The sequence below is a fragment of the Kogia breviceps genome, chromosome 9 (assembly GCF_026419965.1).
Source record: "Kogia breviceps isolate mKogBre1 chromosome 9, mKogBre1 haplotype 1, whole genome shotgun sequence".
NCBI classification, from domain to species: domain Eukaryota; kingdom Metazoa; phylum Chordata; class Mammalia; order Artiodactyla; family Physeteridae; genus Kogia; species Kogia breviceps.
The window spans coordinates 65,902,181-66,046,359 of record NC_081318.1 but is presented as its reverse complement, the minus strand read 5'-3'; positions in this window follow the sequence as shown (position 1 = coordinate 66,046,359).

The window sequence follows — 144,179 nt, the reverse complement described above, 5'->3', positions numbered from 1 at the left end:
ATTACTGCCACTTCTAACCCCCCCCCCAATCATTCAGCGACTGAAAAACCAACCAAGCAAATAAACCACAGCAAAGCAAAATTTTCAAATCCTCATGCAAAACCATGTAATTATTTTCCTGTTCTTAAGCCATAATGAAGATAATTTCCTTAGCCTAGATTACTTTGAACTTTCACACTTCTATTAACATTTGCAACTTTTCCCTTTCTTCGGTTCCATTTTAAAAATCACAGGATAACTCTTTCTCGGCTACTACAAAAAAGTTTTAAGTTTTTAAAAATTAAATCCTTTGCACTATTTTCTATCCTTTCCCAATTCATCACTTGATAATATGCATTATATTCTTCCACGATTCTCCCAAGTTTATATGAAAATCAGATTCTTTCTCCAAAATTGCCCTAATATCACTGTGATTAGCAGCAAATATGATGAAAAGCAGTAAGAATTTTCATCTAACTAGGAGCAGGGGAGCAAAATAAAGGAGTTCACTCTCAAGCCAAAGTATGAGCGTTTCGGGCCGTTTTTTTTTTCACATTATATATCATATAAGCACTTGTATTAGTTTCCATTAATGCTGTGACAAACTATTGCAAAGTCAATAAGCAAAAACAGCATAAATTTCTTAACTCACAGTTCTGAAGGTCAGAAGTTCAAAATGAGTCTTGCTGAGCTAAAATCAGGGGGCTGTCCGGTCTGTGTTCCTCTCTGAAGGCTCTGGGAGAGAATCCATTTTCTTGCTATTTCCAGCTTCCAGAGGCTGCTTCTATTCCTTGGCTCAGGAGCCCTCCCGCCATTTTGAAAGCCTGTAACCACAGAGCAACTCTTTCTCACACCCGCCTCACACTGAAACCCCTGCCTCCCTCCTTGGCTTATATGGATGCTTGTGATTACATAGGGCCCACCTGAACCATCCCGAGAATATGCGCTCCATTGCAAGGTCAGCTGATTAGCAACATTAATTCCATCTGCAGCATTAATTCCCCATTGCCTTATAACACAACATATTCTCAGTTTCTGGAAATTAGAATGCAGACGTCTATGGAGGAGGGATTATTGTGCCTACTATAGTGCTTGTTTGTTTTGGGGTGTGTTTTTTTTCTTTGCTCAGTTGTTAAGCAGAATAATTTAAAAATTAGATAATAGAACTGTAAATTTTTTTCCTTCTCTCAATATCTCTTAAAATCCCAGCTAACTCACTGGCTCCCCTCCCCCTCAGAACAAAAATTACAAAAAACTTTACAGAGTAATTAGTAGGCGTTTCATAAATTGGTAAAACAAAACAAACAAACAAACATGAATATCAAATAAATGCTGAATGGAACCAAGCTGGTTTTAGCATTTCACTGGTTTTTGTTCTCATAAGCATTTTTTAAACTTTTAATATAAGTAATACATAGTAGAATAATTAAAATTACAAATAAGTAAAAGGAAAACTATACAGTTAAAATCATTTCTAAACTCACTACAATGGAAAGCAGTTATCTTTTTTTATATACATTCATTCAGATCATATTATCATGGAAATATTTGTCAGTTATTATATATTTAAAATTATGATGACTCAATATTTCACTATAATTTACAGTGCATGTTCTGTGAGGCTTGGGGCTACTTTCAAAAGATGTGATAAACATCTTTTATCACCTAAAAGATACTCATGTGTATATCTCTGTGTACTTTATCCTTAAAACTAATAGTTAGGAGTAAAATTACTAGGTCAAAGATTGTGCTTATTTTAAGTAGTCATTCTTTATGTATACTAGATGTTAGTGTTTAATAGGTGTATTCATGAACTTCTTAGTGAAGTTGAATTTTGCTCTATAATATAAAGTATTGACATTTTTCTAATTTTTTGATTTCAAGAAACCTTGTCGTGCAAGTGGCAGCATTCTAAACATGATTATAAGTACTCAGTAAAGAACATAGTGTAAAGTGAGTAGTCAGTAAATGGATGAATGACCATGTTTGCTTAGGATTATGTCAGGCTGCAAAATTTAATCAGCCTAGATGGCATGAGTAATCTTACATGCATACAGTGTGCAGCACCAACATATCCACAGATCTCCTTAGTGTTTTTTGTCAAATGACAGATTATATTGTTTGGAACAGTGACTCACAACATTAGCTGCACATTGCAGTCACCTGGCAAGCTTTAGGAACTACTGCAGACTAGCCATTGATTTTAGAAGCTACCCAGGTGATTCTGCTATGCAGTCAAGGTTTTATATTCTACTACTCAGGCTTTGAACCATACTAGACCATTAAATCAGAATCTCCAGGGGTAGGACATGGGCAACAGCACTTTCTAGAGTGCCCCATGTGAAGACCACATGCAGACCAAACTGAGAACCACTAAAAGGGTCCTCAGGATCAAGTCTCCAGCCCATTTGTTTTACAGGTGAGGAAAATTGAGACCTGAGAGAACAATAGTCTTCCCCCAAGGTTAAGTGGCTAATTCGATTCCCTGTTAGAAGTCAGGGCACATTTAGCATAGAGATTCAGAGCACAGAAGAAACCATTTTAAAAGACAGACATTTTTCAAACCACTAAAAATAGATGACAATATGGCATCATTTAGAATCTTCTAGGAGAACTAGCCAATTATACATCTTACCTATTTATTGCTTCTACACTCTCTGGTCCGCTTATCTACTGACTCACCTAGGCTCACCTTGCCCTTTAAGTGATTCTGAGAGGCCTTTGAACTAAATTTGGGGAGAGTCTTGGGGTTATGACTGTTATGCTCCTGAGGGTCCCATGTCTCAGTAATTGGTCCACTAATGTGTTAATGGCTGGAGTTTAACAGAACGAAAACAATAGGAAAAGAAAAGACATATGGTTAGAGGACTGACTGTTCTGTGCCGGGTTTCCTGTGTGGAAAATCAAACGACTTGATACTAATTGTTTGTGTGCAAAAGTCGTTGGCAGTGAAGCCAACAAAAACACTGGATAGTGTGTCGGCTCAAAGCAAAGCACATCAAATTATGTATTCAGAAGTTCTTATAATCAGAACCTTGGTCATGTGAATCACTTGCTTTTTACTTAGGCTTCGGGAGGCCCTTCCTGTGAACAGAATGTCTGGCCTATTAAACACAGAGCTGCCAAGTCAGAGCCACAGGTGGCCGTGATTTGGCAAGTGATAAAACACCAGCCATGCTGAAGACAATAAAAAACGGATAGGATTTTTTTTCTTCTGGTTTTCAATACATACATACAGAACAAAAGACTTGGGAGAAAGCTGAGTTTTATGATTGAACATAACACCCAATATGATACCCTAATACATTACCAAGCCCCTACTTAAGGTTTGGGAATTTTTTATTGAAAGTCACTGATTTATAAGTCTGTATAAAAGACAGTATTATAGCTGAATTAATAAGTAGCTATATTCATTTAATTTTTCCCCTTTTTCTTCTTATGTTTTTAAGGATCCATCATAGATATTTACATTCTCTGTAACCTTAGAAAAAAGGCACACAGAACTTGCGTACTGAGAATTTTACAAATCCACAGTCAAACTTCACCTTCTATCTCACTCCCAGCTACAATACACAGCCAGCCGATGCTCACAAGATGTCACCGACCTAACTCTACAGATCTTTGCACTCTTTCTCTCTTAACAGTTAGGTTCATTGTATTTCTTATCAGTCTGATCCTTCTTAATCTCCTGAGATACCCATGTTGACCCAAACCTTATTGCACCTACCACTGTTCAATTTCAACTTACATGGTGTTCTGTATACGATCCTGTCTCAACGTTATCTATTTCCTCTCCTGTAAATCCTCCAAATTAATGTATATGTAATGGACAGCATGTGAGCAAACCCTAGCACCGGCATCTGGGTATCTATTTGCTCCTCCTGTTCTCTGGGGTTATAAACTCCAGCCCCAGGACTGAAAAACAGGACCAGTGCCGGGAAAACTGCGACCTATTTCAGGCTCTGCCACTTCATAGATTTACCAGAGCGAACGATTTTGGGGCCCTATTTTCTTCATCCATAAAATAAAAATACAATTTTTAGAGCGTTTTGTTCACAGTGGTTGTTAAGATCATGGAAGCCAATGAAAAGTGACCATCTTAAAAGGCATGTGATTGAAAATCTGTGTCAGAAAGAATTTCCATATTTCCAATTTCTTTATAGTTTGAAGAACCTTAAAATGTAACTAGTCTAACTTACAATTAAGTGCAAATTTTCATTCTTACTCTCTGATAGTTGGTTACCAGTTTCTGCTTGAATATATTTAGTGATGGGAACTCTTTCTGTCTGAAAGCTACTCATTCCAGTCTTAACAATGTGTATTTATCTGTGATAGTTAAAAAAAAAAAAAAAAAAAAAAGCACCATCTCTGACATAGCTTATAAATTGACAAGATTTTACCACAGGATATTAGGAAAGAGACACAAAGCAATTTATTTCCTTGTTTCCCTTGTGCTTTTTGTAATTATCACCAAAAGATAGATAATTTACAATTAGGTTCAAACCTCCTATTTAAAACAGAATTGGTAAAAGACCACAAGCATAAAGACGATCATTTTCTGTTCTCAAACTTAGACTCCTCACTCTGAGATATTAGAAGTTCCATCCTGCAGTGACTTTTAAGTGCAGCAAATCTAGGTTTAGCTTGCTAATAACTAACAAAAAGGAAACAGTGATAAGAATATTAAGAAGTAGTAAAAGACTAAAGGCCAAATGGAAATTTTGAGTAATTAGGGATAAAAAAGACAACTTGTATTATGGCCCAAAGCATATGGAAAGGTGCTCAACACATTATGAAGGAAACGCAAATTAAAACTACAATAATATATCAATACACACAGCAGATTGTTGAACAAGAGAAAAACTGACAATACAAAGTGATAGTGAAAATGTGGAGTGACTAGAACTCTTACGCATCGCTGGTAGGAGTGACAGTTGGTACAACCACTTTGAAAAATTATTTGGCTATATAGTAAAACTAAAAATACCTATGACCCAACAAGTCTGAACCTGGCAATATACGCAACAATAATGAGTACAGTTCATGTCTTAGATCCACTAAGAGACAAGAACAAAAATGTAAACAGAGCCTTTATTCATAATTGTCCAAAACTGAGTTTGACTCAAATGTCCCTCAACAGTAGAAGGGATAAACCAGTTGTGTAGTATTCATGCTGTCAGTAATGAAAAAGAACAAACCATTGTTACAAGCAAGAATGTAAATGAATCTCCAAGGCATGATGTTCAGCAAAAGAAGACAGACTCAAGAAAGGAAATACTGTATGATTCCATTTACATGAAGTTCAAAAATAGGAAAAATTAACTCATGGTGATAAGTTATAATTATCCCTACCTTTGTATGCTGACATGGGGTGTGAGGGAGCCTCCTGAGGTGCTGGAGATATTTTGTATCTTGATCTATAAGGTGATTACCCAGGCATCTACATTTATAAAACAATTGATTTGTATATTTAAGAATTATGCACAGAAAAACTACTATCAGTAGAGACTTACAGTTTTACTATATTATATTCTAAAATATAATTCACTTTTTTCCATCTCAGCCTCTTTAGAATACACCAAAATAATATTTCACATAATAGAGTCAAGTTGGAAAGAGTTGTCAAGAGCTTAATTTGAATTAATTATTGTGTTTAAGAAAAGCTGCTCTATAATTGTATATCTTGATAGTAAAAATGTATATTTAGCACTTCTAAATGTCCTTCTGTTTACTTAATATAAGCACTTATTAAAATGAGTTGTAGAGTTTCTCATTGATGAAAGCATTTGTGAAAAAATAAGTGTATTTTAAATAGAAGTTACTTCATTTACTATGAAGGCAAATCAGGATGACCTGGGTCAACAAGTGCATTTAACTGAGAAGGACTACCTTTTAATTTGTGGAATTCTATAGTAAATTTGAACTAAAATGATTTTTACCACATAACTCTTCAAAAAAATAGAATTTGCTAAAGAAAGCAGTTATTTAGAAAAGTGTTCTAATACTGTATACCTGAGTATCATAAACTCGAGGGTGCAAAGTTTCTAGTCACTAATTCCCTGTGGCAAACACTTTGCGAGGAGAGAAGTGGTTCATCCGCCCATAAGTTCCCTTCTCTGAAAACTGTACAGCTGCCTATGCACCCGGATGCACTCAATACTTTCCTTATTCAAAACTATTCATGTGATCTTCATTGAAAAAAAAATACTATTCTAATAGCATCTACCCCCCTTAGAGAAGAGTATGAAAACAAAAGTAACTTTACTCTTTTGCTGTTAATAAGATAAAAACTAAAGAAAAATAGAGAAAATCTACTACTTAAAACACCTAGTACTTTACAAATAAGCCACAAAAAAAAAAAAGAAAGGAGAGAGAGTGTGTGTGTGTGTGTGTGCGCGCGTGTGTGCATGCACGTGTGTGCATGTGCGTGCACGTGTGTGCATGCAAACTCAAGAACAAGAAAAACAACGAATCCCTTCCGAGAATTTTTTTTAATTGAATGGAAAGAGAAATTAATCAGACAAAGGAAGGAGGAGAAAGGGTCCATTACAGAATTGAAAATCAGATGCTTACACCTTTTATGATGTCATATAACATTATCTGAGTAGGGCCTATGAGAAAAAAGGAGCATTTCTGAGAAGGGCACAGAAACCTTGCTCCATGGGGAAGCATTTAACTTAAATCCTGCCTTTTACCCCACCAGAGAGCAAGCTTTAGGAATCTCCCCTGATAGAAAGGGCTGCTTATTTTCAGTACCACCACTCGCCTCTACCATCTTCTTAAACCCCTGACCTCCACGTCCCCAACCTACGCTTGTGTTCGTTTTGTTTTTTATATTGAAAACGCAGAAGTTATGCTGTAAGATGCAAGGAAAGTGTTCTAGTTTCTGGGGAGTAGTCCAGCTCTTGTGGTTTTATTAAATAAACATTCAACAAACTTCTACCACATGCAAAGCACTATGATACATCCAGGAGAAGAAAGATGATTAAAGGAAAATAAAACACATTCTATGAAAGGTTGACTTCAAATTGCTTAAAATTCTGGAGAGGGAGGGGGGCGGTGGGGATGCTTGAAACCAACAGAAAAACATGAATACAATTAAGGAAGTAAAAGAGGGAAAGGATATCCTAAATGCATCATATCTGGAACAATTCAACTTTACTTTTCCATAGGAAATAAGGGCATTTTAAGCCAGCAAAGGTCATTTAAAAATCTGGTCCCAGTGTCATGGTGAAGGTAGAGTCCAAGATGGTCTCTAAGGACGGGAGTGTAGAACAGGGCTGAACTCAAAATGTTCTGTGGAAAAGTAAGTATAGAGTAAAATAAATAATTCTGTTTTTAGGAGGCTAAGTACATTCAACTATTGCGGGCACTAATTACTACTTTGGAAGCTTCAGAAATTCCTAAGTAGATGAGTCTAGGGGAGTAATCTGGTTGAAGAAAGGTAAACAGACTTGTCTTCAAGCTTAATTTTCATAGCAAGCGAGTCATTTACTTTCACTTATTTGTTTATTTGGCAAGGTTTAGAAGAGGCTAATGGACACCAGTCTGGCTCCCCATCCCTCATCCCCCTTCCCCCATATCACTGCCCCACTTGGTGCCTCCCCATATCAGGCACCAAGCATATCACTTGGTGCCTCCACTGACCATGAATGAAAATAATAATAAAGAACATGAAGAAAACCAAGCAGTTGTTTCTTAATTAATCATTTTAAAGGCAACAATTTAGAATAACTTGATATTGTTTATCATTTCAGAATCAAATGATAATTTGCATAGCTATCGGCAGGTTGGTGATTCTTGAATTTTTGTTGATTACAGAGGCTTGTGAGAATTTCGGGAAAAAATGACAGTGTCTCGTTCTTCCAAACTACCTATATTTGCCTCCCCACATATACTCAAATTGTATCAATTTAACGGAGTTTATAGGTCCCTGGGAAACTCATACACTGTTTTTATTTTAGCCTTCCCCTCAACCTCCCAGCCACTCACCCCTCACCACTAATGTTTGGAAACAAGATTGTATTACTATTTTCTTACTGCTCTCTTTATATTTTTACACAAACATGCTTCACTATAAAAGAAAATACAGAGGTGGTTTGCAGACACTAATCCTAAATGAAAATTTAGGAATTTCTGTATGATTTTTTAATTTGGTGTTGGTTATTATCACTGGTCTTGGTTTTTTTTAGAGCAATAAAGAGATAGAAACAAAGGTCAAGGATTATTTGGATGAAAATTTTGACTTTGGTGTCTGTAATAGGCTGCTTTTACATGCTACAGCTTTTGATATGTCTAATAATTTAAATAGAAGTAAATTATTGAAGTAAAATAGGCTCATCCCCCAAATAGAGTTATATTAATAAAACATGGAGATCTGAAACCATAGTAACAAAATGCTCAACAGTAATAATTTGTTTGCCTTAATAACTTCTATCAGACTTACAAATGCAAACAAGACAAGAATATGAAAAAATCTTTTCCTTCAAAATATTTTATTTATAACCAAAAGAAACAGAAATTAATACCAAGAAAAATAAAATTAATTTATTTCAAGACATTAAATTATTTATAACAATTATTCTAATTCCTTCTGAAAAGTATCTCTTGAACATAATCTCATGGACTAAATTTTAAAAAGAAAGAAACCAGAGGAGTTTCAAGATGGCTGAAGAGTAAGACGCGGAGAGCACCTTCCTCCCCACAAATAAATAAGAAATACATCTACACGTGGAACAACTCCTACAGAACACCTACCGAACGCTGGCAGAAGACCTCAGACCTCCCAAAAGGCAAGAAACTCTCCACGTACCTGGGTAGGGCAAAAGAAAAAAGAATAAACAGAGACAAAAGAATACGGACGGGACGTGCGCCAGTGGGAGGGAACTGTGAAGGAGTAAAGGTTCCCACACACTAGAAGCCCCTTAGCGGGCGGAGACTGCAGGTGGCAGCGGGGAAGCTTCGGAGCCACGGAGGAGAGCGCAGCAACAGTGGTGCGGAGGGCAAAGCAGAGAGACTCCCGCACAGAGGATCGGTGCCGACCAGCACTCACCAGCCTGAGAGGATTGTCTGCTCACCCGCTGGGACGGGCGAGGGCCGGGAGCTGAGGCTCAGGCTTCGGAGGTCAGATCCCAGGGAGAGGACTGGGGTTGGCTGCGTGAACACAGCCTGAAGGGGGCTAGTGTGCCACGGCTGGCCGGGAGGGAATCCGGGAGAAGTCTGGAGCTGCCGAAGAGGCAAGAGACTTTTTCTTACCACTTTGTTTCCTGATGCACGAGGATAAGGGATTAACAGCTGCCCTTAAAGGAGCTCCAGAGACGGGCGTGTGCCGCAGCTATCAGCGCAGACCCCAGAGACGGGCATGAGACACTAAGGCTCCTGCTGCCGCCACCCAAAAGTCTGTGTGCACGCACAGGTCACTGTCCACACCTCCCCTCCCAGGAGCCTGTGCAGTCTGCCACTGCCAGGGTCCTATGATCCAGGGACAACTTCCCCGGGAGAACGCATGGCGGGCCTCAGGCTGGTGCAACGTCATGGTGGCCTCTGCCGCCGCAGGCTCGCTCCGCACTCCATGCCCCTCCCTGCCCCCGGCCTGAGTGAGCCAGAGCCCCCGAATCAGCGGCTCCTTTAACCCCGTCCTGTCTGAGCGAAGAACAGACGCCCTCAGGCGACATACACGCACAGGCGGGGCCAAATCCAAAGCTGAACCCCGGAAGCTGTGAGAACAAAGAAGAGAAAGGGAAATCTCTCCCAGCAGCCTCAGGAGCAGCGGATTAAATCTCCACAGTCAACTTGATGTACCCTGCATCTGTGGAATACCTGAATAGACAACGAATAATCCCAAATTGAGGGGGTGGACTTTGGGAGCAAAGATATATATATTTTTTTCCCTTTTTCTCTTTTTGTGAGGATGTGTATGCTTCTGTGTGTGATTTTCTCTGTATAGCTTTGCTTTTACCAGTTGTCCTAGGGTTCTGTCCATTTTTAAAATTATTATTATTACTTAAAAAGTTTTGCTTAATAATTATTTTCTATTTTAATGATTTTATTTTATTTTACTATATTTTATTTTATTTCATCTTCTTTCTTTCTTTCTTTCTTTCTTTTTTTCCTCCCTTTTATTCTGAGCCGTGTGGAGGACAGGCTCTTGGTGCTCCAGGCAGGTGTCAGGGCTGTGCCACTGAGGTGGAAGAGCCACGTTCAGGACACTGGTCCACAAGAGACGTCCCAGCTCCACATAATATAAAACAGCAAAAATCTCCCAGAGATTTCCATCTCAAAACCAACACCCAGCTCCACTCAACGATCAGCAAGCTACAGTGCTGGACACCCTATGCCAAACAAATAGCAAGGCAGGAACAAAACCCCTTCCATTCGCACAGAGGCTGCCTAAAATCATAATAAGGCCACAGACACCCCAACACACAGCACCAGATGTGGACTTCCCACCAGAAAGAAAAGATCCAGCCTCATCCACCAGAACACAGGCATAAGTCCCCTCTAGCAGGTATCCTACACAACCCATTGAACCAACCTTAGCCACTGGGGACAAACAACAAAAACAACGGGAACTACGAACCTGCAGCCTGCGAAAAGGAGACCCCAAACACAGTAAGTTAAGCAAAATGAGAAGACAGAAAAACACACAGCAGATGAAGGGGCAAGGGAAAAACCCACAAGACCTAACAAGTGAAGAGGAAATGGGCAGTATACCGGAAAAAGAATTCAGAATACTAATAGTAAAGATGATCCAAAATCTTGAAAATAGAATGGAGAAAATACAAGAAATGTTTAACAAGGACCTAGAAGAAATAAAGAGCAAACAAACAGTGATGAACAACACAATAAATGAAATTAAAAATTCTCTAGAAGGGATCAATAGCAGAATAACTGAGGCAGAAGACCAGATAAGTGACCTGGAAGATAAAATAGTAGAAATAACTACTGCAGAGAAGAATAAAGAAAAAAAATTAAGGGCAGTCTCAGAGACCTCTGGGACAACATTAAATGCACCAACATTCAAATTATAGGGGTCCCAGAAGAAGAAGAGAAAAAGAAAGGGTCTGAGAAAATATTTGAAGAGATGATAGTTGAAAACTTCCCTAATATGGGAAAGGAAATAGTCATTCAAGTCCAGGAAGCACAGAGAGTCCCATACAGGATAAATCCAAGGAGAAACACACCAAGTCACACATTAATCAAACTATAAAAAATTAAATACAAAGATAAAATATTAAAAGCAGCAAGGGAAAAACAACAAATAACATATAAGGGAATGCCCATAAGGTTAGCAGCGAATCTTTCAGCAGAAACTCTGCAAGCCAGAAGGGCGTGGCAGGACAGACTTAAAGTGATGAAGGAGAAAAACTTACAACCAAGATTACTCTACCCAGCAAGGATCTCATTCAGATTAGACGGAGAAATTAAGACCTTTACTGACAAGCAAAAACTAAGAGAATTCAGCATCACCAAACCAGCTTTACAACAAATGCTAAAGGAACTTCTCTAGGTAGGAAACACAAGAGAAGGAAACGATCTACAATAATAAACCCAAAACAATTAAGAAATGATCATAGGAATATACATATCGATAATTACCTTAAATGTAAATGGATTAAATGCTCCCACCAAAAGACATAGATTGGCTGAATGGATACAAAAACAAGACCCGTATATATGCTGTCTACAAGAGACCCACTTCAGACCTAGGGACACATACAGACTGAAAGTGAGGGAATGAAAAAAGATGTTCCATGCAAATGGAAATCAAAAGAAAGCTGGAGTAGCAATTCTCATATCAGACAAAATAGACTTTAAAATAAAGACTATTACAAGAGACAAAGAAGGACACTACATAATAATCAAGGGATCGATCCAAGAAGAAGATATAACAATTATAAATATTTATACACCCAACATAGGAGCACCTTAATACATAAGGCAAATACTAACAGCCATAAAAGGGGAAATCGACAGTAACACAATCATAGTAGGGGACTTTAACACCCCACTTTCACCAATGGACAGATCATCCAAAATGAAAATAAATAAGGAAACACAAGCTTTAAATGATACATTAAACTAGATGGACTTAATTGATATTTATAGGACATTCCATCCAAAACCAACAGAATACACATTCTTCTCAAGTGCTCATGGAACATTCTCCAGGATAGATCATATCTTGGGTCACAAATCAAGCCTTAGTAAATGTAAGAAAATTGAAATCGTATCAAGTATCTTTTAAGACCACAATACTATGAGACTAGATATGAATTACAGGAAAAAATTTGTAAGAAATACAAACACATGGAGGCTAAACAACACACTACTTAATAACCAAGATATCACTGATGAAATCAAAGAGGAATTTCAAAAATACCTAGAAACAAAGGACAATGAAAACACGATGACCCCAAACCTATGGGATGCAGCAAAAGCAGTTCTAAGAGGGAAGTTTATAGCAATACAATCCTACCTTAAGAAACAAGAAACATCTCAAATAAACAACCTAACCTTACACCTAAAGCAATTACAGAAAGAAGAACAAAAATAACCTAACGTTAGCAGAAGGAAAGGAATCATAAAGATCACATCAGAAATAAATGAAAAAGAAATGAAGGAAACAATAGCAAAGATCAATAAAACTAAAAGCTGGTTCTTTGAGAAGATAAACAAAATTGATAAACCAGTACCCAGACTTATCATGAAATAAAGAGAGAAGACTCAAATCAATAGAATTAGAAATGAAAAAGGAGAAGTAACAACTGACACTGCAGAAATACAAAGGATCATGAGAGATTACTACATGCAACTATATGTCAATAAAATGGACAATCTGGAAGAAATGGACAAATTCTTAGAAATACACGACCTTCTGAGACTGAACCAGGAAGAAATAGAAAATACTAATAGACCAATCACAAGCACTGAAATTGAAACTGTGATTAAAAATCTTCCAACAAACAAAAGCCCAGGACCAGATGGCTTCAAAGGCGAAATCTATCAAATATTTAGAGAAGAGCTAACACCTATCCTTCTCAAACTCTTCCAAAAGATAGCAGAGGGAGGAACACTCCCAAACTCCTTCTATGAGGCCACCATCAGTCTGATACCAAAAACAGACAAAGACGTCACAAAGAAAGAAAACTACAGGCCAATATGACTGATGAACATAGATGCAAAAATCCTCAACAAAATACTAGCAAACAGAATCCAACAGCACATTAAAAGGATCATACACCATGATCAAGTGGGGTTTATCCCAGGAATGCAAGGCTTCTTCAATATATGCAAATCAACCAACGTGATACAACATATTAACAAATTAAAGGAGAAAAACCATATGATCATCTCAATGGATGCAGAGAAAGCTTTCAAAAAAATTCAACACCCACTTATGATAAAAACCTTCTGGACAGTTGTCATAGAGGGAACTTTCCTCAACATAATAAAGTCCATATGTGACAAACCCACAGCCAACATCGTCCTCAATGCTGAAAAACTGAAACCATTTCCACTAAGATCAGGAACAACACAAGGTTGCCCACTCTCACCACTCTTATTCAACATAGTTTTGGAAGTTTTAGCCACAGCAATCAGAGAAGAAAAAGAAATGAAAGGAATCCAAATCAGAAAAGAAGAAGTAAAGCTGTTAATGTTAGCAGATGACATGATACTATACATAGAGAATACTAAAGATGCTACCAGAAAACTATTAGAGCTCATCAATGAATTTGGCAAAGTAGCAGCATACAAAATTAATGCACAGAAATCTCTTGCATTCCTATACACTAATGATGAAATATCTGAAAGTGAAATTAAGAAAACACTCCCATTTACCATTGCAACAAAAAGAATAAAATATCTAGGAATAAACCTACCTAAGGAGACAAAAGACCTGTATGCAGAAAATTATAAGACACTGATGAAAGAAACTGAAGATGATACAAATAGATGGAGAGATATACAATGTTTTTGGATTGGAAGAATCAACATTGTGAAAATGACTTTACTACCCAGAGCAATCAACAGATTCAATGCAATCCCTATCAAACTACCACTGGCATTTTTCACAGAACTGGAACAAAAAATTTCACAATTTGCATGGAAACACAAAAGACCCTGAATAGCCAAAGCAATCCTGAGAAAGAAAAACGGAACTGGCGGTATCAGGGTCCCTAACTTCAGACTATACTACAAAGCTACAGTAATCAAGACAGTATGGTACTGGCACAGAAACAGAAATATAGATCAATGGAACAGCATAGAAAGCCCGGAGATAAACCCATGCACATATCGTCACCTTATCTTTGATAAAGGAGGCAGGAATATACAGTGGAGAAAAGACAGCCTTTTCAATAAGTGGTGCTGGGAAAACTGGACAGCTACACATAAAAGACTGAAATTAGAACACTCCCTAACACCATACACAAAAATAAACCCAAAATGGATTAGAGACCTAAATGTACGGCTAGGCATCATCAAACTCTTAGAGGAAAACATAGGCAGAACACTCTATGACATAAATCACAGCAAGATCTTTTTCGACCCACCTCCTAGAGAAATGGAAATAAAAAGAAAAATAAATAAATGCGACCTAATGAAACTTAAAAGCTTTTGCACAGCAAAGGATACTGTAAACAAGACTGAAAGACAACCCTCAGAATGGGAGAAAATAGTTGCAAATGAAGCAACTGACAAAGGATTAATCTCCAAAATTTACAAGCAACTCATGCAGCTCAATATTAAAAAACAAACAACCCAATCCAAAAATGGGCAGTAGACATTTCTCCAAAGAAGATATACAGATTGCCAACAGACGCTTGAAAGAATACTCAACATCATTAATCATTAGAGAAATGCAAATCAAAACTACAATGAGATATCATCTCACACCAGTCAGAATGGCCATCATCAAAAAATCTAGAAACAATAAATGCTGGAGAGGGTGTGGAGAAAAGGGAACACTCTTGCACTGTTGGTGGGAATGTAAATTGATACAGCCACTCTGGAGAACAGTATGGATGTTCCTTAAAAAACTAAAACTAGAACTACCATATGATCCAGCATTCCCACTACTGGGCATATACCCTGAGAAAACCATAATTCAAGAAGAGTCATGTACCAAAATGTTCATTGCAGCTCTATTTACAATAGCCAGGACATGGAAGCAACCTAAGTGTCCATCAACAGATGAATGGATAAAGAAGATGTGGCACATATATTCAATGGAATATTACTCCACCATAAAAAGGAATGAAACTGAGTTATTTGTACTGAGGTGGATGGACCTAGAGACTGTCATACAGAGTTAAGTAATTCAGAAAGTGAAAAAACAAATACCGTATGCTAACACATATATATGGAACCTAAAAAAAACAAATTGGTCATGAAGAACCTAGGGGCAAGATGGGAATAAAGATGCAGACCTACTAGAGAATGGACTTGAGGATATGGGGAGGGGGAAGGGTAAGCTGGGGCAAAGTGAGAGAATGGCATGGACATATGTACACTACCAAACGTAAAACAGATAGCTAGTGGCAAGCAGCCACATAGCACAGGGAGATCAGCTCGGTACTTTGTGACCACCTAGAGGGGTGGGATAGGGAGCGTGCGAGGGAGGGAGATGCAAGAGGGAAGAGGTATGGGGATATGGGGACCTATGTATATGTATAACTGATTCATTTTGTATAAAGCAGAAACTAACACACCATTGTAAAGCAATTATACTCCAATAAAGATGCTAAAAAAGAAAGAAAGAAACCAGATTAGTCTGTATTTAATAAAATGTTGCTCCATACTTCTTTTGAGATTTTGTAGTTAATAGTAAGAAAGGAATGGATAACAGACATTAGAACTTAAGTTGCTCCATTAAGCTAGTTAAGCAGATGGGTAAATAACACATGTTACAAAAATGGTCAACTTTGCTATTATAATAAAGCAAAAATAATAATGAATGAATTATAGATTTTGTTTAGTTGACTAGACCTTAGAATTATTTAATAAATCCTTATTTTAAAAAGAAGAGGAACGGGCTTTCCTGGTGGCACAGTGGTTGAGAGTCCGCCTGCCAATGCAGGGGACACGGGTTCGTGCCCCGGTCCGGGAAGATTCCACATGCCGCGGAGCAGCTGGGCCCGTGAGCCATGGCCGCTGAGCCTGTGCGTCCGGAGCCTGTGCTCCACAACGGGAGAGGCCACAACAGTGAGAGGCCCGCATACCGCGAAAAAGAAGAGGAACAAGGGGGTTGGGGTTGGGGTTGGGGGAGGGATAGATTGGGAGTTTGGGATTAACATGTACACACTGCTATATTTAAAATAGATAACCAACAGGGACCTACTGTATAGCACAGGGAACAATGCTCAATATTCTGTAATACCCTAAATTGGAAAAGAACTTGGAAAAGAATAGCTACTTGTTTATGTATAACTGAATCAGTTTGCTGTACACCTGAAACTAACACAACATTGTGAATCAACTATACACCAATATAAAGTAAAAATTTTAAAGAAAAAAGAGGGAGCAGGATGTGTTCACATTAAGGATATATTTACAAAACAAACAAACTGTACTTGGAGTCGGATGACTGATTCAGTATCAGTTACTGGACAAGCCATTTAACCTGCCTAAGCTTAAGGTTATCAGTCAAAGGAGATTTAACAACCTCATAGGATGGTCAGACTCATAGAATAGTTAACTTAAATAAATGCTCCATAGGAAGATGATGTATGATTTGCATTGCTTTTCTCAAATATCAGTTATAATTTTGAAGCGCTGGGTCATGAAGTTATTGAAGAGGCAGAACCAGGATAAAAAACACAGGCTTCTTCCCTCTCATTTCTGTAGACTGGTGAGGGCACAGCACTGCTAGGATCCCCCAGGTTTCTTACAGGCCCAGGTAAGCCTAGACTTTTCACAGCTCATGGGCTGGTTGGAACTGGCTGTAGTAGTTGGCTTTTTTCCCCAACAGAAGTACAAATAAGAACCCCTCCTACTTGTGCAGTTCCAGGACAAAGTTCGAGAGCAAAGCTTCATTATCATGGACCCCTCCTGTAGCCCCACTAATGGTTTCTCCTGGTGATCAGGACTTGATAGTTTGGGGTAGAACAGTCACAGAGTGCTGGGAAGGCAACTGGAACCCTTAAGCTACTGGCCAGAAGCAGAGCTGCCTTCCCACGGCAGCCAGGGAGGACCTCCAGGGAGCCACAGAAATGTCCTTCTGGCCAGCTCTGTGGCGACTGTGCAATGATGTTGTTGTCTGAATTATGGACACAGGTTCAAGTCTATTCCAATTTTCCTTGGAAATTTTAATATATACCACTTTGACTGTTTATACAGTAAAATGCTGGTGTATGTTGAGGGAAAATAAGTGAGCTGAAGATTTTCTGTCCTAGTTGAAAAGCAGCATAACATCAGTGAGAAGCCTCATTGCCTTTGGAGCCCTCAAGTCCCCTGTGGTGGAGGCCAGACCTCTGAAGTTATAAACCCTGTAACTGGCCGCACTTAGTAGAGATGCGAACAGGTCCACCTTCTTCTTGAGGGATACAGTAAACTTTCTCATCAAAGAACAGAAAAGCAAGTCCCCTAGAATTTCACTTCATGGAGTAAAGATGGCTCATCTTGAAGGACAAATATAGTCACTCTAAAAGACATCAAAATCTCTCCAGACCTAAGTGACTGAGGCCAAAATTATCTTAAAGGCATCTTAGAATAATGTAGAATAATGTCAGAGGAAAATAGCTAATGGTTTTGAAGAAAATGTTCAGGAAAGGCTAAAACTGCTTGCCCAAGAAGATGCTAAATGGTAGGACAGAGTGGCAGAGCTGAAGGAACAGAAAGAAATGCTTGAAAACTTTAACACACAGGAAGCAGGTTGTGGATGATAAAAAGAACCAATTAAAATCTGACTGAATCTGTGCTGAAAATGATAAACTTACCTGCTCTCTTTATAGAAGATTATACAATGATACAATAGGAAATTAGAAAAAAAAAAGAGTGAATCAGAAGACGGAAACCAAGATTATGGATCAGTTGACAATTTGAGGAAACTCATTGATGACGTTAACTTAAAAGTTAACTTTAAAAAAACTTGAAAAAGAAAAACACGGAAAAGTTATATGATGAAAATCAAATACACAAATTACTTACAGTTCAAATCAACCAAAAGTTCCCAACCACAGCAGTGTGAAAATTCACAATTTTAAAGTAAGGTTAAAGTTTCAGTTAAAACCCCAGACACTTCCTGAACTATATCCAGAATATGAAATGCAATTTCACAGAAAATCAATGGAGGTGGGAATTTACCTCTTCAGAGTAAAGGAGAAACTTCCCAAAGTGGATGAAAACATCAGCCTCATATACCAAAACCTTGACTTGGTCCAGGAAGATAGCCCAATACCAGGAGGAAAAAAATTGGAAAGCATCATTTCCTTCAATCGAAGGTGGATCAGCTCCCATGAGAAAAAAGCTCAAGGAAGTTGGTTGGCAGTTCTGTTGACCAAGAAAAAGCTCGAAGGTCTAAGGAAAAACATCTTTACAACAGGAAAAATTGCCTGAATTAGAATTGTAAATCCAGCTTTTTCCAGGGGACCCCATAGCACCTATTCCACTCGTGGCCCTGAGCAGCCAGTCAAACAGGGTCAGGAAATCTCTGCATCCTCGGGGCTGCAGGGGAGCTGGAGGGGTGAGCTGTGAGGGCACGTGGACAGACAGCAATCTGCAGGTTTGAATCAGGTGTACAGTGGGCAACCACTCCCCACCAACATCCACAGGCCCAGCGGGATAGCAAATGTGTTTTCTCTCTTTAAATTCATTCTGATTGATGCCCTTTTAGTTTAGTTACTTAATTGATACTACAGTTGCTCTCACTGAAGTTTTATATAATTATTTAAGATAGTGTTTTCAGAATATAAATGGCTTTAATATAATTCTTAACCATAAAACATTCCCAGTTCACTGGACCCTCTAGAATTAGATCTCATGTGTATTGCATTTTAGTTTAATTGGTTCACTATTATTTAAAACATAATTGAAGTCTGGCATGACCTGGTAGAAACAAGTGAAACGTGAGAAAACATGCTGTAAGGTGTGAAAAGAAATCTCTCTACGAGTAAGGTCACATTTATTTCAATAAATGTTGCTTGGTTTAAAAAAAAAAAAGCAAAACAAAACAATCAAATCAACTATCACACCCTTGTTAACTCATTTATATTTTTATTAATTTAGCCCTAAATTCATAGATCAATTATGGAGAGTTGACATTTGGTAAGCATCTGTTTCTTTCTTAAAATTTTGTTGTGCTGTTTCTAACACTCATTATCCTTTAAACATTTCTAAATTATATACAGTCAAAATAAAGTTATCTTTTATGGCTTCTAGTTTTAGTTTTTTACTTGGAAACAATCTCCTCTATCTAAGATTTTTTTTAAAATTTCCTCTTTGGTATTTCTGTGGTTTCAAATTTGTTCAGTTAAAAGCAAACCCCACTCTGTTTTACATAAGAATTAAAAATCCAGCACTATTTTCCCTACACCATCTGCCAGTTTTCAAATATGATTCATGAGATAATTTATATTTTCTAATTATTTGAAATGTTACTTTTATCGGTTATTAAATTCCCATGTGTATTCAGCTCTATTTCCACTATTTTATAACAGTGATCATACAGATTTTAAAAACTAACAGGGATAGTCTCTTACATTTTTTTCTTTCCTAATTTTTCTTGGGCACTTAATCTTTCACTTGAAACTAGCAGCATTTGGTCAAGTTCTCCTCCACACCCCCAAAACACAAAATTTATAGCTTAATTTAAGACAACTGACCTTTTCTTAATGTCTTCATTCTAAGAAAAAACATACTTTTATATTTATGCTCTCATCCATATATTAGAGTTCACCTATGTACTGCATATTTATTTTTAGGTTTATAGGCATTTTAACTTGTTCAAATTATGAGTACATGATGTTTTGAGATATTAATCTTTGTTTTCCTCAACCTGTATCTTTCCCATTCTTTAAGTATGTACTGAGTAAAATGCCTTAGGAAAGGAATATGATGGGAAGATAAACCAAAACTATGCAGAATATTCTTGCCTTTTATTTGGAAAATCACAAGCCCTAGAGGAGAGTGAGAATTTGGAGAGTGAAGAAAATATCTTGGCAAAGAAGTTAAGGAAAGTAGGATACCTCCCCCGACCCCTCCCACCTACTAACACACACAAACACAAAGCACAGAACTTACCTAGACTCTGCGGGAAGCTGAGAAGAGAAAAATGAGGTAGGGCCGGGTCTTCTTCTATCCATGCTTCTTCCAGCTTTATTTGAGGCCCTAGAAACCTTTTGCAGCAAAAGACATAGGAACCTAATGAATCATAATGAACAAGAAGAGAAGCAGAAGAGCAGAGTCCCCACCCTGACATTCTTGCCACTGTGTAGCATGTGTAGGCCCTCTCCCAATAGCCCACATAATCCTGTCTTCCAGAAAAAAACCTTAAACTCCCCCAACACACTCACACAACAAAAGCGATTTTATTATAACTATGGCGTGCTTCCTCATTTTAGCCTTATCTTCCTGTCATTTTGTGGAGTGATTTGGAATTCCTCCCTTGATTTTGTCATGTCAGCTGAGAAATAATAAGTTCATATCATTTGCTGCTATTTTTAGAGAATTCTGTGTACTGCTCCGAATCTAGAGAAACACACTTTCTCTTGGACTCTTCCCTTGATTTAGTCCATATTTCACTAAATTGGGGGTGTATGTTTCATAGTTTGAGACTGAGTTTTGGTTGCTTCCACGTTAGCTTTTTTTTCATTTTTTGCTATTATACATTTTTAATGTCAAATACAACTCACATTCACAAAACTAAATAAACCATAGCATATTGTTACATATAAGTACAAAGTGACCACCCCTCTTGCAGTGCTGTGGTCAACAGAAATATCAGCAGTACCCCCAAAAGCTATCCATCACCCCATGCCTTGCAGAACCAAGACACTTAGCCACATGAAATATATTTTTGCTTTTGTTGTTATTCTTTTTAAAATTAATTCATTTATTTTTATTTTTAAAATTTTATTGAAGTACATTTGATTTATAATTAATTAATTTCTACTGTAGAGCAAAGTGACTCAGTTATACATATATTCTTTTTCATATTCTTTTCCATTCTGGTCTATCACAGGATGCTGAATGTAGTTCCCTGTGCTATACAGTAGGACCTTGTTTTTTATCCAGAGATTTTGCTTTATGGATATGAATCATGAGTGAGACCAACATTCTATTCTTTTCTCTTTTCTTCATTTAAAGAATTAACATATAATTTAAAAACAGTAAAATTTACCCTTTAAGTGTACAGTTCTGTGACTGTTGATAAAAGTATACAGTCATATAGTCACCACCGCAATCAAGATATAGAACAGTTTCATCACTGCCTCCCAAAGTAACCTCTTTCCCTTTTATGGCAGTCTTTCCCCACTCCACAGCTCTTTTCCCTGTTCCAATAGTATGGCCATTTCAAGAATGTCATATCAGTGGAATCAAACAGTATTATAGCCTTTTGAATCTGACTTCTATCACGTAGTATAATGCATTTTGATTTATCTATTTTACTGCATGTGTCAGTTCTGTATGCTTTCTATTGCTAAGTATGAGTGTACCACAGTTTATTTATCTCTTCACTGGTGGAATGACATTTGGATTCTTTCCAGTTTGGCTGATTACAAATAAAGCTATCAATACTGCACACATTTGCCTACAGGTTTTTGTGTGAAGGAAGGTTTTCATTTCACTTGAGTAATGACAAATTGGATTGCTGGATCATATGGTAAGTAAATGTTTTCCTTTATGAGAAACTGCCAGATTATTCTCCAAAGTAGCTGTGCCATTTTGCATTGTATCATCAATGTATGTAAGTAACAATTTTTTTGCATCTTTGACAGTACTTGGACTTGTTACTTTATTTAAAAGCCATTCCAGGGCTTCCCTGGTGGCGCAGTGGTTGAGAGTCCACCTGCCGATGCAGGGGACACGGGTTCGTGCCCCGGTCCGGGAGGATCCCACATGCCACGCAGCGGCTGGGCCGGTGAACCATGGCCGCTGAGCCTGTGCGTCCGGAGCCTGTGCTCCGCAATGGGAGAGGCCACAACAGTGAGAGGCCCGTGTACCACACACACAAAAAAACAAATAAATAAATAAAAGCCATTCCAAATAGATATGTAGTGATTTATCCACGTGGTTTAATTTGCCAAATGAGTAATGATGTTAAGTATCTTTTCATATGCTTCTCTGCCACCTTTGTGTCTTCTTTGGTGAAGTGTTTGTTCTCATCTTTTACGTGATTTGCTATTTTTGTTGTGGTATGTTTTCTTATAAGTGTTAAGAGCTGTTTATTATTTACATACAGGTCTTTATCAGTTGTGTGATTTTGCAAATATTTTCTGCAATTCCTATGTCTTTATTTTTCAATTTCTTAACAGTGTCTTTCATGAAGAAGAAATTTTTAATTTTGTAAGTCCAATCATATATATATACAGTATTTTGGCAGTGTATATGAGAACTCTTTGACTAACTGAAATTCACATTTCACAAAGAAATACCAAAGAGGATAACTTTTTAAAATTCTTACATAGAGGAGATTGTTTCCAAGTAAAAAAGTAGAACTAGAAGCCATATAAGGAAACTTTATTTTGACCATATATACTTTAGAAATGTTTAAAGTATGATGAGTGTTATAAACAACATAACAATTATTTATATATATATATATATATATATATATATTTTTTTTTTTTTTTTTTTTTTTAATTTTTGCAGTATGCGGGCCTCTCACTGTTGTGGCCTCTCCCGTTGCGGAGCACAGGCTCCGGACGCGCAGGCCTAGCGGCCATGGCTCATGGGCTTAGGTGCTCCACGGCATGTGGGATCTTCCCGGACCAGGGCACGAACCCGTGTCTCCTGCATCGGCAGGCGGATTCTCAACCACTGCGCCACCAGGGAAGCCCTACATAACAATTTTTTAAAAGAAACAGATATTTACTAAATGTCAACTCAAAATTGATCTAAATATTTAGAGCTAAATGAATAAAAATATGAAAAAGTTAACAAGCAGTGTTATAGTTGATTTGATTTTTTGTTTTCTTTTTCATTTTGTTTTTAAAGCCAATCAACATTTATTAAAATAAATGTGAGGTTACTTGTAGAGATTTCTTGTCACAGCTTAATAGTGTATAAAAATGTCTTTTCATGTTTCCATTGTCTCTAACAGGTCATGCCAAACTTCAATTATGTCTTAAAAAACTGTGAACCAATTAATTTAAAATGCAATAGAATGAACAGGGAATGTTTTATGGTTAAGAATTATATTACAACCATTTATATTCTGGAAAAACTATCTTAAAATAAGATGTTATTTCTATATGGTTTTGTCTAGAAATTTTATAGACTAGGTTTACACTTAAGTCTATCACCCACTTTGAGTTAATATTGTATATCTTGAAAAGTGTAGCGTTTAGAAGAATGACAATCTCATACTAATCACCAAGTAAGTATTTGTAAGTACTAAAGTATAAGTATTATATTAACATAGTAAATAATATATTACTCACTTACTATCTATTATATACTAAGGTAAAATATGTAAAGTATGTTATATATTGAGTGTATAATAACTCAACTATTATATCAGTGCATTTGTATATACACATGGCACATGTATACAGGTAATCACCATATAGGTATACAACCATATTCTTTCTTCTATTTCTCCAATTTCCAAGAATATGGCACTTCTCAATTTGAGAGTAGCTGTCTTAATTGGCATTCTTTACTTTAGAACCAGAATTTTGGAGAACCTAACACTTTTCCTTCTCTATGTGCAGTGATGAAAATAACAGCAACAACAACCACAACAAAAGCATTGCATTTTCCTTTTCAAAGATCAAAATTACATTCACACTTTATGTTTTAGATAAAATAGTTTCTTCCAGGATAGAGAGTGCATGTTTACTTTTTTTTTTTTTTTTTTTTTTTTGCGGTACGCGGGCCTCTCACTGTTGTGGTCTCTCCCATTGCGGAGCACAGGCTCCGGACGCGCAGGCTCAGTGGCCATGGCTCACGGGCCCAACCTCTCCGCGGCATGTGGGATCTTCCCAGACCGGGGCACGAACCCGTGTCCCTTGCATGGGCAGGCGGACTCCCAACCACTGCGCCACCAGGGAAGCCCTGAGAGTGCATATTTATGTTTAAAAACACAGGCCTTCCATCATAATACTGGTAAGTCAAGGCTTTGTGCTTCTTTTCTTCACTCATTTAAAATACAGTGAACATATACTAAGTGCTTCCACAGGACATATAATTTATAAAAAATATTTGTAAATAGGATTAGTATAATTAATATACCTTATATATAGTGCTTATTACATATATAATTTCATACTATACAATAGCAGGCAAAACATTAGAGAATATTACAGAGCATGGCTAATTAGTTGCCTGCGATGACTTGAAGAGATATTTAATTTTCACTTTCCATTTCGTTATTTCAATCAAACACCTAAAACTTCAGAGCTGCTAATTTATAAACTAGTCTTTTAATCAGAATTCTACTGGGTGCAAGTGACAGAAACTCAACTGAAACTAGCTTAGTTAAGATGTGGACTATACTGGCTCACTAATCAAACTATAGGCCTTGGGGCAACCAGAACCAGGACCTTGAGAACCACTGAGGCTGGGGCTGGGGGCTGTTTCCTGTCTCTCTCTTTCCCTCCCTTTCGCATTTCTTCTCTTGCTCTGCTTGTTCATTTTCTCATAGCTTCTTAACAAGGCTAGAATCACTGCCCCCAGCAGATTCCAGGCTCTGACTCTTCTCTTAGGTCCACAACACAACATAAAAAGAGCTGATTTCTATAATTCTAACTTTAAAAAATTCACCAGAAGACCTTTGATTATTTTGCTTGGTCACATGCCCCCTCCTATGGCATAGGAGGAGGATACTAAGGGAACTCCATATAGAATCACAGACCTGCTCTGGGGAATAGGTTATAGGAGAACTAAATATGTACACAAATAAACAAAAAGAGCTTTTCATTTTCCAAAAGAAGATGAGTGGGGTAGGCAAGAAAAAAACAACTGTTGTCCACTTTCATTCCTCCAATTATTTCAGGGGAAGTTCCTATCAAGTATTGACTGAAGTAATCAAATTAGCCAAAATAAAAGCTCAGAGGAAAAGGTAGAATTTAGTCTAGAAAATATGTTAGTAATATGTAACTAAATAAATATTTGAGAATTCAAAAATTGCCTAATTTCTTATTACCAAATTAAACATACTTATTATAAGTAAACTCATCTATAAGAATTAATTACCAGAAATAAAATTCACCATACCTCAGCTTACAGATAACATTTATGTTCTTAAAGATTTCTGAGACTCCAACCCAATATATGCAGTCAACCTCGTAATACCATCTCATATACGTATATTAACAAAGAAGCAAGCATTTGACTTTTGTGTGTGTGTGTGTGGTATGCGGGCCTCTCACTGTTGTGGCCTCTCCCGTTGCGGAGCACAGGCTCCGGACATGCAGGCCCAGCGGCCGTGGCTCACGGGCCCAGCCACTCCGTGGCATGTGGGATCTTCCCAGACTGGGGCACGAACCCGTGTCCCCTGCATCAGCAGGCGGATTCTCAACCACTGCGCCACCAGGGAAGCCCAGCATTTGACTTTTGACTCATATTTTAATGGGCCTTCACATTCTTGTTGCCTCTATAAACATATCTCTGAATCAAAGATCATGTGTCTTAACCTAGATCATTTCCACTGTTTCTTATAAGTTAATTTCTTTATCATTATTTTTGTGTGTGCTTGCCTAAATCAGCATTATATTTTAATACATCAGGAAATCTAAAAAATGTAAAGTATTCCATGTTGTATAATCTTGGGTTTAATCTCCCTGCTAATCCAGGTTTCTTAAATTAGGGACATTAATAAATTATTTAGGATAATTAATTGATTCATAGATTAAAAGACTATGAAAATTAGCTTGTTCTGGAAAGGGAACACACTGGGAAAGAATGGTAAAAGTATTATCAGGACCAGAACAAAGGTCATGGGACATATAACTTCCAGAGGGAGGAAAAAATCAAAAAAGTATTTAGTTTGGACTTCACACTAGCAGCTTGGGTACCTTGCAAGATACCAGGAAGGCTGCTGCTGAATGCCACGCCCAAGTCGGGGCTGTTTCATGCCAAGGTTGCAGAAGAGCATGTATTTACCTAGGCCTGCTGCCAGACTGTCTGCTGATAAACACACTAGTCTGAAGCACAGCATCGGATGGCATTGCCTCCTCATCAATTTCCTGCAAATGTGTGAACCTGGAGCAAACCATCACTGATAGAAAAGATAGACTTTGGGATTTAGAGAGAGAAATACTGAAAAGAACCATCCTCAATATCTAACTTCTCCTTATATCTCCCATGCAAAAAAGTCAAATGGTGGGAGAGGGGGACAAGAAGAGGAGGATAGGAAAGTGACATTATACAAGTAAATTATAAGTTATATATACAGCAAACTTCATCAAGATTTTGATCTTTGTAATGAAAGTCTTAGCTCATACTACTGCCAAAATTACCAAGTTTTAAAAATCAGGCTCTGACTTTTTTTCCCAAAAATGTTTGTTAGGGCTTCCCTGGTGGCTCAGTGGTTGAGAGTCCGCCTGCCAATGCAGGGGACACGGGTTCGTGCCCCGGTCCGGGAAGATCCCACATGCCGCGGAGCGGCTGGGCCTGTGAGCCATGGCCGCTGAGCCTGCACGTCCGGAGCCTGTGCTCCGCAATGGGAGAGGCCACAACAGTGAGAGGCCCGCAAAAAAAAAAAAAAAAAAAAATGTTTGTTAATAGAAACAAAAGAAATAGAAAAACAAACAAGGAATAAATTAATCATAACAATAGACCACTATTTGTTGCATACTTACTCAGTGCCAGGGTACATGGATTATCTCATTCAAAGCTCACAACAGGGCTTCCCTGGTGGCGCAGTGGTTGAGAGTCCACCTGCCGATGCAGGGGACACGGGTTCGTGCCCTGGTCCGGGAAGATCCCACATGCCACGGAGTGGCTTTGCCCTGAATTTGGACCTGGTAGCCTTACCCCAAGTCCTGTGTTAATAAGCACACATGCTGCCCCTTTTAAATTAGTGCTGCTCCCAAAGTATGAGGAATGAGGTTTCTTACCCTGTAAAAGCAAAGCATGCTCCTGGAGAGTACACGACTTACCATGATTCACCAAAAACTATCAACCTTAGGAGTTGATAGTTCAAGGGAGGGAAATTCTCTTTAATTTTCTTATGCCTTATGAAGCTAAACATCAGCAGAGGAAATAGGGTCATCGCTTCCTTTTAATATTAACTCATCAGCAACCTGAATATCTGAGACATGCCTTCTGCCACAATAGCACAGAACATAAGGCAAGAATTATTTTCCAGTTCCTAATTTCACTTAGCTAAAAAAAAAAAAAAAAAAAAAAAACCCATCATCAGGCCTTTTCAAAGCCTATTCCATAGTATCGGGGATGTAGAGACTCTTCATTTACAAAGCCAGAAGAGCTGCAGAAATATTTTCAGTATCCACCTAAGTATAAACTCAAAATAACTCACAAAAGTTTTTAATCTCTAAGTAGAATGGAATTTTAAACATTCTTTTTCTATTTACATTTTCTTTGGAGAAAATATAAAGTCAACACCAATTATACATGAGCTAAAGTACAAAAATATAAGAATCAAAAAAGCACAAATATTATAAGAATAAAATGTGAAATGATAAACCAATTTATTCCATTTACTGGGTTTATTTACATTACATTTTAAATATGTTTGACTTGATGGCTACAATTCCCAGCATATATCTTTTGACAAATAAATGCTAAATTTACAGATTTCCATGTTGCTAGACTTAGAAAATTTCTTTTGTGCTCTCCTGCTCTTCAGAGGTTATTTATAATCTTGGGTAGTTGAGTCTACAGTTCTTGCATAAGTGTGTTTTTTCCCATTTATGTCTGTATTGAAAACTTTAAAAAATTGCTGGTATGAGTCAAAAAACTTGTGAAAATGGCAAATTATTCATAACCCCCCTTTTTTCCTGTGGCTCACCTATCTCTATTGAGATTTCATTCTCTTTAATAGACCAGCAGGTACTAGTATGTTAACCCTCAGAGGTGATGACTGTGATATAAGAAGTTTCTGGAGATTTAAAGGACAGGCCCTGTTGCTGGGAATTTCAAACTCTCTAAAGTTTGGGACGGATGGCTCCTTGTAATGCCAACAACTCGAATTGTGTTCAGGGTTCTAAAAAGAAAAAGCAACTTAGAAAAGCAGGATTATTAGAGTAAAAATTATTTTCTGTGCTATTTTTAAAAAATCATCAACTCATTACTCATAATCCTATGCATAAATCCAACAATATTAACTAGGCACCTGTTAAGAACTTGTCTTTCTACTAGAGATGCAAATAAAAACTAAAGTACAGTCTTGCTCTCAGGGGAGTCCTAGAAGAAACCAAACAGCTATCATGACAATGGTACTATGATTTCTATATTAGGAGTATGGAACAGTAGAGGCACAAACAGGTAGAGGCCAAAATCTGCCAAGTGGGGGCAAAATGAAAATCATCATGAAAGCCTTCAGAAAAGGTAAAATACTAAAAATAAGTTTTAAAGAATACAGAGATATGGCATGGTGACAGGGACTTTTGGTGTTCAGGAAGCATCAGGTGTCACGGCTCAGTATGGCAATGATACAAGTCACATGAATGGAACTGTAAGTGATTCAGAAGAGAAGGGGATGCAGCTAAAGTCGAAGACAGAGACCAAATCATGAAAGGCCTTAGAATCCATGCTAAGAGTTTGATATTATCTTCTGAGTAATGATGTGATGGTTAACTTTATGAGTCACTGCTTCTCTGGAGAACCCCAACTAACACAAATGGGAAACCACCAAAAAATTATAACCAGGGAGTAATGTGATCAATTTTACATTTTGAAGAATAATTCTGGTGAGGGTGAGTGGAGTTCCATTCTTTTGTTAATTTTTAAAAGATGTGTGTGTGTGTGTGTGTGTGTGTGTGTGTGTGTGTGTGTGTGTGTGAGTGTGTGTGTGTGTGCCTCTAGTTATTTACTACGTTAGGCATTAAGATGGTATTAAAGTTGTAAACAAAAAATAAACACAACTCTTGTCCCCATGGAGATAGTCAGTTAAAGTAGTTACAAGATACTTTTATTAAAGGGAGATCAAATAAGAGATTACTGGAAAACTCCATCAAGAAATAATGAAAGCAGAAGTGACAGGCTAGTTATGAGATGGATTAGGGAGATATTATTAACAAGACCTAGCAAAACAATTGAATTTGGGGTAGACGTGGTTTAAGAGAGAAAAATAAGTTGAAGATGATGCCCAGGTTTCTGTCTTGGGAACAGCAGAAAGATAGCATTTAGAGTAGAAAATAAAGCAATTCATTTAGGAGTTAAACTTTATTGTACACAAATCTAGGCCCTTCACATAGATTATTTATTTAATTTATAGAACAATCCTATGGGGTAGGCTTTCCATTATTATCCTTTTGTGGATAGGGAAACCGAGTGTGTGGAAATTCATGATGTCTAAAAACTGACACATTTTGCAAGTGGCAGAGCTGGGTTCAAACTCAGATAGGGCTGAAGCCAACCCATGCCCTTTCACATGAAGCGTGATGACCATTACAAGCTGCTTCTCACTTAGTTCTCAGCTGACTGAGTAAACAGAAAGATGCAGAGTCAGAAGTTCCTTAAAAAAAATGTAATTTTATCACCAAAAGCATAGTTTTCCTGTTTGATTCTCTGGCATGTGCGTTTAGCATGACTGATGAACAATCTTCTAAAAGTCATAAGCCAACACATACTTTCTGATTAACTGATTTATTGAACTAGAGAGGTTTGCTTTCTAATAAACTATTTGTAAATTGTTCACCCAACACTTCCTTTGTTCTATTTCAGCCACTGCAAATGATATCCCTTAGATATAATCACTGATCATGTGCATGTACTTGCTTCTGATTTACACATGATAATCCTATGCCACTGTGCAATAATTTGGGTATATTTAACATAAGTGTGCTCCCACTATACTTTTGAACAGTATCTTTAGGCATAATAAAGATAGGCTGTGCCACTGTCTTTCACAAGTTCAAAAAAAAGTTCTTCAATGCCAAATGATATAGAACACTTTTGTAGCACTTAAGTGTCAGACACCATTGTAAGCACTTCATAGATATTATCTCATTTATTCTTCACAATGCCCTTATGAAACAGATACTATTGTCCCCATTTTACAGATGGGGAAACTGAGGCATTAGGTAACTTCATGGTCACAGGGCTAGAAAGCAGCAACAGCCAGAAGTAGGACCCACAGTCCAGTCAGCTCCTAACTGCTGCACTACACTGCCTCTCACATAAAGAGTCTTCCTCTTCCCACCCTCAGCCTTCCACTTTCAGAACCAGTTGCATTCCTTCTTAGGGAATATTGAAAAGCAATGGTGATAGAATTCTTCCAAACCACAGAATAAGGGTTGGCTGTAGGCTAGAATTCTGGGTCACTACAGACTCTGCAGGACAGATTCGGAGGAGCCCTAAGTCACATGGGTCTCATTTATTTTCCCCTCCATATAAATCCAGGAACTGAAAATTTGAGTGGGCTTCATGGCCCATCTTCCACTCAGGTGATCCAGTAAAGCCACGACTAAATTCCCTACTGCTACACATGGGGCAGTACAAGAGCAGACAAAAGCAAACATGACTGTGGCAGAGAAGAGAAAGACAACAGGGCCGAAAAGGCACATCTCAGGAATCAGAGTCTCTGCCAGTAATTTAACTGCCAAATTATTATTAGTGACCCTGTGCTTTTTATTGCAAGATTGAGGCAGCATGGGTTAGAGGAAAGAGCAAAAGTTTTGAATTTAGACAAGCCAGGAGTTCAGGCATGGCCTTGCCATCTGCTTGGTGAGTGAACCCACAGAATACATGTATCCTCCCAGAGTCTGTTTTCTTATTCTCAAAAAGGAGATAGAAACAATTGTACAATGTTATCTGAGATAATAAATGGAAGAACTATGAAAACTGTAAAAGCAGTACTCAAAGATGAGATATTATCATTATGGCTCAGCAACCAGAGTTTATTATCCCCAGTTGCTATGCACATTATCCAGTTAGCTATGCCATTCTAAGTGTGAACTACTGGGTCAGAGCACTTTTCCCAATGGGATAGGCCACATTTCATTAGTATTTATTTATATGCAGAGAAAATACCTTGTAGATATATATATATATATATATATATATATATATATATTCTTTTTAAAAATTTTTAAATTTTATTTATTTTTAATATAGCAGATTCTTATTAGTTATCTATTTTACACATATTAGTGTATATATGTCAATACCAATCTCCCTATATATTCTTATAAAATGTTTGTTTGTATTCTGCTTTCCAAAATACATTTTTCAATAATTTGGTGACTTTATAATGCTCCTTAGTATCTTAACCCTATTGACACTACCTAATGATACCTTTTTCTGGTAGATGTAAGAAATGTGGGGATACTGAAAAAGAGGAGATATAGTAAAGGAGGAATTATATTTGGTGGGAATTTCTCACAATAGCTTGTTTATAACAAAAATGTTTAAATCATTTTTTCCTTAGAGATTTATTATTGGGGATCATATGTGTATGTGTTCTGGGAAAACCTACAGATTTAAAACCTCTTTCCTGAATTACTTTATGAAAATTATATCAATTACTAAATATTACATAAGCAAATCACAATGAGGAAAGAATTCATGCACAATTGTTTGTCAGATCATTCAAATGTAAAAAAAATAGATTTATTCAGGTTTTATACTAGAAATCAAGTCTACTATTCAGCAAGAAATGCTTCTTGTTTTGTTTAAGGAGGAAGGAAATTGTTGCAGTTGTAACTTTCAAGATCCTATTTCTTTCAAAGAAAATAGTTTTTAATGACAAAGGAGCAGCATACCAAAAATGGTTTACCTTATTGTTTCAGAGAAAAGTAATTTCCAGGTAAAATTTAAATACAGGTAACAGACTTTGTGAAAAATGGCCACAAGCTGACCTATTTTTAGGACTTGTAGAACTCCGGGTATGAGCTCTGAATAGGGAATAGAAAGGTCTGGAAGGAAACATAGCAAAGTTCAAGGTAACAGCTGACTTGAGAAGAGGGCAGAAAAGGGAAAAAGTGCAGAGATGGTGGTTGAACTTTACAACGGAAAAATTTCATTTATGTTAATGCAAGGACATTTTAAGTATGATGAAGGTTTTCACCTTCATTAATTTTATAACTTCAATTTTAACTCTGTTTTGCCCCTAATATTTTTGGAAACTACTCAGATATAAAAGCCCATGTAAAGAAAGATAATGGAGGGCTTCCTCCGGAGCCTGTGCTCCAAAACAGGAGAGGCCACAATGAGAGGCCCACGTACCGCAAAAAAAAAAAAAAAAAAAAAAAAAAAAAAAAAAAAAAAAAAAGAAAGATAATGATCATTAATAACCATATTTTTAATATCAGCACCAAAATAAATGTATCATTTTTATTACTCTTTCATTCAACTGTGAAAAATAGGCCTTGCATTTCTGCTATATTTAAAAGTATGACCTATTTCTCATGTACTTTCTAAGTGGGGAGATACACATGAAAATATTTCAAATACAGAAAGACTTCTGAAGTGAAACATAAGTAAAACAAATAAGTATGATATAAAATGCTTTCACATAACTGATCATGTCTCTTGATTGAGAGATGCTCATTTTTCTTTGAAGTTTTGAATAGGTTGCCTGGTATCACAAAATGACATACCACTGCATTTAATACTGTGACAATATCCCAAAGACAAATTCAGAGACATAGCATTTTCCTTCACTACAAATGCAGCTACAAAAAAGAACAGCCAATAGCAACACTCTATGGAGAACACATTGTACTCCTGGTGTAGTCATGTGAATATCAAGATGACATCAACAATGTAGGTTTCAATGATGATCAAATACTAATGTGACATCTACAGGTGACTCCCTGGGTCATGGAGTCTACCCAGTGATTGCACTGACCCTGTAGTGAAAATGTTCTCCATTAATATTAATATCAATCTTCTGTTTTGCAGATTTTATTAATGAGTGTGAACTTAGACCCAACACTGGTGGTTTTCTAAATGTGGAGATGAGACACTGGGAATACCTTTATAATAGTAATTGAAAATTCATGTGCACTAAAATTTTAAAAAAATCCAACTGAATAACAAATTATTTTGGAGTTATTCTTTACATATTAGAAGAAGAATTCTTTGAACTAGGTATATTGAAAATTTTTCTAGCTATTGCCTTTTACATTTACTTACTTGTTTTTTTTTTTTTTAACATCTTTATTGGAGTATAATTGCTTAACAATGGTGTGTTAGTTTCCGCTTTACAACAAAGTGAATCAGTAATACATATACATGTGTTCCCATATCTCTTCTCTCTTGTGTCTTCCTCCCTCCCACCCTCCCTATCCCACCCCTCTAGGTGGTCACAAACGACCTAGCTGATCTCCCTGTACCATGCGGCTGCTTCCCACTAGCTATCCACCCTACGTTTGGTAGTGTCTATATGTCCATGCCACTCTCTCACTTCGTCACAGCTTACCCTTCCCCCTCCCCTACTTATTTGTTTATTAAAATTATCAATCTAGAGCTATTACCAACTCCTTTAAATACCATCAAAAATGATCTATATGTTATATTTTGGTTAAAATCTGATCCCTAGATCTAGGAAAAAGCTATTATGAAGTACAAGGTTAAAAACTTAGGATACAAGGATTTGTCTTCTAGAGGGTCAAAATTAACTCTACTCAAAATTTTGTTAACCTTCAAAGGTTAACAAATTGTGAAGTAATTATGATTATTCTCTAAGGCAGTAAAGGGTAGCAGAATAGGCCACCACAAAGTATGACGTTTTGGCATATTGATTATTTTGAGTTGAAGGCACTTGGAAAACAGGAAATGCAGGAAGAGGATTTCTCTGAACTCCACTTATTTGCCCGAAGACAGATCCTCCGAAAGGAATTCAATTGTCATAAATTCAATTGTCATAAATTAAGAAATATGAAAATTAAATAAAATATTAAAAAATACTAAACTAGGGCTTCCCTGGTGGCGCAGTGGTTGAGAGTCCGCCTGCCGATGCAGGGGACACGGCTTTGTGCCCCAGTCCGGGAGGATCCCACTTGCCGCGGAGCGGCTGGGCCCGTGAGCCATAGCTGCTGGGCCTGCGCGTCGGGAGCCTGCGCTCCGCAACGGGGGAGGCCGCAGCAGTGAGAGGCCCGCGTACCGGGAAAAAAAAAAAAAAAAAAAAAAAAAACACTAAAATAGTATTTATAAAATAGTATCGATAAAATATTAATTAAAGATTAATAAACAGAAAGGGTACAAATAAACCAAAAATAATATTTGGTAATGTAGAGAAAACAATAAAACCTTAGAATCCTAGGAGAATAATATAAACAACCACATGTCAATAAAATTAGATGAAATAAATAATTAGCTAGGAAAATATAAAATTAACAAAACTGACTAAAGAAATAGAAAAACTAAGTGGACTTGTACCATTTCAGAAATGAAATCAGTAGGCATCATATTATTACTCATCATAATAAGCACCAGGCCCACAATTTTACTCATTTCACTAAACCTATAAGAAAAAAGTTAATCCTTACCTTATATATACAATTGTTCCAAATTATAGAAACAGAGAAAAAGCTACCCAAAACTTTTATAAGGTTTTCCTAACATTGGACTCAAAATCAGACAAGGACTGATTAAGGTAAGAAAATTATGAACACTGATTCAAAAATCTTATATAAAATATTAACAAACAACATAGCAACACAAAACAAATTAACATATTATGACTATTTATAGTTTATTCAAGGAATGGAAAGCTGGTTTAGCATGAGAAAATTATTTACTCTCATTGCTACATTAAAAATTTAAAGAATAAATTATTTTTATCATAGGAGTTGACGCAGGAAAAAATAATTTAAACTGCTTTGATATCCACTCATACAAAACAAGAAAAGCTCTTAACAAACCAGGGATAATAGGGAATATCATATTCTATCACAAACCTGCAGCAAACAGTATAGGTAACAGTGAGACAGTAAAACTATCTTGTTTAATATCATGAGCAACATTAACCTGTCACCACTCAGAAATTTTTTAAATAGTAAGAATAGCTAAGAGTGGAGGGAAACTGGCACTGTCATACACATTCTCTGTGAAACAGACACGTGAGAGGGGAAATATGCAATGTCTCTTAAAGTAAGAAAGTATGCTCACTTTATGACTTGGCAACTCTCTGTATATCTCCATGCTAATACTTGCACATAAGAACAAAGAGGCCTGTACAGGGATGTAGATTGCAACATTGTTTATAATTGCTAAGAGTTGGAAATAACCTAAATGTCCATAAATAAAGGAATTGATAATAAACTGAGATAGATCTACTATATTACTTAGGCAGAAAAATCTCTAAGACATATGGTTGGGGAAAAAAGGAAAAGTAAATAGCAGAAAATGATGTAACTATGCTATGATTTAAATTTTAAAAGAAGAGCAACCAATATCATGTATTTTACAGGCATGTGAAAATGTACATATATGACTATAAATAGTTCTGGAAGAATCCTCACCAAACTGATAATAGCTGTCATTCCTGAAAAGTGATTATGGGTGTGGTCCTGGAAGACTTTAGCTTCCACTGCAATGACTGAATGAGTTGATATTAATATAATAAATGTGTAATTATACATAAATATATTTTTAATTATTGGAGGCCAATAAATAATATTTTCTCAAATTAATAAGATACGAAATTTGCTACTTGAATTTTTAAGAGAATGTTTTCACTATGACAGTAATCCCCAAATTCCTTAGAAAGATGCTAAATTTGAGACGAGACCAGAGTTAGCTTATGACAAAAAGCTAAATACTAGACATACTAAATACTAGATAAGACCAGAATTAGCCTTAAAACAAAACAAAACAAACTACAGAGAAAACTTGGGAAATCTATTATGTCCCAGGTTTTCTCGTCTACCACATTTTTTAATCATAATGAATTCCAGACTATGAACTGCAGAGCCTTCTTTACTGAGCAATCCTCTTCCCATGTGCAGCTACTATCGGTTCCCCAAATTTTCCTAGGGAAAACTGTAAGAATTCTCATTTGCTATAGAACTTTTAGACCCAAATTTGACCCAAACTCCCAATGACCACACATCTTCACCTTAGCCCAGAGTTAGGAGCAGGGTTCTTGGGCTGTTGGATAGCATGGGTACTGAACAGGAAGTAAAGGGTTCCCCCACGCCCCGACCTAAGAGCATCAGGCACCCAACCTGGGGAACATGGGCTGCTCTAGGGAAAGGAAAGTAGGGTAGGCTGGGGTGTTCAAGAGTAAATACTTGGCAAGCTGGGTTGGACTGAAGGAGGAGATGCAAGGCGCCTTGGCCTAGGGCTAAACTCTTGCCAGAGGCTGTAATTAATTTTAATCATTTCAGAAGCCATTTTGCTAATTTTTTGGTTTGTGCTTCACTACTTCTTATAAGTAGTGCTGACTCATTAAGATTAATCCCACCCCTGGAGATTTCTGATTTTTTTTTTTTCTCCTAAATGAACAAGTTAACATCATACAAAAGGCTTTAATACCTAAAAATAATCCCCCTGTTGAAAGAAAGTAGTGCAAGCTTGCCAAAGTCCACACTAACTGGCATAATTGCGTGTTATCCCCTAGTATTTTGAGCATGATCACCGCCTCCACCTCACCTTGCCTCCGTGACAGTCAGAGGGAAATTATAGCAAAATCACTGCCCATTGTTATAGTGGATATAAAAGCAGGATGGAAACTTCATGACGAATTACACCCCAAAAATTAGATAATTAGCTAGATGACATTAAGAGAGAATGTGTATGTATATGTTTACCCAAGTTTATTGAAGTACTAGACCAAAAATTTGAGTTAGTTGCTATCAATAACTGAGAGAATGAAAGAATATCTATTTAAGACTGAATGCTAGGCAAGTGAAGGCTAAATTGATTCACGATGGATTGCTGTCATTGGCTCAGTGTCTTTGTGTTCCTTGGATAAACATTTGGAATCCATGCAGACAACTGGACTTGAATAATTTACATAATAGTCAATGAATTCTACTGACTCTGAGGGTACAATCTGATGTATTCAAATATAAAGTCAGTCATGTGGCATTGCTTCACCAAAAATAATCTATTAAAGTTATTTTAAATGGTATGGCCACTGACGAGTTGTATTGACCACCTTTAACTTATATATATTAAATTTAATTTAATATTTTTTCCAATAGTTAATTTTGCACTATCCAAATGTCATTACCTTCTTTCTTCAAAATTTGGCACCTTAAGTTCCATCACTTCCTAGTATCGATGATGTTCCCAACTGAAAGAAAAAAAATTAAAATTCCCTCAATAGATACACATTTCCTTTAAAAAGATTAATTGTCCCTTCTGTGAGCACAAAATAGGACCCTTTTAAATCTCTGAATCAAAAAGTCTTAACTCTTTTTATCTCAATTTAAGAGTTTGACCAATAAACCCAGGAGAAAATCAAAGGTAAGAACTAAGTAAACATAGCTTCCCAAAGCAGTTAAAATTACATTTATTTTCACTTTTACTCATTCTTGCTATAAAACTTCCTTATTGCCATTTGAGCTGAGAAAACTTTCTGAATAACTGGGCTCAGTACTGGAATTGCCAAGAGTTATTCTATGCACTAAAACAAAGAAATGACTTGGAAAAAAAGGGGTTTCCATTCCTTCTAGGCTCTAAGTCCTTCTGTGGCATTAGACTTTCCATGACTTTACAAAATAAACATGCTACAACCTGTATTCAGAACTGTCTTTTTAATTAATGAATTTCTTACATGGTATAAAATGGCACGTAAAACCGAAACACTTTTCTCTCTGTAGACCTTTAATTAACACTTCCTATGTCAGGACTAACTTTAGTACCTATAGAGAGAATTAGAAGCCTTAGGTAATCTCAAGAGAAGGGAATAACTTCCCTGTTAAGTACGCATTTGCATGTATTAAAATTATACAGGCACTCATATGCCAAAGACAGACACTGGATATCTACCTCACACTATTCAGAAATACTAACTCAAAGTGGATCTTAGGCTTAAGTGTAAGAGTTAAAACTACAGACAATATCAAAAGCACAATAGACAAAAGAAAACTTAGGTAAATTAGACTTAACAAAATTTGAAAATTTTATTGCTGTATAAAATATTATGAAAAAAGAAAACACACAGAAAGAGAGAATATATTCATAAATTGTGTATCTGATAAGGATCTAGTACCTGGAAAACAAAAAGAACTCTTATAACTCAATAGTTTAAAAAAAGACAAACACCCACGATTAAAAATGGGCAAATAATTTTAATGGGCTTTTGTCCCCAGAACATATATAAATGGCTAAGAACATGATAAAATGTTCCGCCTCATTTGTCACTAGAGAAATGCAAATCAAAACCATAGTGATATATCACAGTAAAATGCAAATCAAAGCTACAGTGACTTCATAACCACTAAAACAGCTATAATAAAAAAGACAGACAATAAATTTTTCATGAGGACGTAGAGAAGGTGAAACACTTACACATTGCTAATGACATTATAAAATGGTACAGCCACTTTAGAAAATAGTATAGCAATTTCTCAAAATGTTAAGTTACCATATGACCCAACAATTCAACTACTAGATCACATAACCAAGAAAATTGAAAACATGTATTCGCACAAAGACTCGTACATGAATGTTCATTGTGGGCATTATTCAGAATAGCCAAAAAGTTGAAACAAACCAAATGTCCAAAAACTGGTGAATGAATAAACAAAATGTGATCTATTCAATGAAATATTATGTCAGCAGAAAGGAATGAAGTATTAATACATGCTACAGAATGAATCAACCTAAAACAAGCTAAATAAAAGAAGCCAGTCAAAAATGACCATATATTTGTGATTCCATTTCTATGAAATGTCCAGAATTGGTAAATCTGTAGAGGCAGAAAGTAGATTAGAGGTTGTCTAGAGCTGGGCAGCAGTAGAGGAGAGAGGAAGGGAAGGGGGCTGGCAGAAAGTGACTGCTAAAGTTTACATCCTGATACTGTGTTCTAGTTCATACAATGTTGCATACATGGAATTCAATTCAATGATATACCTGGTATCCCTAAAATTTTTTCACTCCATCATACACAAATTATTCTGCTATTCAACTATCAAACAGAACTAAATTCCTTTGCTATGGGAAAAAAATGAAAGCCACATTTATTCCTAAATTATGTGCTGAGAATACTGTTGGAGAGAAAATAAAAGAAGGTTAATAATGTTATGTGACAGGGGTTATTATGGTATAAGGTAGTGCAGTGGTCTTTTGGAATCGACATCCTGCAGAGACTTGGGGCTGAGTTAGTGCGGAATACTTTTGGAATGTATGAATGTAGTTATTCATCAGTAGGTACAGATGATTTGCCTGTGCTAGTTGCAACACTGATGTGGCTGAGCCCAAACTGGATCCAGATATGTCTGGCTGATAGATCATGGCTTTGGCCTCAGAGAGAAGGAGCTCTGTGGAAGAAATCCAAAGGGAAGAGAGCACTAGGCATACCAGATAAACCTGATAAACCAAGTATAGCTCAGGAAGGCAGAGCAAAGTTCTCTGTGGTCTGTTACTGTAATTTGCCTTCCAGTCCCATCTCCCAAGAATCTATGTCTGACATCCATGACACAGAGTAGACTGCAGGTAAAAGCTGAAGAAAACAGATCTTTTTACCAAGAAGGGAATCATGCACATTCTGATCTTATGTCTTTCCTTTCCTCATCCGTGTATGTCTACACTCAAAGGTTAGAACAATGTGTACAGTTCACCATCATTTGTGTAAAAAGTATATTTATTTATATTATATTTGACTGTATATATATGTATATATATATATATATATATATATATTCTATATATATAACTCTGAAAGGATTACCAAGAACTGATAACATACATTAACTCATATGAGGAAACTTTGGGGTCTGGGAATAGGTGAAGAGGGAGATTTTTTGTACTTTTCTTTTGTATATCTTTTGTACTTCTAAACTTTGAACTATATGGATATATTATCAGTTCAAAAATAAATTTAAATTTAAAGGTGCCATGTATATGTAAACACACATATATATATACATATATGTATGCATACGTTATATAGAAATACAGATATATATATATCTCCTGGAATAATTCTATTTACATGAAAATACAAGATAATCAATTGAAAAATTATTAGAATCCATATGAGAACTTACTAATGTGGCTACTTAAAAAATTAGTTCACAAAAATCAGCAGCTTTCCTATATTACATATATATGTATAATGCAAAAGAAGAATTGTGACTATTTGAAAAGACAACACATCTATAAAATAATAGAAATAAATAAAATGTTCTGAAACAGGATCTAGGTAAAGAAAACGTGAAAATTCTAATAAAAAATTTAACAGGTCCTACTCCACAGACGCCTTCCCTCAGACTCTTATCCCCTCTTTCAAGGAGCCTCGTGCTCATGAGAGCTTCTCAAAGAACTCTCTGTCTCCCCACCTCCTCCCCCAGAGGCCATATGAGCTCCTTACATCTCTGACCCTTGGAGCACACACACCCCTCAGCCATGTTGCCTAGCTCCCTCTGCCTCCCCCCCAATCTCACTCACCCCACAGTCACTAACACCCTTTGACCCCCATCCTGTCCTCAGGGACTCCCCAGTGTGAGCGGGGTGGGAAGCTGCTGAGAGAGCTGCGGCGGCAGCAGAAGGGAGAAAGTGAAGCGTCCCCTCGTGCACTCTTGCACACTCACTCATGGGCTCAGCTGCGACCACCAAGCTGGAGAAGAAGGAGGAGCCAAGGCAAGTCAAGCCGAACAAGTGCAGAAGTTTTAGGCTTATAGAACAATTGACCAGAAAGTACCAAGGCCTCAGAGGAGACTTTCAAGATGGCAGAGGAGTAAGATGTGGAGATCACCTTCCTCCCCAGAAATACATCTACATGTGGAACAACTCCTACAGAAGACCTACTGAACGCTGGCAGAAGACCTCAGACTTCCCAAAAGCTGTGTGGCTGACAGGGTCTTCACGCTCCAGCCAGGTGTCGGGCCTGTGTCTCTGAGGTGGGAGAGCCAATTTCAGGACATTGGTCCCTCAGAGATCTCCCGGCTCCATGTAATATCAAACAGTGAAAGCTCTCCCAGAGATCTCCATCTCAATGCTAAGACCCAGCTCCACTCAACGACCAGCAAGCTACAGTACTGGACACCCTATGCCAAACAACTAGCAAGACAGGAACACAACCCCACCCATTAGGACAGAGGCTGCATAAAATCATAATAAGGCCACAGACACCCCAAAACACACCACCAGACATGGTCCTGCCACCAGAAAGACAAGATCCAGCCTCATCCACAAGAACACAGGTACCAGACCCCTCCACCAGGAAGCCTACACAACCCACTGAACCAACCTTACCCACTGGGGGCAGACACCAAAAACAATGGGAACTGCAGACATGCAGTCTGTGAAAAGGAGACCCCAAACACAGTAAATTAAGCATAATGAGAAGACAGAGAAACACACAGCAGATGAAGGAGCAAGGTAAAAACCCACCAGACCAAACAAATGAAGAGGAAATAGGCAGTCTACCCGAAAAAGAATTCAAAGTAATGATAATAAAGATGATCCAAAATCTTGGAAATAGAATGGAGAAAATACAAGAAATGTTTAACAAGGAACTAGAAGAATTAAAGAGCAAACACACAAGGATGAACAACACAATAAATGAAAATAAAAATTCTCTAGAAGGAAACAACTGCAGATTAACTGAGGCAGAAGAACGGACAAGGGACCTAGAAGATAAAATAGTGAGAATAACTACCGCAGAACAGAATAAAGAAAAAAGAATGAAAAGAATTGAAGACAGTCTCAGAGACTTCTGACACAACATTAAACCCACCAACATTTGAATTATAGGGATTCCAGAAGAAGAAGAGAAAATGAAAGGGACTGAGAAAATATCTGAAGACAATATAGTTGAAAACTTCCCTAATATGGGAAAGGAAATAGTCAATCAAGTCCAGGAAGTGCACAGAGTCCCATACAGGATAAATCCAAGTAGAAACACCCCAAGACACATATTAATCAAACTATCAAACATTAAACACAAAGACAAAATATTAAAAGCAACAAGGGAAAAACAACAAATAACATACAAGGGAATCCCCATACGGTTAACAGCTGATCTTTCAGCAAAAACTCTGCAAGCCAGAAGGGAGTGGCTGGACATATTCAAAGTGGTGAAAGGGAAAAACCTACAACCAAGGTTACTCTACCCAACAAGGATCTCATTCATATTTGACAGAGAAATTAAAAGCTTTACAGACAAGCAAAAACTAAGAGAATTCAGCACCACCAAACCAGCTATACAACAAATGCTAAAGGAACTTCTCTAGGCACGAAACACAAGAAAAGGAAAAAACCTACAATAACAAACCCAAAACAATTAAGAAAATGGTAATAGGAACGTACATAGCGATAACTACCTTAAATGTAAATGAATTAAATACTCCAACCAAAAGACATAGACAGGCTGAATGGAAACAAAAACAAGACTCGTATATATGCTGTCTACAAGAGACCCACTTCAGACCTGGGGACACATGCAGACTGAAAGTGAGGGGATGGAAAAAGATATTCCATGCAAATGGAAGTCAAAAGAAAGCTGGAGTAGCAATTCTCATATCAGAAAAAATAGACTTTAAAATAAAGACTATTACAAGAGACAAAGAAGGACACTACATAGTGATCAAGGTACCAGTTCAAGAAGAAGATATAACAATTGTAAATATTTCAGGCACCCATCATAGGAGCACCGCAATACATAAGGCAAATGCCATAAAAGGGGAAATCGACAGTAACACAATCATAGTAGGGGACTTTAACACCCCACTTTCACCAATGGACAGATCATCCAAAATGAAAATAAATAAGGAAACACAAGCTTTAAATGATACATTAAACAAGATGGACTTAATTGATATTTATAGGACATTCCATCCAAAACCAACAGAATACACGTTCTTCTCAAGTGCTCATGGAACATTCTCCAGGATAGATCATATCTTGGGTCACAAATCAAGCCTTAGTAAATTTAAGAAAATTGAAATCCTATCAAGTATCTTTTCTGACCACAACGCTATGAGACTAGATATGAATTACAGGAAAAAATCTGTAAAAAATACAAACACATGGAGGCTAAACAATACACTACTAAATAACCAAGAGATCACCGAAGACATCAAACAGGAAATCAAAAAATACCTAGAAACAAATGACAATGAAAATACGACGACCCAAAACCTGTGGGATGCAGCAAAATCAGTTCTAAAAGGGAAGTATATAGCATTACAGTCCTACCCCAAGAAATAAGAAACATCTTAAAAAAACAACCTAAGCTTTCACTTAAAGAAGTTAGAGAAAGAAGAACAAAAAAACCCCAAAGTTAGCAGAAGGAAAGGAATCATAAAGATCACATCAGAAATAAATGAAAAAGAAATAAAGAAAACAATAGCAATGATCAATAAAACTACAAGCTGGTTCCTTGGGAAGATAAACAAAATTGATAAACCATTAACCAGACTCATCAAGAAAAAAAAAAGGAGAATACTTAAATCAACAGAATTAGAAATGAAAAGGGAGAAGTAACAACAGACACTGCAGAAATACAAAGGATCATGAGAGATCAATACAAGCAACTATATGCCAATAAAATGGACAACCTGGAAGAACTGGACAATTCTTAGAAAAGCACAACCTTCTGAGACTGAACCAGGAAGAAATAGAAAGTATAAACAGACCCATCACAAGCACTGAAATTGAGACTGTGATTAAAAAACTTCCAACAAACAAAAGCCCAGGACCAGACGGCTTCACAGGCAAATTCTATCAAACATTTAGAGAAGAGCTAACACCTATCCTTCTCAAACTCTTCCAAAATATAGCAGAGGGAGGAACACTCCCAAACTCTTTCTACGAGGCCATCATCACCCTGATATCTAAAACAGACAAATAAATATACTACCAAAAAAGAAAATTATAGACCAATATCACTGATGAATATAGATTCTAAAATCCTCAGCAAAGTACTAGCAAACCGAATCCAACAGCACATTAAAAGGATCATAGATCATGATCAAGTGAGGGTTATCCCAGGAATGCAAGGATTCTTCAATATATGCAAATCAATCAATTTGATAAAGCATATTAACAAACTGAAAGAGAAAAACCATATGATCATCTCAATAGATGCAGAAAAAGCTTTTGACAGAATTCAACATCCATTTATGATAAAAACTCTCCAGAAAGTAGGCATAGAGGGAACTTACCTCAACATAATAAAAGCCGTATATGACAAACCAACAGCCAACATCATTCTCAAAGGTGAAAACCTGAAACCATTTCCACTAAGATCAGAAACAAGACAAGATTGCCCACTCTCACCACTATTATTCAACATAGTTTTGGAAGTTTTAGCCACAGCAATCAGAGAAGAAAAAGAAATACAAGGAATCCAAATCAGAAAAGAAGAAGTAAAGCTGTCACTGTTTGCAGATGACATGATACTATATACATAGAGAATCCTAAAGATGCTACCGGAAAACTACTAGAGCTGAGCAATGAATTTGGTAAAGTAGCAGGAAACAAAATTAATGCACAGAATTCTCTTGCATTCCTATACACTAATGATGAAAAATCTGAAAGAGAAATTAGGGAAACACTCCCACTTACCATTGCAACAAAAAGAATAAAATACCTAGGAATAAAACTACCTAAGGAGACAAAAGACCTGTATGCAGGAAACTATAAGACACTGATGAAAGAAATTAAAGATGATACAAACAGATGGAGAGATATACCATGTTCTTGGACTGGAAGAATCAATATTGTGAAAATGACTATAATACCCAAAGCAATTTACAGATTCAATGCAATCCCTATCAAATTACCAATGGCATTTTTCACAGAACTGGAACAAAAAATTTCACAATTTGTATGGAAACACAAAAGGCCCCGAATAGCCAAAGCAATCTTTGAAAGAAAAACGGTGCTGGAGGAATCAGGCTCCCCAACTTCAGACTATGCTACAAAGCTACAGTAATCAAGACAGTATGGTACTGGCACAAAATCAGAAATATAGATCAATGGAACAGCATAGAAAGCCCAGAGATAAACCCACACACATATCGTCACCTTATTTTTGATAAAGGAGACAAGAATATACAATGGAGAAAAGAGAGCCTCTTCAATAAGTGGTGCTGTGAAAACTGGACAGCTACACATAAAAGACTGAAATTAGAACACTCCCTAACACCATACACAAAAATAAACTCAAAATGGATTAAAGACCTAAATATAAGGCCAGACATTATCAAACTCTTAGAGGAAAACATAGGCAGAACACTCTATGACATAAATCACAGCAAGATCCTTTTTGACCTACCTCCTAGAGAAATGGAAATAAAAACAAAAATAAACAAATGGGACTTAATGAAACTTAAAAGCTTTTACACAGCAAAGCAAACCATAAACAAGACGAAAAGACACCCCTCAGCATGGGAGAAAATATCTGCACATGAAGCAACTAACAACGCATTAATCTCCAAAATATACAAGCAGCTCATGCAGCTCAATATCAAAAAAACAAACAACCCAATCCAAAAATGGGTAGAAGACCTACATAGACATTCTCCAAAGAAGATACACAGATTGCCAACAAACACATGAAAGGATGCTCTACATCTCTAATCATTAGACAAATGCAAATCAAAACTACAATTGAGGTATCACCTCACACCGGTCCGAACGGCCATCATCAAAAAATCTACAAACAATAAATGCTGGAGAGGGTGTGGAGAAAAAGGAACACTCTTGCACTGTTAGTGGGAATGTAAATTGATACAGCCACTATGGAGAACAGTATGGAGGTTCCTTAAAAAACTAAAAATAGAACTACCATATGACCCAGCAATCCCACTACTGGGTATATACCCGAAGAAAACCATAATTCAAAAAGAGTCATGTATCACAATGTTCATTGCAGCACTATTTACAGTAGGTAAAACATCGGAGCCACGTAAGTGTCCATCAACAGATGAACGGATAAAGAAGATGTGGCACATATATACAATGGAATTTACTCAGCCTTAAAAAGAAACAAAATTGAGTTAATTGTGGTGAGGTGGATGGACCTAGAGACTGTCATACAGGGTGAAGTAAGTCAGAAAGAGAAAAACAAATAGCATATGCTAACACATATATATGGAATCTAAAAAATTTTTAAATGGTTCTAATGAACCTAGGGGCAAGACAGGAATAAAGACGCAGACGTAGAGAAGGGACTTGAGGAGAAGTGTAGGGGGAAGTGTAACCTGGGATGAAGTGAGAGTGGCATGGACATATATACACTACCAAAGGTAAAATAGAGAGCTAGTGGGAAGCAGCCGCACAGCACAGGGAGATCAGCTCGGTGCTTTGTGACCACCTAGAGGGGTGGGGTAGGGAGGGTGGGAGGGAGATGCAAGAGGGAGGGAATATGGGGATATACGTATACATATAGCTGATTCACTTTGTTATAAAGCAGAAACTAACACACCATGGTAAAGCAATTATACTCCAACAAAGATGTTAAAAAAAATCAATAACTAGAAATATACCTTGTTCTTGAATATAAAGACAATACTGTAAAGATGGCAGACATCCATGAATTAATTTATAAATTCAATGTGATTACCAACAAAAGTACAAATGAAATTTTATTTTTTGGAATGTGATACGAATTCTGTGGGGAAAATGGAACATAAAGATGTGGAAATATAAGCATGTTAGGATAGCTAGAATAGACTTGGGGGGGAAAAAAAGAGTAATGATGGACAACTAGCCCTTTAATGTCACACATTAAAATATGACAGTGCTTCAGGAACAAACTGATCATCAGGGTAGAATGCCAAATGGAGCCAAATGTATGTGAAAACTGAGTATATGTTAAAAGTGGCTTTACAAATCAGCTGAAAAGGTGGGATAAATCAATAGTGAAAATGAGAAAATTGGTGGGGAAAAATCTAGACCTTATATATAAAACTAATTCCAAATATTAAATATTTCAAAATAAAATATGAAACCCCAACTATCCTATGAAAACAATGGGCACTTAGGAAAATACTTGGAATGGGAAAGGCCTTTCTAAACAGGACATAAAATCCAGAAGTCTATAAAAGAAATGATTAACAGACTTGCTTTCATAAACATTACAAATTCCCACATGGCAAGAAATTTGACAAAGTCAGAAGATGACTAAAACACTGGGAGAGTTTATGTACAACACATGTAAATATGTTTTAATTGCCTTAATATACAACAGTCCAACAACCCACCAGAAAAACAGGCAGGGAGCAACACTGACTCAAAGCAGAAAAAAGAAAGACAAATAGACTATATATAGCTGGTACATTTTTTCACTTTTTAATATGACAAGCATGAAAAATACTGATAATACTTAGTGTTGGCCAAAGTGTAGAAAATTAGGACCTATCATCAGTGCTGGTATGAGTGAAAATGGTGCAGACTCTTTGGAGAGTAACTTGGCAATATCTACATTGTCTATCAAAATTCTAAATACAAAGTCTCATTCAACAATTTTGCAGAGAAACACACATATATAAGCAAAAATGGTAGTAGAAGGGATTCATTTCTGTATCTTTTAAAGCAAATATAAGAGAAAATGTGGATGTCCATTTATATAAAATTGACTAAGTAAACAAAGTTTATACCACTGTTAAACAGAGTGAAATATATCCAAAACTGTTATGGAAAAACATCTCCAAAATTAAATGTTAAGTTAAAATGTCATTACATATATACATTTTTTGGTTAGCAGGTATTTGATCCTGTCCAAAACATCCATAAGACTTTTGTTCCATTACAAAAGGTCCTTGAAATTTGGTGCTATCCAAAACATCCATGAGCATGATGCATGTCAAGTAGTTTTTCTCCGTGTGCCAAATGTCTCATGGACATTTTAGACCGGGCTAAATGTCCTGCAAGGCATTTTCATAGATACATGTACAGTGTGTATAATATATTTCTTCTTATGTAAAAATATTTTAATGTGTTTTTACAACTATGCCATTTATATATTTTACATATATAGAAAATTCTGGGAAAATGCACAAGAAACCATTAGCAATGGTTGCTTCTGACTGGGATGGGGTTGGAAAGCGGTGGTTTAGGATGTGTGGGAGACTTTTTTCTCATTGTACATATTTGCACAATTTGAATGTATTTACTAAGTAGATGTGTCTTTTTAATTAAAATAACTATTTTAAAATAGATAATTTATTATTTGAAAATGTAATAATATACATAATATTTGACAAAATATCTTAATTCCTTCCCTATTTCAGGAATTGTAACCTAAAGACAGTTACTGGCAACCGGTAACTTGCCATCTGCTCTAATTTCTGACCATTGATCTGCTTTTATCTAAGGTGATTTAAAGGCGCTGGTGAGGAGGAAACAGATCTGATCTTTTACTGCCAGTTTCTATCACTTCAAAGGTCAGGCTGAAAGGATGATGCAACTAACTAAGCTTTCCATGCAGCAGCTAACTGGAGGACACTGACCATCGTATCCCACTAGGCTTCTGATTGTTTAAAGAGCCCAAGAAGAGCCCACTCGGCAAAATAAGTAATATGGAATAATTTAAGACTTGCACTTACTATTGTTATTAACATTTAGCTGGGAAATAAAAGGACACACAAAAATATAATGCTCCTCTGTACTCATCCTGCAGTCATGTGGGCCTAAAGAGTTAAACTGCCTTTGGAACTAGGCATAAAAACCATGATAAACCTCTGAGATCTAAACTTAGGTGATGGGATAGTTCTCATCCCAAATCCGAGTTCAAAGACCATGTCCGTGTCCAGAGAGACAAGGACCCTCAGTGTTTTTCCCAGGGCCATTTTGTAAGAGTGAAAACATTAGAAGCATCCTTTCTAGAGACACTAAGTATTTGATCTTGCCTCCTTAGAATTTCTAGAGTAAACGAGCAGTTTTTGAAACTGCTGAGGAGAAGCCTTCTGATATTTGACCCCTGAGCAATATAACACCAAGAAAGTCTCAGAGGAAGGTATCCTGACTAAAACAATATGCTTATCATAAATAAACAATATGTTTATTTTATCATAAAAAACATAACAATATTTATCTTTGAGAAAATAAACTGGAATACCAGGGCTGAGGTAGCAGGCGAATTTATTTTCATGGTATACCCTATTACCTTCTTTAGCTGCTTTGAAATATATATATATATATGAATTTTTAGAAATAATAGTAAGAGGGGGGCTTTTCAAACATGAGGACAATTAAGTATTGTGAGATGTTATGCCAGAAAGCATCAAGCTGATCTTTGTGCTTCTATTTCTTATACATGCCTCTTCATTTCTTTTTTTTTTTTTTTTTTTTTTTTTTTTTGCGGTACGTGGGCCTCTCACGGGCCCAGCCGCTCCGCAGCATGTGGGATTTTCCCGGACCGGGGCATGAACCCGTGTCCCCTGCATCGGCAGGCGTACTCTCAACCACTGCGTCACCAGGGAAGCCCTGCCTCTTCATTTCTTGATGGCTCCATTCCTACATCATTTAGTTGTGAGCCATGGTGATTTCCAGGATTCACTTAGAAATGCTTGTATCCCATCTTGCTTTATACATACATAAAAGTACATAGAAGGGATATTGTTATATCCCTCCACACACACTAGGTTCCCAGTACGTGTTTTGTATGTTAGATAAACTAATGACTGAGTAATCCCAGTATTGATTCCTGTGGAAACCTATAGTTAACATTTATCCATAAAAGGACTACTATCAAAAAGAACTTACTACCACTACCATTACCATTATTAAGAAAGAAAGAAAAAGCCCCACTTACTACATGCTTACAATTTTTAAGTGAGCAGATGTTACTGTTTTTCAAATCAAATATCCCTTTGAGAATCTGCTGAAAGCTATAAACCCACTCTGTGGGGTAGGGTGAGGTGGGGAGGATCATATAAGTGTATTTACACACAATTCTGTGTATATCAGGGCATTCATAGGGTATATTAAGGCTTCCGGTGGACCACTTCAGTCTCAGTAAAACCCAGATTAACACCATCTATTGAAACCAAGTCTCTGTATATCACAAAATGTCAATCTCAAGTTAAAAATATCTAGATTCTTGTTAAAGATCTTGTTAACGGATTTCTAAACATCTGAATATAATAAATCTCAATCACAAATAAGTCTACATAGAAGAAGATTGATTTTTTTTTAAAAAGAATCAATTAGTTCTTCCCCACTAAATGTAAAAGGGAGACTTTTTCTGTGTGGGAAGATAAGCAAATAGTTTGGGGAAATAAATATTCAGTAAAAGAAGTGGTGACTGAGATCATCCTGTTTTAACAAGTATTATGCTATCTTATAAAACAAACATTTCTGAAGAGCTACCCAGAAACTAATCTCTTCCTTGGAATTATTTTGTATTACTTGTCATGCAGTAAGATTGCTAATCCTATCCTTTTGTGTTCACAAATGGGCTATAACTGCATTTTGCTCTGAAAATGCAAGGTTTAGTGACTTGAAACTCCTGTACATCCATCACCAGACTTATATTCTAGGTTAATGCAATGCCAGTCAAAAGGCAAAAATGTAAAACATTGTCAGTTCTCTGTGAAATATGCACTGATTTAAGTTTATTATTATATTAACAGATGAGAAGATTGCCTGGGAACTGAAATCCATATCTTGAAACAATTGCTGTCAACTGAGTAATATGAGGTAAAAAAGTTATTTAAAGTTCAAATTAAAATAAAGTTTTCGAGCCCTGAGAAGAGCATAAATTGGTATTTTCAACACTACCTTGCCACAGTCATCAGTCTTTTGATAAAGGGAAAAATACTTACAGAGTTAAAAGTAAGCATTCTTGGGCTTCCCTGGTGGCGCAGTGGTTGAGAGTCCGCCTGCCGATGCAGGGCACACGGGTTCGTGCCCCGGTCCGGGAGGATCCCACATGCCGCGGAGCGGCTGGGCCCATGAGCCATGGCCACTGAGCCTGCGCGTCCGGAGCCTGTGCTCCGCAGCGGGAGAGGCCACAACAGTGAGAGGCCCGTGTACCACACACACACACACAAAAGTAAGCATTCTTCTTTGACCCAGTAAGTGTTTCTTTTGGATTCTATTTTCATCTAAGAAATAAATTCTGTCTGGAGGCTGGGTTTTTAAGTTGGGGCCTAATAAGAGACTCCCCATCTGGCCATCATTGACGAACCCCAAGTCTGGGCCAGGTATGACCTCACATCAATGCCACCATCATCCCAGGCTCCTGAATGCTCATGACGTTTCTTCTTCTATCTCATGTTGCTTCACCAAATCTCTCCAAAAACTAAATCTAAAGGAATCAGATGCAACGTTAGAGAGGATTCACAGAATTAGTAAATGATTTAACAGTCTGTTTAGTTTCCAATAGGCCAAAGTGGGGTTTTTCCAATATCTAGTGTAACGGGTTTGAGGAAATTCTGTACCCCAGACGCAGCACTAAGTTCAGAGAGATTGAAGGGAAATTCATTATCATTAAGGGCATAGTTGTAAAGCAAAATCCAAATTTATTTCAACAAATTTCTTTGAATATCTGCATAAATGTGTACTCAAGACATCTGCATTCTTCCTGTAGCCTTTCCTCATTTTTCTCCTCTGGTTTTGGATTCTGCTTCCCAAGCAACAATGATTAAACATTAAGCAAGATCACAGAGGGGTTTTAAACAATAATGATCATTATTCTGAGACACTTTAAGTCAAAACATGTCCTAGACAACACACTATAAATTTTGGAAGTCTGATACACAAACTTCGTTAACTCACATAGGAATTAGTCCCCTTCTCCAATTACACTGTGTTTACTGGTATATAAATCAGGATTCCAACAGGAAACAGATGGTGTACTCAAATTAGGAAAATTTGAGGAGGGTTTATTTACAAAGGGACTATTTACAGAGGTGTGGGTGTAGGAGAATCACAAGGGGTAGTTCAAGAATGCTGAGCTGCTTACAAGGAGTTAACATGCCTAGGTTCATAACGACAAAGGGAAGGAGCAAGCATTAGAACGGGAAGGAGAGAGTCATGCAGAGACATTCACCTTGAAAGGATGGGTGACCTTCCAAGATGAGGAAAGCTGGCCCAACTGTATCTGGCAGGGAGGTCACTCTCTTTCCATCCCCTGTTCACAAACCAACAGGAAGCATGGAGGGAATGGGAACTTTAATGGCCTCAGTTAACAGTGCCACTCTAGCCGCCTCTCCACAAGCTATCAAGGAGAATGAATACCTCTGGATCCCTTGCAGTGGTTCCCCAGTGGCCAAAACTAGCCAAAAGCCAGAAGGCACATTTGATAAAGGATAAATGAGTCAGCTCCCTGGGGCAAAGATCAGGATGCAAAAATGGCAGCCCTGGGCTTCCCTGGTGGCGCATTGTTTGAGAGTCCGCCTGCCGATGCAGGGGACACGGGTTCGTGCCCCGGTCTGGGAAGATCCCACATGCCATGGAGCGGCTGGGCTCATGAGCCATGGCCGCTGAGCCTGCACGTCCGGAGCCTGTGGTCTGCAATGGGAGAGGCCACAACAGTGAGAGCCCCGCGTACAGAAAAAAAAGGCAGCCCCATAAGAAGATACACAACACACATGAATAAATCCTGTATCCACACATGCTCCTTAACACATGTATATACTCACACATATAACTTCAAAACCTCTCAGAAAGGAATTTCCCCTGGAATTTGCACATTACTAATATCTTTCTAGTTCAAAATTTCCACCATCAGTTACTTCAGAGATTTAATACTGCTGATAATCTGTAAATGTTGGGTAGCATCAATAGTGAACTGGAAGGCCAAAATGGAAATGAACATTTTTGAATATTACCCCCATTACATATCTTATCTCATTTAATCTTCCAAATGACCTGATGAGTTATAAATTATTAAGTTTTAAAGATACATGGAGACTCAAATAGTTTAAATAATTTATCCAAAGCCACACAGAAAATACAAGGTGAATCGCTGAAGCCAGGCCTGTTTGATTCTGAAGCCCATTCAGCTGATCCCTCACCACATGGCTTATTGTTAACTGACTGAACTTGAGCACTTTAATGAAGATAATTCAACACTTCTCTAGCAGAAGGTAGGGAAAGCAAGAGTCAACTAAACATATAAAAGAAGAATCTTCATTGCATGGTGCCCAAAGTCTATCTGGTAGAATATGAAATGGAGAATCCTGGAGGTAAAGGGAGTAGGGTAGTTAAGAAGGGGCTGGATGTCCAGGAAGAAAGGGAAATAGAAAGAGAAATTAATTACAGCCTTTGAGTTCTTCCCACTCCCGTATCTTGCTGAGCCAGCCCTGCCACTTTTCAGTGCCTACAGACTTTGCGCCTGAGGTTTACACCCTTCCACAAAGGAAGCATTTTATTATGTCTACGCTGATGCAACACCTCACCCCTAATAATAATTTCACCAGCATTCCATCTTCCCTTGCTTCTACCTGCTGTAAGCAGCAGTGTGCAATGGTCAATTGATCGTAGACTCACTTCGATCACCCTGAGGGCCAATGACTCTCTCAGTTGCACCTGCCTTTGTACATGTGTGCTGTCACAGTAAAATTAAAATCATGCCTACTCAGGTAGGAAGATGTTGTTCCCAATGAGTGAACATCTTGATAGGACTGAGTCAGTGACTCCAGGCAGACATTATGATTTCATAGGGAATCATAAAGGGAATGTGCTATCAGATGCTGCGGATTAGTTTGCCTAGAAAATAAACAACATGGATCCGAAATATGAGTGAGTCCTCTTTTGCTTTAAGAAGTCTGCAAGCATGAGTTTAGACCACAAACAAGAAAATCCATGCACCTGTGCTTTTTCCCACAGGCAAAAATGGCCAACCGGAAGTGACTAGTATGAAAGAATATGGAATTATGCTCTTTTCATCTTTTTTTTACAAGATGGACTCAATGCCCTGATGTCGGCATTCAATGTTTTCTTTTTTAGAATAGAACTAGAAACCTCTAAAAACAGAACACAAAAAAATAACTTCCAGGGCTGGGCAGCCACTCCCTGAGTCAATGGGGAATCACCAGCAGTACTTTTATTTTTGACTCAAATTCCACAGTTGTCACAAGGCCATTCTCCTAGCTTCTTCAATTTCCACACTGGATTCTACAGAACTTATTTGTGAATGTTCTGTTTACCCAGCCAGCCTTCCGGCCTAAGCTGTGAAATCATTTCAGACAGCTAAATGGATAAAGAGCTTAAAATAGGTGGCTTTTATTCTTTACCAGCTTAAAATTGCCAGCCAGAAGCCAGTTAGGACTTTGGATAAATGCAGAAATGCTCTTGAGCTATTTATGTTTTCTTTGCCATCCATAGAATAATTTAATTCAGACCTAATTTAAATAACAGAGACTCTTTAACTCATGGAGTATTTTTTGATCAACTATCTGATTAGCTAGACCACTTTGAATTACTCAAATGTTTTAAAAATTAAGAATTGGTAAATTGTTTGGAAAGCAACAGACAGTTTGAAAATACTCTCTCCATAAAATTCATATGCAACCAAAAAATTATGCAATATTTATATTATGATCCATATGTAGACATGTGAGTGTCCGTGTGTCTTGATGGAAGAAGCCTTAGTCCATGAGTGAAGAATACAGAATTTGAGCCATGTTTCTGCCACAAATTACCTGGAAGATTCTGATAATGTCACTTAAAACCCTATGCCTCGGGACTTCCCCGGTGGCACAGTGGTTAAGAATCCACCTGCCAATGCAGGGCACATGGGTTCAAGCCCTGGTCCAGGAAGATCCCACATGCTGCAGAGCAACTAAGCCTGTGTGCCACAACTACTGAGTCCACGCACCTAGAGCCTGTGCTCCAAAATAAGAGAAGCCCACGCACTGCAATGAAGAGTAGTCCCTGCTCGCCACAACTAGAAAAAAGCCCACATGCAACAATGAAGACCCAGCACAGCCAAAACTAAAATTAATTAATTAATTTTTTTAATATTTTTTTAAAAAACCCCTATGCCTCAGAGTCCTTCTCTGTAAAATGAAAAGTTTGGACTAATACATAGTTTTCAAATCAAGATCAGAAGAGCATTCAGCACTTTGGAGGGGTGACTCAGTGGCCACCACTGCAGGCAGCAACTGGGCCCCTACTCAAGCCCACCACTACCACTGCCACCATCAGAGCAGCTCTACATTTTCCGTTTTTGTATAAGATTTTAGTTGAAGATCACTTTCAAAATACAGAAGAGCTTAGACTACAGCATCTCTGATCAAATTCTATGACTTTGGATTTTTACTTCCATTGACATCTTAGGTGTGTCCCTTTGCAAAGCAAATATCATTTTCCCTGATGTATTAAATAAGTATAAAAAAACTGGTGTGCTTCACGATATATATAGGATTATGAAAATGTTATTCCTTTGAAAATGGGAAAACTCCTTGGTTTGGAGAGATTTCTGCAATTTTCCTTATATTAATGCTTTACTACTTATATTTGAACAGTTTGAAAAGACCTAAATGGATTTTCAAAGCTGGGAAGGAGCTAACTGGCAACTGAAAGAATGACATCTCTCTTTGAAATGGCCAAATTATGTAATTGGTCCTTCAAAACACACAAATACACCACACACACACACACACACACACACACACACACACACACACACGTCTCCTTAGAAATATGTCTGCATTTATTTATTTTTTTTAACTTTAAAAAAATTTTATTATTTCTTTACTTATTTTTTTGGCTGTGCCATGTTTTAGTTGTGGCACGTGGGATCTTCATTGTGGCACAAGGTTTCTTTAGTTGCGGCATGTGGACTCTTAGTTGTTGCACACATGCAGGATCTAGTTCCCCGACCAAGGATCGAACCCAGGCCCCCTGCATTGGGAACTCGTAGTCCTATCCACTGGACCACCAGGGAAGTCCTAAAACGTGTCTGCATTTAGACAACAAAATTCCATCAATGATCAAGAAAAACACAGCAGGGTGGTGGAAGTAAAGAAGTATGATTTTTCTGGTTCATCCTCTGAGTTTGGAACAAAAATGGGAGAGGTCCGGACCTCACTCAGTTAAAGCTACCTTGGAGGCCAGTGCACACATATATGTGTGGGAGTGTGTGGGGGTGGAGCAGGGAGAGGGAAGAGAAGGCTAAATCCCTGGGGAAGACCCCAAAGAAGGCAAACTTCTGCTATCAGTCCAAGAACTGCTGCAATTAGAAGAGCCCAAAGCCAAAAGAACCTAGAAGGCCAATCCTCACATTGGAAACAGAGCAATGAGAAACTGCAGACAAAGGCCTGAGGGGCAGAGTAGGCTTGGAAGCAAAGCATGAGAGAGGTGAAGGCTGTTAGAGAATGAATTTCCTAAACAAAGCTCATCTCATGTGACATAATTTCCAGGGTTTGCCATATTTTTGATGGACCAGAACCTATCCTTAAAGTTCACCGCACATCATGTGAGATATTTAATCTTGTGTTTGTGTGAGATATAATGTGACTGGGGAAACTTTTGCCTACAATGTAAGAATTTATGTTAAACTCCAAACACAACTTTTTTTTTCCCTCACAGCACTGATTTCAATTACTTTGACATGTTAGTGCTTCGGATATAATAATGACTGTGTATTTTAATAATTTCATGACATTTCTTTGGATAATAGGAGACATCTTCATGTCACACAAAACTAGAGAAAATTAAATTTTTATAGTAGCTTGTAGACTCCTAGTCCAATTATAATTCCATCTCCCATCATATACACTTTAAGAAGATGAATATATTTTATATTGTTTGAACTTTTTAAATCTATTTAAATATTCCACAAAATTCTACCAATATACTGTTGATGAAATAATTACTGGTTTTTTCAAAACAAAGTCAAAACTAAAAAGATCTACTACTGCTTCCAAAAAATATATACTTTTTTTCTAATAGATCTTGAATGGAGTATAATTGCTTCACAATACTGTATTAGTTTCTGTTGTACAACAAAGTGAATCAGCCATATTCATACATATATCCCCAAATCCCCTCCCTCTTGCATCTCCCTCCCACCCTCCCTATCCCACCCCTCTAGGTGGTCACAAAGCACCGAGTTGATCTTCCTGTGCTATGCTGCTGCTTCCCACTAGCTAACTATTTTACATTAGTTATTTGTAGTGCAATGGATGGACCTAGAGTCTGTCACAAAAATATACTTTGAAATAAGAAAAATTTGATTTGAGCCAAAATTTGTAAGTGAATGGCCCTTAAATTTAAATAAGTATGAGATTCTGTTCCCTCTCAAAAAGGATTTGAGAGGAATTTTTGGCCTCAGAATTGGGTTTCATAAACCTTTATTTCTGGCCTTTAATAGTCTCATATGTGAAAAGGAGGTCAGATGTACCATATTTCTCAACTGTCACATATACAAAGGACCAGTTAACGATTTTCACAAATTAAAATAAGCAATAGTAAGTTTTGACAGTATACACAATTTGCCTAAAGAGAAGTGTCATTATTCTCATTTTATCAACAACAGAGTCTTTGGAAAAAAGGCATAAATCACTTTGACATAAGTGAGGTAACAGGAAACTGGCTAGCAACTGGGTGATCTATGCCATAATTTTGTTTGTACATGTTTTCTTCGCCTATGAAGCAGAAGAAACCTGGATTTTATCTACAAAACCACATGTTATCTCTCTCATGATTTTCCTCATTCAAATTTAGGGAGAAATCACAGATTTTTAAAAATAATATAGCTCCTCACAAAGATACTGGACATCTGACAACACCAAAGAGATCACCATCTAGATAATCACTATGTTTTCACAGGAAGTACTCCTATTGTTTTTGGAGGATGGGAGCACCAAAATATAATGTCCCTTGAGTTAAATTTCTCCTAGTATCTCAAGGCCTAAACTAGAGTTTCTATATGACCTATAAAAGAAACTAAACAAACCATCAAGAATCTTGGAAATATGTCGCTTGCAGCATTTTAAGAGTCACTGATGATCTTACTAGTCATGAATGCACTTGTGCCTTTAAATATATATTTTAAGCCTGAAGGATTATGTAAATAGATTTCAGATTAGCAGTTTTATGACCGCTGGTCATGAATGGGACATATTATTTTGTTGGCACCACTACTAAAAACAAGATGAAAATCAGAAGTGCAAATCTATTAAATTGACAACATATTTCAGAGTAAAAATAAGGTGGTTATGTGACTGCTTTATGTAAGGGTCCTCAAGAAAAAAAACCAAGGAACAGAAATTTGTGTGCAGTAATGTTACTGGGGAATGCTCTGGGAATGAATTCCCTTTTAGGGTGTGAGAGAACCAGGATCAGGCAGAATTGAACTTCAGTATAATAGAAGCTTCACCAGCTACTGCTATGGAAATGGAATGGCCTTTCAGCATTGCCCTGGATGAGGCAACAAGGCTGAGTCTCCACTACCTCATTCCCCTGACAGTCATTGGACATACTCTACCACTGGTGAGAGTTTGTTAACCTGGGTGAAATAGTTCCCTTCAGCAGAAGGCAATGTTCTGAGAGGTATTCAGATGTGAGCCTTCAGCAGTTGGTACCATGAGTGTTTTGATCATAAAGGAGGCAAATGGATAGCACACCACAGCATCCACTACAGTGATGAAATTTTTACAGCACCTAGGATTTTCAGACTCTTATTCCAAATAAAGTAGCAATTCTATTTAGTTTGGTAAACTAAATGGTTTAAACTTTAAACTTTGGCATCTCTAGAATAGCCACCACCATTAATATCTCTCTCATAGACTGACATGAAATAAAATTCAGAGAAAGAACTGACAGAATACATCAATATTTTAAAAGATAATTGCAAAGAAACTAATCATCTTTGGTGCTAAGTTCCATACAGCTAAATCTCTGGACCTCTGAACTGTAAAACCATTCTTAGGGATTTATCTCTGAGTCACATAATGAGAAGAACAATGAAAAAGTAGCCCTTGCTTCCTAACAGCTTTTCATTTTTAACCTGGTGTCCCAGTCTCCTTATTTTGGAGTGTGCTTGGGTTCTTCATGTCTAAGAGCCCAAAGTAGATGGATGGCATGGGAGGTGCAGGGGTCAGGAAGAATATTGTGTACATATTGCAATTTGGCAGTGAAGACATAAACATTCTCGAGATACTGAACAGTCTTTTTCTAACTTTTTTCCTTTTTTTGCCAACCTGAAATGGAATAACACTTCTATTACCTTATAAGCTCCTATGAGTTCATTCTCTCCTAATGCTGTATGCAGCTCCGGTTAGAAGATATTCAGGAGATGTCCTTTATCTTCGAGGCCCTAGAACAACTCAACTCAGCAAATGGACTTTAAGAAAAGATAAGAATAAATATAGGCCACATTCTAAAAACCAAAAGTAGGAGCTTGTGACTTGTTTTTGAAAAAGAAATGTGCATATTTCAAGATGACATTTAAATTTTCTTGGAACATTTTCCTAATCTGAGAAAAAATAGTATCTTGCTTTAACCTGTGCTAAAGCAACATATCTCAATGGGATACTTCCTATACATCATAGAAAAAACTATAAAAAATGAAACCTTTCAAAGTTGTGGAAAAGAACAAAAGGAAAAAAAATTACTTTCATTTTAAAGTTACAAATTGAGTCTTGAAATAATTTCCTTGACAAAACGGCTCTCCACTTTCATAAAATACTAGAATTTAGAGGAAAATCAGTGCACTGTATAAAGAACACAAACTGTCTAGGAATAGACTTTAGTGGAATGGCATTCTGTACATTCTGCCAGGTACAAATAGGTTCTCCGTAAAGTGATGTTTACCCTAGTACTTATACCACAGTTCAAGATTTACTCCTCAATGGCTCTTTCAAGCTTTGATATTTGATTTTATGTCCCAGAGTGGCTTACTCTCAAGAACACAGATTCAGACCAACAGAATCACAAGGGACTGATAAATAAACCAGGTTATAATAAAATAGGTACAGCAAGTGTCAGCTAATGAGACTAGTTACCCCACCGAACTGATCAGCAGATCCTCTCTTTTTAGGAAAACTACATGGAAAGCCAAATAATCAGGCAGTGGCTGGATGTACATAGAATATGATTTGGTTATTTAGTGGACTCACATTCTGATCGACAAACACACAATAGATTATAGATAATTCTGAGAAGTACCAAGAAACTTATATAAGCTGGGCCAGGCAGCATCTCCCCTAAATAGAGAGTTCTTTGATGGAATCTGGCAATGATTGTGTGATTATTCTTTTTCTATGATTTCATGGATAGATCCACGTTTGGTTTGGAGTTTATATAATTTGGTGATCCCTCAGGGGGGGAAAAAAAAAAAAAATATATATATATATATATATATATACATATACATATATATACATATAATTAGGTATAAAAGTGACTACTTATTTAGAACAACAAAAGAAATCACAAACATTTACAAATTTAGAGAGCTAGTAAATATCAAAATCATCACAAAATCTATAAAAATTATCTATTTGTATTCATATTAACTAACTGCCTGATTCCCCCTTTAATACTTTCCTACATATGTGATCCCTTCTTCAGATGACTACAATTTTGCAATATTATTTTCTATAGAGAGAATAGAAAGATATTTCAGTCTTTTCTCTAGCACAGCATATCAGAATTTCTTTTTTATTATAGAGATTTAGAAAAGTTAATGTTTGTTTCTCTAGTTGTTATTGTAATGTCATATCTGTATCTTCCTCCCTTGTTTCTTGCTTAGGTAGTGGGGAACAAATCGGGGGAGGGGGGCAATGGAGAGGGGGTTCCTTGGAGACCCCCAGCCCTTTGATCTTGATGGCGAACTTCTGACGAAGTTCCAGCTCCACGTGGGCCAGTTGCCGCTCGTGGTCCATGCAAGTGGACAAGTGGAGGTACTGCTGGCAGCAGAGGTCACGCCCCAAGCCGCAGGCCTGGCTCCGCCCAGCTTAGAAGGGACTCCTCACCCCCCCCAAGTTGGGCTAGAGGCTACTGCCTCCTTCTGCCTCCAACAAGAAGAACAGACACCGAGGGCCTTGAGAGGAGCCTGGCAAGTGAGGGTCCTGAAGCTTAAGCTTCATTAACATCGGTCAATAGAGCCCTACCTCACTCAAGTTAGACAAGTTTTACTAGGCAATCTTCCTCTCTCAAAGGGAAGGTTATTAAACACACAGATTTCAGGTTCCTCCCTGTGGATTCTGTTCAGAATTTGAGGCAGGGCCCCGATTGTATTTTTAATAAGTTCCCCAGGTGATCCGTACTCTGTGGTGCATTTCAGACACTGGGCTTTAAGGCAATGTAGCATATCTCTACTCTGAACATTTCAAGTGTGCATTAAATATTTTAAATCTCAATGGGCAATCTTATTCCCCTCACCTCCTAAGTTTCTAAGGCACGACTGTTGGGCATGTGTGTATGGATGGTGGTGATGTGAGTGTGTATATGTGGTGGCGCGTGTGAGAATGTGTGCTGTGTGCATTTGTGTGGTGGGAGTAGTGTGTGTGTGTGGTACGTGAGTGTGTGGAACGGTGTGTGTTGGTGGCCTGAGGGAGAACACCTCACTTGCACTGCCCTGTACTGCCTACAGTGGGTATCTTGAAAATCAAGACTCTCATTTGTACTAGAAATATGTGATGCCTTCCTGAGAGAGAAGTAATGAAGCTAAGTTTTCAACCAGACATTCTTAAAAGACTTATCTTTTAAATCGATATTGCTTTTCCTCCTCCAGGATTTCTACTTTTTACCAGGTTTCTATGGTTAGTTGTTACTAAGCTGAGCCTAACCCAATATGAGACTCATCATTAAATTCAAAGAAAAATACTGTTGATTCAAAGAAAATTACGCACTTTAAATAGTAGATTCATGTTAAAATGACAGTGTCCATAAACTTTTTTTTGTAGATATACTTTGATTTGATGAACCACTGAGCTAAATTAAACTTGAAAAGTTCTATTCATATTAAAGTTATTAGTTTGTGGCACCTGCAAAACAAACCACAAGTGGTCAATCTTTGCGTCCATTAAAGATGAAAAATAACAGGCAACGATTTATTAATAGCCCATTCAGTGAGTGACAGAGCTAGAAATCAGACACAACTGCCTAAATGTCTATTTGGCGTTATGTTCTATTTTCTCTTACTTTGAGGAGAAAAGTTTGTGGACTTTGGAAGAAGAGAGACCTGTGTTTGAATCCTTGCTCCACCTCTTGAAATTCTGTCACCTGTAAAGTATGGATAATAATACCTACCTCATAGGTTTGAAGAAGTTTAAGTGGGGTAACGATTGGTAAACATCTGCCTATAATAACTAAATTTCCTATTTCTTCTGCCCCTTTTAGTGTTCTATTCCTAACACTGTTCTCCATGCTTTAAATATCACGTCACAAAATGTATTCACTAGCAAAAGAATCCTTAAAAATTTTTGTCATCTCCACATAACGTCAACATAAAATTATATTTCATTTCACATATTCTCCTTAAATAAACTTTCATTTTTTTACTTCACTCACCTAAAGCACTAATATGTGTGAAACAGTGGGTTTAAAGTTTAGTGGCATTGTAATACACGTTAACATAAATTACAACTATTAAACAAATTATCCCTACAACACCTGAAGTCATGTTGTGTGCCACTGGGGTACAAGAACCATACTTCAGCAAGTACTGGCTGAAAGTGATTGTCTCTGATTTGTCTGTGAAATAAATGCTGCTTCTTCTGCTGAGAGCCTGCCCTCATAACCCAGAAATACAGGCTACTGAGTCTATCACATACATTTACCACGGCCCCCAAACCACTTTGAAGACCCAGAGTTAAGCCATTAAATAAATAGCAAAAAATTCACAAAGCTCCCAGATAACTGCACTTTCCAACTAAATGCACCTGTTTCTAACAATACATTGAACAATATACATGAAGGCATCTTGGCCACCTGGCTTCTCTGTGCGAAAACACACATCTCCCTATAGCAAATCCATAATCATGCACCCCTTCAGTGCCAGGATACAAAATATTAAGAAAGCTAATTATATGTCAGTAGAAAGAACAATTAAAATTTATGAGATATCTTTCTAAGGTTTATATTAGAGCTTGTTTTCTAGGCCAGAGGCACACAAATATATCAATCTGCATGTTGCTTGGCACGTTAACATGAAAGATAAATTTAGTTATTTTAGTCCATTATACAAATCATTTACCCTGTGTGCTCAAGTTGACTAGGCATGTTTTAAATATACCGGTTGAGTTACAACAAGATATGGTACACAAATTTAGCACAGACAGAACAATCAGGAGAAAGTCCTTTAAATAAGAAGGACAAAAGAATACATGGGTTTATCAGTGGGCTTGCGAGCCTTTGGTATTCAGCATTTTCTCAGAAGAACCAGAAGCCAGGTCACTGCTGCTGGTGAGTGGATTATTTTAAACTAGAAGCTGTCATTAAAGTGAATACCAGTGCTGTCAGGTAGGAGGTGTGAGGACTATGATCAGGTCTACTGAAGTCTGCAAAACACTGGGACCACAAAATTCCTTTGGAAAGTAAGTTAATAGTTCAAAATAAATGTATGATATTTTACATACCGTGATATTATAAGAATTAAATTTTTCATAAAAAGGAAACTTAATTTCATATTTAGACATAAAATCGATCTCATTTTGGACAAAACGGAACATAAAAACCACAAAAACTAAACTCAAGGAATTCTTTGGGACATAGCTGTGCTCCCTTTCTAATCAATTTCTGAACTACGACATCTTAATTGTGGAACAGAAATCAATTGCCTTTGCCACACTGAAATTCAAGACAGTGCTAGGAAATCTTCCAGCGTGGACTTTTTCAAGCCAATTATGATTTGGCCCAAGAAAAGCCAAACATTTACAAATTCTAACCAAAAACATGAGCAAAAGTAGGAAAAATGTGTGCCATTTCAACACACTCTCTTCATCAGGAGCCAACATTATTATCCTTCCTTTCAACAGAATTCCATGTTCATAATTTAAACACAGCTGTACCCTCTTCATCATAACATATGTATTTCTGAGAAGATGTTAATCAAATATTTTAATAGAGAATGATATTTTACATGCACTAGGATAATGGTTCCCTGCTTTTTAGGTTTTAATGACAACTATATTTTTTAACTGTTTCTTAAAAACTGAATTGGAATGAAAATCAAACAAAAAATAAAATAATAAAATTTAAAATTTGCAAAGATATAACTTCATAATAAAGAACAATACTTCTCGAGAAGATATTTGGTAGCCAACATGTCTAAATCAAAATCGTTTTTAAAAGTTTTGAATAGACAAAAATAGTGTCTTATTTTAAACTATTGCATTGGACTGTGTCTTTTTTACAAATAAACCTTCTAAAATATTTGACCCATATCATAAGATCTCTACCAGTTGATTTCTATCTTATGATTCTTTTGGAATTGTATTATTTGGCAGAGGTAATCAGTTATTTTTAAAAACTACTGGATCATCAAACTTTGAAAAGCAAACACATGTTAAATATGGTTTAATTAACTTCCAAGAATTATAAATGACTTCTCGGACTTTGAAGCAAACTACATTACTAACATCTTTTTAACGTCTTATTTTGAAATAATTATAGAATCACAGGAAGTTGCAAAAAACGGTACAGGAAGATCGTATGCACCCTTCACCCAGCCTACCCTAATGTCAACATCCCACATAAATTCAGTACCATATTAAGACCAGGTAATTGACACTGGAACACATCACAGAGCTTATTCAGATTTTACCAGTTATACATGTACTCCTGTACATGTGTGTGTTTAGTTCTATGCAATTTTATCACATGTGTAGGTTTATGTATCCACCACTACAGTAAAGAATTAAAATAGTTGCATCATCACAAACTCCCCTGTGCTACCCATATATAGCTATTGATACTTTGTCCCCATCCCTAACCCCTGGCAACTACTAACCTGTTCTCCCTCTCTATAATTATGTTATCGAACAAATGTTATATAAATAGAACCATGCAGTATGTAACCTTCTAAGATCGGCTTTTTTCACTTAGCACAATTTCCTTGAGGTTTATACAATTTATTACGTATATCAATAGTCCACTTCTTTTTTACTGCTGATTAGTATTCTATGACGTGGATGTTTAACCATTCATCCACCGAAGGACATTTGGGTATTTTCCAGTGTTTGGATATTATAGCTGCTATGAACATTCATGTACAAATTTCTGTGTGAAAATAAGTTTTCATTTCTCAGAGATAGATACCCATGAGTACAATGGCCGTACTGTATCGTAAGTCCATTTTTAGTTTAAAGAATTGCCAAACTATTTTCCAGAGTGTCTGTGTCATTGATGCCCTCCCACCAACAATGTATAAGTGATCCAGTCACACTTCAATCTCTCCAGCACTTGGTGTTATCACTATTTGTTATTCTGATAGGTGTGTGGTGATATCTCATTGTGGTTGTAATATGCATTTTTCTAATGACTGATGATGAACATCTTTTTCATGTGCTTATTTGCCATCTTAAATCCTCTTTGGTTGAAACATCTGTTCCTATCTTTTGCCCATTTTCTAAATGGGTTGCTCGTGTTTTTTTATATTGAATTTTGAAAGTAATTTATATATTTTAGATGCAAGTCCTTTGTCAGATATGTATTTTCTCCCTATCTGTGGTTTGTCTTTTCATTCTCCTAACAGAGGCTTTTACATAGCAAAAGTTTTAATTTTTTTTTAACATAAAAGTTTTAATTTTTATGAAGTTCAAACTCTCTAGTATGCTTTTAAGAATAGCTTTTTTTTCTATTTACTACACAATGCAAAATTTTCAATTATGCTTTAAGTGTGGAACATTTTCTTTCCATAAATATTTTGAATTTTGTATTGCAATGCCTAACTTTAAGTACCTTATAAGTGTGATGGTTTCATAGAATTATTCCAGAGGATAACCCCATACACTACACATTCCAGGAATCATTTTTATTTACTTTAATAAACCTGAACTGATTTATGAATATTGTCTTTATTTCTCTCATTGCTCCATGGACCAATAAAAGCTTTGCCATTTAAAGGGGCAGGTGCTGAGACCAGCCCTGGACAGCTACCACACTGAAGTATAAAGTTCACTGAATTAAAATCAGAAAAGAAAAACTGACTTGGCTTGGATTACTATTTTGCCAAAGTGGTTCTGAGCTGTATTTCAGCTAAAAAAAAAAAAAAAAAAAAAGGAAAAAAATGACTTCGTATAAGTAAAACCTTGAGAATCATTTGACAAGTGTCAAAAAATAGAGACCAACCTTCCAATATATCTAATACAAAGTTGAATTTTTTTATTTGTTAAGGAGAAACTGCTGGCAGAACCCAATTCCTCTGAACAAAGCAAAGAGTCCAATTTCTGTTACATTTATGGGAAGCAAGCAATTTAGGGATTGGCTGATTTTCCAAAGTAAAGGCACTGAAGCATTGCTGTCACATGGAGTTGCAGGACTGGTGGTCTAGGGCTGAGTTAAAATCTGTTCTGTGTATGGTTTAGGACTAGGACCAAGGACTCAGTCTGTCCCTTTTATGAGATCAGAGATAGGAATTTTTTTTAACTATGGAATCTGTCCACCTCCCATACCAATTGAATCAGAATCACCAGGGATATAGATATAGATATACTTATAAATAAGAAATGCATTATAAATAAGAAATGCATAACTGACGTATATGTCTACATACGTCTATATATGTGTATGTATTGTTACATATATCTATTGATATACATGCAAGTACAGAGATAGATATAAAGTTATAGATATGATATAGATATCGATATATTCATCAGTTAACGCATTTCCTATTTAAAGTAAAGCAATGTGAGACTACTTTGGGTTTGTGTTATTTTTGAGACCACTGGAAACATCCTAAGGCAGAGCAAACCAAGGTGAGGAAACTTACTGAGAAGAGACTACAGTCTCTACAGGCTCTTTTTGGACCCAGAAAAGGCACCAAGAGCATTAACTGGGATGATTTCCCCTGTGTGTCCTCAAACACAAGGCAGCCTGTTCTGTTCTTATTTCCAATTCTTTCTTTTTTCCTCCACAAGGGGCCTGAATCACGGAGAAGGAAAATCCTCTCAAAACCTTAGGCCTCTCATTTATCCCTTAGATGGAAGACATTAGAACACCATACACTTAGTCACATACTAAGAAGGTCAAAGTTCTTTTCATTATTGCAAAATGAGAGAGTCTTTAGATAAATTAGAGTAATTAGCTATTGAATCTTTTACTAGACCAATCAGCTCATACCATTGTGCCCTTTGGGATACTCAGTCCTATTAGAAGTTCAAATCTTTATGTTCAGACTGAATTTGCCCTATTTGCAGCCATCTCAACTCCCTACCTAATTATCTGCTCATTTATATTTGACCCTGGAAACTCTTTAACTTAGTTACTCTTTTAAAAATGTTTGACTCAGTAATCCATACGTGTTACATCAAAAATAGATGGTTTTAGTAAAAAAAAAAACAAAAAACCAACAACATATCTCTTATCTCTCCCCTCTCATCAATCCTCTGCCCAAAGGCTACAACTTTTAACTGGTTTTGGTTCTTCTTGGGGGTTTGCCCTATCTATTTTAAAAAATATGATTACTGTACTAGTTTTCTAGGTCTGCTGTAACAAATCACCACAAACTAGATGGCTTGAAATAATAGAAATTCTTTCCCTCACAGTTTTGGAGCCTAGAAGTCTGGCATCAAGGTGTTGTCAGGGCCATACTCCCACTGAAGGCTCTAGGGGAAAAAAATCCTTCTTCCAAATACCTCACTCCAATTTCTGTGAATATATATAGCTGGAAAATATATAGCGCCACCAATATTAAGATTTCCATCACCGAGAAAAATTCCCTTGTGCACATCTGCATTCAATCTCTCCTACCCCCAGCCAGAGAAAACTACTTTCTTTTACTACAGATTAGAGATTCCTTTTCTATAATTTCATACAAATGGAATTATACAGTCTGTATTCTTTTGTGTCTGGCTTTTTTCCCTTGGTATAATGTTTCTGAGATTCAACCATATTCTTACTATATCAGTAGTTTGCTCCATTATGTGGCTATATCACAATTGTTTATTCATTTCACCTATTAATGTTTCTACTTTGAGACTATTCGGAATAATGCTGCAATGAACACTTATGTACAAACCTTTGCACGGGTATACGGTTTCATTTATTTTGGTTAGAAAGCCGGAACTAGACTTGTTGTATTATATGCTTTTTTGGTACGAAGTTGATAAACTCTTTTCCAAAGCAGTTGCACCATTTTACAATCTTATTAGTAAATATGAGAGTTCTAATTACTCCACCACCTTGTGAAAACTTGGTGTAGTCACCTTTTTAATTTTAGCCATTCTAATGGGTGTGTAGTGATAAATCACTGTGATTTTCTTTTGCATTTCCCTGATGCCTAATGATATTTAAAGCCTTTTCATGTGCTCACTGCCCATTTAAAGATCGTTTGGTGAAGTACCTGTTTAAATAAGTTTTCACTCATTTTTAATTGGGGTGTCTTACTACTGAGTTCTGAAAATGCTTCAGGTCTTTTGGATATAGTCCTTCATCATGTATATCATGCCCTAACATTGCTGGAATACATTCTAATGATAACTTCCTAAGAAAGGTTAAATAGTGCAGTTCTTGGGTGCCTAAATAGCTTTATTTTCCCTTAGTCATATTTAAAATTTTGACTGAGTATAGAGTTCTAATTTGAGTACCATCTTTATCCTCAGAACTTTGAACAATGTCTTCCATCATTAGGGTTAGTATTCAGAAGTATAATACCTCTCTGGATAGTCTTCCCTTTTTAGATAAGCAGCTATTGTTGATTTTCTTTTCCCTCTTTAGAAGCTTTTGGGTTTGTTACTTTTCCTTCATGTTATAAAGTTCTAGTGACTTTTTTGTACTCTTGTTGTCCTTTTTTCAATAACTGATCTAAGCACTTGATGAGTCCTATCAACTTGAAGACTGATGTTCTTCACTAATGGTTAGGAGCATAACCTCTGGTGTCATCCTACTACCATACTCGTTTCAGGCCATTAGGAATGGTTTATAACTTATCCAATATGAGAATTTAATTAGTTAATACAGTTAAGTAAAATAGCAAGGCATTACATTATTACTATTAGTAGTAACATTAGTATCTCTTTGATAGTATTCTCCCATCTGGATTTCCTCATGTCAATAACTGGAATACCAGTTACTGACATGCTGGACCCCTTGGGTGGATTCCCTATTTCTGTAAATTTTTTTCTCTTATATGTTCTGTGTTTTTGTTACACTTTCTGGATAATTTCATTGAGTTCTTCTTTCAACACTAATACTGATATATTTGTCAATTATGTTTTTAACTTTTAAGAGCTCTTGCTCTTCAGACTATTCTTTTTCATTGCATTCTGTTCTCATTTTATGGAAGCAATTCTGCTTGACTCTCTCTAGGAATATATATTAGAGTCAGGGGATTTGTTTGCTTTTTTTTGTTGCTTATTTTTTTAAATCTTCTTTTGTTTTATAAATTTTCTTGTACACCAAAATAATTTTTAAAATTTGTTTAATTTGGACTTTCTCTTTTATTTTGCAAGTACTTGTTAAATATGTAGTGACTCATGATTTTCTGTTTATGTTTAATTAATGCAGCACTAGAATTATTGGTGGTGAGCTCGGATATATAATGGGACTTGTTGGCAGGTCTCATGACCTGTACGCCTTCATGCATATTCTACGTATGACCTACACTTCATCAAGTGCCCCTATTCCATTCATTTTCTGATTCCAGAAATCTATGGGGGGAAAGTACTATGTAGATGCATTCCTTACATTCACTTCATTTTTTGAGTTTCAACCCCTATGTGTTTCTTCATTCTCATTATATTGTGGTCATAAGAGGAAGCAATTATAAACATGTGAGTTCACTATACTATCTTCCCTGGCACCTGTTCTTTGTTGTTCGTTTGCTCCATCTCTTTCTATTCATCTCCTTCTATACATGGATACATACTTCTCTTTTGCCAAACCATTTGCAAATTGAAGGCATATATCTTGACACCATACCTCTCTACATACCTCAGAATGCGTCTTTCCAAAATGAAAACATTTTCCCAGATAACCACACCACCACCTAAGAAATCATCATTAATCCAAATACATTATCCCACATTCCAGATCAAAATCAAATCTTCCCAGTTATCACAAAAATATATTCAACCAATGTTTATGTAATAAAAATGGCTGTTATGTCTCTTTAGAACCCCCAGCTCAGAACACTCTACCAGCTCCCTCTGTTCTTTATGAAATGTAATCCTTTGAAGGGTCTAGTCTGTCTCTTCCTTTAATAATGTCTTTAGTAATAGGTCTGCTTCCCTTCCAGGAATATTCTATTCTATTCTATTCTATTCTCCATCCTGCAACTTCCAATTGCCTTTTTTTCTTTTTTCTTTCTTTCTTCCTTTTTTTTTTTTTGCTTTTCTTTAAAAGTAAGTTCCTCCAACTGTTTTCCTCCTAGATGCTCACAGTAGCTCCTCTGCCGTATTAAATCACACTTTTTCTTAGGATACTCATGTTTTCATTTTCTCTGAACCATTGATTTAAATACCACCAAGCCATTCTTCATACCAGATTACTTGCAAATATCATGAACCACAGTCTTGTTATCTTTCCTTCTCCTACATTAAGACCACCCTGAGCACACCCATGTAAAGTATTCTCTTTGTATCAAAAAATTAGAGTCATGCTTAGAGTTCCTACACAAGCAAGCAAACGGATTGGTGCTTACACTCTATGGATGAGTCATTTACCACATTATGCTTTAAATAAAAGTTCTCTTTTGGTATTTAATGTGTATTTGATTCATATTTCAAGTTAATATTTCTGAAAAAGTCAATGATTTAATAATTTAAATGGAACCCAGTATAATTTTTTTGTTCGGTATCCTCAACTCAGAGGCAGATAAGAAAAACAAACAGAATTGCATACAGCATTAGCAAACTGAAACCATTTATGAAATATAGCATAATAATATTTCCAACTTTGGGCATAGGAAAATGATATTTCCTATCCTGTAAATAAGATGCACATCATAGATGAGATAATAAGGAATTAACTAGCTGCTTAACTGTTTAAATAAAATTTATGATAAAGGATGTTGTTTTGCTCCTTTCCCTCACCCATAAAAAATAAAACTCAGTAGTGATGTAACTCTCAGTACATTTTTAGAGATTTAATCTAATATGACTAATAATCAATAAAATCAGATTTTAAGACTCTAGTAAAATGTAATCTATTTCCTAATAGGAAAATAATTTTTTTAAGGGCATAAAAGTGGTTGTGTTGAATACACTTCTGAAAGACTGGTGGCCAGATACAGCTATAGACTGTGATTCTCTTTGGTTCATACATGCATTTTTAATTAGGTAAATGAAATAATTTAGGGCCTGACAGGAATAATTTTGTGACTATTAAGCCAGTTCTCAAGGGAAATTTACACTGGGATGGTCAGAGAATTTGGCATTCTGCTCCCATTAACTATAATATGAGTTTTGCATCTTTGTTTCCTAGTAAAGCTTATCCTTTCATCTTTACTTTGGAACTCAAATATTCAGTGATTATAAGGATTTGGTGGGGGAAATCGCTGATTAGTATCTCTGAAGTTAAGTTGTAATGTTTACTTTCTTTTCTTCAAAATAAAGTTTATAGTCACACAATGTGGAACGTAATAGCAGCCTAGTGATTCACTGGCATTTGGATTCATCATTTGTTCTCTTGATTTGAAATTATTTTCTTAAATAATAAAAAAGTGTACATACCAATGATATCCAAGAATATTTCTTTTGTTTATTTGCCATGAATAAATGGCAAACCAAGGGGTCAACAAGCAAAATAAAATATAATTAGAGCAATAAGAAAATCACAGCTTTTTACAAACATGTGTGACCTAGAGCTAATAGCTGATCAGCACATTGATTGCAGTTCAAGCCTTTGCCCTACAGTACCACATGGGAACCAGGTCGATGCCTTTCTCCAGCCTTGTTTAGCCACGGGTTCTGTCTTGCCTAACTTTTGAGCTAATTATGACCAAGATAAACAGGTTATTCCAACCTGAGCCCAGAATGAGACACTGGCACCTCCTCCCAGTTTGCCCAGTCTACCTGACTGGCCTGGGTTTCCTGCAAGTCCCTCTCTGGGGCTGAGCCCTGGCTGAACCTCCAGAACACTTGTGTGTTATCCTGACACAATGCCTAGAAAAGCCTGCTGGTTCCTGCCTCGGGGGCTTTACGCGGTTCTTACTGCAAGCTCCCTGCTCTGAACAGAACACTGGAATGCTCACCTCTTTTCAACAGTCATCACTTCCTAGAACTTTCTGTTACTACATGGATTGCATTGTCTATTGGAATCAAGCTGTTGAATATGTTTTTGGACTCTTTACTGCTTTTGGAGATACAATGTCTACCCATATTGGATTCCAGAGTCCAAGAACATTTTATTCTCACTTTTTCTTCCTGCCTTCAGGAGAAACCAGGATATTTGGTGTCCACAGACCTCAATTTATGGTGCTTTGGAGCACTGGTTCTTACCCAGTTAAGGGATGAGTTGCTTTTGGAAAAGACTTATGTAGTGTCCTCATGCCAGAAAAGCGCACATATGCACAGACACTCACAATGTTACAGCAGGTTAACAAACGCCCTAATATCCTCCCAGGCTCAAGAACTCCTGCTCAGGTTCAGGCGCATTTGTATTTTCAACTTGCACATGAACCCCCAGTTCCAACTACTCTACGTGCTTGAATGCAAGAAGCCCCTGGCCCTCAAAGAATCTTACTTCATTTTTCTCAGGGATAAGTTTAAAAATTAAGTAGATAAACTTTTAGAAAAGAGTCAGAGCCTTAATTACACATCAGTGTTTAAAATATTGTTCTTTTTCCACTCTTAGATTTTATGAAGCAATTGGGCTCAATTCTTCCTATTTCTCTTCCACATCATTTACATGCCCCTTCCATTCAGCACTAGTGCTTCTTGCTGAATCACCCACCTGTTTTCAATGGCATCTGTTTTTCACTTCTGTTCAAATTTTCAAAATACTGTATTTTAAATCCATATATGATGGAAACTATAACCCAAACTACAAACCAAAACATTAAGCCCCATATTCATCCTGAAAATATGTACATGTGGCCTCCATCATAGAATCACTTGCTTTTTTAAAGTGATCTTAATTCTTGTCTACAGACATCAATTCCCTCATTAGTGAGGTAATATCCCTAATAATAAAAAAGCATATAGATGCATCAGATTCTTGAGTGGAGAAATGGATTGTTTTTTGCCTAGCATGCCTACTCTAAACTATTTTTCTATATACAAATTAAAGTAATTTTTTTAAAGCTCTGTAAGAACATTTTAAATAACTTTAAAATTAGGCATCTTTTTTCCAAGGTATATTTTTGGGGAGAAAAACAAATGATATTAAAGTAGCTATGATAAAACCTTATAGTGCATTGTAAAATGCAGTTAAAATTTCCCCTACTACAAACATGTCAACATACTTAGTCCCAAAAAGAAACAGCCTCTTAAGTATATTTTACGTACAGTCAATTTCTATAAATCCTTCTCTAAATCTCTACCTTTGATAACTATATTGGGAAAACTGCACAAATATCGAATATAAGAAGGTAGGTAGATAGACAGATAGATGATAGATGTATATAGATATTTTTCTCTCCATTATTTCCCATAATGATATATACTTTCCCCCTTTGTTGCTTCTTCCTCACTCCCACTGTCACTTCTTTTCTGTATGTTCTCAGATATTTCTGGAGTCTTCCAATTGAGATACTGCAAAATGTTTTATGAGGCAATATACATTATTAAGATATTAATTTTTCCTTAATTTTTATTGTCATAAAAGAATAGAAAAAATAAACAGTATTACTTGTGTTTTGTTCTAGATATTTTTTCCATCACCTATTGCAAGAACATAATGAGGCAAGCAGATAAACTCAGTGGATGAAGACGACTTCTCTTTCCTTAAATAAACCTGAGCTCATTGACTGTATTGTGCTGGGAGAGAGGAACGGCTGCATGGTAACCCAGGGAAGCTCGATCCCAGTCCTGGGCCTCCCAGCTCTGGAGCAACATTCTTGTGTCCAAGAATGGACCACAAGCCATGGAGGTGGTTGATTTAAAGGGCTTGTGAGGGGCTGAAACCAAACTATCTCTGCTAAAGACCAGAGGAACCTCACTGAGTTCCCACTTTATGTTAGATCCCTTGGATCTTTGTGGAACCCCAGGCAAGGGACAGCCCCAGTGACTTCATGGCAGGCTTGATGAATAAGAACGTGGCATCAAATTAAATTAGACTTGAAGGAAACAAAGAAACATTTCATTTTATATATATCCAAGATCGCTGAGCTACTTACCATACCTATTATCTACATACCCATCTTTTTCCTCTCTAGAATATTGTCAAGAACTCTCTTTATTTTCTACATTCTTTTAAAGAAAATAAGCAAAACTCTACAGTCTCCTGTTTCTTGATTTTTTTGTGTACCATTTTTCTACATTCTCTCTCCCTCAAAATCTGCTGAGAACAATTCTTTCTTCCTTAGAACTTTCCTTATAATCATGAGCAAAGCAGTTTATTTGTTGGATTCGATATCTAGGTTTTATTTTGATTGTACTGCGGAATACATTGTTGAATAAATAGCACCATATTTTCTGCTAATCTTTAAGTTCTAATTATTTTTAGCATCATGAAATACAAAGTTGGTTATATGGAGACATAAATTCACAATAATGTAACAAGAAAAAGTCATTTTTGATCAGTTATTTCATGGTATGTGGTAGTGGATGCGAATTGGGTGGGTAGGACCTGTGAGAAAACAACACAGCTCATGAAAGCGATAGAGCTGACATGCTCTCCAGACCAGCCTAACATCCCTTCACTGTAACTGACAGAAGATATATTCTCTGACTACAGCTGTGTTGAGATTTTATAGACATGCAACACATATTTACTTGTCTAACTGGATCACTATTCTTTTCATTAATTTGGTTTTTAAAATATTTAAACATGTAATATTTGTACATTGCTACAATGTAAAGTTCAGGCTATAGATCCAGTCCTTTGCACAAATGGAATCTTTTTTGTTTTAGTTGTTTGTAACTGAACAAGTTGCAGTTGTCAACATTTAAAAACAAGGGGTATCAGATAAAAACCTAGGTATCTGGCTTCCTTGGACAAAGAAAGATCTGGCATGACTAGACCAAGTTTCCCTCATTTCATGTCGCCCACATGCCAACAATCTGCTCCCTGGTTTGTACACAGTCTCTCAACATCATGCACTTGGCCCACTTCACTCAGAGTAACTTGGGAGCTCCTGAAACATTTAGGTTTTAAAATATGGCTTACATTTTCCTTGAGGAATCACAAATGGACTAAAAAACTTTACGAGATTCTTTCTGATTCATAAAAAATATACTAACCCATGTAGTTTGCTTTTTTAAGGGAGCATTGCAGGGAGTCAATCAAGTAACTAAATACATCTCTCTAAAATTACACCTAACCTGTCTTTGTGCAATAACTGCAGCACACTCTCTTACTCAGAAATAAATGTCAGCATTGGACATGGATGGATAATTACCTAACTTTTTTGCCTAGTAAACATCATGTTCTTTCCCTGGGAGTAATGTGAAACCAAATGCCCCGGAAAAAATAATATGATAGAAAACAAATATCTACATTATGTCAAAATGGCAGTCACTCATTCTAATGGGATTACAGCTCAATACAGAGAAAGAAAGAATGATCTGGACCAGGAGGTAAAGCCTTAAAGCAATTTGTTTTCCTATCGCTGCTGAGGCCACTTTCTATCATAGAATGAGAGTCATTAAAATAAATTGGCAAAAGGAAACTTCTCTGCATATGGTGTTTACTCAGAAGGGTGAAGAGCCAAAGAGACTGTCAGTCACAGCAAGTTGGGCTTTCTCTGCATGATATCATTTCAAGAGCTGCCCCTGATGAAGTCTTAGGCTTCTGCGCCCATTAGACTCAGTGTGGAAGGTCTCCATTCACTTGCCAGCTGGCATAGTAGACTGTTATCTAAAGATCTGAACAGCCTCAGCACTGGCCTGGCTGCAACTGGAAACCAAAGCGACAATTAATTATGGATGGAATACGGCCAGGCAAGGCTGCAGTTGTAATCAAATGAGACCACACTGAGGAAAAACAACATTTTATCCTGTGCTGGGTAACTTACAGATAGATTTATGGCTACACTGCCAGTTGGAGATAAAGTAAAATCAGTCATGTTATTTACATGAGTAACATAAGCAAGTACTGATGAAACAAAAAATATGCTTGCTATGATTGTGTGGCAGATACTTCATTTATATACAGCTTTATTCGGCAGATCCTCAATTTTTTTTTTTAAATAAAAGCTGAGAAATACACTATCAGCTGGTGCTGTAATGAAGAGATCTGGGAATCTTTTACATTCAAAGCCTTGGTTGCAAAAATATATTACAGTATTTCCTGCTTTACTGCCTTGCTCATATTTCATTATGATAAATCTATTGCATTTTAAAATGTGGAGCCTGGAAGCTACAGAATATCCCCAGTCAACAAAAAGAACAGCTTGTTAATTATGTCCATGAATAACCAAAAGAGAAAAAATAATGCTAATTCTTGCAGTAAAAAAAACAATTAAAGAGTTTAATTAAATCTCAATCTAGTTCTGTAAAGGAAGGAGCACAATTAGCTGAACATTCCCTAAAAGACATGGTCTTTGGAGGGATAACTTGCCAAGCTAAACAGAGATGCTACAATAAACCACAGGTTAATGGGGAAGAGTGTCTCAGGGACTAAAATTAGTTACAATCTAGCAATTTTTTATTTAAAAAAAATAGCCATCTGTTGATGATACAGTGAGAATATTCATTTCCATTAGTAGCAGAAGTGTTATTTCTTTTTTAAAAATCCCTTAGAATATGACTGTTTTACAAAGCAGTTTCAGTAACTTTGGCAATTAAAATGAAAATGTATAGCTGTTTAACCCCAAAACCTATAAAGCATCTGGGTAGTTAAGACCTTCAAATCAATAGCCTAGGAGATTTTACAGAGAAACTAGAGTCTGTCTGCCCAAATCTTCAATTCCACATCATCTTCTATGCCTTTCTAGCACTTGCCGCACTATCTGTGTGGTGAGTGGGGTGACCGGAGGGGAGCCAGGGGATTCCAGCAAAAGAGGAAGGGGGCAGAAAGGAGCAGAATGGCAGAATGCCACAGCAGGCTCAATTCCCTGCTCACCCACCAGCCTCCTCTCACTCTCCCGACCTCCAGCAGCAGAAGCCAAAATATACAGTGACTGTAGTGACCACGGAGTCACTTTGAAGAATTGCTTAACCGAAAGGTCTTCTTAAGATGAGGAACATTAGGCATTATAATGGGAAGACACATGGATCAATGGTAAACAAACAAGTGTACAATCCAAAAGCAGGGTGATTGCACTTGTAGGTGTCTTTATATCCCTCACTCTGGAGAGGGCTGAAGCTTGAGTGTAGCTTCTAATTAAAACTAAACAATAAATCCTGCTATAATGACAACAGTTTTTTCATAGTGGTCTTTGTTGGTTTAGTGTGGCACAACCGATTCTGCCTTTGTTGGTTGCCTTGTTCCTCCGAATTAAGCTATTAAGCACATTTGTTCACGTTAAAGGTAGTTGTTTGCTGTAGTCCATTTGAATTCAGGATCAATGAACAGTATGTCATACAGAATTATAGGAAGCAGATGCTTCAAAGGAGGATGGGGAGAAGCACCACCTGCAGAGTATCTTGTAAATATGAAGGTTAGGGTGCCTGTTAGCAAGTGTCCTCAAATTCCTTTGCCTGTGTGAGGCCCCCTTACAGGTAAGTCGAGCTTTAATTTGTTTTCCTGCAAAGTGACTTCTTTCTTTGTCACAGAATGACAGAATATTGGGGTTTAGTTACTTGTAATTTTTTCCTGATGTAAAAAACAAGGCTGAGAAATATAATTTTCAAATTGCTGAGGAACATATGACTCTGTGTGTGTGTGTGTGTGTGTGTGTGTGTGTGTGTGTGTGTGTGTGTATAAAATTTGCAGAGTGAAAAAAAAAAGACCATTATAGTGAGAAAGCAGTCTCCTATAATTCAGCATCATGTCTTGATTTGGGGGGAAAATCTCTTCATCTCTCTTCGGACTGGGTTTTGTCCTCAGCCCCAAACTAAGGTATATGTTTCCTGCCTGGGCCTATGAAATCATTTTTAAAGTCCCCAAACCTGTCACCTCTCTCGAAGCTCCTCCTCCTGCCCCAGGCAGAATTAAATAGCTCACTTACCTGTGTCGCTATACTGGAACTATATGTACATTCATGTCATTGAACTTTTAGCAATTTCTGTGTATGTTGGTCGCCCCCCTGCCCCAGTCTCCCACCCTCCATTCCCTTAACCCTCCACCCCCAATTCTTAACTCCACTGAGACTTATTTGAAGCCAGGAAGTACATTTTATCTGCTTTGGGATCTGACGTACTGTATACACAGCCTGATGCCTAATAGGTCCCCAATATATTTTGTCAAATTGGATCAAGTTTAAGAATTCAAAATACTTCTGAAGAATAATTGCTATGTATACATAACCTCCTTTGCTTTATGTTGTTCCACCTTAGAAAATATATTTCAGAAGATATTTTAATCTATCTAATCTTACTGTCCCTTTACTATAGTCAGAAAAACAGCCATCATATACGGGATTCCTAAATAATTAAAATTCCAACATATTTAACTCAAAATATGGGGAACCAGTATCTTCAAACCAACAACCTAGGAAATGTAACATAGAAACTCCAGGCTTTGTTCTCTGCTCAGACCTTCTGCTTTCCCCAACCTTCTACTCCTTTCAGTAAATGACTGAGCTCTCTGTGCAAGTGGGTGGCGTGAGTGGAGGACAGTCAGGAAATTCCAGGCAAAAGAAGAGGGGGCTACTTTGTACAAGGTGCACTGTATTAAGTGCTCCATGTACATTATTTTATTTAATCCCAAAGTATAAGTGTTAATATTCCAGTTAATTATTATAATTATTATAATTCCAGTGTTAATATTCAGGAAACTGAATCTGAAGGATTTTCAGCCACAGAAGTGAGTAAGAAAGACAGTCACAATTCAAACATTGTTTGTTCTGATTTTAAAGATTACATGGCTCTTCCTGACTTTACACGGCACCTAAACTCTTCCATTTTATTTTTGTATTGTAATGCGTTTTTTTTTTTTTTTTTTTTTTTACTAGTTGGTAAAAAGTATTTCTTGTTCCATCACTAAGGACTTATTGAGTGCCCAAGTGTTAAGGATACATCTGATGCATCCTGTGTTTCAGAGTAAAAATTCCAGAATCAGAGGAGAGAATCTCTTATAAATTTACATTTAGGTCCCCAGCTGTGACTTGATTCTCTATTTAGTAATTTATATAAAGAGTGATTTGGATCCACATATTTCATCTATTTAAATCATTTTCATTTTGCACATTCACAGAAAGATAGACAAAATGAAAAGGCAGAGGGTTATGTAGCAGATGAAGGAACAAGATAAAACCCCAGAAAAACAACTAAATGAAGTGGAGATAGGCAACCTTCCAGAAAAAGAATTTAGAATAATGATAGTGAAGATGATCCAGGACCTCAGAAAAAGAATGGAGGCAAAGATCAAGAAGATGCAAGAAATGTTTAACAAAGATCTAGAATTAAAGAACAAACAAACAGAGATGAACAATACAATAACTGAAATGAAAAATACACTAGAAGGAATCAATAGCAGAATAACTGAGGCAGAAGAACGGATAAGTGACTTGGAAGACAGAATGGTGAAATTCACTGCTGTGGAACACAATAAAGAAAAAAGAATGAAAAGAAATGGAGACAGCCTAAGAGACTTCTGGGACAACATTAAATGCAACAACAGTCACCTTATAGGGGTCCCAGAAGGAGAAGAGAGAGAGAAAGGACCCAAGAAAATACTTGAAGAGATTATAGTGGAAAAACTTCCCTAACACAGGAAAGGAAATAGCCACCCAAGTCCAAGAAGTGCAGAGAGTCCCATACAGGACAAACACAAGGAGAAACATGCCGAGACACATAGTAATCAAACTGGCAAAAATTAAAGACAATGAAAAATTATTGAAAGCAGCAAGGGAAAAATGACAAATAACATACAAGTTTATGTTAACCTAACTCCCATAAGGTTAACAGCTGATTTCTCAGCAGAAACTCTACAAGCCAGAAGGGAGTGGCATGATATACTTAAAATGATGAAAGGGAAGAACTTACAACCAAGATTACTCTACCCAGCAAGGATCTCTTTCAGATTCGATGGACAGATCAAAAGCTTTACAGATAAGCAAAAGCTAAGAGAATTCAGCACCACCAAACCAGCTTTACAACAAATGCTAAAGGAACTTCTCTAAGTGGGAAACACAACAGAAGAATAGGACCTATAAAAACAAACCCCCCAAATTAAGAAAATGGTCATAGGAACATACGTATCAATAATTACCTAAATGTGAATGGATTAAATGCTCCAACCAAAAGACACAGGCTCGCTGAATGGATACAAAAACAAGACCTATATATATGCTGTCTACAGGAGACCCACTTCAGACATAGAGACACATACAGACTGAAAGTAAGGGGATGGAAAAAGATATTCCATGCAAATGGAAATCAAAAGAAAGCTGGAGTAGCAATTCTCATATCAGATAAACTAGACTTTAAAATAAAGAATGTTACAAGAGGCAAGGAAGGACACTACATAATGATCAAGGGATCAATCCAAGAAGAAGATATAACAATGATAAATATATATGCACCCAACATAGAAGCACCTAAATACATAAGGCAACTGCTAACAGCTATAAAAGAGGAAATCGACAGTAACACAATAATAGTGGGGGACTTTAGCACCTCACTTACACCAATGGACAGATCATCCAAACAGACAATTAATAAGAAGACACAAGCTTTAAATGACACTATAGACCAGATAGATTTAATTGATATTTATAGGACATTCCATTCAAAAACAGCAGGTTACACTTTCTTCTCAAGTGCTCATGGAACATTCTCCAGGATAGATCACACCTTGGGTCACAAATCAAGCCTCAGTAAATTTAAGAAAATTGAAATCATATCAAACATCTTTTCTGACCACAACGCTAAGAGATTAGAAATCAATTACAGGGAAAAAAACGTAAAAAACACAAACACATGGAGGCTAAACAATACATTACTAAGTAACCAAGAGATCACTGAAGAAATCAAAGAGGAAATCAAAAAATACCTTGAGACAAATGACAATGAAAACATGACAATCCAAAACCTATGGGATGCAGCAAAAGCAGTTCTAAGAGGGAAGTTTTATAGCAATACAAGCCTACCTCAAGAAACAAGAAAAATTTCAAATAAACAAACTAACTTTACACCTAAAGGAACTAGAGAAAGAAGAACAAACAAAATCCAAAGTTAGCAGAAGGAAACAAATCACAAAGATCAGAGCAGAAATAAATGAAATAGAAACAAAGAAAACAATAGCAAAGATCAATAAAACTAAAATCTGGTTCTTTGAGAAGATAAACAAAATTGATAAACCATTAGCCAGACTCATCACGAAAAAGGGGGAGAGGACTCAAATCAATACACTTAGAAATGAAAAAGGAGAAGTTACAACAGACACCACAAAAATACAAACATCCTAAAAGACTACTACAAGAAACTCTATGCCAATACAATGGACAACCTGGAATAGATGGAGCAATTCTTAGAGAGGTAGAACCTCCCAAGACTTAACCAGGAAGAAACAGAAAATATGAACAGACTAATCACAAGTAATGAAATTGAAACTGTGATTAAAAATCTTCCTAAAAATAAAAGTCCAGGACCAGATGGCTTCACAGGTGAATTCTATCAAACATTTAGAGAAGAGCTAACACCCATCTTTCTCAAACACTTCCAAAAAATGGCAGAGGAAGGAACACTCCCAAACTCATTCTATGAGGCCACCATCACCCTGATACCAAAACCAGACAAAGATACTACAGAAAAAGAAAATTACAGACCAATATCACTGATGAATATAGATGCAAAAATCCTCAACAAAATGCTAGCAAACAGAATCCAACAACACATTAAAAGGATCATACACCATGATCAAGTGGGATTTATCCCAGGGATGCAAGGATTCTTCAGTATACGCACATCAGTCAATGCGATACACCACATTAACAAACTGAAGAATAAAAACCATTTGATCATCTCAGTAGATGCAGAAAAAGTTTTGACAAAATTCAACATGCATTTATGATAAAAACTCTCCAGAAAGTGGGCATAGAGGGAACATTCCTCAACATAATAAAGGCCATATACGACAAACCCACAGCAAACATCATTCCCAATGGTGAAAACCTGAAATCATTTCCTCTAAGATCAGGAACAAAACAAGGAGGTCCACTCTCGCCACTATCATTCAACATAGTTTTGGAAGCCCTAGCCACAGCAATCAGAGAAGAAAAAGAAATAAAAAGAATGCAAATTGGAAAAGAAGAAGTAAAACTGTCACTGTTTGCAGGTGACATGATACTATACATAGATAATCCTAAAGATGGCACCAGAAAACTACTAAAGCTAAGCAATGAATTTGGTAAAGTTGCAGGATACAAAATTAATGCACAGAAATCTCTTGCATTCCTATACACTAATGATGAAAAATCTAAAAGAGAAATTAGGGAAACACTCCCATTTACCACTGCAACAAAAAGAATAAAATACCTAGGAATAAACCTACCTAAGGAGACAGCAGACCTGTATGCCGAAAACCATAAGACACTGATGAAAGAAATTAAAGATGATACCAATCGATGGAGAGATATACCATGTTCTTGGATTGGAAGAATCAATATTGTGAAAATGACTATACTACCCAAAGCAATCTAAAGATTCAAATGCACTCCCTATCAAATTACCAATGGCATTTTTTACAGAACTAGAACAAAAAATCTTAAAATTTGTATGGAGACACAAAAGCCCACGAATAGCCAAAGCATTCTTGAAGGAAAGAAATGGAGCTTGAAGAATCAGACTCCCTGACTTCAGTCTATACTACAGAGCTACAGTAATTAAGACAATATGGTACTGGCACAAAAACAGACATACAGATCAATGGAACAAGATAGAAAGCCCAGAGATAAACCCATGCACCTATGGTCGACTAATCTATGACAAAGGAGGCAAGGATATACAATGGAGAAAAGGCAGTCTCTTCAATAAGTGGTGCTGGGAAAACTGGATAGCTACATGTAAAAGAATGTAATTAGAACACTCCCTAAAACCATACACAAAAATAAATTGAAAATGGATTAGAGACCTAAATGTAAGACCAGACACTATAAAACTCTTAGAGGAAAACATAGGAAGAACTCTCTTAGACATAAATCACAGGAAGATCCTTTATGATCCACTTCCTAGAGTAATGGAAATAAAAACAAAAATAAACAAATGGGACCTAATGAAATTTAAAAGCTTTTGCACAACAAAGGAAACTATGAACAAGATAAAATGACAACCCTCAAAATGGGAGAAAATATTTACAAATGAATCAATGGACAAAGTATTAATCTCCAAAATATATAAACAGCTCATGTACCTCAATATTAAGAAAACAAACAACCCAATTCAAAAAGGGGCAGAAGACCTAAATAGACATTTCTCCAAAGAAGACATACAGATGGCCAAGAAGCACATGAAAAGCTGCTCAACATCACTTATTACTAGAGAAATGCAAATCAAAACTACAAGGAGGTATCACCTCACACGTTAGAATAGGTATCATCAGAAAATCTACAAACAACAAACGCTGAAGAGGATGTGGTGAAAAGGGAAGCCTCTTGCACTGCTGGTGGGAATGTAAATTGATACAGCCACTATGGAGAACAGTATGGAGGTTCCTTAGAAAATTTAAAGTAGAATTACCATATGACCCAGCAATCCCACTACTGGGCATATACCCAGAGAAAACCATAATTCAAAGAGACACATGCACCCCAATGTTCATTGCAGCACTATTTATTTTACAATAACCAGGACATGGAAGCAACCTAAATGCCCCTCGACAGATGAATGGATAAGGATGATGTGGTACATATATACAATGGAATATTACTCAGCCATAAAAAGGAACGAAATTTGGTCATTTGTGGAGATGTAGATGGATCTAGAGGCTGTCATACAGAGTGAAGTAAGTCAGAAAGAGAAAAACAAAGATTAAATATAAACGCATATATGTGGAACCTAGAAAAATTGTACAGATGAACTGGTTTGCAGGGAAGAAATGAAGACACAGATGTAGAGAACAAACGTATGGACACCAAGGGGGGGAAACGTTGGGGAGTGGGGGTGGTGGTGTGATGAATTGGGAGATTGGGATTGACATGTAAATACTGATGTGTATAAAATGGATGACTAATAAGAACCTGCTGTATAAAAAATATATATAAAAGTAAATCTGGACCCAAAAAAAATCTATTAAAGAGAAAAATAATCAAATAATTTTCATTTTGAAAGTTAGCATAGTAATAATTGTAGCTTGATATATTAAAACAATATATATTTCTCACTACTATATAATCATAGAGAACACTTTATTGAAATAAAGCTTTTATTTATTCTGTCTATATAACAAAGCCTATACGAGTTCCTATATTGTAGCTGCAGAGACTAATTTAAAACAACAAAACCCTTTGCTTTTAGCTGGAACAGGCTCAACTTTTGCCCTTAAAAAGCGAACCCTGTGCCTTGCCCTCTTACTGCTGGCTCTTTCCACATGATGTTTCTCTTGCTGAGAGCACTGTTTTCCGCCTCTTTACCATCATTTGTCTCTTCTTCTTGATTTTTTTTTCCCTCAGAACAAACTTCCTCCCAGGCATTCTTAACCATATTTCATTAAGGTCAGTTTCTTTTGCAATGCTATGCACTTTATTTCATATATTTGAAATTTTTTTCTCAGAAGGGGCTCATGCCACCGAAGACGTTAAGACAGACCCCCCCCCCCTTTACGTTCCCGCATTGCTGTGGTCTCATTCCTAGATCAAAACATGATGCTGTTGATTTTTGCTTCCACTAAGGGGTAGATGCCTCAAGGCAGGGAGGCAGCTGTGTTCACACTCTATTCCTTCCACACATACACTACTTGCACGTGGAAAGGGAACAAGAGATACTTGTGGAAAGGATGGATGAACTATATCAACTCAAAGTGACAACCCTAGCTATTTTACGTTGCTCAGTAGTTCCATTTGAAAATTTTAGATAAATAATAATGAGAGTATAAATTCTGATTAAATCCTATTTGATAGAAAAGAAACTTTCAAATACTGCAGTTCCAGAAAAGAACAGATTATGATGTGACTAACAGACCAGGAATCTGAAGATTGTCTGCCTGCCTTAGTACTGTTGCATTTCTCTCCCACTTCATCCCAATCCTGGCCCTACAAAGGATGGATATGAGGTTGGACTTGTAGAGTCCAATTCTTCATGACCACTGGCCTCCCAATGACTAGAAGAGAATGTCCCTGGGGCCAGGGCAAAGCCCAGCCCCTTAACTTGACCATTGTTCCCCAAATCCCTGGGTTTGTTTTCCTGCCCTCAGTTACCTCATTGTTACTTAAGAAAACATATTTTACAAGGAAAAGAATGGAGAAGACGGAAAGTGAGGTGAACTAATATTTAGTACGCATGTTATACATGCAAATACTATAATACAGGCTGTTAGGAATAGATATAATTCTTTTCAAATTATTTTCAAATGGTAAATAATTTGTTAAACATTATGTAGTGATTAAATAAAAGAGACTGAGCTTGACCCAGATCTGTGTGCTCCAAAAACTAGTGTCTTTTCTGCCTAGGATAGGGGTCTAGCTGCTGGGAGAGTTGAAGTCATCAAAAACGATGGTTGTAAAACCATCTTGATGTCAACTGATGCAATGTTCCCCAAGTGTGTGCTTGGGTCAGGACTGCTATCTTCTGCAGATAATTTATTTTTGATTGTTACCTCTTGGCCAAAACGGTTATTATGAGAATGAAAAAGTTACTCAAGACAGAAGACGTAGATGCTAGACGCATAGTAGGAACCCAGTTAAAAGTGGCTCCTTCCCTTTAACTTCTTACCTAAACTTTGATTGGCCTTAACTGCCACTTAATGTATCTTCAAAACCATAGGATAATCCACCTGACACTTTCACATTCTACCACCTTAGATGCCAGTTCTTCCCTAAATCCTTTCCTGGTTGTTTTCAAACAGAAGTTTTTGTTCACTCTTTTCCAGACCTTAATTTAATTGACACTAATTCACCATCAACCATAAGATACATCCTTATGGTATGCACTAAGAAAGAGACAAATATTGCCAATTAAAGTATGACAAATCAATTGTAAGGTGCATCCCACTTCAAACATGCAAAAATGTGAAAAGTGTGCTTCCTAGAATCATTTCAAAATTGTGTATCTGGTAGTAATCTTCAGAGTTTGTCCTGCCTTGAAACTGGGCTTTTGTACTCATGCAGTCAGCAAATGATTCTTGACACTTCCCGCAATCCAGTCTTCCAGCTGCTGGGCAGAGCAGCTTAGTAGCCCAAAGATAGTCCTTGGAAGAGGACTGCAGGTGACAGCTCTTAGAAGCTCATTTGTAAAGGCGATCCAGTGTAATCCAGTAGGATAACAACAGCATCCACTACTGGGCATATTTAATAAGTGACTAAAACAGGGATGCTGGCTTTAATGTGTGGGCTATAGAATCAGACTTCTATCATAACCACATTTCATGTATCTAAGATAACCTCAATTATATTTTGATTGAAAATAATAAACATTACATAAATTATCAGAGAATTTTTAAATAACTTATGTTACTGGTTTCTATTAAACATCAGCTGTATGGAATTTATTGTGATTTTTACAAATTAATTTTACTTTTTTTCTGGTTTTTAACTAATGGACTTCCTTGCTGAACATTATATAAATATTCAGATTATATGCAGGACAACCTATTTGGTTGCTTTGTTATCTGGTTCCAGGTTTAATAAGGTGATCTTACTTCCTACAGGTTAGCTATATATTGATCGTTTATGTCACTGGGCTCAAATCTGAGTAGCCATTAAGATCCTGAGAATCTACTATAGACATTTTTGAACTTGAAGGATGTAGAAATTACCTATTTCTGATTGTTACTAAAGCAGGTGTGGAAAACTGTCCACCATTAAAATCTCTACTATTAAAGCCTTTCTTTCCTAAAAGGATATGCTGGCTATGCAGATAATACTGTAGCCTCAGGGCAGGGTGTAGCAAGAACAAAACCAGGATAATGTGTGAAGTCACTTCCAAAGATACAAAATTCAGTTGGATCCAAGAGGGAAAGACAGAATCAAGGGGGAAAGCCAAGGTCAATTACAGTGTTGGGCTGGAAGACGCCAACTAATGAATGAATAAGTACCTGAGTTAATGGTCATGGATGAAAGCCAGAGATAAATGAGGAAGCAGAAAACAGGGGTACGAGGAGAATATTCAACTTGATTCATGCAAAGAGCATCTTGCTGAACTAGGGTTCCTTTAAAAATGTTAGGACACTCTTCCTCTGTTGTACAGGGTTGAGAAGGGCATTTAGAAGGCACTGTCTATGTGAGGCTATGGCAGTCTTTGTACTTGACTGAAGTACCACATTGTCTCACGTGAAGTTTGGATTTCTCATATCTGTAAAAGCAGTGGTTCAGAATCTATCAGTGTTATTTCATAGAAACACACTCCACCTGGTCTACAAGAGTCACAGCCAACTGCTCTGGGAACTACTGATCAAAGAGCTGAGACCTATTTAAACTCTGACTTCTTGTAGTTTTTCTTAAGCTTTAATACCAGTCTTAACTATCACCTATTTAACAGCTCAGGGGAGAATTTTTTTTTAAGTGTTAATGAGAATATAGCTCACTGTCATCTCAGTTTCTCGATGACTCAATTATATGACATTTACTTATGCTCTTTGAATGACAACAGTCATGTCAGCTGCTGGCTGAAGGGGAATTTTCCAGCAGCACTTAAATAGATTGTTTAGCTTCATTAGCCCTTTGCTAGAATTCACTCTGAACAGAAGAGGAGGCTGTCATTCATCGAATTCTACAGCGGCCTTATCCCTGCTTTATGGTACTGGTGTCTGCTTAGCTATTTCTTTTTTCGTTATTCATTTGAGGTTTAAAATTTTAACTTACATTATCAACATGTTTTAATACATGCCATGCATTAATCTTTATCTAAATTTAATGTTTCTACATGTTTTATCTTAAATTTATAACTACCATATATTTGCAACTCATTTTACTATACATTCTAGTTCAAGAAGATAAGTAGAATAAATGGTAGGAAAGTCTCTAACTAGGAGTCATATCAAATTCAGATGCCTTTTTTGATGTGTTACAGAAGTTGTTTATAATCTTTCCTTAGCATGTAATACAGTAAACTCTCAGACATGGTGTTTGAACAGTACACCAGTGTAGTCATTAACAATTTCCCTGGATAAGGTTCTCCATCTGCACTTTAAAAAAATGTATATCATGGAGTCATTTTTTGATCATTTAAATGATGTATCTTCTATCACTACATAGAATAAAATGCAGAAGTAACTAATAAGCAAGATTTCTAAAGCACAAAGGTTAACCTAGAATTTTCTATACACAGTTGTATAACTTTCAGACTTCAAAAAGGTAGTTAACAGTCTCCCATCTTTGAAGGATCAACCGGTGTTAATGTTGAGTCAGGTTCAAATAAATGAAAAAGATAATTGGAAAAAAAGAAAAGAAAAATATATTTCCAGAGCTGTTGAGAAGAATATTAATCACAAAGTGCCTACTGGGAATTCCTGGCCCATAAAACTCAACACTGCTTTAAAGAACTCTTCCCCCCTTTCCACTAACAACTTTCTTTACATCCTTAAATATGAAGATACATTTGTAAAGGTGGAAATTTTAAATATTGTTCTGACTATTGTATGTAACAAATGAAAGAGGTATTTTGTTAAGCTAGTTTTCCACAGCATATAAATAGATACCTCCATGTTTTCAAGTAAGTATTGTTTACTACATGCTTATTATATTTGAGGAACTGCTAAGTATATACTGTCCAAAATTCTTTCCCACTTCAGGGTCTTTGAACTGGTTGTTCTCAGAGCCTGGAAGGCATTTCCCCAAATGAATAGTTGTCCCTGGCTCCCTTATAAATTTTAGCCTTTCCTAACAACATATCAAAAAGTAGAGCACTCAACCTTATTTCTGCCACGTCAATGTGTTTATTTCTTTCAAATTGCTCTTCCAAATCTGTAATTGATTTACTCACTTATTTTTTAACTTGTTTATATCTACCATCCCACTCATCCAGTAGAATTTCCAGGAGGGCAGAAACTTTGTCTTATATATCTGTGAATCTCTTACCCTGATATATCATTATTGTTCAAAAAATATAGATCAAGCAAATGTGTGAATGTTTTATAAGTATTATATCATTTAATCCTCTAAACAATCCCATGAGATAATTTCAAAGGAATTGAGGCTCAAACAGATTAAGAATATTGCCTGAGGTCACTTGAGCAGTCTGGCAGCACAAGGATTAAAGCTATACTCTTAATCTTCATGGATTTCTCACCTCTCATACTAATTTCACTTAGTAGTATTACCAGCCAAAGGCAATCTTAAGAAAACAAAATGGAGCTGGAAGAATCAGACTCCCTGACTTCAGACTATACTACAAAGCTACAGTAATCAAGACAATATGGTGCTAGCAGAAAAACAGAAATATGCAACAATGGAACAGGATAGAAAGCCCAGAGATAAACCCACTCACCTATGGTCAACTAATCTATGACAAAGGAGGCAAGGATATACAATGGAGAAAAGACAGTCTCCTCCATAAGTGGTGCTAGGAAAACTGGACAGCTACATGTAAAAGAATGAAATTAGATCACTCCCTAACACCATACACAAAAATAAACTCAAAATGGATGTAAGACCAGACACTGTAAAACTCTTAGAGGAAAACATTGGCAGAACACTCTTTGACATAAATCACAGCAAGATCTTTTTTGACCTACCTCCTAGAGTAATGGAAATAAAAACAAAAATAAAAAAATGGGACCTAATGAAACTTAAAAGCTTTTGCACAGCAGAGGAAACTATAAACAAGACAAAAAGACAACCCTCAGAAGGGGAGAAAATATTTGCAAATGAAGCAAAGTATCAATGGACAAAGGATTAATCTCCAAAATATATAAACAGCTCATGCAGTTCAATATCAAGAAAACAAACAACCCAATTAAAAAATGGGCAGAAAACCTAAATAGACATTTCTCCAAAGAAAACATACAGATGGCCAAGAGGCACATGAAAAGCTGCTCAACATCACTAATTATTAGAGAAATGCAAATCAAAACTACAATGAGGTATCACCTCACACCAGTTAGCATGGCCATCATCAGAAAATCTACAAACAATAAATGCTGGAGAGGGCATGGAGAAAAGGGAACTCTCCTGCACTGTTGGTGGGAATATAAATTGATACAGCCACTAAGGAGAACAGTATGTAGGTTCCTTAAAAAACTAAAACCAGAATTACCATATGACCTAGCAATCCCACCACTGGGCATATACCCAGAGAAAACCAAAATCAAAAAAACACATGCATCTCACTGTTCACTGCAGCACTATTTACAATAGCCAGGTCATGGAAGCAACCGAAATGCCCACCAACAGATGAATGGATAAAGAAGATGTGGTACGTATATACAATGGAATATTACTCAGCCATAAAAAGGAATGAAATTGGGTCATTTGTAGAAACATGGATGGACCTAGAGACTGTCATACAGAGTGAAGTAAGTCAGAAAGAGAAAAACAAATATCACACATTAACACATATATGTGGAACCTAGAAAAATGGTACAGATGAACCGGTTTGCAAGGCAGAAACAGAGACACAGATGTAGAGAACAAACGTATGGACACCAAGGGGGGAAAGTGGAGGGGGATGGGGTGGGATGAATTAGGAGATTGGGATTGACATATATACACTAATATGTACAAAATAGATAACTAATAAGAACATGTGGTATAGCACAGGGAACTCTACTTCATTTTGCTGTACAGTAGAAACTAACACAACATTGTAAAACAAATATACCCCAATAAAAATAAATAAATAGAGCTTTAGAAGAACACACACACACACACACACACACACACACACACACACACACACACAAATAGTATTACCATCTTCCCAGCACCTGCACTAGAAACCTGAAGTCCACTCCAGTCTTCCTTTCTTTTGCACCCTAACCCAACCAATTGGTTACCAAGTCCATCTACCCTCCATATCTAGTTCTTCTCTCTAGCCCAGTATACACAGCCTTAGTTTGGGCCTCACCATTTCTCATCAACCTTGCCCTCTGCCTCCTAACCGGTCTCTCTGCTATACATGACTTCCTCCAGGACGACAGTACAGATTTAGCACTTCTGTTGGAATTGCTGAGAGGCTTCTCCATCTTTAGGATAAAATCATACTCCTTAGCTTTGCAAAACCCTTGAGGACCTGGCTTCTGCCTTCTTCTCCATTCTAACTTCCCTTCCTCCCTGCATTATAACCCATGTTCAGTGCCTAAAACACTGGCATTCTTCTATATCCCTGTGTTTTTATATTGTTTCCTCTGAATGTGTTTCCCCCATTTGTCTGCCTGACTCATATCTAATCATTTGTCAGGACTCGAAACAAACGTTACCTCTTTTTGAAGTCCTTGCCTGATCTAACCCCTATATGACCATCACCACTAAGTTGAGACACATCCCTGCTCTGGACTGCCATAAATACCTAGAACAAGCCTCAATACTATGGCACTTCACAGCATGTAGTAATTGTCACACTGTTGTTTGTGTTTTTTTGTGTTATTTCATTTAAAACAATCTGGCAGGCCTTGATGGACACCCCAAGGGAATGTCCCTAGCATAGTACCTAGTGTTCAGTAATTACTCAGAAGTTATTTGTTGAAAGGATGAACCAAAGAGTAAATATATTTTTGAACATGATTGCAATTAAGTTTAATAAAGAAAAAAAAGTGATATGAATTGTGCCATGAATGTATTAAATAGTGTCAATAGTTGTACACAGGGTATTCTGTTTCTAACTGTGGCACTAAAGAACCCTGTATGGGAGAGCACGGTGGGTGCTCTTCACTGCATCAATCCAGTCCCCAAAATAGCTTCAAACTGCTGTTTTAAGTACAATGGAAGATACATAAGTAAGACAGTCAGCTGCTCTGGAACTTCGCAAACCAATGAGAGAGACATCACTTTCCAAAGGAATTCATATGAACCCCATGACTTCCTCAAGCATAAGACCTGCAAATGTATCAGAAATTATTTAACCTGGTCTTTATTTTCAACCAACAAATCGTCTTGAAATACCAAATTGCCTCTAATCATTGATTTCATTTATTTGCTCTAAAACTCTCTTCTTTGAGATCTATTTGATAATTTGAAGAGCAACTCTATGTTCATAAACTCAGTAGCTTCTTAAATGTATGCTTTATTATATTTTTAAATTTCATTGTAAAAAAAAAAAAAAAACCTCTGGGTTTGAGCTCTCCTGAGAAATAACTTTTTAGTCATCCTCGCCAAGTCCTATTTTGCAGATTTCAGAGAGGCATAATGCTATATATAAATTTCAACCAGATATTCCTAGAGAGCAAGGACAGGGCCAGCACTGAACTGCTCAGGGGACACTGAACTGCAAACAAAAAGCAAAGGGGGGATTTTTTTTCTTGTGGGCCTTGAAGAGTTATTTTGCTTTGCTTTTGTCCGGGTTTCCATGGAAACTCCTCTCCTGAAAATGTGCAGTTCTTCAGAGCTCTCATCATGAATGCAAGCAGAAGACAAACCTGAAGCTGTAATCTATTTTAGTGCTGCCATGAGTTGATGAAATCAAGGAATAACTGTTATATTCATAAAGAAAACATTCAACGTGAAAATGAGTATAATGAACAAACACTGAGTTAGATGATACCTTTAATCTTCCTTTGCCTTTGGGTAAACTATAACGTAGGGCTATATAAGGTTTAGGTTTCTGATATAATACATGAAATAATAAAAAGTACATTCACAGTAAGCAATCCAAAAGTACCATAATCAGCCCAATCTTTCTCTCATCCTATGAACTTCAGTGAAATAAAAGAAAAATTTCAAAATAATGTAAGTAGACCCAGAAATCACTTTTTTATCTGTAAGGAACAACTCAGGAGAAGCTCTATTAAGGACAGGTAAAAGTAGTAGAGATTACATTTTTAGTTCAAAAAGAGTTTGTTGTTGACAGGAAGGCCCAGGCTACACATGAGTAGCACCTGGGAAGCGGTATAAACGAGCAACACGCCAATAATATCACATATTGTAAGAGAAGCACAGAAATCCCCAAAACTCACAGAGGAACAGAGAAAGAAGAAGAAAACTGTCAGGTTCTGGGTATAAGAAAGAAGGGAAGCAATGTTTATTCATAGTGTAGTACACGTCACATACTGCTCTGGTTTCTGCCAGTCGGCACTGAGTTAAGGATGTGCTGGGCACCTGGGACAGCATGCTAAATAGCAGAAATGTGGTTCCTTCCCTCAGGAAGCATATCTCCCAGCAGAAAGCAGGGGAGGCAGACATAAAAGAGCTGATTTTACATTTAATGAATTACAAGCTGCATAATGTGCTATAAAATGAGACGTGCAGGGTTCCCTGAGAGGATGTAAGGAAGAAACCTAACCTTACATGTTACCTCCTCCACAATAATCCCTTAAACTAGATGCTGTAATCCTGTTCCACAGGAGCTAACAGAAGCAGAGAGAAAGGAAGCAATTTCCTCCAAGGTCACTCAGAAACTAAATACTGTATTGGAGCCAGCCTTTGAGCCAGTGTTGGTCTGTCAGGGTTCATGGTCTCTTTCCTATGCTCTGTGATTTTGTGAGTGGTTGTCTCAATTTATTCTAATTGCTAACGTTAAGAATCTGAGGGAAATGCAACACATTTGTCAGGAGATGTTAGAATTTGTATAATGTCTAGTGCTCTCTGAATCATTTTCTTAGTAAGCAGTGATGGAGTCTCATTTAAGGAATCCTCTGGAATTGGTCATTCCATCATAATGAGTCTCATGTAAATATTTATGAATTTGCCCATCTAAGATACAGACACACCCCCAGTTAGGATTCTCAGAGCCAACCAAGTGCATGGGCTGGGAAGTCAGCAAGTTTACATTGCTACAGTTGTATGGAAGTTTGGAATCTACAGGGCTCCACACTCAGCCCTCATTCAGATCTTCTCTCTGATCTGCCAGTGCCTCCTCTCTCTCACTTTATTATTCTGGGACATGCCTGTCACTCTAACTCAACTATAAACAACTTTGAATATATTAGAAGCATATCTTACTCATCTTTGTACCAGAGTAACAAGCAGGTCACTGTAGGTATTCAATGATTAAATAAAATAAATAAGTTAAAATGCTCTCAGGAATTCCCTGGGTGGTCCAGTGGTCAGGACTCAGTGCTCTCACTGCTTAGGGCTTGGGTTCAATCCCTGATCTAGGAACTAAGATCCCACAAGCCATGTGGTGAGGCCAAATTAATTAATTAATTAAATGCTCTCCTTCTAATATTTAATAGTAATACTTTTATTAAACATTATTGCTTCAAATCCTGAGGAAAATGAACAAAGCTGGAGGCATAACCCTCCTAGACTTCAGACAATACTACAAAGCTACAGTAACTAAAACAATGTGGTATTGGCACAAAAACAGACATATGGATCAATGGAACAGAACAGAGAGCCCAAGAACTTCCCTGGTGGTCCAGTGGTTAAGACTTTGCCTTCCAGTGCAGGGGGTGCAGGTTTGATCTCTGGCTGGGAAGTTAAGACCCCACATGCCTCATGGCCAAAAAACCAAAACATAAAACACAAGTAATATTGTAACAAATTCAATAAAGACTTTAAAAAAAATGAAAAAAAAAAGTGAATTTGAATCAAGCCATGTTTAAAAAAAAATAGCCCCCAAATAAACCCACCAACCTATGGTCAATTAATCATTGACAAAGGAGGCAAGAATATATAATGGAGAGAAGACAGTGTCTTCAGCAAGTGATGCTGGGAAAGCTGGACTGTGTCATGTAAATCAATGAAATTAGAACATTCCCTCACACCACATACAAAAATAAACTCGGGACTTCCCTGGTGGCACAGTGGTTAAGAATCCGCCTGCCAATGCAGGGGACACGGGTTCGAGCCCTGGTCCGAGAAGATCCCACATGCCACAGAGCCACTAAGCCCGTGTGCCACAACTACTGAGCCTGCACTCTAGAGCCTGCAAGCCACAGCTACTGAGCCCATGTGCCACAATTACTGAAGCCCATACACCTATAGCCTGTGCTCTGCAACAAGAGAAGTCACTGTAATGAGAAGCCCGCGCACCACAATGAAGAGTAGCTCCTGCTCTCTGCAACTAGAGAAAGCCCATGCACAGCAACAAAGGCCCAGTGCAGCTAAAGTTAAATAAATAAAATTATAAAAAATAAACTCAAAGTGGTTTAAAGTCCTGAGTATAAGACATGACACCATAAAACTCCTAGAACAGAACACAGGCAAAACATTCTCTGACATAAATTATAGAAATATTTTCTTTTAAAAAAATTTTAAATTTATTTTTGGCTGCTTTGGGTCTTCGTTGCTGCGCGTGGGCTTTCTCTAGTTGCAGAGAGTGGGGATTACTCTTTTGTTGCCATGTGCGGGCTTCTCATTGCAGTGGCTTCTCTTGTTGCAGAGCACGGGCTCTAGGTGCATGGGCTTCAGTAGTTGTAGCACATGGGCTCAGTAGTTGTGGCATGCAGAGTCAGTAGTTGTGGTTTGCGGGCCCTAGAGCACAGGATCAGTAGTTGTGGCACACGGGCTTAGTTGCTCCACGGAATGTGGGATCTTCCTGGACCAGGGCTCAAACCCGTGTCCCCTGCATTGGCAGGAGGATTCTTAACCACTGAGCTACCACAGAAGTCCCAGCAATATTTTCTTAAATCAGTCTCCCAAGGCAAAAGAAATAAAAGCAAAAATAAACGAATGGGACTTAATCACACTTATAAGCTTGTACACAGCAAAAGAAACCATAAACAAAATGAAAAGACAACTAACTATGGACTCGGAGCAACTATTTGCAAATGATAACACCAACAAGGGCTTAATTTCCAAAACATACAAACAGCTCATGCAACTCAATATCAAAACAAAACAAAACATAAACCATCCCATCAAAAAATGGACAGAAGATCTAAATAGACATTCCTCCAAAGAAGCCATACAGGTGGTCAAAAAGCACATGAAAAGATGCTCAACGTTGCTAATTATTAGAGAAATACACATCAAAACTACAGTGAGGTACATCTCACACTGGTCAGAATGGCCAACATCAAAAAGTCTACAAATAATAAATGCTGGAGAGGGTGTGGAGAAAAGGGAACCCTCCTACATTGTTGGTGGGAATGTAAGTTGGTGCAGCCACTATGGAGAACAGTATGGCATTTTCTTAAAAAACTAAAAATAGGGCTACCATATGATCCAGCAATCCCACTTCTGGGCATATAACCAGAAAAGAAGCAAAGTCTAATACAAAAAGATACAAGCACCCCAATGTTCATAGCAGGACTCTTTAAAATCGCCAAGGACTTCCCTGGCAGTCCAGCAGTTAAGATTCTGTGCTTCCAGTGCATGGGGTATGGGTTCAATACCTGGTTGGGGAACTAAGATTCCACATGCTGTGTGGCATGGCCAAAAAACAAACAAACAAAATACAAGAGCCAAGACATGGAAGCAACCTAAGTGTCCATCAACAGATGAATGGATAAAAAAGATATAGTGTGTGTGTATATATATATAAAATACACACACACACACACACACACACACACACAGAAATATTACTCAGCCATAAAGAAGAATAAAATATTGCCATTTGCAGCAACATGGATGGACCTAAAGATTATCATAGTAAATGAAGTAAGTCAGACAGAAAAAGACAAATATTATATGATATCACTTACATGTGGAATCTAAAAAATATTACTTATGAATTTATTTACAAAACAGACTCACAGACATAGAAAATAAACTTACGGTTACCAAAAGGGATAGAGGCAGAGGAGGGATAAATTAGGAATATAGGATTATCAGATACACACTACTATATATAAAATAGATAAACAACAAGGATTTATTGTATAGCAAAGGGAACTATATTCAATATATTGTAATAAACTACAATATAAAGGAAAGCAACCTGAAATATACATATATGTATATACTTATAACTGAATCACTTTGCTGTACACTTGAAACCAACACAATACTGTAAATCAAGTATACATATATATTATTGCTTTAACCAGATTCAAAGTTCTCATAAAAGATTCACATTATCAACTAATTTCGATTTTTTTCCCCAAGAGTCTCATTGCTGTAAGAAGCTTATGATGTGATGACATTATTCTGAGATCTGATTTGGAATGAGTCAAACTTCCTTCTGCATGAAAAGCTAGAGGAAGGGATGGAATATCAACCCATCTGATATTATCCCTAAAACTCCTGATTCCGTGGAAATAAAGGACTTCATAATTTCTTGTTTAGTTGTTCTGTCACTTTTCTCCTCCTTTCCTGGAACTGTAAGATTTGTAATCTTAGAGGTGCGCTCCCCTAATATACCACTCTAAACAATAAAGAACAGCCTATGGGCTTTTGTTTTTAGAATATGTTTCGGTATCCACTCTGGTGAAAGATGGTGCAAAACACCTTGAAAACACCATGTGACAATGTCAACAAAATATCATTCTCAAGAAAGCAATGCTCCCTTTACCCTAGATTACCCATCCAAGGAGGAGGAGGGGGCCATTTTGGTAAAACACAGGCACTGTAAAGAACACAAACCATGACTCATTTCTTCAGATCCTCTTAGTTCAATTCAGTTCAAATATTTACTACTATATTCCACATGTGGTGAGAGATGCTACCAAAACAAAAGTGAATCAAGGCGCACACACTGCCCTTACCTTAAGTTGGAGGAGACAAACATAGCAATGGATAATACTATCTAGTAAGAGAGGAACATGGTCTCTCCTCCCGTACCTCCCCCCAGCCCCCAACCACCACTCCCCACACACAAACGACAACTCTTTTATCCCCATAGGAATTCATGTAGAAAAAAATTACATAAAGCTTTAATAATGTATGGACAATGCAATGACTGCCTCTGACTCATAATCCTCCTCATCCCATATATATTTTCTGAAAATGTCCCATATTCTCCAATTTTTTCTAGCCCTCCATCCACCTGTGGACCAGAAGTTAAAAAAGATTCTGACTCCTAGAAATCCCTGGAGATGAACATTAGGAGTACAATGAGAATTATCTAGTTCTTTCAATGTTTGCTTTCGAAATATTTGAAACTACTAAAAAAGATAACTTTTTTCCTCAATATCACCAAAATTCACTGATCTCTTTGTCGGTCTATTGATTTTTAAGTGTATTGCAATACCTCCTAATATATGTTTTTCATAACATTAGTCCACGGGATACTAGGGAAAGAAAGGCAGTTGTTGAGGAGATGGTTCTGTGGTCAAGAAACTTGGAAATGTCTACATACTACTGATCCTTCAGAGATTCATAAGATATATGAAGATAAAATCTCTGAGAAGTCTTGCGATATAGAAATGCAATAGATTTAACTCTGTAGTTCCCTAACTTACTCGGTCAAAACACTCTTTGATCTTAAGACATATCCTGAGAAATCAGATTTTCATGGAACACATTTAGAAAACATTATTGTAAATTGATACCTTTGGGGTTATTTGGCTGAGAATGGAAGACTTCCATTCTCCAGATCTAAGATCTTATGATTCATTCATTTCTTCAGCAAATATTTATTGAGCATTTATTATCTGTTAAGCACTTAATTTCCACTTGTTCATTTAAGTCTAATCCAAACTTCGGGGATCAATCAGGCCTCTAAACATGTGAAATATAAAGAACCTCCATAGAGCTCTGGAGTGATCATCAAATCCATTTTGTCATTAGCCCGGTTTTGATGACATTCCCTTTCCATTAATTGGTATTCAGTCACAGTCCTTTCATCTAGCCTCAGCGTCCGCCCCGTATCCAGTGATTGAGTTTCACACTGTCCCAAACATATCAGAGCATCTCCTTTGGCTTCCTGTTCAGTTCCTTCTGGACTGAGTCCAACTTATGCCCAAAGCACCCAGGGAATTGGAACCAGGTCTCTGAAGAGCAGTGCTCACATCTAGCTCCCTGATACCTACAGTCAAGCACCTATAACCAGGCCCCCGTGTTATTCTACATTTATTTCTTTCAGACCTTCCAGGATTTCCACTGTGACTTCATATGTCTGGCTCTTGGATCCCAGCCATTTCCAATTTCCTCTGTCCTCCATCAACCAAGCCCTAAGTCTGAAAATTCTCTCATCCTTTAGAACTGTGCAACCCTGTTTTGTTTTTCCTCCTTCAATTCTGAATACTCCTTTGCCACTTATTTCATAGGTTTTATTTTTAGCTACAGTGTCTTAAACATAGTCTATGCTCAGGCACAGTTCCAGGCCCTGTGTTTTCTACATTCTCTCACTGGCAGCCCATTTACCCTCAACACTTCAACTACAATAGAAAATATGATGAAATGTTAAAATCTGACTTATCTTTCATCTTTTTTGAACAAATTTGTGAAGACCAAATGTGCATAATCTGAATGAAGCATTCATAAAGAACATGGTAGACACTTTAAAATATCAATATCAAAATACACACTTTTGTATATCAATACATACCCAGAGAACAGAAGACAATACTCATAAATATCATTTTAAATTGGAATCAAAATTTAAATTAGCCTTTTTCTTTTCTTTTAAAGATTTATTTATTTATTTTATTTATTTTTGGCTGCATCAGGTCTTAGTTGCAGTATGCAGGATCTTCCTTGAGGCATGCGGGATCTTTCATTGCGGCACACAGGTTTCTCTCTAGTTGTGGCGTGCAGGCTCCAGGGCACATGGACTCTGTAGTTTGTGGCATGCAGGCTCTCACTGAGGCGTGCAAAATCAGTAGCTGTGGCACACGGCCTTATTTGCTCCATGGGATGTGGGATCTTCGTTCCCCTGTGGCATGTGGGATCTTAGTTCCCTGACCAAGGATTGAACCCACGTCCCCTGCATTGCAAGGCAGATTCTTTACCACTGGACCACCAGGGAAGTCCCAGCCTTTGTTTTCTATAATTATTTTGGAATGCACACATTCCAAAATATCTACATCTTTCCTCCAGAAGATGTAAAAAGTTATGATTTCCATTCTGTCTAGTATCATTAAACACTCATCTCAAAAGACATTAAAATAAATACTCCTCCCCATACCATTATTTAACAAATGTCTTAGGTAAATTAAGAGTTGAAAATGTGTTCATATATGAAAATGGTTAATTCATTGACTTACTAATAGAACAACTGATTCTCTTTTTCAGTTGTAACATTAAAATAATACCTTATATTTGTAATGTGTCATGCCCCTCAAATTCTTCCTGATTGTCCGTCCTCAGTAAATTTCACTGAGAAATGAGGAGTACTAATGAGAATCTCCATTTTATCATTTAGATATTGGGTCACAAAGAGTTTAAGTGACTTATTCAAGGTCACATACATGAACTCCAACAGAATCCAAATAAGAAAACAGCTATCTCCTGTTTCTCAAGTATAAGACTCTGAATATCTTCATATAGTTTTTATAATCACTCCTGTGATGAATAAGCAATATATCTGATAAAACAATAGTGTACCACAGAACATAAATTTTAGATTGCTGTACCATTTCACAGGTAAAGAAAGATGAGACGCAGAAGTGTTATGACAGCCAAGTTCAAAAAGATATAAAAACCATTGCACAACCAAGGTCACAGAAATATGAAAGCCATTGCACAACAAATTTAAACCCTGAAATTTCATTTGTATGGATAAGTATAGATAATGTGATTATATTTTACCCTTTCTAGTGTCTTCATCAGCTTCTGAACATATTTCCTGGTTCATTTTTCATCTCTAATGCTGAAGATAAATTTGTCTTCTAACACTCTTCAGAGCTAATTTCCTGAGAATAAAATGATGTGAGGTGAGCTATTTAATGAGGTCAATCACTTAATTTCTTGTACTATTTTGAGGTAACTGGGCTAATAATAACATTTTAAAGTCTGTCCTTTATAAACCTTTTTCCCCTTTTGCAAAACTATTGTTGTTAGTACACCAGTAACATTTGAAGTGAGCATTTGAAGTTCATAAGTGGATATATCCTGCCAAATCAAAGGTAGTCTGATATTTTCTTTAAAAAATAATACTACACGGGCTTCCCTGGTGGCACAGTGGTTGAGAATCCGCCTGCCGATGCAGGGGACACGGGTTCGTGCCCCGGTCCGGGAAGATCCCACATGCCGTGGAGCGGCTGGGCCCGTGAGCCATGGCCGCTGAGCCTGCGCGTCCGGAGCCTGTGCTCCGCAAAGGGAGAGGCCACAACAGTGAGAGGCCCGCGTACCGCAAAAAAAAAAAAAATAATAATAATAATACACTTTTTAGATGTGTTAATGCTTGAAAATAGTCACACATTGTTTTACAAATATATATATATATATATATTCCTTCACTATTACATATAATTGATGTAACTGATGTGGAATATATCTATAAAACATGTTCTTTCCACTGGTCTCCAGATCTTTGTTTGACTTTATTCTCAACTCTTCTTCAGTGTATATGCATGCTTATTACTTTGGCTTACTTAAACCTGGCTTCTGGATTTCTTAATAGATAACTGAAATATAATACAGATACCATGGAGAAACTTCCAAAGACTTGCAACAGTAATAAATGATATTTTTAAGTACATAATGTACTTATTTCACAAGCAGCAATAATGCAAAATATGGAAATGTGATAGAGAATTGATGAACCAGTTTTCAACTTGTATTGGACATATAAATAAATACATATCTGGTTTTAATATAGATTTATTCTGCAGCTTTTAATTTGTATTTATTTATTTATTTTGGCTGCATGCCATGTGGGATCTTGGTTCCCCAACCAGGGATCGAACCTGTGCCCCCTGCACTGGAAGCATGGAGCCCTGACCACTGGACTACCAGGGAATTCCCTATTCTGCAGCTTTTTAAAAGTTAGAAAATTAAACATATATGTGACTTTGAAGTAGTAAAAAAGGATGGAGCCAGATCTAAATTCCAATCCTGACTCTGTTAACCTAAGTCCATTATATCTTAGCCTCTTCTGTTTAGTAACCATCAAGTCCACCAATGATAAAATATGATAACAAATTGCAGATTTCCTAGCATAAAACATGAAAAATAGTAGATATCTTTCATTTTTCTTTCTTACTACATCATTGCTTTTATACTTCTCCAAGTAGAACCATATTTCTTAAGTTTAAATACCTTGAATTTTAAATGTATGGAATAAAATTTCTACTTTGTTCTAGTATAAATCTTGTACAAGCAAGGACCCTAAACTCATTGCTTGAGTATCAAGAACAAAGGGTATATTTTTGGTTTGTTGGTTTTTTTGGCCCAAAGAAAAAAAACATTTGTTGATTTGTTATCTTCCTGAATTCTCTCTCACTATGTTCATGATCTTTTTCATATCTTTGTCTGTAAATGGAGTCTTTTTCTTAACTTTAATTTACAGCCATACTATCCCATTTAAGCATTTACCCTATGTATTTCAAAACTCAATATTCTATAGCATGACACCAAACGTTTCTTCCAGTAATTCCTCTAGTGTGAAACTTGCAACACAAAACATATCACAGGCATCCACTATCAGGAAAAACTAAGGTGTTTATACCTGACCTCATCCTAAAATTCTACAAGTAAATGGAAATCATGGTTCTCACAGTTACTATTTCCTCTCCTGCTAATTAACATCCTTCTTTGAAAATCTTGCTTGGAGCTCATACTGTTAGAACAGTAATCACAAGTGACATTCTACCTGGAACAAAGCATTCAAGGATTTAGAGATTTGTGATGACCCACACTCTCTCTTTGGGGCCCATTGATCAGCAAAGCTCTCCTGTGACACTTTTCTGGTTTCCTGGAAATGAAAGTAATCCAATCACATCGTGAACACAGCCCATTCTACTAATCCTGGAGAACTTGTTCAACAGTAATAGGTTAACTTCCACTATCAGTCTAATTCCGTATTTTTCAAATTGCATGTTGTAATCTAATAGCAGGTCTTGAAATCAAATTAGTGTGTTATAAACAGCATTTTGAAAAGTGAAAGAAAATAGAATAACATGAGATGGATTTAAAGAAAACAAATAGAGACTATCAGAGAGCACCACATACAACAGGGACAAATATTAAAATATTACTTTATAAAACTTTTGTTTTCTTCGTGTGTATGTGTGCATACGCATGTGCATATGTCTGGGTAGTAACGTAGGAGGTATTTCTTAATGTGAACCATAGCAAAACAATCTTCAAAAGTCACTGAACTGGTATAACAAAGATCAGCCACCCAGATGTCACTTCAAGGAAGGGCTTCTTGCCAGCTGCTGCAAGTGATGTCATCAGATACCTTGAGGGATTGCTTCTCCTGCAAAGAGCCACCTCCCACCTCAAATTAGATCTTACCCTCTCAGGAGCTCCTGCATCCAACAGCTGACACAGGGGAAAGAAGGCCAGACTATTTTGTTCCAAACCAAGACAACACTGAAGGATATTTTAATTTCATATCTCCCCTTGGGATCAATTGAGACTGTTGTTCAGATCTGCAGAGCAGTTCAATCTCTCCCTTTACCCGGGACTTCCTCCTTCTTCTCTCTTCTACAGGTGTAGATTCCAAGGCACTCCCTAATAAACATTCTACTACACGCTAAACTCCACTCTAGCATCTGCTACCCAGAGAACCCAACCTGTGATATCTAGGTGATGGGGTAACAAGTTTTGCAGGCCAAGGCAGCTGAGAAGCCCAAACCTATTAGAAGCAAAACATCTTTATTTTTTTTAATTAAATTAAATTTAATTTAATTTAATTTGCGGTATGCAGGCCTCTCACTGTTGTGGCCTCTCCGTTGTGGAGCGCAGGCTCCGGACGCGCAGGCTCAGCGGCCATGGCTCACAGGCCAAGTCGCTCCGCAGCATGTGGGATCTTCCCGGACCGGGGCACGAAGCCGCGTCCCCTGCATCGGCAGGCAGACTCTCAACCACTGAGCCACCAGGGAAGCCCAAAATACATTTAAATAAAATATAATACTTAATTTTTCAAGGGAACTGCAAATTCAAAGGCTAACATTGTAACCCTACTCTGTTTACCCTAATGGCTACTGATGCCTTTGATCAAAGTGAGCACATCCATTTATAAACAATGGTTAGTCCGTTACCATTTTTTCCTTCCCTTGCACAGCTGTCCTATCCCAAAGGAAATATGCTGAAGGGGCTATGAATAGTGCTTCATTTCTTCTGCCAGCATTACTCCCATTCATCCCATGTTAGTGGCTCTTTGGTTATTCTTGCCATCCTTTGTCTCACAAATATGCCTACATCAATGCAGCTGAGAAACAGTGAACAAACCAATAATGTCATCTATAAGGAGGGGTGGGGAGCAAGGAGGCATAGAGGATGTTAATAGTGAACCATGCAAGTTGCTTATATTAAGTATTATCCAAGGAAAAATGTTCAGAAAGCTGTTTAATACCTGGGCTGTGTTTTCTGGGACAACCAAATAAAATTTTTACAGCAGATGAAATATTCTCATAGAAGGTTATTTTGTTTTCTAGAATATAAATATTGGCAACAGAGACTGACCCAACTATTTTGACTGACTAATTTGGTCAGATCAGTTTAAAAAAAAAAAGACATTAGTTTGGGTTTTTTTAATTTATTTATTTTTAAATTAAAATATTTGTATTTGCTCAGTTATCCTGCTGTCACATAGGATATTTCTAACATCTTACTCCAACTCTGAGACGTCCTGTTTGTTTTCTTCCTCAAATATATTTTGATGTGTGTCCTCTAGATAGGAACCAAAGGTGGTAGGTGGGTTGCGTGTAAGGTGGAAGTTTTTTTAACAAAAAATGGAGAAAGTCAAAGAATTTTGAAGATCTCCAAGTAAGGACATTAGCAAAGTGCATGTAAACTTGATAAAAACAGGCATTTAACTCTTAATATTTTGGTCCAGTATAGTTATTGTATAAATTCCAGCAAAGATGGGCATTCTCACATTTCTTTTCATTTTATTTCCAAGGGAAAATAATGGTCATTTACTTTTCTTTTTTCTTTAAGTAAAGTGAGATAAATAGAAAGACTGATAAGTAGCAGTGAATCTGTTGTGCTTTCACTAAAATGAGGTTTATTTTCTTCCATTCTGGGAATCCATTCAAAGAGGAGATGGAATATCAGGTAGGTTTGAATAAGGGGAATGGAGTAATAAGCTCGCAGCCACAATATGAATGAATTAGAGGAACAGCTGCCACCTATGGTTGCTCAATAAAGTGATGCAGCGATTCCATGTGACCTGACATTTCTAGTGTCTCGATGGTCAGCCAAATTTCTTTGTTTCTCATGCATTTTCTATGCTGGGAATGTTCTCCTAGCTTTTCAGTCTCCTCCCAGAGCTGTCACTCCACTTTGGAAGTGCAGCAACTGTGGCTGCCTGAAGTGGTAACAACAAAACAGGGGCCCCCACCTGCTTTTTCTTTCACACTGTAAATAAAGCTGTTATCTATCATAAAATGATTGAAGAGGCCCAGAGATACATTGGGGGTTGAAGGAAGACCCTTCAAAGATTCACTTGCAAATGGAGCTGTAAACTAACTTGCAGGGGCTAGACAGCCTGTTGGAGGTGACTTCTTCTCATTGGAAACCCAGGTCCTGTGTGCCTACACTCACTGAAAAGGAGAAAGAAGTCGTATTCATACCTGTCACTTTCCCTGTCATAGCCAGAGGAATCACATTGTTCCAGATGAAGGACAATGAGTAATATCCATTCTGCTGAAGGTCTGACCTCTAGATCACACGCACAATGTCAAGCTTTTCTCTTAGAGACGTTTCTTTTATCATAAGACCTTTCTATTTACTTGAGGACTTGGATTCAACAAAGAAACCAAGAAGATTGAAGGGACTTCCCTGGTGGCACAGTGGTTAAGAATCCGCCTGCCAATGAAGGGGACACGGGTTCCAGCCCTGGTCTGGGAAGATCCCACATAACGCGGAGCAACTAAGCTCATGCGCCACAACTACTGAGCTTGCACTCTAGAGCCCACAAGCCACAACTACTGAAACCCGCATGCCTAGAGCCTGTGCCCCGTAACGAGAGAAGCCACCGCAATGAGAAGCCCGCACATCGCAACGAACAGCCCCTGCTCGCAGCAACTAGAGAACGCCTTCGCACAGCAACAAAGACCCAATGCAGCCAAATATAAACAAAATATTTTTTTAAAAAGTAAATTATGGTAAGAAAAAAAGAAGATTGAAGATTATCTATTTCTGCAGCTATATACCTACACTGAGAATACATACTGTGTTTTCTCAGTGTCATTCAGTTACTCTGATGACAATTAAGTGAGTTTCATGGGGTGGTAGGCTATCGCTGCTACCTCTTTCAAAGTATAAATTTTAAGTCAGTGTACATGTCAAGAGAGAAATGTCTAGGACCCTACTAGGTGGTAAACCTGTGGATACTCAAAAACCAATATAAAAATAATGAGACAATCTAAGCAAGAAAACAACTTAAATATTTCAGTCATGTAAACTCTAATCACACTATCTGAAATAAATTACGATGTCCTGTCAATGAATAATGAAACCTTCACACACTGGCAGCTATGAAGAGCAGCGTTATAGACTCAGGCAAACTCATAAATAACAAATATTTTCTGCTGTGAGTTAAGTTCGAGACAATTTGGCACACGGTCTGGTACAGTTATCTTTCTAGCTTTTGGCCACATTTTCGCTCTTTTTACATTTTAGCTAGAGTCCATCCCTCAGAGTCTTTCAGTGGTTTTCTTTAAGTAGTTTCCAAACAGTTTAAAATTAACCATCCTCTTCAAGAGAGAAGAGTTTAATCCTTCTCTAATTATATGACCTGATTGTGAACTGTGAAAGTAAACGATGTTCATTAGTAGGACAGACTGGGAATAAAAGAGGCAAAATAAATGCTTTTTTCTCCCTTTACCCTTTAAACCCCATTAGTCACTTTCCTGTGAATACTTGTCTCTTAAAAGAATTTTCAAAGCATGTGATTTCTACTTCTCTAAATAGTAAGCATAATCCAGGCTGGACCACTTCCATTCTCTCTACTGTTTAAAAAAAAAAGTAAAGCTTCTCAACAATATTAGGACAGTTTTCTTTGTTTACATATATAGCTCAGGAAAAATACCATGAAAGAGTGTATTTGTTTTCTATTAGTGCATAACAAATTACCCCAAGTCTTAACAACTCAAAGCAATAAGCATTTATTACCTCACACATTTTCTGAGGGTCATGATGGAAGTGTCATACCTGAATGGTCCTGGCTCAGGGTCTCTTAGGAGGTTGCAATCACAACCTCGACCATGGATTCCAGTCATTTCAAGGCTCTGCTGGGGCTGAAGGATCCATTTCCAAAGTGGCTCTTCTGTATGGCTGTCGGCAGGAGGCCTCAGCTCCTCACCACATGGACTTCTCCATGAGGCTGTTTGATCATTCTCATGCCATGGAAAATAATTTCCCCTAGAGTGAGCATATGGGAGAGGGCAATGCCTTTATCTCCTAGTCCTAAACGTCACATAGCATCAATTGTGCAATATTCTCCTTGTTAGAAGGGAGTCAGTTAGTCCAACACAGACTCAGGGGAGGACTCTTAGGTTCAACCCTTTGAGTCTATGGACATGTATTCAAATCACCACAGAGGGGAATCCTATGGGAAGATCAGCTCTCTCAGCAATCTCATATATAATATCTGGAATCTCTATCCCAAAATAATCACCCCTAAAAAACAGAGATGTATTATTCAACCATAAAAAAGATGGAAATCCTTCCATATGCAACAGTATGGATGAACTTTGAAGACATTATGCTAAGTGAAATAAGACAGTCACAGATGGACAATTATAGTATGATTCCACTTACATTAGGAGTATAAGTAGAATAATCTAACTCATAGAAGCAGAAAGTAGAACAGTGGTTGCCAGGGGCTGCGGGGAGGGGGAAATGGGGAATTGCTAGCAGTTCAAAGGGCATAAAGTTTCCTTTATGCATGATGAATAATTTCTAGAGATCTGCTGTACAACATTGTGTATTGCACACTTAAAAATGTGTTGGGAGGGTAGATTTCATACTTTATGTTCCTACCACAATAAAAATATAATTAATTTAAAAAGAAAAAGTGAATAATTCACAATAAGAAGTTACTCTTGCTGGTTTCCCTGTGGTTAAATACAGCTACAGGTAACTTGTCACGTATGCTAGCACTTTCAGATGTTTACAGTTTTGAATTTTTTTAATTAAAGTTGTTAACTTGACCTACCAGTTATGAACTTAATAGAAAGATTTTCTAATAAAAATTCCATTATACTATCGTTTTTACAATACAAATGTATTGGTTTTCTATTGCCACTATAATGAATTACCACAAACTTAATGGCTTAAAACAACAATCATCTGTTATTTTATAGTCTTAGAAATCAGAAGTATAAAGTAGGTCCACAGGGTTGTGTTCCTTCTGGAGGCTCTAGGAGATAATGTGTCTCCTTGCCTTTTCTGGTTTCTAGAGGCCACCTACATTCCTTGGCTTGTGACCCCTTTTCTTCTACCTTCAAAGCATCTTCTCTCCTCTTGACCTCCTGCCTCACTCTTCTAAGAATCCTAGGATTACACCAGGCCCACCCAGATAATCCAGGATAATATATCTATCTCAAGATCCTTAATTTAATCATATCCACATCTGCAAAGTTACTTTTGCCCTTTCACAGATTCTAAGAATTAGGAAATGAACAACTTTGGGGGGCCTTTATTCTGTGTCCCACAACTGATTTTAGGAGGATGTCACAGTTCAATTAAATTGTGGAAAATACCCTGACAGATTTAGTTAATACCATAAGAAAAAGACTTAAATTAATTTGACCTATCTGTTAACACATAACCAGTGAACAAAATGATCGACTTTACATACAGAGATCACATTTGGCCTTCTTTCCAAAATCAAGCCTTAGGAGGCTGGAAAATTGCCTTTACTTCCAATACTTGTTTATAGTTAACATCTTGGATAAACTAGAAATGAAGCCTGAAATACATGCAGGTAATACTCTCACTTCCAATACTTGTTTATAGTTAACATCTTGGATAAACTAGAAATGAAGACTGAAATACATGCAAGTAATACTCTCAAAACATCAGTTTCTTTTACCAGTGGCTCCCATCCCACATTCTTATCACAACCACCCAACAAATGATGAAGAAATACAAACTGAATATTGAGAAATGTTCACTTTGAAACATGAACTTTGCCAAAGAAACTCTGGACAATTTATTTTGAGACTGGAGAAGAGCTTTTCATACACACAGAATCATAGGACTTACAGAGTGCAATGGGACCTAGGAAACTTTAAATAATACAATTCTTCTCCACTCCTGATGCCCACCCCATACCCCTCTTTTTATATATGAAGATGCTAAGGATCAGAGAGATTAACATACTTTTTTAACCTCTTAGTAAAGCTAGTAAGTGACAGAGCTTGTCCTAGAGGCCAGGTTTTCAGACCCCTGACCCAGTGTATTTTTACTTTATCATATACCCATCACATGCCCAGATTTATTCCTTGTTTAAAAAAATGCAATGTAACATGTGTGAAGGCTATGCATGGCATGGAGCAATGGCAGGAATGGCTGCCACGTGATAAGACCTAAACATGTGCTGGCTTCTATAACAGACACCTTTAAATATGTTTTCTATCTATATTTTATCACAACAAGGTAGGAAGCATTACCCCTGCTTCTAAAATGAAAAATGAGATAAAAGATTTTTAGAAAAGTAAAAATAAAAACTGACCAAAGCAAGAGTGCTACGATGTGGCCTGGGCCTCTCCTTTCAATAACAAAGCTCTCAAATAAATTCTCACTACATTTCTGAAGAAAGAATAAAGAACTATGCAAGTTGAATATATAATTTCAACTGTCAATAACATTATGAGAACAAATCGCTACCAATTTCATGCATTAAAAGTTGCAAAACCGGGCTTCCCTGGTGGCGCAGTGGTTGAGAATCCGCCTGCCGATGCAGGGGTCACGGGTTCGTGCCCTGGTCCGGGAAGATCCCACATGCCGCGGAGCAACTAAGCCCGTGAGCCATGGCCGCTGCGCCTGCGCGTCCGGAGCCTGTGCTCCGCAATGGGAGAGGCCACAGCACTGAGAGGCCCGCATACCGCAAAAAAAAAAAAAAAAAGTTGCAAAACCACACGGTGTTAATAGATTCATTTGTTCATTAAACAAGCGCTCATTCAGTGTCAATTATGTACCAGGTGCTATCTATATAAGATGTGAAAAAGATAAATTAGGTGCCACTCTTATTTAATAAATAAATCGTAACATTTTAGGTAGTGATATATCACATTTTTAAAGAATCATATAATTTCAGCAGGGTAGGAAGGGAACAGAAATTTACAGAGGAAAGACCTCTTAATAAGGTGACCTTTGAGAAGCAATCTGAAGATGTGAAGGAGATAGACATGAGGAGGCTTTGGAAAAGAGTGTGCCAGATAGTAGGAAAAGCACTGTAAAGATCCAGATACAGGCAAACCTTGACCTGCTTAAGGCAGAGGAAATCCAATGTGAGCTAAAGCCAGGTGGCTCAGGGTAGGATATTAGGCAAGGTCTTGTCCATGTAGGTCATTGAAAATACTTTGGCTTTAATCCTGAATATCATGGGGAGTCTTGGGAAAGCATTGATAAGGAGACTAAAATGACTGAATTTACATTGCAAATAGGTTAAAATTTACATATGAAGAACACATCGTAGGTGGGCAAATATGGAAGTAGGTCAGGTAGGTTGTACAATAATCTGTGTAAGAAATAGCAGTGCCTGGGGTAAGTTGATAATGATGGAATGTGTGACAAGTGGTTCAAATCAGAACACAGTTTAAAGGTAGAGCCAAAACACTAGCTGGTGGGTTGAATTGGAAAGAAAGAAAAGTTAAAAATGATTCCTAGCCTTTTAGCCTAAGTACATGGATGAAAATAAATACCATATACTGAAGTGAGGAAGAGATGGGGAGGAGTATATTTTAAGTGAGAAGGTGAAGGTCAAGAGTCCTATTTTACATATATTAATTTGAGAAGTCAATTGGATGCCAAAATAGAAATAAGGAGTAAACAAATATACTTAGAAGTCTGGGATTCAAAACAAAGGTCAGGGCTTCCCTGGTGGCACAGCGGTTGAGTCCACCTGCCGATGCAGGGGACGCGGGTTCGTGCCCTGGTCCGGGAAGATCCCGCGTGCCGCGGAGCGGCTGGGCCCGTGAGCCATGGCCGCTGAGCCTGTGCGTCCAGAGCCGCAACGGGAGAGGCCACAGCAGTGAGGGGCCCGCGTACCGCCAAAAAAAAAGGTCAGATAAAGAGATTAGAGCAAAAGATTCATCAGTATTAAATGGCATTTAGAGCCATGACATTGGATGAGCTCCCCAAGGAAGTATAACTAGGGAAGAGAAAAACACTCCACTATTCAGAAGTTGGGGAAAGCAAGAAAGGGGCAGTAAAAAAGGTCATGAAGGAGCAACCAGTGGATAAGAAGAAAATGATGGGAGTCTAATGCCTTGTAAGGCAAGTGAAAAAATATGAATAAGCATAGGGAGATTTTCCTTTTGTAGAAAGGCACAGATGATACAGTAGAAAGATTACAGGAGTTAGGGAAGAGTGGGAGATTGGGCCATATTAGGGGGGTATGATATCAATGACCTGGGTAGCCTGGACTTCTGGTCATATCCAAGGTAATCTAGACTGTTTTAGTTGAGAGCATAACACGATTAGTTAAAGGTATGAAAAGATAGTGCTCGATTTGTAAATAAAATTGAACTATGCTAAGTATTATTATTAATATCATAAAAATTCCAACTTGTGGAATGCTTAGGAATTGTAGTTTTCTGCTTAACTGACTATTCTGCATAGCTGTCAACTAGGGTTTCAGTTTTCAAATTATTCTCAAATATATCCATACTTTGGTATTCAGGGTACTTTAGTATATTAAAATGAACATGAGTTAACATTCTTTCTAAATATTCTCATGTTGAATAACTTTAGGTAGCAAATACGCTGGACCATTCTCACATTTAGATTCAGGGAAAATCGGATTAAAATTAATGTCTAGGAAAGCCTTTATAGACAGGGGAAAAAAAATTCAAACTTGTTATCTTAGAATAAATTCTGGTACTCAAAAAAGGGAAGAAAATTCCAGCATGACCCCTCTGTCTTGGTGACCCCAAGTGGCTGAACAGATTTATCTATGCAGAACTATGTAGATCTTTTAGCATTAGTCGGCACTGCTTAATCTGATAAAATGGTTTGGTAAAGGTACAGATGCCAATCACTGCCACAGCCCTAAGGAGTAGCCCTGAGGATCAGAAACTAGGTTAAATTTGAGGTGACAAAAAGAAGTACCAGGGTAGTTTTTCATCCCTTATCCTTCCTTGCAGGAACTTTTTATTTTGTAACTTTCCCCTATTTTTATTTATAATCAAGTAAATAATAAATAATTTTTTTAAGAATATAGGGAACATGAATCTCTGCTTTATATCAAATACCTTATACTTTCTTAGACCTTAAAGTATAGTACCAAAATATTTTTTAGTTATGCATATAGCACAGCTACTTCTAGGTTATTAGTCAATTAAACTCGAAAAACAAGAAGCTCTCTTTTTCTATACAAAAGAAATTTACACAAGGTCAGGTACTATTTGAAATATTTAAAATAACTGAAACTTGGGCTTCCCTGGTGGCGCAATGGTTGAGAGTCCGCCTGCCGATGCAGAGGACACGGGTTCGTGCCCCGGTCCGGGAAGGTCCCACGTGCCGCAGAGCGGCTGGGCCCGTGAGCCATGGCCCCTGAGCCTGTGCGTCCGGAGCCTGTGCTCCGCAACGGGAGAGGCCACTGCAATGAGAGGCCCACATACCACCAAAAAACAACAACAACAAAAAATAAGTAAAATAAAATAACTGAAACTGAATTCAGCTGCACATTACAAGGCTCATTCACCATGATCAGTAAATGGTTCAGTATAGTTGCGAGATAAAAAAGTTGACATACACAATTCAGTAGTGTTTCTCTGCACTAATGACAAATTTCCTGAAGAAGTAATAAAGAAATTGATACCATTTACAATAGCATCAAAAACAATAAAATACTTATGAATATATTTAACTTCGGAGATGAAAGATCTTTACTCTGAAAACTCCAAGGCATTGATGAAAGAAATCAAAGAAGACACAAATAAGTGGAAAAGTATGCCATGTTCATGGACTGGAAGATTAATACTGTTAAAGTAGCAAAACTACCAAAAGCCACCTATAGATTCAACACAAACCCCATGAAGATTCCAATGGCATTTTTTACAGAGGTAGAATAAAACCACTCCTAAAATGTATATGGAACCACAGAAGACCCAGAATAGCTAAAGAAATAATGAGAAAACAGTTCAAAACAGGAGGCATCACCCTTCCTGATCTCAAGCTATACTATACAACTAGAGTCATCAGAACAATATGGTACTGGCATAAAAACAAACAAATAGACCAATGGAACAGAATCAACAGTGCAGAAATAAACCCAAGCATACACAGTCAACTAATATATGACAAGGGAGCCAAGAATACTCAATGGAAAAAAGACATTTTCTTCAATAAATTGTTGATGGGCTAGTTGGATATTCACATGTAAAAGAATGAAACAGAACCCATATCTTAAACCACTCACAAAAATTAACTTGAAACAGATTAAAGACTTAAAACATAAGACTTGAAACCATCAAACTCCTAGAAGAAAACATAGTAATAAAACTCCTTGACTTGGGTCTTGGTAATGAATTTTTTGATATGGCATCTAAAGCACAAGCAACAAAATCAAAAATAAACAAGTTGGACTACAGCAAACTAAAAAGCGTCTGCACAGCAAAATAAACAATATGAAAATACAACCTAAAGAATGGGAAAATATATTTGTAAACCACACATCTGATAAGGGGTTAATATCCAAAATATGTAATGAATTCACACAACTCTATAGCAAAAAAAAAAAAAAAGAGAGAGAGAGAGAGAAACCCACAAATAACCCAATTAAAAAATGGGTAAAGGTCCTGAATAAACATCTTTCCCAGGAAGATACATGAAAAACCAATAGGTACATAAAAAGATGCTCAACATCACTAGTCTTTAGGGAAATGCAAATTAAAACCACAATGAAATATTACCTCATGCCTGTTAGAATAGCCATGATTAAAAAGACAAGAGATAGCAAATGCTGGTGAGGATGTGGAAAAAAGGGAACCTGTGTGTACCACTGGTGAGATTGTAAATTAGTACAGCTACTTCAGAAAATACTATGGAGGATCCTCACAAAATTAAAAACAGAACTACCAAATGATCCAGCAATTCCACTTCTGGGAATAGACCTAAAGGAAATAAAAACATTAAATCAAAAGATATCTGCACCTCCATGTTCATAGCAGCATTATTTACAATAGCCAAGACATGGAAAAGACCTGTGTCCATCAATAGATGAATGGATAAAGAAGATTGTTTTATACACAATGTAATAATACTCAGCCATAAAAACTGAGGAAATCCTACCATTATGTGACAATATAGATGGACCTTGAAGGCATTATTCTAAGTGAAATAAGTCAGACAGAGAAAGACAATACTGTGTGATCTCACTTATATGTGGAATTTTAAAAAGCTGAACTTACAGAACCAGAGAGCAGAACAGTGGTTGCTAGGGTTGAGGGAGGGTGGGTCAAAAGGTACAAACTTCCAGTTATAATAAGATAAAGAATTACTAGGGGTGTAATGTACAACACAATGGCTAGAGCTAACACTGCCGTATGATACATAGGAAAGTTGTTGAGAGAGTTAATCCTAAGTGTTCTTATCACAAGGAGAAATCTTTTTTCCTTTTTTCTTTCTTTTCTGTTTATTGTATCCATAGGACAAGACCGACGTTTAGCCAAACCTATTGTGGTAATCATTTCAGAATATATGTTAATCAGACCACCATGCAGTATGCCTTAAACTTATATCGTGACATATATCAATCATTTTTCAATGACACTGGAAAAAATTAAAAATAAAATAACAACAGTAATGCACAGTAGACATCGTGTTACGTATACAGTGTTTTCCATATAACTTAAAACTAACTGTGTCGTAAATACAATTATAATCTAAGACATTAAGGTAAGTCTATCAACATGTGAAAAATACAGTTATCTTCATTTTTTAGTTTAGATTTTGTAAAATTTCATAAGCTATATCTATGTATATATAGAAAATAATATAATTGATAAGTAAAATGGTCAATATACATTGTCTAAAAGACAAATTGCTTTTAAAACATTCTTATTTTTTATCTCATTTCAGGAATGGAACTCATACTTACTGACTATTGTCAAATATAATTTTATTCACTTAAGAAATGTTTACTATATTCTGAAAAATAATGTGAAATAATTCATATGATAAAACATCTGTTCTCTCATGCAAATAGTTTCTTTTTCTTTGCATGAGAGATTACTTCAACATCCCTCAGAAATGGATTGTATTTATCACTATCTTTATTTTATTTTTTTTTTTTAATTTTTTTTTTTTTTTTTTTTGCGGTATGCGGGCCTCTCACTGTTGTGGCCTCTCCCGTTGCGGAGCACAGGCTCCGGACGCACAGGCTCAGCGGCCATGGCTCACGGGCCCAGCAGCTCCGCGGCATGTGGGATCTTCCCGGACCAGGGCACGAACCCGTGTCTCCTGCATCGGCAGGCGGATTCTCAACCACTGCGCCACCAGGGAAGCCCTATCTTTATTTTTTTATCCTGATAAATTAGGATTCAGAAAGTTTGGATGGCTTGATTATAATAAAAACAAAGATATAAGTGATGTTCAGTTTTCTTTATTGAGTAATACAAAAATGAAACACTACATCCTCTACCTGTTTATTGTTCTCAAAGGACCAGACATAATCCTCTGCTTACTACAAATAACTCTTGGAACTCACAAATTCCTTTGAGGTGAACAGAGGGCCAGGGAGGTATGGATGATAAAGACTTTAAAGGGATTTTGCTTCTTAATGCACCTTTGAAGGTACACTTTATTTTGTACCTGATAAATATAAACTCCATAGGCTCTCATGAGAAAGCTGCATTATTTTTTTAGATTAGAAATACCCGTACTTATGTTTTTTCACATTTACCCATGCCACTCAAGCACCTAATTTACTTGTAGCTACTACTTGCTTTACTAGAAATAATTAACAATACCTCTTTTCCCTGTTTGTTCCAAGTGCAACCTCTTGGCCTACTAAATCCTACTGAATTAGATTACGCCTACTTTTATACTATATCTCTTGGAAAAGTATCTGACCGTATTCTTGTTTCTTAAATTTACCTAAGCTGATAAAGAGTAATAAATTTTGGAACAGAATTTAAAGATATAGTTTGGAGCAGATACAAAGAGATTCTGTTTTCTTTGTTTGTTTTCTTCCGTGGTTGTTACATAGTGTAAACCATCCTCTTAATCCTCTTATTTTGGTGGTTGACAAAATTAACTGTACTGCAGTACGTATGTGTGTATACAAGTACACAGAATACAAGGGGGGAAAAAAACCCTATCATTTCCTCAAGACTGGCTTGGAGACAATTCTCTTTCCAAATTCACTCAGGAATCAGGAAGCAGAAAGGGTTGTTTTTCATAGACAAGAAGAGGGGAAAGGAAGGTATATGCTATAGAAACGAACCATGGTATTACTTGATTTCAAGGGTCACAGAGAAATCTATAATTTTTAGCCTTCTATGTAGTTTTGTGTAACAGAAAGAGATCCACAATGGCTGAAGCAAATAAAGGTTTACATTTTCACATAATAGGAAATTCTAAAGTGGGCCATTTAGGGCTGGTGCATCAACCCCAGGATCTCATCAAGAAGCTGGGCTCTGTTTCTCTCCTGCTTTGCCATTTTTAATATGTGCCTCTCATTCTCATAGTCCCAAGATGGCCTCACCTCCTCCAGACACCGTATTTTTGTTTAGACATAAGGAGTAAAAAGCAGCTACAAAGCAGTTTTTTCCCCACTGGATTAAAACCTTCTCTTTAGAACCTCCCTTGCAATGGCAGCTGCTAGAGAATTTAGAGGCACATTTCTTTTTAATCTGTACTTCTTTTTTTTTTCTTTTTTTTGGAAAGAATTTCTTTTAAAAATTTATTTACTTATTTATTTATTTTTGGCTGCGTTGGGTCTTCATTGCTGCACGTGGGCTTTTTTCTAGTTGCGGTGAGTGGGGGCTACTTTTTGTTTTGGTGCGCGGGTTTCTTGTTGTGGTGGCTTCTCTTGCTGTGGAGCACGGGCTCTAGGTGAGCAGGCTTCAGTAGTTGTGTCGCACGGGCTTAGTTGCTCCACAGCATGTGGGATCTTCCTGGACCAGGGCTCGAACCCAGGTCCCCTGCATTGGCAGGCGGATTCTTAACCACTGCGCCATGAGGGAAGTCCCTGTACTTCTTTTATAATCTAGTCATAGCAGATGCTTCAGAATACTTGACTTTGAATAATTGTACATACTTTAATAATTTTATTACTCCACCAAAATGAGGTCTATAAACTTCTCCACCCAATTACTCTACTTGTGGGAGTCAAAATGTCTCAGAGGAGTTCAGTGAAGTCGAGTAAAAAGTGTTATGGCAGGCATGGACTTACATACACTACCAAATGTAAAATAGAGAGCTAGTGGGAAGCAGCCGCACAGCACAGGGAGATCAGCTCGGTGCTTTGTGACCACCTAGGGGTGGGATAGGGAGGGTGGGAGGGAGATGCAAGAGGGAGGAGATATGGGGATATATGTATATGTATAGCTGATTCACTTTGTTTTACATCAGAAACTAACACAGCAATGTAAAGCAATTATACTCCAATAAAGCTGTTAAAAACGTGTTAACGGCAATTTTTTAAAGTTTGTATCAATGCTATCCTGTGTACTCATTTTCTAATATTTTGCTAGACCTTGTACTCAAAGAAAATATCTTTTTTTCTATAAAAAACAAATTTCTAACACTAGTAATGTGTTGATTTCCCTTCACCTAAGAATGTGTCTCTAGTGACAGTTTTATCAATATTTTTAAGAGACTTCCTGGGTGTGGCTGGAGAACCTGTCATCCTTTGATAAGAAGAAAAAAAAAATGTTCTAAGTGAAGGCCGAAAGCAAACCTCTTACTTCGCATTCACTCTCTTAGGTTTATTTAAGAAAAGGAAGAAAGAAAAAGAATCTCTGTGAATCCAACTACTATTAGTTTCTCTTAACATTAAAAACAGAAAATCCAGAATTACCAACAATTTAGATCAAACCTGTGTTCAGAATGGAACATGTTAAACTCTAAAAGAATGGAAAAAGTGAAACTTAAAAAAATGAAGAAAAATGAACACAGTAAGAATTTGTTATTTTTCAATATATTTCCTTTGGAAACAATTATACAGAAGAAAGCTAGAATATTCCTTTTTGTTCCTCTTAACAGGACAAACCCAACTTCTGTCTAAGTTAAAAGCTTAGTGAAACCTGTGTCTAAAATTTTTGTTGATTTTTTTTTCCTCAGGTCACCCATACCCCTGTTTACTCACAGAAAACATAATCTGCCTTTACCCTACACCTGGTGTTTTCCTCTTGGTGTATCAGCACTGCCTTCCCCCTGCCTGACTCATGTTCACGTGATAGAAATAACCAAGAATGAATGTTTCTGTAAAGTTACCAGGACACCCTTAAACTGAAGCTCAGGATTCCCAAGTTCACATGAGTTACTGACGCCTCAGACCTTCAATCTTTCTCCCCATATGCTCACCCTTTGCTCCACGCTCAAGCCAACAGGTCATACTTTTCTTTAGAAGGTTGGGAGAGACACTCTTTAATGGTAAGGAGATGAGAAAGGAGGAGGGTGACAACATAGTAAATCTTAAAGAATGAGTATTTCTCCAATAGAGAAAGGGTGGCAGGGGAGGTATGAACAAAAACTGGGTGATCTTGAAAGACTGGATCCCGGTTTCCCACCTTGCTGCTAGCTGTGTCAATCTGGGAACTATATGCTGTTTCCCTACCCTTTCTAATCTTACTGGGGGGGATGTGAGTCTTCCTTCCAGATCCTCACAAAACCCCCGCAAGGCAAAACCTAAATTCTATTTCAGCCCAGTCTTGTGACATCCCCCTATCCTTCAGTATTTGAAAAAGGCAGATTAAAAACAAAAGAACACAGTAAACAGGTGGCACTGGGTGGAAAGAGGACTGTACTTGGAGATGCTACATGTGGGATAGATGTCCTAGGTCTGTCACTTAGAAGCTGTGCAACTTCAAAGCATATAATTTTTGTGGTGTTGTGGCTTAGAGTGAAAATGAAAAAAGAATGTTTGAGAAGAATGAATAGTTCTTATTTGAGCCTCAGTTTACTCATCTGTAAAATGAGATAAAAATTCCTAACTCTGGGGTGAGGAAACAGTGGTTGGGGGTGGGAGAGTAGTGCTGTTATGAGATTAAATTATGCACGTAAAGCACCAGCACAGCCTTGCATGCCGTATTTCAATGAGTGGGTGATTTCCTCCCCCTTTCCCTCTCTGAGAGAATTTCATATCGTGGCTGGGAATGAATACTTCTCCAGTTGCCTGTGGCTGTCACAATTAGTAATCCAAGATCCCCACCTTCATGGATTGTATATTCTAGGAACTATGGGGGTTATTTGGAGGAGTACTGAAATGACATATGATAAACTGATTTTTACAAGTGTTAGTTGTTTTTTAAATTAAAATATCCCCTCAAAAATATAACTTTTGACCTGTATATTTATCATATATCAGTCCTCTTCACTTTGGGCAATTTCTTGCAAAGACTGGTTAAAAATTGCTGACAGACTGTAAGAATTCAGAATCCAAATATAGAAAACAGCAAATTTTTTTATGCAAAAAAAAGCGCGCTAATCCTTGAACTTTTCATTGTTTTATTTGACTCATTTAGTCTTTAGACTATAATCCCAAGTATACAGGCAAGTCTTTTGGAAATAAATAAAGAAAAAAAAAATCTAAAGGAAGACATCTATTTTTAGCTTCCCACCAAGCCATATCTTGCTCAGCTGTAGTTATTCCAAAATTGGTCACAGTTTTATTTGACCTGTTCTAAGAGGGAAAAAAATAAACTTGTAAAATGGATTTTTAAAATATGCACTACCAAATTTAGTTTTGATCTTTAATGCAAGTATGAGCAGAACAGGCCCTGTCAGATATTTATCACCACCATTTGCAAAACAATCAATCTACTCCATTCCCAGACTGAACCTGCTGTTGACCTGACAGCCCAAAGAGGGCTTCCTCCCACCCCCCCACCCCCCCACCCTCCCCCCACCCCCGCCTGTCGCTAGGGCTGCCCATTGTCTGGCTAATGCAATCCTGGAACCCAGCCAGAGCTGTAGCCTGTGTTCGTGGTTTAGTTTTGCTTTGTTTTTAAGGATCACACACATTTTGGCCTTAACTGCAGACAGAAGGCAGAGGAGGACGATCTTATTTTATTTAGAAGAGAAAAGCCAGAAAAGTGAGCTCTGCCTGAAGTTGTCTCATGTTTTAAGAAACAAGCTTAGGGAAATGATTAAAATAGAAAAGCATGGCAAAAGAAGAATAAAAGAAAGGAAAAAGCATGTCAAATCTTAATGCAAGAAATTCCCAGACAGATCACCAATAAATAGCCAAACTTTATGCATAGAGATATTTTTATGCATTATAAATAAAAACTAAATCAGTCTTCTTTCCTCCCAGAAGCTACAGAGAAAACAGTTTCCTTCAAGTAAGTATGCAAGAGTTTAATTTTCTGTTAGTGTTTAAGCATAAAATCTGAAAATAAAAAGGTATATACAGTGTTGCTGAGAATTATTTCTAGTCTTTTTAAAGTATTAATGAACAGTGACTCTTAAAATCATATAGGTATGTATGTGTGTATAAAAGTTAATCACATCAAAGAATTTACATAGATGAAAAGTCTAAGCAACTACCTTCCAAAGATGATGTCAGCACGTAAAGAGGCGGTACACAGAACTGCTTGTTTTTAAGTAAACTACCATAAAAGAGTTCAGAAAGGCATAAGGCTGGCTGTCAGGAAATGAGCTTAAGCAAAGGAAATGGGAGATGTCTGGTTCAGGGCATTTGAGGAAGGCTTTTACTAACGGGTGCTTTTGTTTTCCTTTTCATGCTAAGTCAGGATACAGGCTTTGTCTTTCATATGTACAAAAAAGAAATACCAAGGTGATAAGATACCATCTGGGACAGTATAAGGCCTCAAGTTTTCTCTAGTATAGAAAGCTGTTCACTGGCTGCCTACTGACAGTCTTCCTTGATTTGGGCTGAAATACATGCAGGAGGAGGAGGGAATTACCGACAAAGGCTGAGCGCTGATGGTTTTTACTCGATAAAAGCAGAAGCTGGGGCAACAATATTCCCTGGCTTAGGAATCTGGAATTAGGACACTGAAAGTCACATTGAGTCATCTATCAGGACACTCACAGACAGGCCAGGGGACAGGGATGCGTGATAGTGCACCTGTGGGTGTTTAAGCCCCCCATCATCCCATCCAAAATTAATATAATGTCTAATTTAAAACAGTTTGCTCACAGCCTCTGTACACACACCTTACACTCCCTCCACAACCAACACAGATTGTTGCCCCTAACCCTTCCTGCCTAGAAATTCTGGAAGTGTTTACAGGAGATCAGTCTCCACGGACCACAGACTATAGCAGACACCTTAGAGAAGCTAGGACAAGAGACCGTGTGGCCCTAGAAAGGGAGAAACACAGAGAGACAAATGTCCAGTTCACCCGAGGCCAGCTCTGTGTCCTGCATTTTTCTTTGATGAAAGTCACCAAGATGCTTACGTGAAAATTCTTAAGCCTGGTTGAGTGGGTAGCATGCAACCTAGTAATTTCTCACCATGTCATATACAGGATTTAGAAAGAATAAAACCAAGTATGCTCAGATGGAAGCCCTTTTGCTGTGGAAAAACTAGTGGGCAAAGATGGGGATGCAGTGTCACATTTCCGGGGTTCAGGGATTGCCCTTACCCAAACTGGGAAACCTCTCCAACTCTGAGACCTACCATGTGCCTTGTGTCTCATGTTACCTGTCCTGGAGGTGCAGATTTTGCCAACCTCTGGCAGTCCCAACTAAATAGCATTTGTTCCGGAGCTGCTCTCCCTAGAAAGGGCTCTACCCCGAAAATGAACTTGACGAATATCTTAACACCCACCTCCACCCATCTTTCTCTTCCAACTCATCCCATATTAAAACTTACACACACTCAGGAAAGCTGATCTCAGCCTACTGGCCGAAGGAAAGCCATCAACTAAAACATTCAGTTTAAACTAAATAGTGGCAAGAAGTATTAATCTCCCAGGTAAATTATATAGTTTTAAATCACTTGTAAAGTCAAAAGAACAAATTTTTATTGATGAGATTTCTGTGGATACAGTTTTGGCTAAAGCCTCCCGTCATTTGATACGTTGTACAAAAATTTTATTATGAACAAAGCCAGCTCTAAGCAGACTTAGCCCTTAATGGAAACAGTACTTTGATGACACAATGGCTTCAAGGAAGGCCATCTCCCAAAAGGTGGAGGGATGTGTGAGAAGTGGGGAAAGCTGACCAAGAAGGAGTCTGTGAAGGCTACCTATTGGGGGGAGAGGGAGGAAAGCTGCAACAGATATGAAAATGATGGAAGGATCATTTATGAAAGCAGCCGCTTGGAGACAGGGCTGGCTTGCTCTGCATGATGAGGATAAGCAGTGAGGCACCCTGGAAGGTAAACAGACTCTATAGTCAGGAAGGTCTGGGTTTGAACACTCTACAGGGGAATCTGGGCACATTAATTAACCACTCTGAGACACAGTTTCTTCATTTAAAAAATACAGAATTAGATAATTAGAGATAATATAGTCCGTGGCATATATTAGACAGTCAAGATGGCAATAAGTCAATCACTATTTGCTATGTACATCCTGGGAAAAGAGCTAATATCTGAGGCACAGAGGGACTGTGTGAAATACATGATATGAGAGTCATAGGCTTCAAGATTTACGACAGTATAGAAATGGAGACCTAGCGTTCAAATTTCCTTTCCTCGGAATATTTTCTATCTAGCAGCTGGTTAGTTGTCCTACCAGAATTAACATTCTTCACCAAACCTTACTTCTGACCTTATCTACAAAAACAATCCTTTTTTTTTTTTTTTTTGAAATTAAGTGCAAATAGAAATGGACTATTTATAGCTACCGCCCTTGGCTATAAATCTTGGATGCACTGTGGGTGCTGGCTTGGGAGCTCAGAGTTCAGCCTGGAGTGTAAAGAGAATGTAAATAATTAAAAGGGTGGGTTCTAATGAGTTACTCTCCCACTTATGTCAGAGTATGGGACAAATGAGGGGATAAAGAAAAGGATGGAGTAAGCAACAAAATGATGAAAGGTACAGCTGTGGACAAATCAGATGCCCTGCTACAAATCTGGAGGAAGAAGAGGCTAAAGATTCTCTTTGCTATTATAAAAACAACAAAAAATAAAACATAAAACAAGCTAAGGGGTCCTGATACATTCATTACAATAGACTCCAGCTTTTCCATTAGTTTACAGAATTGATTGACTCTATATTCATAAAACAGAAAGAGTTAGACCATAAGTAAAATACATTTTATAAAACATTTAGTCCTATCCAAATAAAACCCGGTATTCCTTTTGGAGAGTAAAAATATGCCTAAAAGCAGGTTTGTCATATTAAATAGAATAGCAACATACTGTACATGATTAAGAAATGTTTTTATAATCAAGAACCCTCATTTTATTGAATGAATAATTTCGTTGTTGAACATCAAAGATGTATAATTCATGGGAACTTATTTTCTAAGGAAAATCTTGCAGATTTCCTTCTCTGAGAGAAATCTCAGGATATTTAGAACATTGTTCAGTTGTTCTTACTTAATACCAATACAAATCTAATAAACAAAGGAAGACTAGAGGAAATAAAAATTTGATTTAAGATTTAAGAGAGAATAAATATGCAGAGGAGAAATGGGAAGTTATCAATACTTTGGTCATAATATTCATTCACTTAACAAATATTATTGAGTGTCTTCAACACACTGTGCACTGGGGATACGGCCATGACGAAGACAGACACGCTCTCCATCATCAAAGTGGAACGTGGGAATAATGGGGAAGAAAGAAATCACAATTGGGATGAATGCCACAAAGAGGAAAAACTGAATCCAAAGGAAGGAGCCCGCCCCAAGGAAGTTACTTATTATTTTTTTCCAAAAACCTGATAGAAGAAAAAAACTGATACAAGAGTGGGATTCACTAAACAACAGAAGGCTGAGGAACTTGGGGAGGGAGTAGCAGGTGGCAGAACCATAAGCCACACAAGAAAGAAACTGTGTGCAAGCCTGTAAGTGTGCAAAGGAGAGGCTGATGAATTGAAGTAATGAAAGAAATCCAGAATGGCTGGGAGACAAATAATCAAAAAGGAAGGGTACTGAAAGATGGCATAGGGACTTTAAACTATGGCTAGACACATCACAGGGAGTCATGCTGCCTTAGAAAGGTCAACATTCTAAAGATGTCAGAAAACCAAGACTTTTTAATAGAAATGTGATTTGATTTGCATATGTAAAAGATCACTAATGTTGGGTGGTTGATGGACTAAAGAGGGTAGTATTGGATCATCACAACTAACCCTTATTGGGACCTTCCTATGTGCCCACACAATACAAAGAGCTTTACACAGATTACTGAATGTAACCCTCATGAAAACACTTTGAGGGAAGTACTATTTTTTCCTCATCTCATAGAAGAAGAAACTGAGGCTTAAGCAAGGTGATGACAAGAAGAGATTTTGAAACCTGGAAGTCAACGTTCAGAGCCTATACTTCACTACTATCTACCGTGAATACAGACTAGTTATTACTAGTTATAACTAGTAGTTATTACTACTAGGAGCCTACTATAGAAATTCAAATAAAAGATATTTGTGGCTTAGACTAGGGGGTGTGGCAATGGGGTTAGAGAGAAGTGTAAAGATTCAAGAGATAGTACACACATTCCAGTGCGCTGTAGTAGAGGAAGTAGAGTGGGAGGAGAAGGTTGACCTGAGGTTTCAGCATTTGGGTAGATGTTCCTTCCTTTAAGATAAGAGACACTTAGCAGAGGAGGATAAAACATTTTGCTTTTGAACATCTTGCCTGCCTGACAGCTTCCAAAACGAATTGCCAGAGAAGCTGTGGGCTAAATAGGTGGGCAGTCCAACAGCAGGTCTGAGATGGAGACACAGATTTGAAAATCTTTAGCAAATGTGTGTACTTAAAACCACAGGAGAGAGTGAAATTTCTAAGGCCCAAATTTTCAACTGCAGTTTGTCCAAGACTCACTTGAAGAACTTGTTGAAAATGCAGATCCACAATCTCATCTTCATCAACCCCAACTATTCTCCCACTGCGTAGCTAGGAAAGGGAAGCCAGGTAACTCTTACACATTTGGTTAGTTGAGCTTTGAGAAACTCTGAGAGAGGGAGAGGATGAGATAAGAGGCAGAATTAGGAAGGGGTCTGATGAACTCTAACATTTAAAGGGTAACTCTATGAAGCGTATCAGAATATGTCACCACAAAATATGCCACTGTGGCATAAGAATTATTCTGACCTGAAGGCAGTCAAGAAACAGCAGACACAGGAAAAGCTCTCTGCCCTCCCTGTTTCTGCCTAAAAGCAGAACATACATTTCCCATTATAAACATGACATAGATCTCCATTTGTAAAGGTGTTTCCCGACTCCTGTACCAGGAAGACCAGAAACAGCACAGAGGTGAGTCAGCATAACAAACTTTATTAAACAACCCCTATTTATTATATATTTCCTAGTTACCTTCCCATGATTTATTGCCCTTTGTCAAAATGGTATAGAAGCCGTCAAGTCTAACTGCTTCTTTTGGTTTTCACCTCTTTTCTATGGAGCCCTCATACATGTAAAAATAAAAATAAAATGTTATGCCTTTTCTCCTATGAATTTGCCTTTTGTCAATTTAATTTGCACACCTCGGAGACTAAATCTAAGAGGATAAAGGAAAAGTTTTTCCTCCTCTTCATATATGAGGACATCCAGCAAAATATGTGGGAAAAAGAGCAGCCAGATTGATAGGAGGAACATAGATGAGAATTGTGTCAGGAAATCCTAGATAGGAGAGGGTATTTTAGGAGAAAGTTGGCAACGGTGTCAAATGCTGATACCTTGTCAACATTTCTGAGGGCCAATTCTGTTCCTAGCCCCGAGAACTCCAAGGAGAACGCAATATAATCATGGTTATGGAGGAGATTCAACTATATCTATCACATCAGGCACTATTTTTCATGTTTTATATATTTTATTTTACTTTAAACTTATATAGACTCCATATGACAAGTAGAATTAATTACCGATGAAAAACTGATATACATTGAGGTTAAAATATATTTCTGGGTTTATTTTTATTAAACAGTAGACCCATAATTCAAACCCAGATCTGTGTGATTCTAGAGGCAATACTCTTTCAGGTACAGAGAATCATAGTGCCTTTTAGTGTTACGTCAGAGCTACGGACCAGACTTTTAGGAAGCATAAAGGAGGGGCACCTAATTCAGACAGGTGTAGACAGAAGCGCCAGGAAAGGTTACTGATGAGCCAAACCTTGTATGAGAAGGAATTGGCCAATCACACAAGGGAGGGAAGGATAGGTGTTTTCAGCAAAACAGTACAGGCAGTCACTGATGGCAAAATAGAGCATCAACTTCAGGGAACTCCGTGAAGCAGTGAGTTCATGTAAGGGAGAGAGGGGTTCTGGAGGAGGAAAGAGTAGAGGTAGGAACTTTATCCTGAAGAGGAACCATTTACATATTTTAAGTAGAGGGCCCCCTGGGGCAGATTTGTGTAGGAAATCTGTGTCAACAGTGTAAAGGATGAATTGGGGGAGGAGAATAAATGCAGATCAACCAAGTGAGAACCTGGACAGTGGCCTGATGGACAACAGAGGAAAAGAGGGTGTGTCAGAGAGAGGAGAAAGGCATGAAATGAAAAGAACCAGATGACTTGGATCAAGGTGGGTAGGGGCTGGGGGCGGTGACAAGGGGAGAGGTATAGAGGATGAATACAAGTTTTCTGACTTGGGCAAAGGGACAGCTGGCAGGAGATGAATGGAGGAGAGCAGAGATGGAGAGAAAAAACTATGACTTCGATTCTGGGGTTAGAATTGCCTATGCACTTCCAGGAGGACCTGTTATAAAGGTGGCTGGCTGAATGGGACTGGCGCTTAAGAAAAGGTCTGGGCCATGGCTGTTATCCCGGAGTAGATATACAAACGGTGATCCCCGAAGCCATCTGATCATAGAACTCTTTATCCAAAGCAAATGTTCTGAGAAGAGTTTACAATTCTCTCCTTCTGGGAAATTTCTGAAGCTTTATCAGCAACTCTTTCCCATTTTTTTCAACAATGGAATAGCCATTGAAGAAAACAAGGAAGATGGTAGAGCAGGGATCCATCCAGATCTGAATCTTTCCCATAGTCTTTATTATTCTACCAAAGATTTTTTTATCAGTTTGGTTGAAAACTGGTGGCCATATCATTCATGAGGATAAATGGATTTTATCTAACACAAAATATACTTTATGACTCTTTTTTTTTTTTATTCTCCAGTTTTCATTTGTTTGTGAATTATCTCCATTATCCAGTGACTTGTTCTTCTCAGTTTTGGTGTATAATTTGGATCAGATAAAGGTGGAATGGTGAGGAAATTACAGTTGTTCCATCTTTCATACTGTGATGTTTTGAGTAATCGAAACAATTTAGCTACCATGCGAAGAATTCTGTTGTCAAATATACAAAAATCAATTCATGAAAATGACAAGGATCATGTTTACTTGGTGAAGCAACAGACTACTAAAACTGCTTTAATTTCTTTCTAATGGCAACAATGTCCCAGGAAAACAATTTCACATCAGTTATTCCTATTGTGACATATATATTAAGAAGTTTGGGGCTTCCCTGGTGGCGCAGTGGTTGGGAGTCCGCCTGCCGATGCCGGGGACACGGGTTCGTGCCCCGGTCCGGGAGGGTCCCACGTGCCGCGGAGCGGCTGGGCTCGTGAGCCATGGCCGCTGAGCCTGCGCTCCGCAACGGCAGAGGCCACAGCAGTGAGAGGCCCGTGCACAGCAAAAAAAAAAAAAAAAAAAAAAAAAAAAAAAGAAGTTTGGGGAGAAATGTTGCACAGTTTTTTTTAAGTAATGCTTTTAAAAGGGAATTTCCGGGCTTCCCTGGTGGCGCAGTGGTTGAGAATCCGCCTGCCGATGCAGGAGACACGGGTTCGTGCCCCGGTCCGGGAAGATCCCACATGCCGCGGAGCAACTGAGCCCGTGAGCCATGGCCGCTGGGCCTGCGCGTCCGGAGCCTGTGCTCCGCAACGGGAGAGGCCACAACAGTGAGAGGCCCGCATACCGAAAAAAAAAAAAAAAAAAAAAAAAAGGGAATTTCCATAACAATTATGTAATTATTAAATGAAAATAGCTGTATTGCTAGACAGGAAGGCCCATCCCAGCAAAAACAAAAAAACAAAAACCCAGTGTATTTCTCTTTGAAAATTACTGTTGGGAGATTGATGAGGTAAGGAATAACATGAATAATTCTATTTCATGAAGAGAGAGGCTCCTCTCCCTCTTTTCTGGCATGAATGCCACTTTCTTTTAGAAGAATAGTTGGGTCACAGTGTATAACCTAGCTTTTCCTTCTGTGATGCACTAATTTACTATGGATCAAGATCCTGGCCAGCCAAAGAAAAGGTAAATACCATCCATCAGACTTTCACTGAATTGTCAAAATTAAGAGTATTTGTTGTATTTCTTTTTCTCACACTAGATTTCTTCTATTTGGGGGAATTGCTATAGTTGTGCCTTTTTTCCCCCAATTACTCAGGATCATATTATAAAGATTATAATTAAATCAATTTTAACACACTCTAGTTGAATTCAAGGCTACTTATTCACCATCACTCCTAGTATATTTGATTACCTCCAAAGAGCTGGTTGTCTAAACTAGTCATTCACATTCAGGGAAAAAATAAAATCAAATAAAACAAAATTTGCTGGGCTGAGGTTACAGAAAGAGTTTATGTTAAGGAAGGTTGGGAAATCACATAGTCCAAGCTTATTCTTAATCAACAATCAAAAAAAAAAAACAAAAAACAAGAAACGATGGAGCAGGGAAAAAAAAGTCTTTTGACTGTCTGTAATCATTACTGATAAAAGCATGATCCAAGCTTCCCTGGTGGCACAGTGGTTAAGAATCCGCCTGCCAATGCAGGGGACGCAGGTTCAAGCCCTGGTCCAGGAAGATCCCACATGCCACGGAGCAACTAAGCCTGTGCACCACAACAACTGAGCCTGCACTCTAGAGTCCATGCACCACAACTACTGAGCCCACATGCCACAACTACTGAAGCCCAAACGCCTAGAGCCCATCCTCTGCAACAAGAGAAGCCACTGAAATGAGAGGCCTGTGCACCGCAACAAAGAGTAGCCCCTGCTCGCTGCAACTAGAGAAAGCCCACATGCAGCAACAAAGACCCAACACAGCCAAAAATAATAAATAAAATAAATACATTTTTAAAAAAAAACAAAGCTTGATCCTTTCTGATTCTTTACATGAATGTTCAAGTCAAAGGGATCACGAATATAAAAATTATTGAAAATTTGGGAAGAGTATACAGTAAACATTATTAGGATGTCTGCCCAACCCATACATCACCAACCCCCTTCTCTAAAAATTGCCTTACTCATGACCAGGGCTGGGGCCTGATTATAGACCAAGACCCCAGTCGCAGTCTACCTGGTGTGTGTCAGGATAGACTGAGTCTCTTTCCTCGTCCAGGGCTAGAGTTGGGATTCAGAAGCCACAGTCTCTCTATTCTGGCTGCCAGCACTGAGAAGTAAGATACAGTTAAAAAAAAAAAAAGCTAGTCTGTAGAGAAAGAAAAAAATCAAAGAGATGTGGAGAGGTGCAGAAAAAAAGAGACCATGAAATAACTTGAACAATAGGGTAAATAGTGGTTTGATTAACTAAGATGGACAAGACTGGGAGAGAAATAATTTTGAGAGAAAATTTAAAGTCTTTCTTTGTCCACATGACAAAGATTGTTGTTGTCCACACGAAGGGAGATGTGGACCAAACATCTGGAACTAGGGGAGATGTCAGGACTGAAGATGGAAACTTTAGACCCATCAGCATAGAGATGGATTTTAAACTTTGCGGGGCTAGGGCTTCCCTGGTGGCGCAGTGGTTGAGAGTCCACCTGCCAATGCAGGGGACACGGGTTCGTGCCCCGGTCCGGGAAGATCCCACATGCTGCGGAGCAGCTGGGCCCGTGAGCCATGGCCACTGAGCCTGTGCTTCCGGAGCCTGCGCTCCGCAACGGGAGAGGCCACAACAGTGAGAGGCCCGCGTACCGCAAAAAAAAAAAAAAAAAAAAAAAAAAAAAAAAAAAAAACCACTTCTTAGAATTATTTGTATTCTGTTTGAGGGCTCACCAAATGAGTGATATTTGTACTGCTTTGGGACTGATATTAAAGTCATATGAAAATAAAAAAGTAAAAACATAAGCATACATAAGCCAAAATTTTTTTTAAATGTCTCAGACAGATTCAGTTGGGTTTTGTTTAAAAAAAAAAAGGCAGGATAGATCGTTGAGCAATATTTCTTGTATAGACTGAAACTGGTAGGATTAGTTTAATTGTGAGGCTTTAGAAAAATGTCAATAATGAATTTTGTGAGACTTTAGAAAAATTTCAATAATAAAACTTTTGTGAGATTCATTTTGCAGAAGGCTTAGAACATAGCTTGATGGATGATAGTGAATGTCCATTCCAGAGAGAGGGGTCTGACAGTAAAAAAGGAAGACTTTAATAAGGTCTGCTTGGCTGGAACAAACATGATATCCCAAATTGCTTTACGAAGGTCTGAAGGCTTCAAAGCAATAAGAGAGGCAATGGTGATTCCACCAAGGGTGCGAGGGGCTAGCTAGGCCACGGGGGAGGGTGCTTAGCTGTCTACTAATGTTTACCAGCATCCCCCCTAAACATCAAATGCAAATACAAATAATGTGCTCCCTATAGGCCAATCCTTCACAGCAAGTCCTCTGGCCCCCTGTGTGACCAGACCAGGATGCCAGCCCGCCCCAAGCCCTCCTTCATGCAAAGGCTGGTGTAATTAATGGGCTGAATTTCTTAGTGGTTAAGATCTTGAGCTCTGCAGTCTAACAGGCCTTGTTAGAACCCCAGTTTTCCCCATTATTAACTGAGTGACCACGTCGAGACTTAACACCTCTAATCTCTCCTCTTTATTCATGAAAAGTGGATTACAGAAATTACTTCATCAAGTGACACAGAGAATTAAATGAGAAAATAAACATAGCATTTAGCACAGTGACTGTAATCACCATTCAGCAAGGGGGAATTTTGTATTATCTTGTTGGGTTCAAAAGGTAATATTACATAAGACGCATTCGAGCCTGTAACACACTTTGAGACTAGGAATCCGCCCAACGTCTGTCTCATGAAGATGCTGGCGCTGCGCTGCCAAGCAGCAGGTGGATATTGCCGGCAGTAGCTCAGTCGGCCAATTCAGCCCTCCGCCCACTGTGCCACTGCTTCCCTATAGCTGCCGGTGGAGACCAATGGGCCATTCACTATCCGAAAATATATAAAGGCTTATTTGCTCTAAAGGACTATGTGTCGTTAAAAAACAAAAGTATGGATTTTCCTCAAGCAGATTACACTACTCCATTTCTTTCTCATGGTCACGGTACTTTTTCTTTTTCGAGTGTGTAATAAATGTATTTCTGAGCCTGTTTTAAATGATAGAGTCAATCACTGTTCAAAGCCTCCACCGGCCAGCAATTGTAAAACTCTGCGTTGTGACCCAGAGACACTCACTGGCCTAAACTTTACATCTCAATAGGCAAGCCACCTCGAGTCAGCTTTGAAATCCCAGGGCTGTGGTCAAAGTAGGACCTCCCGGAAGGACAAAGTGTTCTGTTTGTGTAGCACAAGGGTGTGGCTTTGGTAGCTAGTAAAATAATCTGAACACAAAGGCTCCTAGATCCTGCAGAGCACTCTGCAGTGAACTGACTCAGCGGAAAGTGGTGGGAAAGGAAGCTTGTTCTTAGATTTCAGAACCCTCCAAAACTACACCCTCCCCGCTTAGTTCTGTCCCAGTTCAACAGGAAGGGGGTTTCATCAGCTAATATGTGTGTGCGCGCGCGCGCACACACACACACACACACACACACACACACCCCACTACCATCACCAATTTAGACTTCATATAAATAGAGAGCATTTTAGAAATTGTTATGTACTTTTAAATCCTCTGATCCCTGTATCTGGAATTAAGAAAACGGAAGTCTGAATTATGCAAAATCAGTCCTTATTATTAGATTTCCCTTTTAATTACTTAACTTAATTTTACTCAGATTATTTTGCCTAAAGACCACTTAGGCAACTTCACCCAAAGAAGATGTAGAAACTTTCTTTGTGAAAAAGACTACATAGGGCAGACTACATAGGGCTTTATATTCTATCAATAAGATTAATGTTCTGTGAAATGTACATTCCAAGGAAATACATATTCAGAAAAAAAACCATTTATTAGGATGAACAAGAAACACAATTAATTTACCTTTCCCTAAACTACTAGAAAGCCAATTAACTTAACAAAAAATTATTTAAGTTCATGAATTACATATAACACTACATTTACAAAAATGTTCAAAAATATGCATAGACAGTTAAGAGAGGTTTTTTCGTGAGATTGTTGCCAAAAATCACTTAAAGTTAACCCCAGGACAACCGAATATGTTGACAGTGTCCTGTGAGTTAAAATTTGATACATTCTTGAATGTTTTTATTAAAGTTTTTTAAATGGTTAAAATATATATAATTTGTAAAATATACGACCTCCTTTCATTTTATCAAGATTAATAAACATAATTTGCTTTTATAATGTTTTTTAAATATTTTTTTTTTTAATTATTTATGTCTGCACTGGGTCTGTTGCTGTGCGCAGCCCTTCTCTAGTTTCAGCGACCTGAGGCTACTCTTCGTTGCAGCGTATGGGCGTCTCATTGCGGTGGCTTCTCTTGTTGCGGAGCACGGGCTCTAGGTGCACAGGCTTCAGTAGTTGTGGCTTGAGGGCTCTAGAGCGCAGGCTCAGTAGGTGTGGCGCACGGGCTTAGTTGCTCCACGGCATGTGGGATCTTCCCGGACCAGGGCTCGAACCCGTGTTCCCTGCATTGGCAGGTGGATTCTTAACCACGGCACCACCAGGAAAGTCCCATATGTTTTTTCCAAAGCTTTTCCTTCTGTACTGGATTACATGGCTCCTTTCTTATTCAAGAAGTTCTGAAGGGCACAATTGGGAGCAGTAAAGGATAAACTGCACTGTCTATAATTGTGTGACAATGGAACTCCATGAAAGGTGAAGTTCCTTACAAAATACAAGGCAAGTAGAGAATATTTCAGTTTAAAATATTTCAGTTAACATTTGTCTTTGGAAGATGTATATTAACTCCCTGAAAAAAGTGTACTGAGTATCTACTATACAGTAGGCAGTATTCTAAGTTCTGGGACTACATAGGGAATAAGATAGATGGGGTTCTTGCTCTCACTGACCCTACATTCCTATGGAGGAAGAAAGGCATTAAACACACCAACAACCAAACAAACAGGAGAATATTACCTAGTGCTAAGTCAAGGAAAAAATTACTACAGAGTGTTGTATCAGAAAATGACTACAAGTAGGGTTGCCAGGCTTAGCAAATAAAAATTCAGGAAACCAAGCTCAGTTTGAATTTCAGATAAACAATGAATACTTTTTTGGTACAAATAGGTCCCATGCAATATTTGGGACATGGATTTACAAAAAAATTATTTGTTGCTTATCTGAAATTTAAATTGAACTCAGCCTCCTGCATTTTATGTGGCAACCCCACCTGGGAGACTTCTTAAACTGGAAGGTTGGGAAAGGCCTCTGTGAGAAGGTGATATTGACAGCACACCGGAAATAAGCACAAGTCCTAAAGCAGAAACAAGTGTGCGTGCCTGGTAGACAAATAATGTATGTGCAGATCACACTGTTGAGAGATTGTGACAGTCAGAAACGACCAAGAGAACTCTTTCCTACATAGTGCCAGAGACCTGGTAAACAAGGAACATACTTAAGGAAGAGCAGGGACATGGGCTATGGTGAATTACACTTTGTAAGAGGCAGGGTTTGGAGTTTCCTGTGTAACATATTAGAGACCTCCCAGAAAAGGTTAGATGGAGGAGGATGTGCTTGCAGAGAAATGTGAGAACCTGAGGTCTGGAAAAACTGAGGAAGACTTCAGAGGGAGGCTCTGCAACAGAGGGTTCCTTGAGAAGGTGTTACGATTTTAATTGATTTCCTTCTATCACCAGGAAAGTCCTACAGGGCATAACTTTACTCTCTTCACAATGTAGTTCCTTTTTCAAATTGTCTTAATTCTTTAAAAAAGTAGGGAAGAGGAATAAAGGGAATATGCAGTCAGACACAGCAATTTTGGAAAAAGGGAAAAGATAACTGTTGAGGAGGAAGCCTGGACTATCCACACTACCAAACGGCGAACAGTAAGGGGTGGGGACACCCTGAACAGAGCAGGGAGCCTTGGGGACCAGCACAAAATGTGTGCTGCCCGCAACAGAGAAAATGTATCTATATACAAAATATATATATATATATATATATATATATATATATACACATATATATACACATATATATATATATATATATACTTTGTGTGTGTGTTGGAATATATATGCACAGTTTTGCTTTCCATAAACATTTATGTGTTTTAAGTGGTATCATATTATAGCAAACTCTGCAAATTCCCAACTTTCACTCAATGACATGTATTGGAGACCTTTCTACATCAGTATATACAGATCTCTTTCAATCTTTTTAACTCCTACATAGTATTCCAGCATACAGATACACTGTCATTTAAACATCCTCCATTTTATGAGCATTCAAGTCATTACCAGTGTTTTCCCATAAATGCTGCTAGGACCATGGTTCCCAAACTGTGCTGGGTACTATAAACACACAGGCGTGTCATGACTATTTTTAAATTTTGAGGGAAGCAGAGTAACATCTGTCAGACACCACACAAACTACTACTACAATAGTACTATTAAATTGAACCATGAATGTTTGAGAATCTCTGTGCTGGGAGCATCCTCACATGTGCCTATGTGTGCAAAATATCTCCGAGGGAAGGTCCTAAGAAGTGGCTTGTTTTTGTTGTATTTTAATTAAATTGAAACCCATATTAAAAAGAAGTACTTTCAACCTATCCTTACATGTTTTTTTCCTTGAAAACATATTTTACAAACTTATTCTCAACAAGTCCTCAGCTAGAAGACTTCCATAATTCAGTTTGGCAGTCATATTTACTGCCACTGTGAGTTGGGGTATCTCAAATAACTTTTATTCCTCAAACCTTTATATTTTAAAAAACCTATGACAGTTATATGATTGCAGATAATACAATTTAAACATACTCTTACTTTAGATATGTGTTGACAGAAAGAAATGCAGAATATGTTGTTTCTTGATTTTTGTGTTTTAAAAGTTCAAATGAATGAAATGGTTTACCAATAAATCATAATTTTCTTATGTAATATTTATACCAGTAGAGTTTAGTAATGAACATAATTTCAGCAGACTTCTGAAATTGCGGGATTTCAAAGTTAAAGTTGGTGCTTCATTTCATATGCTGAGAGATAGACAGTCTAGACATTCCATAGAAACTGACAACATGCTGGGAGGTTACTGTGAAGAGTTCAAAAGAAAAGGTTCCAACTCCAAGCCAGACTTTATATTTTTAATGATATATACCCAAATATTTAAGAAGCAATAAAATTCAATGATTTACCAAATCACTATAGAATATCATTAGCTAGTAAATCTGAGGACAAAGGTCTCCCTAAACCATGTCACAGAATGTTCCTACAGTGGTTTCCATGGCTTGTTAATTATACACATTGCTCAAGAGTCATGGGCATTAAAGAGGCAAGTCTATCCTGCTATGTTTTATTATCTCTATCATTACTGCTGCTGTTTCCTCAAGTATTTTCAGTAAATGCTTGTCAAAGACTAGTTTAGTTGGAATTTAATCATTATTTTAAAATCACTGGTTATCGTCAACCTTAATGTTTCCATCACTAAACACAAAGTAAAAATACTTATTACCTGTATTACCTGAGACTCTGTATAAAAAGTTAGTATTATGATTTGCTGAATATTATGCTTGATAAAACACTTGTAAAAATATTTTATCATAGTATTCTTCTGACAAAGCAATCCAGAAGGAAATTCTTATCTACTCATATGACGTTTATCTTTTTTATCCGAGTTATGAGTGAAATCAAAGAGAATGGGAAGAAAGCTCTAAAAGAATGAACATTGTCACTGTGCTGGATTGAGTACCTTTCTAGTTTTAAAAGTAGCAGTGACTTTCTGATTTTAAAATCATCTAAATCTCAAGTAAGCAATGAGAGTTACTTGTACCTACACTAAGACAGGATTCCAAGATGATGACTGTGGCAGTTTCTAGATATATAGAGATGAGTCATAAACTGAGACCTAGGTGCCCTCAAGATGCAGATAGTCTTTAACGTGGCTACTCAAACATTATGAGTTTACATGAGCTGCCTATGAACTCTGAACTTGTAAGTTATAAAGAAAGTGTCATTGTGTTGTGTCCAAGATATTAGCATAATGGGCCTCTCATGTGGACTTTACTCTGAGTTTCAACCAGTTTGCAACAGGCTTGAGATCCTTGTTAACATATGACCTAGTATCCATGCTCCATATCAAATACAGACAGACCACTGCAGTTGTAAGTAACACCAGTACCTAGCTTAGGAATATCTTTATACTGTACAATATACAATGGCAGGGGGGTGTGCAAGAGGCTTAACATAACATTTAAAGAGTTGTCAATTTCTGTAATGTAGGGGAAAAGGTAGTTTTAATGCATTTTTTAACATATTACTATTGCTTTTTTTTAATAAACTCACAAAGAATATTTTCTCACTGTAAATTGATTTTATTTGAAAATTGAGCATCTCGGGTTTTGAAGGCAAGTGCTAAGAAGGCATAATGGCCTTCTGAGCCAGGATCTGAAACTCAATTATTAGAGCAGTGGTTATATTTATCTCTAAGATGACTTGTGGCAGAAAACAGGTTGACATTCATTCATCTGGATTTATTTATTCTACTTGCATCATATAAAACTGGATCAATTTCTCCAAGTGCCTTAACTTCCCTCCTTGGAAGCCATAGAGCAATAACTTTTAATTGGAGAGTGATAAAGCCATACCACATATCCATATTGTTGAAAGGCTTAACTAATAAGTATGGTTTTTTGGTGTTTTTGCGGTACGCGAGCCTCTCACTGTTGTGGCCTCTCCCGTTGCGGAGCACAGGCTCTGGACGCGCAGGCTCAGCGGCCATGGCTCACGCGCCCAGCCGCTCCGTGGCATGTGGGATCTTCCCGGACCGGGGCACGAACCCGCGTCCCCTGCATCGGCAGGAGGACTGTCAACCACTGCGCCACCAGGGAAGCCCGATAAGTATGTTTTAAAGACAGTTTATGTAATGAAGAACTCTTTCACTGAAATAATAAAAATTGTAGTGATTTGCCTGTAAAGCCATTAAGTATATGTAATGATATAACTGATAGACACAAAAATTCTAGAATATTGGCTTTATTTGATAATATAAGAAATTTTTATAATACTGAACTTTAAAATCATTGAAAAAAATATAGTATTCAAAAGAATTACATGGTATTAAATATGATAAAATTCTGATCCACTGCAGTCAGAAGCTACACTCAAAATATGCCAAAGGCCGCCAAGTTCGGGGCTGGGAGAAACAGGACGCCAGAGCTTTAAGGAACAGCTATGTTTCCTATTGTTCAGTATCTGTCCTAACTGACCATGGAGGGAGACTTCATCCTAACCTCTGGCCTTCTACAAAACAACCAGGGAAGAAGAAAAAGAAGATAAAAGGTGACAGAATTCAGAAGGCCAACTAGAAATTAACCCTTTAGTATGTCAATTCTTACTCTTAATGGAGAAGAAAAGCATTCAGCTGCCTCTGTCAAAACCTACTGGTCTCTTCTCTGTGCCTTTGGAACTCTTTGTATTTCTCCTCTATAACCCTTACCACATTATCATAGGAATTGTGAACATGTCTGCTCGCCTTATCAAATTCTGAGTTCTTTGTAGACTAGGTCTCATCCATCTCTGTATGCCTAATGCCTGCTACCATTAAGTTCTGTGAATAAATATATAAAACAAAATAATATGAATATATAAAAACAAATTAATAGAATATACACGTCGGATCTGAAAAACAGTAATAAACTCCATTTCCAGAACTTTACTTCTATAAGACCTATACATTAAAAATATGTGTAAAAAAATCTAAGTTTAAATTTTAGTGTTAAAAATGTGTTATTCCCTTCCTTCCTCCCTCCCTCCTTCTCTGTCCCTATTTACTATTCAGTGAAAAAGCCATTAGGCAGGTCCAAGAGATCAGGAAGGCAGCCCAGCAAGATCGGCTACTTATAGGTAAATTCAACAAATAATATATTGAGATAATGGAAGCCAGTTTTCCTACTGTCAGAGAAGGAAGGTACAAATATGGAAAGAGAGAAAGCTATAATGAATTCTGTGGTGCAAAAAAATAGGAATTGGAAGTACTGGTGTGTACTCATGGATATAAATAAATAAATAAATATGTGTGTATAAATATGTATACATATACACATATATATGTAGAGAGAGAGAAAAATAGAGAAATGGTGGTATTTATGTGTATAAATTTCCTTTTTCCACTAGAGGACCCTAGAAGCAGTAATACCCCAGTATTAAGAATATCCTGCACCCAGATCTTAGTTTAGATGCCACTCTCCTAAAAGAAGTACAGCAAAATGGCTGATCTGAGGGCTGGTACAAGGAGAGAACAGGATGAGCTTGACTGTGCCAGAAAGTAAGGAAGTACTGAAAGAATGATGGGTATGTGTCAAGAGGCCCCAGAAGCCAGCCTGAAGGGGCTCCTACTGGTCAAATCTGGGACAATTTGAGCATCAAAATAAATAATGACAGTACTGAATTATAGCTCATTGAATAAAATAGGAATTCATGAATCCTAATGATATAGATAGCTAAATAATGGGGAGAAAAGAAAGCTCTTCCTTACAGTTTAATACTAAGTAATGTAGAAGGAATGAAGGAATTTGAAAATCAACATTTCTCAACCAATTTAGTAATAATTGATCAGGCAAGAGATAGTAATTGATGCTAAATCTAACTGATGAGTATGAACTGAGGAACAGGATTTTACAGTCTCAAAAATGTCCTTCTGCAAAATAATTACTAATTCCAAAATGTCAAAAAATTCATACTTCTATAGTAAAGAAACCTCAGAGACACCATCTTATTCAAGTGATCAAAGTGAACATCACCAATAATGAAAAAAATTGATACCATGTACCACATGACTGGACGCAAGGAAAACAGCAAACCAACACTTTGAAATTTTGTCCAAAAAAATGCATGACCTGGACATAATTATGAGGAAACATTAGATAAACCCAAGTTGAGGAACAGTCTCCATAATAACTGGCCTATAATCTTCAAAAATGACATAGCTGAGAAAGTCAAGGAAAGAATGAGGAACTATTCCAGAATAACTGAGACAACCAGATACCACAGTTGATCCTGTATTGCATCCCATTCATGAAGGACATTATTGAGACAACTGGCCAACCTTGGAAAAAGTCTCTGGGACAAGGGTATACAGAAGTTTTTTGTACTATTCTTGCAACTTTTCTCTCAGCTTGAAATTATTTCAAAATTATCAATAAAAGTGAAAAAAAATGTTGTAAAAGTGCAATTCATTGACTCCAGTGATTGAATATCCCAATAGTCAAGCTCATATAAGAAATAATCTGACACATTTGCACAACCAAGTTTAAACAGTGAACACACAGTAAGTGGTGACTCATCAAATGCCTCAACTGTGAATTACTACTGTGTACTGTCATTATTAGCTCTAACATTCATCTAACACCTACATTATTTTATATAATATAGCAAAAGTAATGGTTCCCTGAAGGAGCTGTTCTAAAAAATAAAAACTTACATATACATAGGCACATATCCAAATATAATGTTTATAAGGGGATGGAGAGCCATGGGTCAGATCTCACAAAGACCAAACTCAGGCTACTACTCTCCCTTTTATTTCAGGTTGAAGGAGGTGTAAACCCAGGTGTTCACACATTACCAAATTACTGCTCTGTAGTTTGAAAGGAATGACGATGACATCCTATTTGTGGTCATGGCCAATTGAGTATGACACTACACCTGGGCAACCCCAGGCCATCGACATTTCAGCAAGGTTGTGTAATTAAAGTGGTGACACTTGTTGCTTAGAAATAGTGGTGACTTCCAGGATACAGCAGAAACCCTCTGTCCACCTGACCTTTGGTTTCAAATGGGGTCAGAGGAACCCAATAAAAGCAGAACCTGGAGAAACATGGGCAGGCTGCTACTCCTCCCTTTGAATCAGAGCTCCCTGAACATTCCGCTCCACAGCCAGGACACAACATTTCAGTGCTGAATCTCAAAACACCTCTTTAAATCTCTCATGTTTATCTATGTCAAAACCTCCCCTTCCCCCTTCCAACACTGAGTTTCAAATAAACACTTGTTTATTATTATATAGACCACAGGTTGCCATGTATAGAATTGGCACAGATATAAACAATATCTTGGAAAGAGCCCATTCAAACTGCTGAAGAATCTCTGAAAATTACACGAATTGATAGAAAGTCAGGAATTGCAGAGATCTTCTATGCAAATCCTATTATGAATGAGGTACTTCAGAGAAAATTTTATTGGTAAACTAGTAGTAGTAGTAATTATAATAATAATAATACTCTATCAAGTCAGAAATTACAACATTTTAAACCTAGGAAACTCAAAATAGTCACTCTAGGATATATGAGAATCCAGCTGTTGCTCAAAATGCGTTACCTAGATTAAAATGATATCAAGAATTAAAATATATTTGAGATGAAATTGAAACTTTAACCTAATAATTATAAATGTCAGGTATTAGGGCATGGATTAATGAGTAGAACATCAATGTCAATTTTATTACTTTTTTAAATGACAAAAGCTCTGTTTCCCACACCCTCCAATCCATGCCCAGGCTTGTAGGCATTCATGTATCCCAAGATATGGTGAAATAAGTGATTTAAACATTCACTGTATCTAAAAACACCCCCAAAATGAGAATACCATATTAGCTAGGAAACATCAAATTAAAGGTAGAATCTGTAGTCCAGAAAACAAAGTACTCTGATTCTTTAAAAAAAACAAATTGATAAGAAAATAAGGAATTATAAAGCACTAAAATTTATCTTATACCTTTTTTTTTAAACTTCTCATACTTGTGTGTGTATGTATGTGTGTGTTGTATGTGTGTATATGTGAAATGTTAAATCTGTTCATGTATAAATAAAAAGGATTCATATTCTAAACTAAACAATTGTACAGGCCAGTGGTAAACATCTCTGAAAAAAACATCTATGAACATCTCTGAAAAAAAAGTTCATCTCAAGCAACTTTGACATCAGTGAACATGAACAATAATAAAAGTTTGAACTTTTTATTATTTACACTTTGTTTTGCATGTTGCAGTAACAGGATAAATAAATGCTGCTATATTTGTAGTAAATATAGTCTGAATAGAATATATCTCTGTAACATAAAATGATGGACCTACTTTCCGAAATTCAAGAGGCCTAGATTCAACAGAGAGCCCCACAGAACCGTGTGACCTTGAGCATGTTCCTTAACCACTTCAAGCTAACTTGCTCTGCTATAAAATGTGACTAATAAAACTATCTACTTAAAGGAATGTACAGCTAAATTTAAGTTCCAAATCTAGACCTAAAATAAACAGGATCTTGGGGAAAAGAACCTAACACTGATAGGTTAGAGGGACTTCAGGGACTAAGAAAGTGAGATAAAAGCAATAATTGAAGCTAGTAACTAGACAGAATTTAGATCAGGAAGGTAACAGTGGAAATGGAGATGAAAGCCAACTTTGAAGACATTTTAAGAGAAGAGATGATAAGAGAAAGAATTTATTTAAGATCATCTTAAAATGGGAATCAGATTTATGTCAATTCTTAAAACTGTAAAACTTTCCTATTGCTTTTAGAATTAAAATTAATTTTTTTTTTTTTTTACTCCTTTTCAGACCAACCTTCCAGCTAAGAGAAACTAGAAAAACGAGACAAGTTTTGTTTTTAAATCTATTTGAAAGGATCTGAGAGCTACAAAGACATCGAGGATTTGAGGGAAGACCCAAAAGGAAAAGGAAACCCAGAGAGATAATCTAGCCTAATCTTTGTTAACTTCCAGCAAAAAAAGAGTAAATTTTCTCTGGAGAATGATGACACCCCATAGAGCTCCAAATATACTGAAATTGTATTTATATGTATGGTAGTCGGTCAGAAGAATACCAGAAATACAAAAGGGCAAAAATTGATTTAAAGGGCTTCCCTTGGGCTTCCCTTGGGCTTCCCTGGTGGCGCAGTGGTTGAGAATCCGCCTGCTGTTGCAGGGGACACGAGTTCGTGCCCCGGTCCAGGAAGATCCCACATGCCGCGGAGCGGCTGGGCCCATGAGCCATGGCCGCTGAGCCTGCGCGTCTGGAGCCTGTGCTCCGCAACGGGAGAGGCCACAACAGTGAGAGGCCCCCGTACCGCAAAAAAAAAATTGATTAAAAAACAGAAGACAGACTTCCAGATAACCAAATGTTGGTGTTATCTGACAGGCGCTTCAAGCCATAAATTAAAGAAGCTCTACAAATCCCAAGCAAAAGAGATACAAAGAAACCACCCCTAGACACATAATCAAACTGCAAAAATTAAAAACAAAGAAAAACCTTGCAAGCAAACAGAGTATAAGACATACTACCTTCATAAAAAGCAAAAATTATGCTAAGAGCTGACCTCCCTACAACAACAAAGCAAGGAGACAACAGAATGACATGCTTTAAAGTGCTAAAAAAAAAAAAAAAACCAAAACCAAAAACTGCCAACCTAAAATTCTATTACACAATGAAAATGTCCTTTAGCAATAAAAGCAAAATAAGTATCTTCAGAAACCAAAAATGGATGGATTTTTTGCCAGCACATCATACTCAAGAAAATATTAAAGGAAGTTCATCAGGCAGAAGGAAAATGATCCCAGACTAT